The sequence below is a fragment of the Protopterus annectens genome, chromosome 2.part0 (genome assembly GCF_019279795.1).
Source record: "Protopterus annectens isolate FY-2018-M chromosome 2.part0, PAN1.0, whole genome shotgun sequence".
NCBI classification, from domain to species: domain Eukaryota; kingdom Metazoa; phylum Chordata; order Ceratodontiformes; family Protopteridae; genus Protopterus; species Protopterus annectens.
In genome coordinates, this window is record NC_056728.1 from 1,306,195,258 (window position 1) to 1,306,339,436 (window position 144,179).

The window sequence follows — 144,179 nt, forward strand, 5'->3', positions numbered from 1 at the left end:
AGTTCCTTTCCCTTACCGTTTTGTTTATGGGTCTATTTATGACTTTGCTAACAAGTACTGCACCGTTCTGGCATGTCATGCACAGAAATAGACACACGGACTCAGACTGACACACACGCACACAGGATAAGTGTAGGCTCTTAAATTATCATCCATAGCTGTCAACTTGCTTGCGCAGGACAATTAATAGGGTATGAAAGCCCAAATCAGTGAAAAATTTTAAATATTGTTGTAATCTATTTAGAAAGTTAATATAAAACAGGTTTTGCATTTATATGTAATTTTTCTATCATGCATTGCCCTTCCATCACTTCCACGTTGTCCGTGTGTTTAACTAGCACCCGATCACTAAGGCTAAAGTTGATAGCTTTGTAATTTATGGCAGCCCTGGTGCAGCCTCATGAAAAAAAAGCGGACTTACTTTGTTTCAGTTTCTTTTGCCGACACCCACTGTATAGAAGCTGACAACTTTAACTATCCCAGGTAGTTCTTCCGAGAGAGAGAGAGACAGAGAAAAGAGAGGAAATGAAGAGTGCGCGCAACTCGTGAGTGTGAGAGGTGGTAGAGTTAAGTAGTTTCTATAGAACTAAGTAGACGAAAAACACTATGGTGGAATACCGGTAGTAAATCTACCATTGCTGTGTTACAATAAATGAAATAAAATGAAAAAATGAAACCAGCAACGGGCGAAGCAGACGGCCCAAAATCCAACAGTTCAAAGCGTCAACGATTCAAAGGCCACAAATAATTCAGAGCACCCATGGTCGACTACAAATAAAGGATTTATATATATATCTTTGAAGATTTTCATGTCCTTGAGTTTTGCTTCCTTTGTGTGTCTGTGTCCTGGACTGTGCTCTGAATTACTTGTGCCTTGGACTGTGCTCTGAATTACTTGTGGCCTTTGAATCGTTGATATTTTTTCATTTTGTTTCGTGTTGAGCTAAGGATCAAGTCCCTGTACCTCCAGGCTAGTGCTAGTGAAATCAGTTATTGCACTCCTGTAACTATCCAAGTCATAGCGTTTGCAATGACACATTTATGCTTTGCTCATACAAATGTAATGACGGGTTGTACAAGCAATATTTAAAAATGATCCAGCTTTCTTGCTCTAAAAGGAATCCAGTCAGTGATTATTATGCCCCCCCCCAGGCTATTTGAAATTCAGAAATATTTTTATTCATACCTGAGTGACTGTTATGGTTGCTGGAGAAACATTTTAAATGCAGGTTTGTTTTTGAAGCTATGGCTTTTATAAAGTGATGATAGATATGATGTTGCCATATAGTCACCTTTTGAAGACCATTTTTTATGATTACAGAACACTAAAGTGAAATTGCTGACTAGTTGCAGCATACAAAAATGGTAACATCATTTGGTTATGAAATAAACTATGCTATGTGTAATAATTATGCATGACTATATAAGGAAGTACATCATTTGTTAGTATATGCGTAACTTCAACAGACTATGTCACTATTAAATGAGCAGCAAATATTGATGAACAAAATAAATCATATCTTAATTATTATACAGCCATCCAAGGACAGGTAAAGAGGTATTACAAGGAGTACTGTGAAACTGTTTTGTGCAGTATGGATATAATTCCTTTCATGTATTAAGTGTTTAATGTGCAATGTTGATATTTGCTGTTAAGATTAAGTCCAACATGTGTGATAAGCTTTTAATGGGATAACACAGTATACATTTAGTGGTTTGTTGAGACTGTGTGCTATCATCATATTAAGACTGCTTAGAATGCTATAGTTCCTGTAATCTTGGTCATAGTTGTACTAAAATTGGATTATTGCATTTTCTTCTATAATAGGCTCTACCTATCTATCATGACATGCTTTATATGTAACTAATTTATAGTGTGATATTCTAGTTTACTTTCTCTATTTCTAGGGGTTCATGCTGTTTCAATTTTTTATTGCTTTCTTCCCAGCCATCATTATTAGTCCTATAAGATTTTCATATCTCTGAGTCCTGTTGGTCATATTCCAGTAGGAAGAGTTGTTATTCCATCTTATCATCTAGACAGTATACCATCAACTAACTCTTGGAGTTGTTGTGTGCTTTTTCTCTATGAATTTTGAAGAAAGGAAGGGTACATGTCCTACGTCCATTTTTTATAATTTTTACTGATGACTGCACATACCCTTCAACCATCCAAGAGAAATTATATTTTGGTTGATTTTCCTGTTGGTGCTTCTACATAGGAGGAAATTTTACTGAATGGTTGTTTAGGGAAAATCTTTCATTCTGGTGCCTGTGCATATATTATATTGAAGGGCTCACTTGGGTGAATTCTTCATTTTGGTGGCTGTACATACTAGGAAATGTTACATGCGTTTCGTTTGGGTAAGCGTTTAGGTTTGGTGATTGTGCATTCCTCAACATTCTACTGAAGGGGTTGCTTGGGTGAAGTGTTCATGCTGGTGGTAGTACATACCAGGAAATGTTACTGAAGGCTTGTTTGGTAAAACATTTTATTTAGATGCATGTATACCTGGACATACTAATGAGGATGTTGCTTGGCGAAATAATTAATTGTGTATCAGGGAAGTACATGGTCTGACTGCTGATGTGACCACTGAGCAAAATAGTTGATTGTGCCATTTTGGTGCTTGTGCATACACAATGCAAACAACTGGAGGGGTTAGTGGGGAAACATAGAAATTAAGTCTGAAAATTAAATATGGTTACATTACTTAGAATACAGCACAGAAATGTAATTATAGTATAATATGCCAGCATATAAGACATCACACACACCACTGACTAATTAAATAATGTAAAATAAGCAGACAAGAAATCACTTCTGCTTGTATTATTCTATTTGTGATCAGTAGTTGCATGAGTGAGATAAAAGTTATCACTTGTTGACAACTGCCAGCATGGAGCTACCATATTTTTGTGCATTTTTCCTGGCTTTCGTGTGGAATTTAGGTGGGAGGAAGGGCTCAGTAATATGTAAGTGTTATACTATTTTACTGAATTACTCAGGTGTTCTCCTTACTGATAATGAGTCTGTGTTACACAACAGCTGCACAAGGTAATATAATGAATGCCTAGTCAACAGGTTATGTGCAGCAATTATCACCTTTGTCTGAGCAAGCATAACTTTTCAGTACTGAAAGGAAGATCATTATCACATTAGCAATAAGTGCAGTTACAATACAGCAGAGTGAGTTATCACTTTTAGTAGAAGTCGTTATCACTTTGATGAATGCACAAGCCAGATTGTGTTTTTTCTCTATTTGTAGTCATTGCAAGCCACCCCCTCCATTCTTCATCAACTAGCTATCCTCCAAAACCTCTGATGTTTTATATATATATATATATATATATATATCTGTGCATATGTGTGTATATCGATATATATGTATGTACATAATGTATTTGCACATATACACATACACATGAATATCAGTATAGTCAGGAAGGTTCCTCTTCAGAGATTTATGCCAACTTCTCTTGTGTTGGTGGGTGCATCACGGGGGGCATACCCAGCCATCCATGGATCTTGTGATCGACCTGGATCGCAGTTGGGAACTTGGAGACTCTTTAGTTCAGCCCCATTGTGCTGCTGTCCTAGGTAGAAATGGTCTCAGGGCTGCCACTGTGATGCAGTGTTTCCCCCCGGAAAAGGACACATGCAAAAAGACAAAGCCTGGGGCAGAATTAGTCTTTTCACATGTTGTCTTGGTTGAGCTCTCCACTTAGTTTCCCTCCCTTCAGGTGTAGTAAATGTATGTAGGTCAGGGTAAGACCCTTTACATTAGCTCCCCCCTTTGAGTCCTTATGACCATTGCCGAAAGGACACATGTACATGGAAAAGGTAGAGGTAAGGCAGAGTGCTGGCACTGCATGCAGTCAGGAGTCATTGCTGCTACCAGCAGTCTGAGTGGGTAGCCAGCACAGGTATGGGACACTTCAGACGCCCACGGCCTGAAGTCCCGTGCCTGTCCTAGGCATATTAGTGGAGTTGCAGTCCTTACTCTGTTTTTTATCTTTACATGTGCCCTTTCTGTGCCCCCTTGTCAGTCGTTGTGTGTAATTTTGTGTTTTCACGGGTGGTAGGTATGTACCTCCGCAGCGTCATCACCACTTATATACCTTATGAAAAGAATAATGCCCCTGTGGATAGGAGTGAAGATTTGGATGGTCTAACCAGGTAATGCATTATGATATACATATTTTCTTTGCTGTACAGGTTTGTCCACATTCTGACACTGACATGGCTTCCCGAGCAGGAGAACGACAAGTGAGAGTGTGGGTATGTGGCCATTCCTACATTCACTGGGCTGCCAGCCATGCCTCCATAACTGAAAACCAGTACAACATGAGTTTCTCCACATCCAGTCTGAAGGTATACTGGACTGCAAGAAGAGGTATGCATTGGAGCAGAGTACTGCAGTTGTTGGAAGAGAAGTGTTCCATCTACCCTGAGCCCAACATCCTTGTTGCTGCACATTGGAAGGAATTATGTCATCAGTCAACCACTGGGAAGGCTGCGGTTTCAAATCAGAGCAATTTTTGAACACCTGCAGTCGTGGTGGCCACGTTGTCATTTTGTGTGGTCGGTGGATCTACAATCTGTCCTGACAGCATCACCACAAAAGATGTTCACCTGTTCAGAAGGGATGGCGTTCACCTAACTGAGGAAGGCATTGCCTTGTTATTGACTGACATCCACAATGGTGTGAGGAGAGCTATGCAGAATTGGAAATATGCAGCTTGTGAGAAGAATGGAAAACACCCATGACCAAGCAGGGACCAGTATGGTAAGTACAACTCTATTATGAAATGTGTTGTGTAAAATATATTTTTATGAGTTTGGCAAATAACTGTGGTAAGAAGCTGGTGAAGATGCTGAGAAAGAACTGTTTCAGGAGAGTGCTAGCATGTACAATCGAATATGTATTGTATGTGTATATGTATAATATTGATAGTTCCAACATATAAAAGAATTGGGCCTGTATGTTGTACACATGTGCAGATATCTATGTTTGTTTCGGACTTAGGTTATGGAAATTATGATTTTTTTTCATATTTTGGTAAATAACTTTGCAAGGGAGCATCTGAATGTGCTAAGTAATACCTCATTTTGAAGACAGTACTGATAGTTCTAACATGGTAAAAGAATGGTGCCTTTATGTTGTACTCCTGTGCAGATATCAAAGTTTGTTTCAGACTTAGGTTATGGAAATGATTTTTTTTTCATATTTTTGGTAAATAACTTTGCAAGGGAGCATCTGAATGTGTTAAGTAATACCTCATTTTGAAAACAGTATTGATAGTTCTAACATGGGAAAAGAATGGTGCCTGTATGTTGTACTCATATGCAGATATCAAAGTTTGTTTCGGACATGGGTTATGAAAATTATGATTTTTTTTTCATATTTTGGTAAATTAACTTTACAAGGGAGCATCTGAATGTGCTAAGTAATACCTCATTTTGAAGACAGTATTGATGGTTCTAACATGGGAAAAGAATAGTGCCTATATGTTGGACACATGTGCAGCTATCAAAGTTTGTTTGAGACTTAGGTTATGGAAATTATGATTTTTTTTCATACTTTGGTAGATAACTTTGCAAGGGAGCATCTGAATGTGCCAAGTAATACCTCATTTTGAAGACAGTATTGCTGGTTCCAACATGGTAAAATAATTGTGCCTGTATGTTGGACACATGTGCAGATATCAAAGTTTGTTTGAGACTTATGGTTATGGAAATTATGATTTTTTTCATATTTTGGTAAATAACTTTGCAAGGGAGCACCTGAATGTGCTAAGTAATACCTCATTTTGAAAAGATTATTTATAGTTCTAACATGGTAAAAGAATGGTACCTGTATGTTGTACTCAAAGGCAGATATCAAAGTTTGTTTCTGACTTAGGTTATGGAAATTATTATTTTTTTCATATTTTGGTAAATAACTTTGCAAGGGAGCATCTGAATGTGCCAAGTAATATCTCATTTTGAAGACAGTATTGCTGGTTCTAACATGGTAAAATAATTGTGCCTGTATGTTTGACACGTGCAGATATCAAAGTTTGTTTTGGACTTAGGTTATGAAAATTATGATTTTTTTTCATATTTTGGTAAATAACTTGGCAAGGGAGCATCTGAATGTGCTAAGTAATACCTCATTTTGAAAAGATTATTTATAGTTCTAACATGGTAAAAGAATGGTACCTGTATGTTGTACTCATAGGCAGATATCAAAGTTTGTTTCCGACTTAGGTTATGGAACTTATGATTTTTTTCATATTTTGGGAAATAACTTTGCAAGGGAGCACCACATTGTGTGAAATAATGCATCATTTTGAAGACAATGTTACTCCTTACATCATGGTAAAAGAACTGTGTCTAGGCACTGTACACATGTACAGATATCACAGTTTGTTTACTCTTGTACAAATATGAAAATTATACATTTACAATACTTCTCATTATTATGCCCATATCTTTGCGAGGGAGCATGGTAATCACACAAATGATGCGTCATTTTGAAGCTGACATTCAGATGCACAACTTCTACACTGATATGTAGGCTCTGTCTGTTACAGGTGATGAGATATTATGCTTTGTTTATTTATCAGTTATGAGAAATAATATACTAATCATATTTCTGTGAATATCTCATGAAAGGAGTGTCACACAGTTATGGTTAAAGTATCATTTTAAAGCTGACATTCATACTAACAAATTAAATTCAAATTGTATGGGTCTGCATGGTACATAGACCAATATATTGTGCTTTGCTTTTCCAAAAAATTAAAAAAATTGCACAATATCAGCATTCCTTGCCAAACATTTCATTATGACTTTGATATGCACTATCAACATTTACACTGTTGGAAAGGTCAGTGTCTGCTGAACAACTCTCGCGTTTATATTTTTAGTGTAGCTCTTATAGTTAAAGAGTTATGAGCATTTGTTTTCTGTATAGTATTACAAATGGATTTTCTGAAAATGAGCTCAGGCTGCTCTGTTGTTCCTATGGTGGAATTCAGCAGGCAGCTTTTCCTGAGCTGCTCTGGAGTGAATGAGTTAAAACATTGGATCTATGAATATAATTTAGTCATCAATAAACATGATGCAAATAATTCATTGGATAAACATGCTTTGATATGTGAAAATTTTAGGAAGTATACATTCTTTGTCATTGACTCTGTAGCAATGCAGGCTTTAGAAGGCAATTACAAGGGTCACCTGGAATGCTGCGAATCTAGATGGCTAATAGCATTTATGGCAGATTGACTGCCAGGATTAAACAATTTGATTAACATAAAATGTTTTATTTTGGGAGCAAATCATTAGCTTGGAACAAATGTGCCTGATCTTGCTTGACTTTAGAAGCTAAGCAGGATCTACCCTGGATAGCATTTGGATGGGGACTCATTACTTTTTGACAATGGATTTTAACACTCTTTTTTGTTTGAGACTGTCCTGCAATGTTGTTTTAAATATTTCCTGTTATTTTGAACGCTGATATCATTGAATACATATTGAGGATTTTCTTGTTTTTTTATTGTTTATTATTAAATATATTTAAAATTTTCATTGTGGCTGATCTTTGTGAGACATATTTAGGTATTGAGAGTGCTTGCATATGTATTTGATGACACTGTGGGCCACTCCTAATAGCCTTGCTCTTGGTCAAACTACCATTAGTATTAATATTAATATTGCACAGTAAGATTGGACACCCTTTGTTAAGGGGCTTAAAGCAGCTGATAAGGAGTGGCTGGTGGCAGTGACAACTACCTTATAGTCTGGGCAAAAGGGGGCATAGCTAGTAAACCTGTGGCAGCCTTTACTCAGGTGTGTGCATGTCTGTAAATCAAACCTCAAAGAGTGTGTGTCAGCTACTTGGGCAGGGACACAAAGCACTGGTTGGACAGAGAGGGTGCTGGAGGTCATGGCTTGACCACTCAGCTAAGATCTTAACTCTATAGCTGTGCCAGTGGGGAGTCTTACTGGGGATCTGGAGAAAGATGGAGAAACCAGCCCCAGACTGACTGTGGTCTCTGTGTGCTCTTAAGGGAAATTGCACTTGATGCAGAAAGCTGCATCTGGAAATACTGTGTGTGTGTGTGTGTGTGTGTGTGTGTGTGTGTGTGTGTGTGTGTGTGTGTGTGTGTGTGTGTGTGTGTGTGTGTGTCTATATACCTTGTTATCCTCCCAATGTATGTCCCCCACTAGTGCCAGTGGTGAGGATTGAGGTTCCTTGATTACTGGTCCAGTGGTAGGTCGTCAAACTTACAATACTTACAACTGCTTCACAACAATACACTTAGTGAATGAAAAAAACAGGAAGGTGTTTGTACAATACAGTATATGAAACAAAACCAAAGATCACTGAACAAAGAACAATATAAAACCTAAACCTAAAGATTTTTAGAGCTTTATTTCAAATACCTTCAAATGCAATAAAACACATGCTGACTACAGTCTAACTTATATTTTCAACATTAGTTTTTATTTGTTTAATCTGACATTTAATAAAAATAATATCAAGTTTTTCAAATTAATTAATCTCATTAGATAACTCAATCAGCAACCCTTGTTAAAGCTGCTAGGTTGTTACTTATTAGGTTTTGATGTATTGTCTTTTTGGCAGCAACCCTTGTTTAAAAAGGAAGCATGGATTTCACAGGTGCACCTTTGGAGAGAAAATTCCTCCACACGATAGGCACAATTAAGTCTGTAATTGCCTTGGGGAAAACCACACTCCTTCCAAGTGTTCTGATTTTCCCCCTCCATTCCCTGTCATATAAATATACATTGTAGCTTTATTTGTAGACACCATCTTTGTCAGCGTAGGTACCTGAATCAAAAGATTTTGCTGAATCTAGTACTTTTTTCTTAATACTGACGCTAGGATAACATTTTGCCTCAAAGTTGCCTAAGGATTCTGCTATTGAACCTGTTAAAAAGAAGCCCATGATTCTGAAGCATCAATGTGCCTCCTGTTTGGTATTTGATATATCTTCAAAAAGCATGGAACCTACGGTAACAAAGGGCCCTTTTAAGATTTGGGGGCAGTATATATCTCCAGCCACAGTAAAGTTTAAATATGTAGTTTTTACAACTGTGGCTAATTTGGGGCCTGAAAAATATGTTGCCATTATTTTAGGTTCTGAGACACACAGAGATATTCATGGTTTGTGATTTTAAATGTGGCAAGCTTGCAGAAACGTTCTTCAGAGGAAGTTTTTGGTCTTTTCACCCCTTCCACATTTTTGGTAGGGGACAGAGAAACAGCCACAATTTATTCTTACAAACCCAAGATACTGTAACTTTCTTTGCTGGTTCCCAGATTTTAACTGGACCTCAAAGGTTGCCATGGTAGCAACATTGATTTTGGAGTTAATGGTTTCAGTTTTGATGTTGCTGACCTTAATACTGCAGTTAAGAGAGTCTTGAGAATTGTAATGGTGACCCTCTCAAACTTGACAGTGACCTTAGGGTCAGTGCGCAGGTTTGAACCATCTACACAAATGTTAGCCTCTATCATTTTGGTGCTGATGTCAAGATCTTTATTTTTTTATTTGTAATCTGCTGCTGTTATGTATATTAGCCATTACTGTGTAGCTCCAAAATATGCCTTCAAATCTGGTAATCCTAAACCACCTTGTTCAAATGGTAAGAGACAACCTATCCCACTTCACTCTTATCCTCTTTCCTTCTCAAATAAATTCATTCAGTTCTTTATTAATTATGATCCACAACTTATTCTCTGGTTGTTAACAATATACCTAACCTGTATATAATACCAAAGGGACTAGAAACATTTTCATTGATTGTACCTTAATATCCCTATCCATAGTCAAGAGCTTCCAGCTTGTCATTTTTTAATATTATCTTTTGTGTTGTTATATCCTTAGCTGCCATAATAGAATCCTTTACAATCCATACATTTAAGTAGTTCATTGTAGCATGTCGCCATAAATATGGGTATCGTTGAGACAGTTCACATATGGGAACATACTTCACTGCTATAGCCTTTATTTTATTTTCATTTATTTTATATCCTGAAAAAAAACTGAAACTGTGCACAGGACTAAATATATTTTTTCCTAGATTCATTGATTGCAGAATAATATCATCTTCAAATAAGACTAATATTTCTTGATTGCCATACCAGTTGGATCCTTGAATTTGTGTCTCCCTTATTTTCTTGGCCAATTGCTGTAAGTAAAGCACATAACAAAGGGGAAAGAGGACAGCCTTGCCTGGTTTCTATGTTCAAATTATAGCTTGTAAGTGAGGACCCCCCCCCCACCTTAATTCTTGCCACTGGCCTTTCATATATCTTCCTGATTAACCCCATTAGTCTATCAGGGAACACAAATACTACCATTACCCTACTCATAAAATCCCAGCCGACTCTGTTGAATGTCTTCTCTGTAAGACCCACCAACAGTAGTAGTGTCTTCTTACACTCTGTTACCCTCTGGATCATCATTGTTCTATTAATGTTATCAAATGTTATTCTCCTCTTGACAAAATAGTGATAGTATATCAATCAGATTTGGTAACACCTTTGCTATTTTCTTAAATATACAGACATAAACACTTTATAATCATGATTTAAAATTGAAATTCACCCTGTTTGGGAATTAAAGCCACCACAACTTTCTTCTAAGATGCTGTTACTGTCCCTACTTTTAAAATACTGTTAAACAAAGCATTCCATATTATCACTTTCTTCCCTCCTAGCTTCCAGACATTCACTGGAATATCATGTGTCCCTGGAGATGTCCCTGTTGATTGATTATACATGACCATTTTAACTCATCCCCCTCGTAGGTTAGCTATTAGTTATTGAGTCTCATCCTCCTCTAGCCTTGGCATACTTATGTATTCCATAAATATTTCCATTTGTGCCTTTTCCTGGTTTCCCTTTTCCTCTGCTTTATACAGATTTTCATAGAATTTTCAAAATATCTCTAAAAAACTGTACAGGACTGCTGGTTACTCATCTTGTCACAGGATCCCTAAGTCTGGCAATGCCCTTTTCTGTTGTTGTTGTTGTTGTTGTATCTATCGGCTTTTCCCGGTTAGGGGTCATCACAGCGGAACTCCGGTCTGCTAATGATTGGCAGTAGATTTTTACGTACTGAGTTACCAGCCCTGACGCACAACCTTCAACGAAGGTACGCCCATTCACGCATGTCTCCACACAGAAGACGCATTAGCTGAGAATCGAACAGGACAACGTCTTACTGTGAGGCGACAACGCTACCGCAGCACCACCACAGCAGTTGGCAATGCCCTTTTCTATTTTCTGTTATCTGAGTAATTGTGCTAATAGCTTTTGTGCTCTGGGGTTTTATCAGAAATACTCACTTAACATCAGCCTTTCTAAACTCATACATATTATTCAAATACTTACTTATTTTTCCTTTAACTCTCAGCAATTGCTCCTCTTCATGTCCTGTAAGATTTCCATTCACCTGCAATACTTTAACATTTGATAACCCTCTAAATAATTCCTATCACTGCTTTCCCATATCTCTTTATCTCTTATGTCTACTAGATTTTTAAATTCCATTTTCATTTTATTCCACTCTCTAGCTATCTCTACTAAAGAAATTTCTATTTTTCTAATAATTCTTGAATAATTTCCACTACCCATTTCTTAAAATTCCCGTATTTTTACAATTAAATAGAAAATCACCATTGTCTCATTTTCACTTGATTATCATGCATCTTTATTTTAGTCTTTATTGGTACATGATCTGAAATAGTTAATAGATGTTTTTCAAATCTTTTAATTAGGTATCCATCCTCCTACCAAATATGATTTCTATCCAGTTTAATCCTGTTACTGTGCCTTTGGGAATAATATATAAACTCTGTCTAGGTTCTGGCTAGTAAGTTCACATCTCCCATTCCAAATATTCTCATGTGTTGTCATGTATTTCTTTATAAATCTACCTTTTTCATTATGTTTTCTTTTCTTGGTCCCCAGATACATCCTCACTATTGCAGATCAGGTTCCACCCACTTTGTGCCACAAATCTGCTGTTATCTTCTACTCTTTTGTCAGTATTGGGACCACCTTGCAGTCAATATTGTTATCCGCATTTCCTTTGTCTTGATACTCTGTTGAATATCCATTCTGAAATCCTTTTTTTTCCCCAATTCTGAAGCTCATTTTTATTCAAGTGAATCTCCTGTACCATTGCACTTTGTACCCTACACTTCCTAAAACAAATTCAATACTCTTTTCTTCTTGTCCATACAGTCATTCACATTCCTTGATATTAGTGACAAGGCAATCATGATAAAAAAATAATAACATCAAACTCATAACTAATAACTAATAATTATTATACAACAACCCCCCCATTAATATTCTAAAACGTGCACGCTGATTGGTCAGCTTGCACGTTGTAAATCAGAGTTATACTAATGGAAAAAGGTCCGGTCGCCCGGACTTTTTCCATCAGTATAACTTTTTTTAAAGCAACGGAGAACGCAAGTTCTCTGTTGCTTTTTACACACTGTCTCGCTATGTTAAACGAGTTTAAAATAGCGAGACAGCTTTAAAAAAAGCAAAGGAGATTCTCTGTCACTTTTTTTAAAGCTGTCTCGCTATGTTAAACTCCTTTAACATAGTGAGACACTTTGTAAAAAGCAATGGAGATCTTGCTTTTTCCATTGCTTTTGCCCACAGCTCTGATGTACTGCGTAAGCATATGCATGCGCAGTACATCATAACTGCCACAGAATACCAGACAGCTGTGGAAGGGCAGCAAGGAGGCATTATACAATGCCATTATTTAAGAAAAGTAATTATTTTTTTTCTTAAATAATGTCATTGTATAATAGCAATAACCCACTTCTGGGTGTGGGTAATGCTGGATTTACCCACGGTTGTCTTTGTTTGGCCACTCGGGCTTCGCCCTCGTGACCAAACCACACCAACCATGGGTAAATCCAGCATTACCCACACCCAGGCGTGGGTTATTGCTATAATAACTAATAGCCAGTAATATGAAACTCAGAGGTGGCCAGCAAAATTAAAAATGAATAACACAATAAACTAAACATAAATATAACCAAATGTATTAACAGTTTATTGAACACTTTCATCCTAAAGTGAAATACTGGACTTCATCAGAATGCATAATTAAACACAACAAAACCGTCATCACTGATTACGTGAAAGAATTGTGGGCCAAAGAAAATGTATGGGTCCATACTGAAATGTTGAATATCACTAATTCGACATTTTAACATATCTAACGTATGACATTGGAAATTAAGTAATAATAATACATTGGAAAAAAAATAATTTTTGCAGGTGGGCAAGCCCCCCCCCCAATTAAATATGCTACCTCTGAGATCACACAACAGTGGGTAATAAGGAAAACTCTTTACTCCACTGTTAGCAATCTTGCACTAACAGCCAGCAACTCACACGGAATACAAATTCCCTCCTTCTACACACAAATGCATACATTCACACACACACACACACACACACACACACACACACACACACACACACACACACGCGCACACACACACACACACACACACACACACTCATACATGTGCACATATTCACACATATTCAGACACACACATAGATGCTTCATTTTTATTTGATTCTTCATATATCAAGTAAATAAGTTGAATGTAATACAGAATCAAAGGAAAATCTAATGTCTGACTTTCAAAAAATGAAAACCACCCTATACATACATACAAAGATTAATAGTCATACTACTACAATATTGTAAATATTACTTGTTGACAAAACATGCAATATATATACACAAGTGTACAACAATATGCAAAAAACACAATAAAGTAATCACAGTATATTTAAAATACTTTCAAAAGGTAAACTATCATTGAAAACAGTAGGGGAAGTGGCAATTAATTTTAGCTTCCAGTAAAACTCTCTGTCAGATAATGTACATTCCCATGATTCCCCTCCTGGTTGTTTAAAAGCATTGCTCATCCTATTGTGACACTGCCAGCCCAGCTATCTGGAATTTTGTAAATAATCGTGTGTCATTTGTGAATATTAATATGATTCATATGCTTGTCTTACAAATGTAAGAGAACTGTATGTTATGTACTGAGCTTCAAGAATGTAACCACAGTGTACCCTACTGGGAAATAACAGAAATGTATATAAACTATATATTTGTGCAAATGTATGTTTTAATAGTAGAAGCCGGAACATACAGCATTAACTTGCAAAACTTCAAGAAAATAAGTGGAAAGTGTTTTACAATTGTGTTATCTCAGTTTCAGTGCAACAAACAGATAAAATGTCTAGAGCTAGAGGTTTTCCTATTGTCTTGAAACAGAAATAATTACTAGGTTTCAAATGTAAAAGTGTTTAATTGTTTTACGACCTACAGTCTGAGCAAACATCTGAGAGATATGTATTTTTCACAGAGAAATGTTAAATTTTGTTACGTTTTGTTAGCCTAGGAACTGAAGGTGGGTGACGATGAGTGATGTCATCCAGGCGAACCCAGCAGTAATATGTGATATTAATTTAAGAACTCTGTCAGAGAGGAAGACAGTGCACTTTGTGTTTTGTCTTGGGGTCTATATTATAAAAAATCAGATCAAATGATCGAACGCGGTTATATGGACCCCTAAACTTCGAATTGCCAAAACAACGAATGGCCGGAACAGCAATTTTTTTCCATGGTCCCCAACTTAAATATACCAACTCCGAGATTGCACTACAGTGGAGGAAATGGCACAACCCGGACAATGGCCTGGCAATTTTTTTCCCTAGTAAAAAAATTGCTGTTCCAGCCGTTCGCTGTTTTGCCAGTTTGATGTTTAGGGGTCGATGTGACAGCGTTTGATCATCTGATCGTTCACTGTTCTAAAGTAGACCCTTGTCTTGGACCCAGCAAGAACATCTGCTCCTCTGCCTTTGCCTTGCTCTGTAAGTAAGTTATTTAGGGCATTTTGTATCTTCTTGTCTTGGACCTGGAAACATCCTCTCATCTGCATTTGCCTTGGTAATAGTAATTAACTAGGGTACAGTAATCTCTCTTAGATATAGATAGGAATATAATAAAGATTAGTTTAGATGTTTTCTGTATTTATTTGAGACTGTCCTGCAATGTTCTTTTAAAATATTTCCTGTGATTCTGAACTCTGCAGTTACTGTGTTGTTTGAGTATTGTCTTGTTATTTTATTATTTATTATTAAATATATTTAAACCTGTCTTAGTGGCTGATATTTCTGAGACATATTCAAGCTCTTAGATTACTTGCATATATATTTGCTGACACTGCATAGGCCACCCCAATAGCCTTGCTCTTGGTTACACTTACCATTTGGATTAATAGTAACATTACACAGTAAGACTGGGCACCCTTTGGTAAGGGCCTTTAAAGTAGCTGATAAGTAGTGGTTGGTGGCAGTGATAACTACCTTTTAGTTTGGGCAGAAGGGGGCATAGCTAGTAAACCTGTGCCAGCCTTCCCCAGGAATGTTTGTGTATTTGTATATCAATCAAATCTCAAAGTGTGTGTGTGTGTGTGTGTGTGTGTGTGTGTGTGTGTGTGTGTGTGTGTGTGTGTGTTTGTGTGTGTGTTAGCTACATGGTCAGGGACACAAAGCACTGGTTGGACAGAGAGGGTGCTGGAGGTTTTGGCTTGACCACTTGGCTGAGATCTTAACCTTATAGCTGTGCCAGTGGGGAGTTTTATTGCGGATCTGGAGAAAGAGGCAGAAACCAGCCCCAGAATGACTGCAATCACTGTGTGCTCTTAAGGGAAATTGTATTTTACTGCGTGTACTTGTCATCCTCCCAATGTGTATGTCCCTCACTGGTGCTAGTGGTGAGGATTGAGGCTTTTTGATTACTGGGCCAGTGCAGAGGCATCGGACCTATATTATTAACACTGTTGTAATGCTCATACATTCTCCTTATGAGCATTGTAACACATGCAAATGCCAATGTACATAACACCCATAGATTGTCAATTAAAATATATAAATTCAAACTATTTACTTACAGTGTAAACTGACATTGCGAACAGTTACCATATTTAAATGCCCCTGAATTTCCATGTTGAATAGAGACATCAGACTATCATTTTGACAATTTTTCTTAATATTTCTACTTTTCTTAAATAGAAGTCTAGATTCCAACTTAGTGAGCATGCTATCAGACCTTAGAATAAGTGACCAATGTTGGTTATTAAATTTTAACTGTATGGATGTATAAAAGACTTATAATGATTGCCTATTCTATAACATTAATTAGCAACATTCCTATTTGTCCAATCACTTGACAAAATGGGCTGATATTTAGTGTCCCAGCTTGTCAAGATCTCTCTGAAAACATCATCAGTCATTTTTACTGGGTAACCTATTTGCAGATCAAGAACCATTAACAAATAGATTGTCAGCATTTTTAGTGGAGCATGTTTTAAGTCAGTTTTAGGTTTGCTGTAGTAGTTTGAAATTAATTTTCAGTCAGTCATTTTTTGATAATTTTTTGAGTGTATTAACAAAGATTGTTTTAAAAGGGGCACATTTTTATTGTGATATTTCTTTCAGTTGCAGTATGTCATTTTATTTTAAGTTTGACACTATATAAATGCTGAACACCTTTTTTAGCAGAAGAGTGACTGCAAAATGTAGGATTGCTGCAGTTAGTAGAGCTTCTAGGACCAACGTGAAATACAATTTAATCAATATTGCTACTACAGCTACTGCTCTTTGACAAGGTGGAAATCCAGCAGTTTCCAAATATAAAGCTTTTTTGGGGCATATCCATCAAGCTCATGACAAAGCAGAAACAAAAGTACACTAAACACAGGATGTCTGAAAAAATGCTTAATAAATGAAGCACTTTTGTCCAATACAAAAAACAACACCTCAGAATATCTATCACAGAATAAAACAAGCTAATTATACAAAATTAACAATTAAATTGTATAAAATTTTGATGAAAATAGATGCGAGTCTAAGGTTTTTAGGAAACCTTTTTTCAACAGCTATTTACATTTTAGGACAAATCATCCTTTACATAAAAAAAAATAGTTAAATCACAGTTCATAAGAGCATCAAGATTAACAACTGATGATTCGATTTTAGAACAAGAATTTAATTTTGTTTAAAAATTGTGCATTGGAAGGGGTTATCCCCAGGATTTAGTAGATTAAATATCAAAGCAAGTTTTCGATGATAGGAGTTCTAAATTTTCAGCCATTGTGGCAATACTGAAGGAAGTATACAGACATTGATCGAAATACTAAATGCCAACAAACCAAAAAAAAAAAAAAACACAGGAGAGTGAATCTAAAAATTGCTCTTCTCCTTTAAACTTCTTTTTTGCAGGGGGGTAAGCCCTTCAAACTAATATATACCAACTCCAAGATCACCATACAGCGGAAAAAAGGGAATATTGTGAGACATGCCCATCTCTGACTTATATTATATGTCTGTTTTTCAGCCATTTAGTCTCTGTGTTTCAGGATGCTCTCTGGCAGGTCCCAACATTTCAAATGGCTACCCATTCATAGGTTTATAGGTCTGTACTAGGCTAATGGCTCTGGAGCCTTTACAAGCCTAGCCCAAAGGATTACCCTGGCATCGTGCCACCCGACCTTAGTTCCTAGTGCCTCTGTTGAGTAGAGCCACTGGAGTGATCCCCGGGGTGAATTTTCATTGTGTAATGTTCACTAATTCTATGGTCTTGACATGTTTTCTAGCAGCATACAAGGTCATGGAAATTATTAAAAAGCATTGGTTTACTTTTGAGAATGACCCAACTATGATAACAGTTCTGGGTCATGCACCATTGTTTGTATTCAAGCAGGATCATAATACAAAAAGAGTATTAAAAAAACATTTATATGACAATACAAATAAAAAGAATGGCACATTTATATGTGGGACATGTAAACAGTACAAATATATATTTGCTAGTCAATTCATTAAGGATGACAATTATAAGGGTGTACTAGTACCGAACTGTTATTTTACCTGTAGTTTTGCAGGAGTGGTTTATATATGGCTCAGTGTGTCTTGTGTCCTGCTTTAGATGTAAGCAAGATGATATGTAAGAGAATTTATGAGCATATTTTTGATATCCTTAAGCAATATAGAATAACAGTTTTTATTTTGCACTTTACCAAATGTGGTGATCTTAAGAAATTTGTATGTAAAGTTTTAGAACAAATTAATTTTGATGTTATATGTGGGCTTTTTAAGAACAAGCTTGAGTATTGTGAGTTAATTTGGCAACTTAGACTTACTGCTTCGCAACACCCAAGTTTAAATTATGTTATTTCATTGAATAGCTTTTTGAAGATTAATTCAGCTAAGTTACAACATTTTTAAAGTGCACTTCATATTTATATGTATATTCACTATTTATGTATTTTTTATGAAGTTATGAATATAAACTAGACATGTTTTGCGGATATGTTTTCTGATCACATGGATTTTACGTAATTATAATTTTCATATAATTAGCATGTTTTACTTTGTGATAGTTATTCTGAAGAAATCCTGCTGTTTTTATATTGAACAAAAATGCTTAATTTATTAAATATTTTTTCATACATCCTGCATTGTTCAGTTTTGGTTTTGGTTTCATTTTTAAATATACTCTGCCCACTGACTTCATTTTGTTCATGATAAAAGAGACCAAAATAAAAAAAAAAGAAAATCAGGTAGCCCCAATACTGCTGCTAAAGTCACTTTTTTTTAATACTTTTGTAAAGGAGGCTCCTATAAAGTCTGAGAAAGTGAGTCTGTGGTATAATAATGAAGAAATTTACGGACTTCCAAGAAGGCTACACATCGAGTAACAGCTTAATTCTTGTTCTCAAAGTGTGAAAACAGAAACTTAGCAGAGAAGGCCAGTAGACTTGTGTTTATGGGCAAATTTGAGTAGCTGGCTAGTAAGTGTACTGCCTGCATGCCAGCAAAAAATACAGAGGACCTCAAAAAAAAAAAAATCAGCTACAAAAAGTGAGGAAGACACACTGACTGGGGAAAGTTCTGCAGCTGTTCATCAAAACGCAATGCACCCTCCAGACATGAACTTCAGTAACCTACAAGAAGATATAAGACAACTGCACACAGACCTGGTGAAATAAATGAAACACTAATATGGATTATATCAACACAAACAACAAAAGGCTGGAAAAAATAGAAGAACCTTTAAAGAAATATTCAGATGAGGTGAAGAAAAGGCTGGCGAATATGAGACTGCTCAGGAAGAGGTGTTTAAAAAAATAATAGAATTAGAGAACAGAGCAAAGAGGTTGGGAGGGTGGCCTAATGGTTAAGGTGCTTGCCTTACTAGCACAAGGTGCAGGATTTGAGTCTCATAAGGAATAATTGGCTAGGCTTAAAATGGCTCGCAAAGGCAGTTAGCTTAGTACTAATCTATGAACCTGTAGTTAGGCTTTACCAGAAAGGCTCATCCAGACTTTGCTGTGAAGGCAAGGTTAGTTTGCTTTTGTATTACTTTATTGCCTTTCTATATTTTGAATACTGTGTTTGTTTTCTTTACCTTGTGTTTTACTTGCATTCTGCTTTAACAGCATATTAAAACTTCAAAAGAGACCACAGCTCTCTCTCTTCTGAGTCACGCAGAATTTTTTTCCTGCCCTCCCACCCAGTTACAGTTGTCTTGTTAAATACTACTGTCTTTCTAGTTGCCTGCCTCTTATGTTAATCTGACCATATATCTCATTTCCTCTCTACTTTCAATGACCTGTGTGAGTAATCACAAAATCATCATTTTTGAAATCCCTCCCCTTCAACTATTTAAATTTATTGGCCATCCTACTCTATTCCATAGTACCAGAATACAAAAGTGACCACCCCTTTCAATCCATCTTGCTGTTTTAAAAATAGTAACTCTCCACTAAACCTTAACTTTTTAAACAGGTAAAACTTAAGTTACCTACTTTCACATCTAACTTCTCTAGTGCACATTGCAGTGTGCATTTTTTTTCATCTTACCTTTAAGCATCCCTGTGACTAGCACTTTCTCTAATACCTGCTGGAAAGCACTAGGAAGCCTTAAACTGATACAAGCACTCAACTCTCCTTGTTAATAAGGAAAAATTAATAGTAGGCAATAAACAGCCTATAATTGCAAAGTACCTTGCTAAGGTAAGGGAAAACAGCTCCTGTACTTTACAAGAAAAAAAAAAAACTCAGGCATGTCCAAGGGTCAGCTTCCGGTGATTTCTCCTGTCCACCTGGTGAATCTGGGCATACTGGGGCAATGCAGCAATTGCCTCATGTACACAGACAACCCTCTCCTCCTACCACCCAACACTACAACCTGTGAGAGATATACTTACATAGCCAAAATGGAAGCAAAGCTCTCTCCACCCAAGATTGTGCTAGACAGTCAAGAGGAGAAGGTTAACACCCACACCGCACCTCAAGAAACACATAGCCCTTCTAAACCCACACCACCAACACCCACATATAGCAACACTAAATCGACATATGCAGAGACCCTTAACTGTAACCTGCCCAAGCAGCAAGGACCTCTGAAGCTGAAACACAAACAAACACCAATCACAACCAAAGTGTCACATAGTTCACAACACCAGTGTGCCACCCAGCAACGGCCCCTAGGACAAGACAATGTACCTAACACTTTAGTCATAGGTGACTCTATAGTCCGGCACACTGATGTCCCTCTAACCAGGTTAAACAAGGAGAAAATTACAGTCAGCTGCCTTTCGGGTGCCAGGATCCACCACATAATGCATGCACTCAAGTCACTCCACAACAAGTACAAATATGACTCTGTCATTGTCGATGTTGGAGTGAATGACTTGAGACGTACCTCTCTGGACTACATGAAAAGAGACATGGAAGAGCTCTCGGATCATGTGGCCCAGGCAGGTATATCCCTAGCCCTGAGTAGCATCCTGGCTTCGCCCAGAATTATACCACAATATAAGGACAAAATGATTGACTTCAACAATTGGCCAAGCTTCTGGTGTCATTCAAAGGGGATCCAGTATCTGTCTGCCTGGGATGACATGATTGACAGACCATGATGCTTTGCCAGAGATGGTCTGCACCTGTCGCCCCTGGGATTCAGGTTACTGGCTAAGGCTGTTGCCATCCCTATAGTGCCTTTTTTAGGCAATGTTCAAAGGACAAAATCACCACCGTAACAGGTACAAGCATGCAAAATCTGAAGGTAATGCTACTCAATGCTAGAAGTCTAAACCTCAAAATGCACTCTCTTGAGGCACTCCTAAAAGTGGAGAACATCGATATCTGTGCAGTAACTGAGATCTGGTTCAAAGCTTCAGAGAGCACCCCTGCAATACCAGGCTACAACTCTTACCACAGTTATCGGCCACCAAACCAGGATCGAAACACTAAAGGTGGAGGAGTGTCAATATTCACCAAGGATATTCACACCACTAGGCTAGTTGCCCAACACAATGTGTCTGAAATTCTCCAGGTGCAACTAACACTAGGTAAGACTGCAATCCAAATTGTAGCTTGTACAGATTCCCCCACCATACCCCAAGATTCTCACTACACCTTTCTAAACATACTGGAAAATATTAAGATAGAACCAAACACCCTAATACTGGGTGATTTTAACTACCCTGCCATTAACTGGGAAAACTACTCATGTACCAACACCTTTGCCCAATGGTTCTTGGAATTCATAAATTCTAACGCCCTGGATCAACTAATCCATAGTCCCACCAGGGGCTCCAATATCCTAGACCTGGTCATTACCAACATGGGAAAGTGATGCTCCACACCTATGGTCACCCCCTCGTTAGTCAGGTCTGACCATAAGCTAATCACCCTTAATATCCAGATCCCACCCCCACCCCCCAGTAAGGAAACCTCCATAAAAAACCTCTCCAAAGCCAACTTCATGCTACTCAAGTCAGAAGTGACAAACTTCATGACACCTATGCAGACGGGAACTGAAAGTTCAACTGCTGAATCCTACACTAAGGCACTGTACGAGCACATCCACTCATGCATGAATCGTGCCATCCCAAATAGAACCAAGATGCTCTCATCCAAAAAAAGGAAGCCAATATGGTGGTCCACTGCCATAAACAAACTTTACAACAAAAGGAAAAAAATTGTTGCAGAAAAGAGGAAAATCCCAGGATGCAAAGAACTCTCTTACCAGCCTCAGTAAGAAACTGAGATCCCTCATAAAATCCTCCAAAGCTAGTTACGAAAATAAAATTGCCAAAGATTCCAAAGACAACCACAAGGCATTCTATAACTATGTCAAGAATCTAAATGGCAATGCTCAGATCTACTCTGGGCTAAAACAGAATGGCATTAAATATACTGATCCCAAGGATGTTGCCAATATCCTGGCAGATCAATTCAGTGCCAACTTCACCCCCCTCTCACCCCCTAAATGGCCCATCTCAATACCGGAAGATTGCCAAATTCTGGTAATAATGGCCGCACAGGTAAAAAAATGCACTCTCCAAAGCTAAGAATACAGCATCCATGGGACCAGATGACATCCTGGGCTGTGTACTACATGAACTACAATATGAACTGGCACCTCACCTAAGTGTCATGTTTAATCATAGCCTCACCTCAGGTTTCGTGCCCACTGTGTGGCGCAGAGCTACAGTTATCCCACTCCACAAGGGGGGATCCACCTTGGATCCCGGAAACTACTGTCCCATCAGTCTGACAACCCTTATCTGCAAGGCCATGGAGAGTATTATCATGGAACTTATAAACAAAGACATTGGCAACCTTCAAACACTGGACCCCACCCAGTTTGGGTTTGTGAAGGGCCGATCTTGTCTCCTGAACCTGATTGACTTCTTTGAATCAGTCTCCAGAGCCATGGACAAGGGTAAGGTGGTCCACACAGCCTATCTAGACCTTGCCAAGGCCTTTGACACCATCCCCCACTCTGGAATCATAGATAAACTATGATTACTAAGCTGGGCATTAATCCCTATGTCACCCAATGGGTTGCTAACTGGCTTACTGATAGAATCCACACTGTAAAAGTAGCCGACTCCAAATCCAGCTCCAGACAAGTGACAAGTGGAGTACCTCAGGGTTCAGTCCTGGAACCGCTCTTGTTTGGCTTCTACTTCTCTGAAGTACAGGCCAACACTAAGGGACTCTGGCTAACAAAGTTCGCAGATGACTGCAAACTGGGAACCATTATTGAATCCTCAAATTATGTGGATACTCTACAAAAGGGCCTTACAGAAAAAGATGCTTGGTGCTAGAGCCATGGGCTCAAGCTCAATGCCAAGAAATGTATAGTTATCCCCTTTGGGAAAAAAACATGTATCCAAAACACCAAAAGTGTGATAAGAGACTTAGGGACACAGGTGGACAGTGGTCACACCTTTCATAACCACATTACCACAACAGTCAGGAAATCCTTCTATGTGGCACACCTCATCACTAAGGGCTTTTCATCCAGAAAAAAGGAGGTCATTGTCCCACTGTACTCATCCCTCATTAGACCCATTATAGAATACAATGCCCCATTTGGTATGTACCTCTCAAGACATCTGCAACAACTGGAAAGGCCACAGAAATACCTCACTAAAAGAATCACAGGCCTAAAGCAGATGCCCTATGCTGACCACCTTAAAAAACTCCAGCTATACTCTGTCGCATATCGTCTACTCAGAGACGATCTCTGCTTAACATATAAGGCCACGTCAAACCCAGAGCTGTTGGACAAGCTACACTTAAAGAAATCCCAATCCCTCAGAGCCACACACTCCAGGGATCTAAACCTTGTCATCACAATAAACAAAACATGCTGGAGGGATAGGTTCCTGACCCAGAGACTCCCCAGACTCTGGAATAGATTGCCCATACATGTCAAACAGAGTGCCTCTTTGGCCCTCTTCAGAAGGAACCTTGATGATTAAATGGGAGAAAGGAAATTCACCCCAGGGATCACGTCAGTCGCCCTGCTAGACAGGGGTCCAGGGAAGTAAATAGTGTGGGAAGAAATAGCCAGGGAATTGTTATGGCTGGGCTTGTATAGGGCCTAGGGCTGATAGCCTAGTACCAACATATGAACCTATGAACGTAAGGAAAACCTGACATTTTCAGCTATACCAGAGAAGCTGGAAGGAACAGACTGCATTAATTTTATGAAAGCACAAATAAGTGACTGGGCTGGTATTTCACAGTAGGAGTTGTTAGTTAAAAGAGCATGTTGTGTGTATGCCCCAAACCTGGGTATGAGAAAGCAACCTAGACCTTTAATAGTAAAGATGCAATCCTACAAGCAGAAGGAGCTGATTTTGACAAAACTGTGGCAGAAGGACAAAGTACTAAAAGTGGGAGACAGCAGAGTGTTTGTGGGGAATGATTACTCATTGTACACCTGGCAGAAGAGAAGCAAATGTATTCCACTATTCAGGGAATGTTGAGATGCAGATGTGTGATTTAAACTGCTGAATGCAACTGTCTTCAAAGTATTAGTTCCTGGAGGGACAAAATAATTTTTTGATGAAGTACATGCTAAGCTTGAAATACAAAAGTTTGTCAACAAAAAGTGAGATATGAAACAGAAATTTTACTTCTGGTAATAAAGACCACAGAGAGACTATACCTATAAAACTTTTCCAATGTTTCATCAGAAAATGTTGGATTAAAGAAAAGGAGCATGAGAGTTGACTAGAGGAATCAAGAGTGCATTAAAAATGAAGCAGAGACAGGACTTAGGAGATGGAGATGAACAGTAATAAAGCCAGTGACAATGTTGGATTATAATGCAGTAATTGTATTTGTGAAATATGACAGAACAAGAAAATCTGGAAATATTGGACTTTTTCAGAATTTGTTGGACTTGTGGGGGATTCTAAAGCATATATGCCCTGCTTCATGTCATTAATGTTCAAAAATGCTTTGGGGATGGGAAGAGGAGGGAGGAAGTTAAGTGTAAGTAATGATTTATTTTCTTACTAGCACTATTTTGTGGTGTATGGTTTTCTTTCCATGTTATAAAGTAAAGTTTTCTTAGTTATTTTAAGTGTAATTGGGACTGTAAACAGGTGCTGCTGTTTTTTTTCTTTTCTTTCTCCCTTCTTTCTTCTCATTCAGTTTTAAGAAATGTAGGCAATGCAATGGAAAAAAAAGCCTGGTTAAAAGAGCACGACAAAAGAAAAATTAATGTGCTTTTTCTCATTTTTGTATGGGGAAATGACTGGATTAAGGACCTTAGATTGATTTTGTAACAAGTTTTAAGAGTAAGCAAATAAATGAAAAAGAATATTGAATATTATGAGGCTCTTTTTAGCAAGTACATGTATGCTCAGTATCAATTCTACAGCTGGTCTTCATGTTTCCATGGAAAGAATCTGATAAAGAGAAACTGACTGCCTGGTTCTTATGTCTCCATGGAGACAATCTGATAATGAGGAACTGGCTACAGGTTGGTGCTGAATGGCTAAAAAAACTGAGAAGAGAAATTGGCTAGGACATAATATTCTCTGAAAGCATTCAGGGGTTTTCCCAACTGGGAGAGCTGTAAAGAAAAGCCAAAACCAATTAGCACTTAGTAGAAGAACAGGCTGCACCATGCATCTTAGCATGTTTAACCTTTCTTTTAGGCTAACTCAAGTCTGTGAGTGTGACTGTCAATTTGGGACTTGTGTTCCTATTAGGAGGGTAAAACTTCAGTATTTGAAGATATACATAGTTTTGTGTGTTGGTGGTTAGTAAGTTAATAGGTTTTCGGAATGTATTGGAGTGTGTTTGTTTTTTTGTTTGAGGGCTTTCTGTAAAACAAAAAGTTTTGTGAGATGTGACATGGGCTGAAATGGATATGGCAAGAAACAACTGTATAAAAGTTCAACCTGTCAAACAGTGTATGCATGTAGCACAAACGCCTGAACTAGAGATTTAACAAAAAAGGTGTTATACATAAAAGGTGGGAATAATAATTTTTTAATGCAATAACACTTTCTGTAATGTCTTTAAATGTCAATGGTCTCGCATGTAAATACAAAAAAGAAATAGTAGTGAGCTACATTAAAAAATGTAGAGTGCACACTTAGAAAGAACTGAACATGTGAATTTGATAAAGAAAGATTTTTTGGCATGGTTATTCAACAAAATACCTGGGACAAAGGAAAAGAGGAGTACTTACATTAATTGCAAGAGGAGCTCCAATAGGGATAGAAGAGGATAAAAAAGGTAATAATGGCAGATTTGAAGTGCTAAGGGGCTACTGACAAGGGAGAAGGATTACAATGGCATGTATTTATATTCCGCCTAAAACTGCTATACTGGAGCTTAAAAAAATTCTGGGTGTAATAATCAGTTTTCAGCAAGGAATATTACTTACAGGTCTAGACTGAAATGTTATTTGCAAGATGTGTTTAGTGGGTCCAGAAGGGAAAGTATAACAAAGGAGGGTAGATTTTTGAAGAAATTTATGAAAATATTTGGCATGGAAGATGTGAATTCAGTAAGAGAAGTTTGGAGTGACTTCACATATTATTCTTCAAGATATAAAAACTAGGCTAGGCTAGACAGAATTTACATTTCACAGGAACAAGTGTATTTAATTGAAGATCTTGATATGCACCTAATAACTATTTCAGATCATGCACCAATAATAACTAAAATACAAACACAGGGTAATGAAATAAAAATGAGACACTAGTGCTTTCAAACCTATCTGTTGAAAATATAGGAATTTAAGGAATGGGTAGTGGAGGTTATTCAGGAGTTATTAGAGAGGATAGAAATAATAGAGCTAGGTGTATTTAAAAAAAAATAGAGTGGAAGTAAAAGAAAATGTGCTATGGTTAAGAAATAACAGGTTAGGATAGGAGGAGACTAAATTATAATTGTGATGTATAACTGATCTACAGGAAAGTCACAAGGAATAGATGGTATTCCTGTGGAAGTTTGAAAGCTAGGAGGGAAAAAAATATAAAGATCTGGAAGGTTTTGTTTAACAGTATTTTAAGAGGAGGAGGAGAAGTACCAACATCCTGGAAGAAAGCAGTGGTAGCTGTAATACCTAAAGAGGGTAAAGATCCATCAGACCCAGCTTCATACAGGCCCATTTCAATACTAAACCATGATTATAAAGTGTTCTTGTCTATAATGGCTAAAAAAATGACAAAATTAGTGGCAAAATTAATAGATATGGATCAGTGTGGTTTTGTGGAGGGGAGGCAAACATTTGACAACATTAATAGAATACTGATAATCCACAGTGAAGCAGAATGTAAGAAAATACCATTGTTGTTGGTGAGTGTTGATGCAGAGAAAGCAGTTGGGACTTCATGAGCAGGGCAATGGAAGCATTTGCATTCCCTGAAAAAAATTATAAGATTGATTAGGAGGATATATGAGGGGTCGGAGGTAAAAATTAAAGTGGGTGGGGTCCTCTCTGATAATTTCTGCTTGAGCAGAGGAACCATGCAGGGGTGTCCTCTTTCCCTTTGTTATTTGCATTATATTTAGAACCACTGGCAAAGAAAATAAGGGACTCAGAAATTCAAATATATAATTGGTATGGTAGTCAAGAAAAGCTGGCTGTGTTTGCAGATGATATTATTTTATATCTGAGAAAACCAGATAGAGACATTACAGTGTTGTGGAACATTTTGACACAGGATCAAAACTTTTCGGGATGCAAACTAATTGAAGCTAAAACAACGCTAGCAGCAGTAAATTATGTACCCACACATGAATTGGTTCAGCAATAGCTTGATTTTTGGGGACATGATAAAATAAAGTATTTGGGAGTATGGATTGCAAATGATTCTGGTGTGGAACCTAAGGATATGTGAGAAGAGACTAAACAAAAGATAATGCAAAACTGAGAAAATGGAGGCTTTGTTATATGGATATGGATAGTACGATACAAGCAGTCAAAATGTTTTAGTCCCTTTTGTCTTATACACAGGTCAGGAATATTTTATCAACCAGAGGAGAAGTTGTGGATAGCAATTAATAAAGAGCTGAAGGACTGTATCTGGGAAGGGAAGAGGGCAACAGTCAAGTGTGACAAGCTGATTCTTCCAATAGAACAGGGAGGACTGGGATACTTAATTTGAAGGGGTATTTCAGAGCTACACAGTTAAGACTCCTATACATATCACAAGCAGAAAACTGTAATTCAAAGTAGAAAGGGATGATGTTAAAACAGGGGGGTAGCTCAAGAAAGAAGGCGAGACTGGGATTTTGGATGCAGGCCTTTAAGGAGAATAACAATAATCATACAGAATATTATATCCGTAAAGTAGCAAAATGTATTCTAAGAACTAAGCCAACACCAGAATGGAGGGATGACTGCAATTAGGGAAATAGACAATAGGCAGGAGGGGGCTGGAATTTACTGGAGAAAATTGGCAAAGGAACCAAGGTACTGGGAGCAAATAACTAGAGTGGGAAAGGTAATAGAAAGGGAAGAGGCCAAGAATTCATTTGGACTGCAGGTTAGAGATTGCCTTCCCTATCAAGTATTGATATAAGAGTACAGGCAAAGAGAAAGAAATGGGGGAGGTCCTAAATGAAAGACCACCACTGGTAGCGTTTTTAGTAGAATCTAGAATGGAAGTTGCCATAAAAAAAATGAATAATTAGTAGAGCATATAAAATATTGCATGATAACTATAAGAATCAATCAGAGGAGGTTAGAAAGGATTGAGAAGAGAGACTGGATAAGCAATTCACAAAGAAACAATGGAAGGATATATGTATGTCTCCCAAATATGCAGCAAAATCTAGAAGATTTAGGATTTTTGCTTGGAAATGTTTACATAGATATTTTTATACCCCAAGTAGACTCCAGAGAATTTTTTCCTCAGGTAGACAGCAAATGTTGGAGGTGTGAAGGGGAAGAAAGAGGTACTTCAGAACATATTTTCAGGGAGTGCAGTGGGTCGGTGGACTTTAAGGATTCCCTGCAGGATGCAGTGCCAGAGATGCTGGTTGGGCAGGTTGGTGTGACGAGAGAAATTATTTTTCTGAGCTATGATACAGCATCGGAATTGCCTATACATGGTAAGGTTTTACTGTGTCTAATTATGGTGGTGGCCAAAAAAAGCAATTATTAGAAAATGGAAATCAAAATCTAAACTAACTATATTAGAAGTAGTGAATATAGTAACAGAGATAAAACAACTGGAATTGAGATCTTTAGAAAAGGATGGGAGCAAATTACATAGGAAAAAATGGGAATTGTTGGAACAATACATACAGGGGAGGAATCAGGTTTAAAAGAAGGCGAGACTTAAATGAGCTATGTAATGTTTGACTGAACGTGATTAGATTTTAAATGATGTATAATGTTTGCAACTGGGAGTGTGTCAGTATGGTTTGTGATGTAAAGTGCTTGCAACTAGGATTGTGTCAGTGTGGTTCATTTTCATTTATATAAATGTAAGTGCTGGTTTAGTAAAGATGTTTCTTGTTTAAAAAAGAAAAGGGTCAGAAAATGAATAATTTATATAATGCTGTTTAGGTTATATGATATATAACAAAATATGTGAAAAATAATATTTGTTAAAGTTAATTTAATACAATTTGATTACTTTTGTAGAGATGTAAATTTGTCTACGTCACAAGTGGTGATTCAATAAAGGCATTTGGTAGCAAAAAATAAATAAATAAATAAAAATAACAAAAGACACTTACCAGATTTGCATATCTTGTGATCCACTGGTTGCATTATCCAGACATGACCTGGACAGGGGCAGTGCTGCACTTGTGCATACAGGGACATATGCTCACACTGTGAAACTGCTTCCCTCTGTAAATACTACAGTCCCTGGAATGGTAAACATTAAAAAGTCTCATTCTCTCAAATATGCAGCTAAGTTATGCTCATCATTCTCCTGGTTGGCTGCAAATCTCCACTGTCCACTGTTCAACTTTGAGTGTTTGGATGTATTTGAGTCTGTGTGTGTGCATGTGTACGTGTGTGCGTGTGTGCATGTGTGTGTGTGTGTGTGTGTGTGTGTGTGTGTGTGTGTGTGTGTGTGTGTGTGTGTGTGTGTGTGTGTGAGTGTGTGCGTGTGTATATGCTTGTGAGAACTGGCAATGTCAATTTTTTTTCACTTGTTTGTTAAACTTGTTGGCCATCATCTGGAATTTACAACTTTTGTCACTGTAGTGTGATCTCGGAGTTGGTTAATTTAGTTGGGGAATGTGGGTGGCACAGCACCTCACACTGGTGAGTGTGGGGGGCATAGTCTCCCAGATGGGTGGGTTTTAAATAATGTGTTTTTTGTGATGCTCTCTAGGTTGGTTGACTGTTTTTTTTCCCTGGGAAGAAATTCAGTTAAATGAACATTTGACAGAATTAGCATTCGATGGATTAAGTTCGATGAATAGGTGTTCGACGAATAGGTGTTTGACGGGTAATTGCTTTGAAGAAATGATATAGAAGTACCTTATTAAGAGCTTAGAGCCTTAGTCCTCTGTACTAACAACTCTCAGACCTTCATTCACTTCTTCATTTTCTGATAAATTACTGATGGTTAAACGTCAGTGAAGTTCACAGACTGGCAATAAAGCCAGTCATTAGAGATTTATAGTTTTTGTTGTTTAGAAAATGCATATTAATACAAAACTTGTTGTTCTGTTAACCTTTTAAGTAAATTAGAGTAACTTGCCTTTGTCAGTCTCTGATTTTGCAGAGCATTTTTGATTTTGCTTCATATTTATGCCCTGTCCTTGCTAACTTCTTTTTTTCTGGTAATTCACAGAAGATTACAGTCAGTTAGTAATGCCAGTCACCACAGTTTCCTAGCTTTTATTGTTCAAAAAATGCACGTTTACATGTGTTGTTCTTTTAACTTTTTAAGTGAATTAGTGCAGTTTGCCTTTATCTGTCTCTGATTTTGCAGTACATTTCTAATTTTGCCTCATAGTTATGTCCTGCCCTTGCTAACTTACTTTTTTTTGGTAAATCGCAGAGGATTACAGTTAGTTGGTAATGCAAGTCACCACAGTTTCCTAGTTTTTATTGTTTAGAAAATGTATGTCCATGTAACACCTATTGTTCTGTTAACATTTTAAGTGATTTGGAATTGTCTGGCACTTAAGGCTTTGAAATATTAAAGAACTGCTTCCTGTAGTCAAAAGTACAGGGCACACAAACTTTTCCCTTCATTTACCTACTGTGTGACTTTGAGCAAGTCACTTAATCAGACAGTGCTCCTTGGTGGTCACCTCTGAAAATGGACACTTTCTCCAGTGGGTTTATCTGGTTAACAAATACATTAATATTTAAAATGAGTCCCCTTATTATTTTTGGTTTTGTCCACAATTCTTGAGCAAAGAAACTGAGAGGTATTTTGGTCTGTTCCTTGCAAAATTTGTAGCTTTCTATCAATTTTTTGCAGATTGCAGTCACTAAATAATGACAGGCATTGAAGTTTCAGACTTGTATCCTTGAGAAAATGCTTGCTGTTCTAGCAACTTTGTAAAATATATATGAGAAATATTTAAAATGTATTTCTGATTGTGTGTCTTTGTTTTTAATTCTTGAGCTAAGATGTAGAGATGTAGAGGAGAGTTGCACTATATGGTTCTGATAGCAGTGAGCTGAGATGCATTTCCATTATTTTTGAATTTGTTCATTCCCTTGCTCACAAGAAATATCTGAGGTCAACAGTCATAAAATGTCTGTAATTACCGTGTGTGTGTGTGTGTGTGTGTGTGTGTGTGTGTGTGTGTGTGTGTGCGTGCGTGCGTGTGTGTGTGTGTGTGTGTGTGTGTGTGTGTGTGTGTTTGTGTGTGTTTGTTTGCATGTGTGCAGAGGGTATACATCTCTACTGTCCCTAATTTTCCTATCATATTTGTGTTGTTTTTCTTGTGAAATTTGCAGTTTTCTGGTAAGGTGTTGTGGACTGTAGTCACTTAAAAAAAGTATGAATGTCAGACTTCATACCCTCCATCAAATGAGTGCTAATACAAAACCTGCTATGCTATTAACATGTTAAGTATACAAGACCAAGATTTAAAATATGTTCCTGGTTTTGAATGTTTGTTTGAGGTTTCTGATCTAAGAGGAGACATGATAGGTTCCACTGTATGGTTCTCAAGGCAGCGAGCTAAAACACACTTCTAGGTCCTTATTTATGTATTTGAGCATTTATTGGATTGCAAGCAAACATTTGATGTGTAAGCAATCATACAAAGAGCTGTAAATGATGGTCATATCTGTGTAGGTGTGTGTGAGGCTGTGTGTGTTGTAGTAAACAGGAGCATCATCTTTTAAGCCATGTTCTGTTGGTATGATCTTTTGTTTCCTTGTTTTGTTGAATGCCGACAGTGTGTTTATTATCCATCTGTGAATAAGTTGGACAGCTTGAAATCCACCAGTTTAGGGTTAATATTTTAAGTGAATATATTTTTAATTTAGTTTGTTTTTGCAGGTATGCAGGTGTGACATGCACTGTGTTTGGACTACAGGAGTTTGTCTGGCACGTAGTACAGATAAATAAGGCTAAGAGCTGTTGATGAGGTATTTTCTGTAATACAGGGTTTGATTCCTTAAGCCTTTTTGATCTTCAGTATGACTCTGAAAGCCTTTTTGCTGTTCTGTATGACTCTGACCAAGTCACTTCACCAGACAATACTCCTGGTCTACAAATGAAAAGGGACTCTTGTATCCTATAGGCTGTCCCAGGCTGTTAGCAAACATATTACACATTTGGCTTTTAAATTACTGTACCTTTCATATAGCTGCTAATACAACTTTGCTATATGCTGTTTGACTATGATCCCAGCAGGTCTTCTGTAGTTTAATGAGTTGCCAGATGCGTTTTAAATATATGGGAGCTTTAAGGGAAGGGAAGTTTACTGTTGCTCATCCTAGTCTGTTTTTTCAATGTGAGAGTATTTTGTTTACAAAGGTCTATCAGTGTTTAGCTGAAACAGTTGAACTAAGTTTTATATTAAATCCAAATCTCTAATCAGTGCAAAACAGGTACAACTTGCTGATGTTCATCATATGGATCACTGCTGCACTAGCCTAAGCTATATGGGTTATATCCTGCAATGAATATGACAGCTGGCCAGCTTCCAAAGCTTCAGGGCACACTTTACATGCCCATAACAAAAGTCAGCATGAGCTGAGTTAACTAAAAAGACAGTTTTGTGTGCCAAACCCTTTAGAGCTTTTTTGCCATTGAAGAGAATGCTCCTCTGTGGGCTTTGGAGGCTGGATAGTCAACTTGTGCTGTTTCTTTTCTGGGCAGATAAGTTCCCTTTGGAGGAAAACCTTCGTCATGAAATACTTACTCTTTTAATGTACTTTCTTGATTAGGAAAATTATTTTAAGCTAGGAATTTGTGTTTTGATGGACTATCATGAGGCTTTATTGTACTTTTAAATAGGAGTGCACTTTTTCCTGTCAGTTTAAAAGTTGTTGAGAACAATTGAAAAACATTTTTCAGTGGAGAAAATTTGTTTCTTTTACTTTCTGAAGCTGGCTAAGTGTCATAAAGTGCATTATACTATGCTTTTTTGTGAAAAAAGTGACTTTTAATGGATTTAAAATTTTACCAGCTTATGCTGCTAGCTTTCCCTGGGATTTATGCCCAGTTTTTTAAATTTTATTTATAATACCAGAATGGTGAATTGTGTCAAATGCCTTGGCCAGGTTGAGGTAGGTGGTATGTACTGTTTTATCCTCATCCATAGCCTTAGTGACTTTCTGAAAGAAATTCGCCAGATTTAGGGGGGATGACCTGAACTTGACAAAGCTGAATTGGGTTGGGTCCAGTGTTTGGAGGTTTCCAATGTCATTATTTACCAGGTCCATGATTATTTTTCCATGGCCTTTCATATGAGACTAGTCAAATTTATGGGTCTGTAATTTCATAGGTCAGAAGATGGCCTCCCTTTATGCAGAGGAATGACTGTTGCTGTCCTCCATTCTGTCAGGACAAAGCCAGTCCAGAGTCTGTAGCTAAATAGAGATCTAATGGACCAGATAAGTCCTGATTTAAACTGTTTAATAGTCAACCTGATATATCATCAAACCCCATTGAAGCTATGTTTTTTATCTTTAGAGAGCACAGTGACATCATATTTTTGGTGATAATTGGTGGTGGAGTGGTGAAGGATGTTTCTAGGGGAAGAAGGGGGTGATGGGGAGGTGAAATTTGAGCTGAACTTTTTGGACAGCAGATATGCTATATTTTCCAGCTGAGTAAAGGTGATGCCATCTACAACAAATTCTGCCCTTAAGACTGCAGACATAACTGAAAAATGCCTTATGGTTATCCATAACTTTGGAGGCTGTTTTCACCTTGAAGTTTGCTTTCAGAGACTTCACTAGTTCCCTGATACACTAGTTTTGACTTGTTTAGACTGAGGGACTTTTTGATCTGTTGTACACATTCCTTCTTACTTTTCAACAGGTGTTTCTTTCTTTTGTTGTACAACTTATTAATACCAGGGTTCCACCAGGGTGGCTTGTTTTTTGAGGTTTGACTTGGGTTTATTTCAGTCTGGTACTACTTTTTCTATGCAGTTGTTTATATGGTCATACATGGCTTTTGTACACACCTCTGCATAGGTTTCTATATTTTCAGGATTTGGGGGAGCTTGAAAACTATCTATGCCATCCCTTAATAGGTGGCATTTACCTTAGAGAAGTTCTTAAAGTTTTTGTGGTTAGGTGCGGGACTAGTTTTACCTTTATTTCAAGATTGACTACTTTGTGATCTGATCTTGCCAGTGAGGACATCACACGGCGGGGGGGGGGGGGGAGTTGTAGCAATATCCCATATTTGTGCTTACCAGATCTAGGATAGTTGTTCCCCTAGTGGTAGTGCAAACTATCTCAAGTCAAGAAATCTTTGGGCCTACATGTTAGTGGTCATGTTTGCCTCCCAATTAATAGAGGGGTAGTTAAAATCACCCATAAGTATGGTATTGGGTTGGAAAATTAGTGATTCTAGTAACTTCAGGTATGGTGTATGAGTTTCCTGGTTCATGGTGGGGGACCTGTAGCTAGCAAGAATATGGTAATGGAGTTTTCCTATGGTTAGCTGGACATGAAGTAGCTCAAGCATGTCATATTGTTTGACCAACCTTGAGGTGTGTTTATCCTTTATGTAGCTAGATACACCTCTGCCTTTTGCTCTTTCGTGTTCAGTGGGTGGTCAGAATGTATGAAAGACGTTATAGTCATGCATTGCCGGAGTGCTTTCCATGGCTTTGAGGCATGGTTCAATACCTAGAGACATCAGCATTCTTCAGGACTAGGAGAGCTTCCAGGAAGTGCAGTTTCTTGTCGAGGCTGCTAGCATTGAGCAGTAGCACCTTTAGCTTGTCATGAGTAGCTTTTGTTATGTGTTTGCTTGGCAAGGCCTCAAAAAAGGCACTATAAGGCTGGATAATATTTTGGAAAATATCCAAAACTTAGAGGTGACAGGTGAAGACCATCCCTGGCAAAGCAGTGTGGCCTGTCAACCATGTCCTACCAAGCTGACAAGTATTGGACCCTTTGGAATGACAGCAGTAGCTAAGCCAATTGTTAAAGTTGATCATTTTCTGCTGGTATTGTGGCATCATCCTTCGAGATAGTTGAATGCTGTTCAGTGCTAAGCTTATACCAGCCTGTGACACATATTCTGAGAACTGAATCATGTCTCTCTTCATATCGCTCAAGGAGGTACATCTCAGTTTATTTACACCCACTTGGACAATGACTGAGTCATACTGACACTTAGGGGTAAGTGACTTGAGTGCTTTTGCAATCTGAAGAATCCTGGCCCCCTGACAGGCAACTAGCTGTAACCTTCCCTTATCCAGCCTGGTAAGAGAGAGAGAGACATCAGTGTATCTCACAATGGAGTCTCCTGTGACCAGAATATTGGGTTGTGGAATGTTTCACCTTATGGGCTTGGTAATTGAGACACAATGAGATGTGGCTTTATCTATGTGATGGAAATTGTCTTGTTTGTGTGCATGCAGAGTTTCTAAGGACTGCACGTGAGAAGCCTTTGAGGGTTAGATTAGTTAGATGTGGAGAACCTCCACATATGTGGAGCTATGTGTATGGTCCTTTGCAGGGCAGTGAGTGATGTGTGTGAGTCGCTGACAACCTGTTTCTTGCTTTTTGTGTTTGTATTTGAAAGTCTAGCCTCCAGTGTCAATGTGTAACTACATCTGCCACATATTTTATTTCTCTTTTTGAGAATTAAGTGGTTGTCAGTGTACATAAGGCAATTGTTACATTGCCTCGGGATGCCCTTATCCACCAAGCTGGATGCAGAGATAACAGGAAAGTTCCAATCTGTGGTTGCAGGTCCTAATATGTACTTGAAAGGATAGGAGTGGAGGGTGTTTGTAATCAGATGAGGGAAGGCTGCTTACTTGATATAATCAGCTGCTAACCTAACCAGAGATGCTGCCCAGCACCAAACCAGCTGCTCTCTGAGCAACAATAGTCCTAAGTGCTATCACAGGGTAAATAGCACAGTAAACTTTCATAGTATAATGAAAATAAGCAATGTTTCCAGATGTTTGCATCTGTACAGGATACTGGCACAGCGAGCAGCTCTGTGCAGATGTGCTGAATTTATACCAGCACTAGAAATACAGAAAACTGACTACTGAGCCATCTGACCAGTAAAATGACTATGCTTAGAGCTCGTTTGTGTGCTTTCCAACTGAGATAGACTAGTTAAACACTTACTGCCACTAAATGAATAATCACAGTCCTCTTAATGTAAAATCCCAGTAAAAGAGTGTCCAGAGTCAAAAGGTACCACAAATGAACTTAAAGATACAGATAAAGCAGTGTACTTTAAACAGCTTATAAAAATATGATTATTCAATAAAAAATAATTTGCTTTGTAGAAATGAGCCAAGAGCCACTCAGTTACTCAGAATTTAAAAAGGCACTAAAAACAAAGTAAGCTGATTAATAAGCCCTGCAGTCAATAAAATAACTACATGCAGGAATCCTATACTGATCAGGCTACAGCTGAATGCCACTAGATGAAAAATCCACTGTCTTCTTGATGTAAAAACACAGAAAAGAGTTTGCTGGAGTATAAAATACAACACTTTATCCAATTAGATAATAAATGCAGAGCAAGTAAATCAGTAGAACAGACGAGGCAAAATGCACCTTTTCAAAACAAACACAAGGAAAGCAAATAAATAATTCAAGATAAAAACAACAGTGTAGAAAGGGAGGAGCTTATAAAGTTTAATTTACAGTAAGGGTGGGCAGCTTAAAATCCCCAAGTTTAAAAAGCAGATCAAGGAATGGGAAAGTGGGTGGGAAAATAACTAGCAGGGAGTCACCAACAGTGCTTCTAATTTTTGAAGGCCTTGAGTCTTATCAGAAAAGACAAAGACACAGAAATTCTGTGTGTATTTAAGTATCACTCAAGAAACAAATTGACCAATGGAAAAAACACATGCAATGTGCAGCCTAGGTAATTTTAAGTGTCTATCTGCTACATAGAACAAAAACATCCAGCCAAGCAGATTTCTTAAGACAGAAAACAAAATGGTGCAGGTAAAACAGAAAGCAGGTCTATTAGTTTTAAGCAACTCACAGCCAAAAAAAAAAAAAAAAAATATATATATATATATATATATATATATATATATATATATATATATATACATAGACTAACGTTCTTCACCCAGCAGGGAGTCACCAACTGTGCTTTTCAGAAAAGTTGATGTCAAAATGAGATTTTAAATTCTCCTTTGGCTAAAGATTTAGTTTATGGTCCCTCTGCTGCAGTTATTAAAAGATGTGATGAAAGGAGTAAGCTGATAAATGGAATCTCTAAGATTTTTCAGCTCTTCATTTCCAAATTTTCTAAAGGATTATCTAACCCCTCATCCATTTTCAGCATAAAACAAAATAAATAGTCTCAAAAAATGCAGGTAGCAGACATTTAAGAAGAAATTATGGGGAGTTCCAAAAATAATTCACTAAGCTCAACGAGTCAGAAAGACAGTTAATGGGAGCTTGTCCCCCCCCCATGCAGTCCCGTTTCCCTTCCAGAAAGTATGACTCGCCACATTTCTCTTTGTCAACAAGTAGTTTCAGGCAAATGGTTTCTGAAGATCATTCATCAAGATTACAGATGGAAGTAGGAGGAAATTCCTCTTTCCCATGGGATGAATACTCACCTACCTGACCAGACTCTTGTATTTCTCCCTGTCTTTGAACATATGTTGCCTCAGGGAGTAATAGAAACACTTCCTCCTTCCCAGGTTGGGAAAGGTTTTTATTCAAGGATGTTTTCAGTGCCAAAGAAGGAAGACGTTTAGAGAGTCATTTTCGATCTTTCTTTTCTAAACCTGTTGTGATACAGCCCACATTTAAAATGTTGTCACTTCACAGCCTGTTACCTTTTCTTCCTCATTTAAATTTCCAGGTAACAGTAAATTTAAAAGATGCTTCTCATCATATTCTTACTAATCCATACTTAAGTGTTTCGTAATGTTTTGTGGGTTTGGATCAGATTATAAGTCCTCTTCCTTACTCTTTGGACAAGTCACTGTCACAAGAGTGTTCACAAATGGTCTAGCTACATTTATAGCTCATTACAGGCTAAATGGTATCTATAGTTTCCATACCGCAATAACTTGCTTATATTTGCAAAGTCTTCTTCAAAGTGTCAAGAATCCTTCTCAAGAGAACATTCAAAATTCTTTTTTGACTCCTTCATGCAGGATTGTATTCCTGGGGTGTCAGTTAGACACCTCAGTTCAAATATTTTTTCTTCCACAATTAAAAAAAAATAATCTGTATCTAGATCTATTTCTGATGTATTCCACTGTGAGGGAATACTGAGGATTTTGGGTCATATGGCATCTATAGTTCTCATGATACCCCTGGCAAAACTCCACAAAAGAAAGATGCAGTGGTATCTGAAGTATCTTTGGTCCCAGCACCAAAATTCATTGTCTTATCAAATCCCAGTGCTGAAGTTTGTTAGAAGAAAAATCATTTCATGGAGTTAGCAAATTTCTCTAAATCTGTGTCTCCCCTTCTCCCTCCCTGTTCCAAAGCAGTCAGCACAGATGCCTCAGATTTTGCTTGGGGAACAGTTTCAGGAGGGATAAAAGTGCAAGGTGTGTGGGACATCATGGACAGATACAAGCACATAAATATAACAGAGATGCTTGCCCTGATCTAAATACTCAATTCTCTGATTCATCTTTGATCCCCTACACCCTTTTAGTTTGTCATAGACAATACCACTGTCATGTGGTACATTAACAAACAAGTGGGACCCAGGTCTTACTCTCTTTGCCAACTAGCTATGCTAGCCTCGAATATAGCTTCACAGCACAGTCTCTCTCTACAGGCATCCTACATTCTGTCAGAGCAAAATTGTGTGGCAGATAAGCTGATCAAGACCAGGGCTGGCCCGTATAAATGGAAACTATATCGGGGGGGGGGTCTTATAAGATTAATCCATCTGTGGGAAGTTCCTCAGGTAAACCTAATTGTCTCCTCTTTGAACAATCAGCTGGCAAGATTTTGCTCTTAGACTCCATGTAAGAAAACCTGGAAAACAGGTGCCTTTTACTTTCCTTGGACAGGAATATTCCTGTATGGTTTTCAACCCTTTCCAGTCATATTCAGGATACTACTGAAGATTCAGAAGAAATCCCCCAAGATTATTGTGGTGATTCCCTTCTGGCCCCAGGCAACAGTGGCTTTCCCTGTTTTTTAGAAATGGCCAGGGACAGTTATCACAAGCTTACTCACAGAATGGATCTACTCACACAAGATCAGGATTATCTGATACACCCCAACCCCAGTCAACTTCAATTGCCTGCTGGGATGATAGGGTCTTAATTGAGTTTAGGCACCCATTTACTGCAGATGTGCAACAGATGTTAATGGAGGAAAAAAGCCTACTACTAAAACATCATACATTAGCGAACAGAAAAGGCTTTCTAGTTGGTATCACCAACATAAACATCACCCATTCAGGGCTATCCAGTGGCTTTTCTTACTCTTATTGTCAAGGTTCATTTATCAGCCATTTCAGCATGCCTGCCCATGGATCCTCTTCTTTCAATGTATTCTCATTTCAGAATGCGATTTTGAAATTAGTTTTGCACAAGAGACTTCCAATTAAACCAGTGGCCCATCCTTGGGATCTTAATTTTGTGTTAGATGAGATAACACTTCCTTCATTTCAACCAGCTAATCTGTCTGAATATAGGTTCTTAAAATGTAAAACCATTTTACTAATTGCTCTGACCTCTGCAAGAAGAGTATTAGTTTCAAGCTTGTGTTCTTTGAGAACTAATCCTTCTTTTTAGTCTATAGTGGTATTCAACTTTACTTTAAGCCAAGCTATTCATCTCCCTGTTTTCTTTCCCGTACCTAAAAATGAAGAAGAAAGGGTATTTCATACCTTGGATGACCACAGACAACTTAGGTACTATCTTGACAGAACTAAATCTTTCAGATTTTTCGATCAGTTCTTAATTTCTTGTGAAGGTAAGAAGAGGGACAAACTGTGGCAAGACAGACTATTTCCAAATGTTTGTCTCAAGCTATTACTTTTGCTATACTGACCATAACAGAACTATTCCAGACAGGGTCATGTCCCAGTCTACTGGGGCCTTGGCTTTATTGGTGGTTTTTTGGAAAGGATTGGATTCTAGAAGTATTCTAGAAGCTGCAACTTCATCCTCAGTACATACCTTTGCAAGGCTACGTGATTCCTTCTCTAGGTCTAGATCATGCTTTGCTAGGACCGTTCTCCAGGGGCTCCTGTACCCTTCTCCTTCCACCTCCCAAAATTTGTAAGCTATGGTAATTTACCCATATAGCTTGGGCTGCTGCAGCAGTGATCAATATGATGAACATAGTACAGCTGTGTAAGTAAACTTACTATAACACACAAAACCAACCAGTCCTGGTGTCCAAAGAGCTCCTGAAGACAATGCAGCAAAGATATCAAAGAAAAAAGAACAGGAGCTCAACACCAAACACTACTTTAATGATTAAAATAATAAAACACAGCAAAGCGTTCGAGTTACAAAACTCTTTCTCAATGCAATTACACATCTCATTATCTTCACAGCCTTTAAATATTTGCACCAGCCAGTTACACATATTCTTAAAATCACATGGTTTATTACGTAGCTAAATGCAGTTAAAATAAAACAGCATAATAAAAGGAATGCACACATATATAAAAACAAGCCCAGGACCAAATAAAAATAAACTTATAATAGAATCCAAATATAAATATAGAAGATATTGTATACATATTATTATACTAACTATTATGATGAAAATAAAAATAAATACTACTTATATATATATATTGATGTCTGTTTTTCAATATGGGCTTAATACTATTGGTACTATTCAATCTTGGCATTTTATCAGTTATAAATAATCAATCCAATCCTATTCAGTCATCCCTGTTTTATTTACTAGATCACCTCCTCTTGCATTGTGATAGACAACTTGTAAAACCCTAAACTTAAACCAATGATGAAGGCCCACAGATAAAATCTGTTTGCTCAGGGTATTCATCTCAACTTTTCTTTGAATTTCTGAAACATGCGACCCTATCCTTTCTTTTAATTTCTTATTAGTTTTACCTATGTAAAAGCATTCACTGGAGGTGCAGTTAGCAAGATAAATCACTTTCTTAGCATTACATGTAGCAAAAACATGAAAGACAAATTCATTCACTGTGATGGGATGCTTAAAGGAAGGGCAGTATTATTATTTATGCAATATATACAGCTGTGACGTGTTATACACTGTCTCTCAGCTTTTATATTACTCAAATCTGTACAGCATAAATATTGTTTAAGATTTCTTTCTCTCTTGTGAATAAACTTAGGCCCTTTACCTTCAACTTTTTTAAACATCCTCGTTCAGTTGTAAGATGGTCCAATTTTAGGTATAATAATTTTAATCATGTTACTATATCTATTATATTTCATAATGCACCCTAAGTTACACTCAAAATTATTACTGGCAGATTGTTGTCTAATGAATTGTCTAGAAAAGTATGGTGCACCTAAGTTAGTCCATTCATTTATCATCATATCCTTCATATCTTCCAACAACTTAATATTATAGCCCCTGGAGCAAAAGTCATTAGCTATATAATCAATATATTGTATAAAATTTCAGTTCTAGTGTTAAGCCTACTAACTCTAAGAAATTGACTTTTGACTATTCCTTTATACGTATGCCTAGGGTGCATACTTTTAGAGTGAATGTATCTTAAAGATTGCACATCTTTCCTATAAATCATAGTATTAAACTTTTTTCATTATAATCTACTGTAGTATCTAAAAAAATATTTTTTTCTCTGGACTATTTAACATCAAATACCAAAAACTCAGCTGTATGATGTAAATGCTCTACAGATGCATATAACCCATCAATATCTCCCATCCACAGCAAAAAAGTTATCATCCATGAAGGGCTTAAAAAGGGCAAATCTTGATTCTTAAATGGTGTTAATTTGATTTGTTATCATTAAAAACATTAGTCTCTTCCCACCTTGATAAAGTAATATTAGCATAAGTATTTACAACCCAAGTGCCCATAGCCTCTCCAAGTTGCTGATGATAAACTTCATCATTAAACAGAAAAATATTATTCTCCAGCACTATGTCCAACATTGAACATAACATTTCTATCTTAGCAGCTGTAAACCTGCTATGTTCACATAAATACTCTCTAACATAATGTACTACTCCCCAGTCATTAGGTAGCACAGTAAATAAGAACTTAACATCCATTGTAACAAGTAAAATATCTATACCTTCATTTTTCATGGCCCAACGTCTGAGTATAGAAAGAAAATCATTAGTGTCCTGAATAAAACCTTTACTGAAACTTAATAATGGGCATAACTGTTTCTCAAGGTAGTTAGACAAGGGTGTGGTAATCCAGGAGCGCCCTGAGACTATAGGCCTCATGGGCGCTATTAATAAATCTTTATGAATTTTTGGCAATCCATAAATAAATGGAATAACTGGGAAAAGCCAAAAGAAGAAGAAGGATGCAAGACATAAAGATAATTATGTACTTCAGGTGTAATCAAATTTTCCATGAAAATGTAAATCATGTAATCATGCATGTAAATCATATAAAAAGTTCTTAACTCGATGCATTATTTGAGCAACAAATTTCAGATAAAAAGTCATGCATCCTGTTATTATAAAACTCCATGTTCATTACAACAATCTTATTCTCCTTATCAGCCTGTTAATAACCACATTCTGATTCATGCATAATTTACCCAAATGCTTCTCTTTCTTCGGGTTTTAAGTGTTAATATTTATCACAATGCTGTTTAAAAAAAAAATATTCATAAATCTCTTGTTCACACATTTCCTGGAATACTTTTACTAGTAGAGTGTTGTTTGGTACAAAAGTGTTTGGTCGCCTTAAACAATCATCCCTTATACTATTGCTTCCGTACAATAGCTTTAAACCTATATTTCTAATGAATAGCCTGAGTTCAGTTAATAAGGTGCTAATATTAACTCCTTTAGTAGGGGCAAAAGTAAGCCCCTTATCTAAAAGCATTAGCTCAGCATCTCTAAATGAGCATTTAGACAAATTAACCACTATAGGACTAACAAAAAGTATGTCTTTGTACATTTGCTCTTTACTTTAGGTCTTACCTTCCTGAAGGTTTGTTGTCCCATCTGATGCTGCATGGTTGGTTCTATCCTGTCCCGATCCCCCTTCCTGCTCTTGCTCCTTCCTCTGAGTGGTTCTTTGATTTGAATGGGCAGCTGTAATGAAAAGCGGTTTGAGGCTAAAAAACTATCAGCCCCTTTACTCTTTTCCTTCACTATTCCAGAATTACCAGTTACAGTTGCATTCTTGTCAATGGTACTCACAGAATGATTCTAAACAGCACCTTCTTTTCATTTGTTCTTTCAGGATTTCCATTCTCGGCTGTATTCTGTCACATTTTTATTCCAAATTCTTAACCTCAGCCACAAAATTGCTTGTTGCAGTCTCTGTTTGAATCAGAGTAAAGCTATCCAAATCTGTGACTGCTTCACTACATATAGTAGCACCAACTTCAGTTTGACTATTAGAGGAAGGGGGGGTCGGGTCTGCCATTAGTAATTTTAAACTGGATTTCCTCAGTCTGCAATAGTATCTCATTTTGTAATGGGGCAAGCAGCTTCTGAGGTAAATTGCCTGTTTTCTTTTGGCCAAAAAAAATTACATGATTTAATTTAATGTCATTCCGAACAAGTTTCTGTTTTTGTACTGATAATAGCATATCTTCCATTCTTGTCAGTTTCTACAGCATATTGTTATAACCCCTAGCTATTAAATGGAAGGAAGTAGAATTAACAATCTTATCTTCCATCATCTCAATTTTTGCTAGCAATTCAGTTTCATAAGGAAGAAAAAATTATTCATTGGTCTCATATACTCAGCACACAAATTTAAGTTGAGCTGTTGCCATTGCTTCAACAGTTCAGGATATTTATTCCCGTATGTAGGCATTTTAATACTTCTAAGACCTCTAGGTACTATACCTTGGTCTAAATATGCAGAAAAACCTAGTCTTTGCCATTGAAGCCTTTTATACATCTCAGTTTTGGATTCTAAGGAGCGAATACTTTTCTGGAACTCATTGAATTCATCATTATTTGCACAATAATTACTTGCAGCATCAGTCTGTTGACTACATAACATCAAGAGGGGGTTCACATTCACTGCTAAAAATGCTGTAATTTTACATAAGATGACTTAGTAGCTGTTTGCAAAGATGTACCAAATGTACCAAACTTACCGTAACAGTAAATATTTGAATGATCACTGATGCATGTAGCCACTCCCTCCCTCCATCCCCTTGTTTTTTGGTGTTTTTATGCTCCTAGCACTGTCCTTTCTCTTTTGGCATGTAAGCCTCGAAGGGCTTGGTGCCCAAACCTCTCATTTTAGTAAGCTCAGCTTGAGCACATGGAAGGTGCCCTGAAGCTTGCGAAGATGGACAGCTGTTATATCCTATGCATGATATAAACTATATAACGTAGGCTAATGCACCAATGATCATTTGAACATCTAGTGTTATGGTACGTTACTTATCCTACTGTACTTTTCAGAATTTATGTTGAATTTTAACACCATTAATGATTTATGACTTAAAACATAGGCAAACATACATTTATACAAAAGATAACAATGTAAACATGTTCACAGTTACAAGCATTATACATCACATATATTATTTTATACAACTGTCATCAATCCAACACTAGATTAATTGATCAGTTCCTGCCTTCCCTTAAACCTCACTCCTCTTCTAAAACATTATTCTGCATATATTGTTTCCACAATTTCCATTTTTATCGATGTAATTTGCTCCTACCTTTTTCCAAAGATCAAAGTTCCAGTTCTTTTATCTCCATTACAATATTCACCACTTCAAATATTGTTGATTTAGACTTTGATTCCTATTTTCTAGCAATTGCTTTTTTAACAGCCAGCAGAATTAAACATAACAAGGCCTTACAATGTCTAGACAACGGAGATCATGTATCCCAGCTCCAAAAACATTTCCTAAGCGGCACCTATTTGATCACCCAATATTTCTGAAAGAGTACTGTGTAGGGAATTTGTAAAGGCTACCAACTCATTACACTCCCAAAACATATGTTGCCATTTACCTCTTTCTTTCCCATGACACCATCAACATTTGCCATCTACCAGAGAAAAAATTCTTTGGAGTCTGCTTGAGGTATAGAAATACCTATGCAGGCACTTTCATGCAAAAACCTTAAATCTTCTAGATTTGTTTGCATATTTGGGAGCCATACATGTGTTCTCCCATTATTTCCGTCTGAACTGCTTATCCAACCTCACTTTCAAATCTTTTCTAACTTCCTACGATTTATTCCTATAGTTAGAGTGCAATACTTTATATGCCATACTAGCTATCCCTTTTTAACTGCAGCTTCTGTTCTAGATTCAACTAAAAATCCTACAAGAGCAGGTCACTTAGGGTTCCACTATCCCTGTTTCTTTGCCTATATTATAATATCAATCCCTGATGGGGAAGTCATTCTCTAGCTTGCAGTCCAAAAATCTTCTTGGCCTCTTCCCATTGTATTACTTTTCCCTCTCTAATTATTTTCTACCAGTGCTTTGGTTCCTTTGTCATTTTTGTACAGTAAATTCCACCCCCCTTGCCTATTCTTTGTACCCCTAATTGCAGTCATACTTATTGGAAGAATTTTCTTTCCCCATTCTTGTTTCTGCTTAGTTCTTAAAACATTTTCTTTTACTTTATGAATATAATATTTTGTATGGCTGTTATTATTCCCCTCAAGGATCTGCAGCCAAAATCCTACTCTCTCCTAATTTCTTGAATTTCCCCTCTGCTTCATCATCATCCCTTTCCAATTTGAATAACAACTTTTTGCTTGTGTTATGTATATGAGCCGTAGCTATGTATCTCTACAGTATTCCTTCAAGCCAGGTATTTGTAAACCACCTTGTTTTATTGGAAGGATCAACTTATCCCACTAGACTCTTGCCCTATTCCCCTCCCAGATAAAATTCTTCAACTCTTTATGAATTGCCGTCTACAACTTCTCCTCTGGTTGTTAAAAATATGTCTGACCTATATATAAAACTAAAGGGACTAAAAATAGTTTCACTGCTTGTATCTTGCTGTCCATAGCCATAAACAAAAGCTTCTAGTTTCTCAGTTTTTGTATTATCTTTTGTTAGTCTCTTCCCACATATCCTTATCTGCCATAATGAAATCCTTTTTAATCCATACTCCTAAATACTTCATTTTATCACATTCTTATAAATATTGGTATTGATGAATGAGTGCATAGTTTACACCTATAGCCTTTGTTTTGTCTTCATTAATTTTATATCCCAAAATGACTTGAAATTGTTTCACAATATTCCACAACACTAAGATATCGTTTTCTGGTTTTATCAGGTACAAAATAATACCATCTGCAAATAAAGCCAACGTTACTTGATTATCATAGTTATTATATTCTTGAATTTCTGAATCCCTTATTTTCTTTGACAATGGTTCTAAACAGAAGCCAAATAATAAAAGAGAAAGAGGACACCCTTGCCTGGTTCCTCCATTCAGACACAACTTCTTAGAGAGGAACCCTCCCACTTTAACATTTGCCTGCGATCCCTCATATATCCTCCTAATCAACATCATTATTGCACCAGGGAATGCAAATACTTCCATTACCCTGCTCATAAAAGCCCAGCTTACTCTGCTGCATGTTTTCTCTGCATTAAGACCCACCACCAACAGGGGTATTTTCTTCATTATGCTTCCCTCTGGATTGTCATTGTTCTATTGTTGTTGTCAAATGTTTGCCTCCCCTCCAGAAAACCACATTGATTCATATCTGTCAGGTTTGCCAACACTTTTGCCATTCTGTTAGCTATTATACACATAAACACTTTATAATCATGATTTAAAATTGAAATGGGCCTATATGAAGCTGGGTCTGATGGTTCTTTACTGTCTTTAGATATTAGAGCCATCACAGCTTTCTTCCAGGATGTTGGTGCTTCCCCTCATTTTAAAATACTCTTAAACAAAATGTTCTGGATCTTTATCACTGTCTTTCCTCATAGCTTCCAAACTTCTACAGCAATACCATCTATTTCTGGAGACTTTTATGCAGATTTATTATATATCACTGTTTTATTTCATCTCCTTCTATCTTAACTGTTAATGTGTTGAGCCTCATTTACCTCTAACCTCGACATACCTAAGCCTTCCATAAATATCCCATTTGTGCTTTTTCTTGATTTTCACATTCCTGTGATTTATACAAATTTTCATAAAATTCCCAAAGATATCTTTAATACCTATACAGGATCTCTGGTTATGTTTTTTGTTATAGACTGCAATCATTCTGCTAAAAGATTTTGTGCTCTAGAGTTGTTATCAAAAAAAGAACAGTTGCTTAACAGCAATCTTTCTAAACTAATGCATATTATTCAGATACTTCCTTATTTTTTCTTCACTCCTCTGCATTTGTGCCTTTTCTTGTCCTGTGAGATCTCCCTTATTCTGCAATACTTTAACCTTTGTTAGCCTCTCTAAATAATTCTTGTTACTTCTTAACCATATGCCTTTTTCTTTTCTTTTGTTACTTCTTCATCATATCTTTTTTCTTTTACTTCTACCATATTTTTAAACCCCACTTTCATTTTATCCCACTCACTAGCTATAACTTCTGAAGAAATTTCTATTTTCCTTACCAACTCTCAAATAATTTCCAATATCCATTCCTTAAATTCCTCTTTTTTTAATTGGTATGTGGGAAGGTGCCAGTGCCTCATATGTACTTCATTACCCTGCATTTTTATTTTAGTTATTATTGGCGCATGATTTAAAATAGTTATTGGATGTGTGTTGAAGCTTTCAATTAAATGCACATGTTCCTGTGAAATGTAATTTTTATCTAGTGTAGCTCATTTATTGTACTTTGGGGAATAATATATAAATTCTGTCCATGTTCCAACTATTGAATTCCACGTCTTCCATACCAAATATTTTCATAGATTTCCTCAGAAACCCATCCTCTTTTGTTATATTTTTCCTTTTAAGTCCCCCAGATATATCCTTACTGTTGCAAATCAATTCCAGTCCTCACCTATAAGTAATAGTCCCTGCTGAAAGCTGATTGTTTCTCCCAAAATTTACTTAAGCTCCATAACAGCAGTTTTAGGTGGAATGTAAGTATATGCCAGCATAATTCTCCTCCCTTTCCAGTAGCTCCTTACTACGACAAATCTACCATTACTGTCTTTTTTCTCTTCAGTCACTATTGCAGCTTCTCTAGGAATTAGTGTAAGTGCTACCCTTTTCATCTGTCCTGATATTCTGCTGAATATCCATCTTGAAATCCTTTCTTCATCAAATTCACATGCTCACATCTTTCCAGATGTGTCTCCTGTAGCATTGCTATTTGCATTCTGCATTTCTTGATATAATTGAATACTTTTACCTTTTTGCCTATACCTGTGAGGCCATTCACATTCCAAACTAATATGTTTAGTGTAACCATAAGAAGTTATTCTCAACAATTATATATGACAGCTTTTCCTATATCTATTTCCAGCATTTGAGTTACATGCACCCACTAATGTTTGGCAGGTTGATCCTTTATACAGTTGTTTCTTATCACCTCCATTTAAACCTATGTTACATTTTACAAGACTTTTTGTTTTAATGATAGCCCTCAAAAAAAAAAAAAAAAAAAAAAACAACACATCCCAGAATACCCCATAAACTATTAACTTAATATAAACATACAAAACTATGTAATTCTTCAAATAATGAATTTTAACCCTACTGATAGAAACAATTGTCCCAAACTGACAGCTACACCCATTTCTTAAATTTATATTTTTCATAGGTAAAAATTAGAATAGTTATCTGCAGACTATTACAAGCCTAGACAATATCATGAGGCCAAATTCAAATACTGTTCCTTGTACCTGTGAGATAAAGACCTTAACAATTATACCAAACTCTCTTTCTCCCTCTTCACTGAGACACCACTGGTTTTATGCCTTTCTTCCACTTCTGTTGTATTGTTAGCATAATATCTCTTCCAAACCACAATCCTTGGGCATGACACATTTAGTTCTTCTCAGTATTGTACATATGGCCAGGATATATAAAATATATAAATACATTATTAGAGTATCTTTCTTTTTTTGTTTGTTTATTTTGTCTTGTTTTTTGGTCTTTAGATACCTTGGATGTTCTACCAGCTAGCTAATGTATCCTACTGTGCCCCAGCAAGAAAGGAAATCTGGAGATGTCACTGGCCCAGGAAGTTTAAATTTGGGAAGCAATATTTGGCCTAGGGAATTTTAGAATAGCTTTAAATTGTGAGACAGATAAGGAGTACCATTCTGCAGAAATTAACAAATGGCTTATTTCTTTCCTGTGTGCTTCTAAAGGAGGAACTAATAAGAGATAATTTATATACTGTAAGAGTTGACAACCTCAGAGGAAATGTCCTTAAGATTTTGTTTTAAAATCTGTGACAATATCCTCGGGGTAATGTATTCCTGGCACACTGCTGGCTTTTATAAGTAAATGCAGGTACCTGCTAAGAGAATCAATAAGGACTGAAAAGAAAGCAGAGCACATATCAATAGCAGCAGAGTGATAGTCTTTTGGGAAGAGCAAGATTTAGGAAACTGGAGAACTAGGTTTAGTAATTTTGTTAAAAGCTTTTAGATCCTGCACACCTTCTTAAACATATTTTCCAATGTTTTAAAAGGTTGTGTGAGTATTCTAAATACAACATGTGGAAATTTATTATGATTTGCTCTAATAAAGAATCAAGGAGTGGATGAATTCTCTCTTCAGCTTCTAAAGATGAAAGTTGCTGTCATACTTGGGGCAAAAGTTTACTATGATATACATTTATCTAGACTGCACATATTTGACAAACATCGTTTGAATATGATGCCCACAGAGAAGTTGAAACAAGATGAAATAATTTTCATTGTAAGGGGTTGTTAGCTATGGCTCCAGCTTGTTTTTTTGTTTTTTGGTTTTTTTTTAGCTAACAAGTCTAATAAAAGAAAATTGTTTTTCACCAGTACTTGGAAAACACTGGAAAGAGAGCAATAGACAGCACAACCTACTTTACACAACAGATGTCAGCCTTGCAATTTCGTAAGGACCAACTCTTTCTCCTAGTATGATTGTATTTGTACTACTTTCTTTGCTGTTTTCTTGTGGCAAGATTTGGAGCAAGCACACTATGTTCCCTCTCAATTAACAAATCCTGCTGTGAAACACCAGTCCAGTTGCTTTTGTATATTCATAAAATGACTACAGTCTGTTCCTTTTCAGATTCCCTGGTACAGCAAAAGATCTCAGGTTTCCTCTGCATGTTCTGTCTTATTGCTATTTTTTGAAACCATTTTACTTGACAAGGCTTGTGCTGACATTTTATTTCTGTTTATGATTTTTGCAGTTCTATAAATTCATCTGAATAGCTAGATGGAGCTTCTGTTTTTCCAGACTTTATATTCTTTCATTGTTCCTCTTATTTAAAAACCTGAGTACTTTTGATTTATTTTTTCTGTAAAATACTGGAAGCCATCTCTTGCACCAAAGCTGAAACATGAACTGCTGCAAGATTTTGTTTTTCAGTCAGAACTTTTTCTTCTCAGCTTTTGGTTGATTTCCTGTGCCTTTCTTCATATCTTCTTTGCTGGCATCCAGGCAGTAATTACTAACCAATAACTAAGTTTTACCCAAATGAGTCATTGTAGCTGGCTTGTTTCTACAGTTGCAGTTTTCACAGTGGGAAAGCTCCAGTCAGTCTGCTGATTACTGTCTAGCCATCTTGGAAGTGCAGTTACTACATAATGTTTGAGGTGAAGCCCATCTGATTCTTCATGTAAGCTATGTACTTTAAAAATAAATACTAAGGTATACAGCAAAAAAATAATTGGGAGTTTTCTGGATTGTAAAAATCATGTGACACTTGGCCAGTGAGCATCTGCTTCTTTTCCTGCAGGAGGGAATTCTATCAGTTGGACAAGGAAACAGCATTAGGGCAAGTGCAGTGGAAAAATAAGAATCAACCAGCTACACTGATGTAGAGAAATACAGTTTTGAATTGTAGGGACAAGTCTGATATGCTGAAATTGGACCTATAGAAGCAGATAAAGGTTTGGAAACTGGATTCAAGATTATTTGCCTTTATTTTTCTAATGCTTTAACAGTTTTTCCTGCTATTATAATATCTTGAAATTTTCCATTTCTTAAAACAAAACTAACAGGCCTTGTGTTTATTAAAATTATTATACACTCATTGCACAGCATGCAAGTAATATAAAGTCATGTTTGATCCACTGGTAATAGCATTAGTTTCCAGGCTATTTTAGTACATCAGGTTAAGAGGAAGTGATGGTGATGGCCACATACACGGAGTGCAGTTGTTACATGTTACCAGAAACAACACCTGTTTGAGAACTTATCTATCAAGATGGGAGACTGGGGCAGTGAGCTTCCCATTGACATAGCTGATTACTGTAAAAATAAGTTAACTGTTATCATTTACCCCTCCTTGCCCTGTATTGGTTACATAACCGAATGGCATTCCTGGTCACAGTTTCTTCCTACTTCTACTTCTACATTTACTAGGAAGAATATTCCATTTGCAGTGCCATCAGCCTATTTTAGTTTTTTTTCTTTCTGTACAATATGCACTTACAGGGAAATGCAGATGTCAAGACATAACTCTTTGATTTTGTCCTTTTCAGTCTCCTTTCTCAAGTAGAAAATCTTACTAGTTTCTTATATCGTCCAGTCGTGGTTTTACAGTTTAAGACACAGTTAATTGTGTGCAGAAGGAGGCACAGGAGTAAACCTCTGAAGATGTAGGGATTTCTTTGCAATGACATCATGCAAATACATCCAGTTTATTTTGCAGGAATTGTAGAGGTAAACTGAGGATCTGAACCCACAGATCTCCCACCCAGTGACTGTGATTAGATTGGTCAAGGAGTTAGTGATCAGACATATCTATCCTCAAACCAACTGGATATGGAAAGGCAATTAACAAAAGGCAGAGGTAATGTAAAGGAAGTTACTTGAATAGGGTTAGATGTAAGGCAATCATTAAGAAAAGTACAGCATGAACTTCATAGAAAATAAAAAAATCATGTACTGGTAGATAGGGTAAGGGAAATGGCCAAATAAATTGGGCACTTAGTATTAGTGTCTCAGCTCTATTCCTGGACATTTCTAAAGCCTCTGACACCATTTCTCACTCTATACTCTTCTGTCATCTCACCACCATAGGACTATCAACCTCTCCCTCAACTGATTCAACATCTACCTTTCAAACAGGGTACATGCTGTCAAATGGCAAAACTCCATATCACCATACATTCATAATCCTACCAGTGTCCCACAAGGCTCTATACTAGGTCACCTTCTATTTAACATTTTCATAAACAACCTCCACCAAACAATTCGGCAGGGGTCTCCAGTTCAGTATGCAGACGACTCCACAATAATCTGCACTCTAATAACCCATCTCTATTACAGCAAATCACCAAAACTGCATTTTCTTCAGTAGAAACTTGGCTGCATGAAAATCACCTTTCCCTAAACCCCAATAAAACCAAACTAATGATCTTCACTTCCAAGAAAAATACACCCATTAACAAACCCAGTTTTACAAGTTTCTCCCATAATTCTACTAAAATTGAATTAGCAACCCACACAAAACTTCTAGGGGTAATACTTGACAAAAACCTCAGGTTTGATCTCCATGATCACAGTAACATCAGTAAGACCCACAAAAAGTAGGTCTCCTCTACAGACATAACCCGTTCCTTTCCCTCCCCACAAAACAAATACTTGCTTCATCCTACCTTCTTCCTTCCTTAGTTTATAGCGCACCACTTTTAACCAGCCTCAAGGCCTCCTGGACAACCAAACTAGAATCATGCTATAACATGACAGCCAAATTTGCAACCAATAGTCGCCACTCTACACATCACTGTATTGCCCTAAATAAACTTCAGTGGTTGGAATTCCCCCACTACTTAACCTATCTTCAACTAACTTTCACTCACAAATTAATTAATAAATCTCAAGACTGCCCCGCCCTTCAGTCCTTATTCACCTATTATAACTCCTCAAGGCCCCCAAGATCTGAAAAATCAAAACCTTCAGCAAACTCTCAAACCAAAACTACCAGCTGGTCAGCATTTATACTCTTGGGTCATGGCTAAAATATGGAATAGTCTACTTACAAGTATTCACACGCTTCAATGTCCTGCTACCTTTAAAACCGCCCTGCATGCTCCCCTCCTCTCCAAATGGACTTGTAGTTGTTCAATACCTTCTCCAGGTATTACCTAAAACACGGAGTCTTTTCTTTCCATCTCATTTTTATCCTCGCCCACCTCTCCACTCAATGTGTTTTTACCTAAACACTAGAATGTCTCTTTCCTTCTATTATTTCTCACTCACCCCACCATTCAAACTTGTAGACTTTCCCTATCAAACTTTCTATTTTTAGCTGTACCCCCTCCCCTCCCTCTCTCTTTATCTCATGCATATATTATGCTACATGTCTTTATTTTCCTTTACCCTATCCATCTACCCCACCCCAATACTGCTAGCTCAACCTGCAATATTCACCTTTCCTCATCTCTTTTAGCCTTCTTCTCCCTGTACATTATCTCTTCTCAACCTCTCCTACTAATGTATACTAATACTTAATAGAAGTGTCTCTTAATACATCTGGCCTACATGCATCTCCACTTACTTTGTCATAGCTTGCACAATCTTATACTCTTAAAGTGTGCCTTAACTTATTTCATAGAAGACTGCTTATATCTTTTATCTGTGCCTAGTATTGTATTTTATACACTAAGTGTGCCTTAAATTATTGTAACTGGACTGGTTTAATCTATTGTCTCTGCCTAGAATTGTATTTCCAGACCTATTTGTCTTTTACTATGAATTTTGCTGAATTTTGTACATTGCAATTTTGTTTTACTAACTGTTCTTAGATTCTGTACATAATACTCTTTCTCTCTCTCTCTCTCTCTCTCTATATATATATGTATATATCCTAACTACCTTCTGGAGCTTTTCTCCCTGGGCTTCCACTGAAAATGGGCTCCTTTTGGCCCAGTAGACTTTCCTGGTAAACAAATGTCAATAAATAAATAAATCAGTAGGGAACACATATTGTTTATGTTTTGACAATTATTCAGGTGTGTGTGTGTGTGTGTGTGTGTGTGTGTGTGTGTGTGTGTGTGTGTTCCTGTTTGTTTGAGAGTTCTTATGTACACTAAAAGTCCCCAGGGTATGGAGTCATAATATTTCATATTTTGCTGCATAGATATTTAGAGAATTAAAAGTCTAAAAAACTGAGAGATGTGCCTATGTAATTGCTGTTAATAGCTTTCCGTTTAGAAACTAACGTGTGAAATTCCCGTTTTCTTAAATTAATTGACAGTAATTATTGTCACAGATGTAGTTTTTCTCAATAAAATTATTAGGTGTAAACTTGTGTAGTCTCAGGCAGTTGAGATTTAAAAATGTACTATTTCTCTTTTATTCTTTCATGAAATGTGTGTGAAGGCTTGGGCTAGTGAGATAATAAGGCTCTGATACTCTTCCTTTACTTCTGAAATGTCTGGGGAGTTCATGTATCTGAGTGAAATCTTTCCTAACAAATATCTGCCAAGTTACTTCTTTTGTTCTGGAATGTTCAGATGCAGTTGGGGGGAAATGCATTTAAAATTAGCCTCTGAATTTAACTATGATATTGCTGTTTCACTGTTGACTTTCCTTTGGGAATCGGTGAGTAATGTTTCTGTATACTAAGAGAATTTACTGATTAGTAATTTGGCTGCAAAATGTAAATGTCGAGAAAATATGTTCGCGTGAAAGTGATTTGTGTTGTTACCCCAGGAAGTGGAAGAATAACAAGCATTATCAGTGTTTGCACAGCCTGAGTGAATGACTCTTTCCTGATTCCTTCTCCCGAACAAGGAGTAACTACTTGTCTCAGGAGTAATTTTGGGTAGACATAGGTGAAAGTAATTCATTAAGAAGTCTCCAACACAATTACATTTATCAGCTTCCCATGGAGTAGATGGGCAGGCTTAGTGGACCATCTCATCTGCAGTTCTAATCAATACTTTTTACTCCCTTTTCGTGTGAAAGGGTAAACATGGGAAGGGCTATGGATAAGCCTTAAATTCCTCACCTGCATTTTTTCATGTATAAAACATTATAAAGATATTACTAATAATTACATAGCTAGATGGCAGACTATTTTGAAAACCATAAAAAACAGTTCCATTGGAATGGAACATATGATATTGCTAAATTAAATTATTTGTGTAACATGTTAGACTCTATGGGTAATAAAGTACTTCAAGCTCTATGAAGAATGTTTTACATTGGTATTGAGAGGCTGTAAAAAAAATCTCTATAGTTTAAAACATACAAATGAGGTGCTGCAACTGCATACAAGTTTTAACTTTCTTTACTGTATGTTTAAATAATTGTATAACTGCTTATTTTATTGGAGAATTTATCCCCGGGTCTCCCCTGAAAAGTGGATTGCTTGTCAGCCCAGTCAGAATAAATGCTAAATAAATAAAATAAATTAAAAGTTTGTACAAAAATGATAAAATGGTACAGAAAGATAAAACATATCCTCTTGTAAACAAAAAAATACAGCTATCATGTTTACCAAGTGTTGAAGAAAAAACATACAGTACATATATAATGAGTTTTATTTTGTAAAACTCATATGGTAGCTTCATACTTTCTTCTATGAAAGGGACATATGCTATTTCATATATGAAATAAATAAATGCTTTGGGGATGCATATTATTTGTTAAAATTAAATTGCTGAGTATTTTCATAAAAAAGGATAAAGCATTAACACAAGTTAACACATTTCAAACTTGTAGGTCTAATTCGTGCAGCCTGTTGATGTGCATTTTTATTGAGATATAACAGTACTGCTATGAGGTCAAGCATTCTTGCATACTTTTTGCATTTCCTTGTATTGCATTGTTTAGGCATATACAACAGTATTTCACAGCAATATTATATACCTTTAGTAATCTGTGTTGCCTGTGGTTGAACTCATAACTTTGAAAATTGTGGACAATATGTCTCTTTCAGATGGTTGAAATAACAGCATTTGTCTTGTTTATCCCATAGAGAATTCTCATAGATCCTAATCTCTAAAACACCAAGATCTTCAAAACAGGACACATCTCCTTATCCCCAACTGCTTCCACAGCAGATAAAACTTCTTCTGAAATTTTCCCTCTTTCCTTAGGTCTTCCAGATTTTCTTCATTGATGCACATGGTGTCAGTTCCAGTACCAGGGATACTACCACTAAGCTGTATGATGTTGATGCCAACAACTGGAGATATGCCACTGACCCAGAGACTTGGAATGTCTGAAAATTATGTGTACAAGGAGGGGGAAATGATCTACAGGCCCAGTATCCTTCCTGCAAAGAACATGTCGGGGCAGCTCGTTGCATCGGACTGCCGGACTGCAGCCCCCTCAGTTGTTTTTGGTATTGTTTACATGTTTTTAATTTAATATAAAAAAAAAAAATCTTTTTTTACTTTAAATTTCGAGTCCGCGACTCGAAAGTATGCGCATGCGCATTGCGCACCTTAACCGCGGTTGTAAACCGCTTTTTTTTTTTTTTTTTTTTTATTTACATTGCAGCCCGGAGGAGCAATTAAGGCATCATTGTGATGCCCAGAAGTCTATGTGGCAGTGGTTCCAAACCGCATAGACTTGGAAGGGACTCGGACTGCGAAGTCCGCAGGCACGTCAGTCATGACGTGCCTGCTGGGCTAAAGCCTAAATGCTGCTGATTGGTTGTCGCTCTCTTCCCGGGCTTTATGTGCTGGGAAGAGAGCGAGAATCAGTCATTTCAGTTTGGCTTAGGAATCGAGCTTCAGCTTTCTTAATTGTGATCATCATTGTATTTTTTTTTTTTCATTTCTGTTTCGGAATCGTTTTTTTTTGGTGGATTTATTATCGTTTGGACAGCGGAAGAAGAGCAGAAGAAAGAAGAAGAAAGAAGAAGGAAGAAGAAGAAAGAAGAAGAAAGTACAGAGTGAAGGACGGGTGCAGAACTATGTAAGTATGTTACCATTCTTGGTGGTTATAAAGTATGCCAGTAACTGGTGAAAGAAAGAATCCTGTTTGCACAGATGGTTTAATACTGAGGAAATGACCCCTTCGTTCATTTTAAACCTTGAAGTCAGCATTCTATAAGAGGGTTACTTTTTTCATTTGTGTACATACATGTTGTAGATGGCAGTTACTTCTTAATCCCCTTAAAGGGGCTTAAGTTTTCATTTTTCATTTCATTCATCATGTTCTTACTTCAAGTCCATGCTAAATTATGGCCTAGTGCACACTTCTGGTGAGTGATAACGTGACTCTTCTCAGGAAGTAAAGGGGCTGTTCCCATGGGTGTAGAAGGTGAGTCACTGTTTTGTGACTTACCTTCCATTTCACCTAAGAATCTTATTGTATAACAGCTGTAGAGAGTTGTCACATTTAATGTAGTAAGGTGTGTGTCTTTTTGTTTCTCATATGGGATTTACTAGTTACAACCAGCTGCAATCTTTCAGGTGATTTGAAAAATATGGCTCTTTCCTTATTTACTGATAATGGTGGACTGTAGAAGTTTGAGTAGACTTTGATGAAGGAAATGTTCTGAATTGGGCAGTTTTGTCATTATTGGTGCATGCATTTTGTTTCATTGTTTACTGGAAAAATATTCAAAACAATAGGAAGGTGTATCAAAGAGCATATGTGTGTTTCATATGCAAGGGGCCTATGATTTGAAAACAGCCCAGAATTAATCTATCTGCCACTGGTAAAATGTATTTTCTTTGAATGTGGGTTTCAATGAATGTGAGTTTCAAGGGCAGAGAAGTTTTAATGCTAAGTTTGTTTAGCAGATGGCTTGGTGTTTGTGTTGTAAAATGCAAAATAAAACTTTCAAATGACTTCCAAATCATCATGGAAGTAAATCAGTATGTGCATTAGTGTTGATGGTAATTGGAGTGAAATAGCCAAGTAATGGGATCATTGGAATGGCTGCAGGAGGAGGCTCCATTTGACCATGATTTTGTGAGGGGGGAAGGGTGGCAAACTTAGACAGCCCCAGCTGAACTATACCTCCCAACTTTCCAGATTTTCAAAGAATTAATAGATCTTTGCTTCTCATTTTTGGTTTGTTCCTCATAAAATTTGTGGCAAATCCTTTAGGAATTAATTCACTAAATGACACACTGAGTTTCAGACTTCATAACCAATGCATGCTAAAGTAAGACTTGTTCTATCAACTGTCTCAGTTTATACAAGAGCAATTTTTAGTACTGTTTATATGTTCCCCCAATATATTTGGCCTTGTCCAGATTTGCTGCATTAACAGGTTGAGAGGTACATACATGCAAATTGCTTTATAGAATTAGGCATAGCCAAACCTCTTAACTGTCCCTGTTTTTGGCTCAAAATGCTGCTCTTCCCCTAATAATCCCTCTGCAAAATAACAATTTTGGAAGAAAACATGGAGGATTTACAATTAAGAAATAACTGTAATCATAGTTATAGATTACTTTTTATTTTAGAAATGCATGTAGATTCTTTTATTTTGTCAGCTGCTCAAGTTAGCAGTACGTATATTTAAAGTGTCCCTTCTTTGACAGGTTCCCAGCTGTATTGTGTGGCTATTTTATATTTTTACATCACATTTTTGGTCCATTTTCATAAAATTGTGTTTTTTTGGAAAATTAGTGACAAATCATTAAAGACTGAAGTTAGAAAATGACAGACATTTGAGTTTCAGATTTCATACCATTCAGAAAACCTATTCTATTATCTTTCTAAGTTTATAAGTGCAATATTTTTAAAATTTGCCCTTGTGTTTGGGCCTTTGTCCCACTTCTTTGTATGGCTTTGTCCAGATTTCTTGCTCTGAGGTTGAGAGGTATGACAAATGTGTTAGGGTCCTCACAGTCAGCCAGAGACATTTCAAATTGTGACATACTTGTTGCACCCCACTCCCCCATATAGTGACTCTGGATGTGTCGAAGCAAGGCAAGGAGTAGTTATGCAGTGTAAATGTGCAGGGTATCCCCCCATCCAAGGTAGACACAAGTACAGGAGTAGCTTTTCATCTGTCCTTGATTTTTGCAGAATGGTCTGGTTTCTGTCCTTGATTTTTGCAGAATGGTCTGGTTTCTGTCCTTGATTTTTGCAGAATGGTCTGGTTTCTGTCATATTTTTTGTAATGTTGATTTATGCTTATTACTCAGTGCCTGTTGCTCTGTGTTTAAGTAGCAATACTTTAATGACCATCAGTTGAGTTTGGCTGAGATTGTAAGATGCAAGCAAGCTTTAATAAGCATACTGTTAAAGAATTGCCAACATTGAAAGCCTTTCTGTTGTTGCCATGTAGAGAATACTTAACTAGATACTGTATAAGCCTTGGGTATTGAAATGCATATGACAGTATTTGTAATAAAGGACAGGATTACATTATTTTAAGAAGCTCATTACATTTGGAGACTTCCAGTCATCTCTGCAGGCTTTACCCGTAAACTAAACAGAATGCCAATCGTGTGGTCCATAACCTGTAAAGTAATCCTTTTAAGCAATGTATCTTGAGCTTATTTCTTGTTTGCTTTTCACTTTTTACTTTGATCATGTTTTCCCCATGAAACAAGTAGATAGTTGTCAGGCAGCAGGTCTTTTTTTGGATAAGGAAGATTTTTACAAGTGGGGGCATCAAAGATTTCTACTTTCAGCATGTTACTTGGTACTTTAATAAAGCTGAATATAAATTATAATTAGAACTGCAGTGCAAGAAGTGGTTTGAGTTGAGTGCTGCTTGTTTTTCTTATACTTGATTTTGGCTGGCATTCCATTAATGTATTTAAAAAAGTAATTTTATTTTTTCATGCCTCACAACCTTTTTGTTTTAATCTAGATATTAAGTAAGCTGTCATGCAGCCAATGCATTGAAATATTTTTATTCTTCTACACTTCATTTTGTCTTGATTGGACTCTCATAATGATGGTTTGGCACCCACGGCAGTGTATTTAGTTAGTTTCTTGTGGTTTTGAGCATAGCTCCCCCCCTTTCTAGTTGGCCACACCCCTTCCCATTGGCCCCACCCATTCAGCTGTCTCCTGCAGCCCCCCTTTGATTTGAAGTCACCAGCCACCAGCCAGGAGGCCTTTTAGACTCCTCCACAGCCTTTCCTCACTCCCTTTTGGTGAAATTGTAGAAACTGTACAACTGGGAAAACCCATATTCTGTGTCTGCTTCATCCAAGTAACTGCAAAAGATGTTCATGTCTCCTAAACACTGGTTAATTGGCATCTGGCTGCTCCCACTTTGAACAGCATAATTTGTACTTGAAAGACCTTGATAGCTATGTTTAGCTTTCTTGAAAGCAGACAAGACTTTTGTCAATTGCAAATTTTGTTGAGGCTTCACAGTAGTCAGCACTTTAGTCAGATGCATTTCTGAACGTCCATGTTCTTTTTGGTAAACCACCTTATTTTTTTTTTTAACTAAGATAATTTCTCTTATAAGCAATCTTGCTTTTATGCATCAAGGTATAAGTGAGTCAAATTTATGTCAATGTATATATTTGTCTTTTGTAGGTAGTTACTAATTCAGACCAGGAGACTAGCCCAGATTTCTAATTGCCCCAAAAAGCACTGTCTGTTTGAGTGACTTACTCAAGGTCACACAGTAGATAAATGAAAGCTGAGGGAATAAATAGATTATCACCTTAATTTCTCTAACTCATCACAAATTTTCCATCTTATCCTAATCCTGAATTTTACTTGCTACACTTTATGGGTGCTTTCCATCCACTGAAATATGTGGATAGAACCAAATCCATATGCAAAGATACCCATCTTTTTGCTTCTTTGTCTTCCATATCTCAGGACCACAAAGTATCTAAACTTACTTTTGCTAGGAGGTTATTTGATAGCATTACATTTTGTTATCCTAAATATGATGAGGCATTGCCTTAAATCAGCAATGCCCACTAAAGTACAGCCATAGGTACCTCAGTGGACTTTTTCAAATGCAGCTTTTGATGACATTTATACAACAGCAGCACAATCCTCTCTTTACTAAAACATTACAATTTAGACCTCATTTCTAGATCTGGAGCTTCCTTCATCTGGGGATACTGTTATCAAGGATGATTTTTCCTAGTGGTATAATCAGTAGGGAGAACTTGGGATGTTGTCCTACAAGTTACTGAGAATGTTGTTACTCTTACCAAATGTGAAAGTTATTAACATGATAAAGATACATCTGTGCAAGTTGGCCCAGCCTTATTACTGACCCTGCCCAACTTCACCCACCTTGGCTGTGTCTTATGTTATTTTATTTATTTATTTATTTTAGTGCAGCTAACCTCAGATCTGGAAATAGAGAGAGGTGTGTTGTATTATAGTGCAGGGTGGGCATAAACTATGGTTCACTAATCCGTTCTAATGCTATGGTCTTAGTCCTACAAGTTAAGATTTATTCTTACAGACATGTAGTAATGATAAGCACCTAACTTTCATACTTGTTCTCTTCCAAACTGATAAGTTTATTGATTTAGTTAACATTTGTTAACCGGGAAAATCTGACCTGGAACAAAGCCAATTTTCAGTGGAGGCCCCAGGGAGAAACGCTCCAGATGCATGTCTTTGTAATGTGGGAGGAAACTGGAGCACCCAGGGGGAACCCACATGAATGCAGGGAGGACATGCAGACTCTGCACAGAAGGCACCCCAGCCAAGAATCAAACCAGAGAACCTCTTGCTATGAGGCGACAACACTACCACTGCACCACTGTGCCATCCAAGTTAGAAAAGTAAGTTGAAAAAAAGACTTAAGGGGGTGATTTGCATGAGGAATGTATGGAAGAAGACCATGCCATGGTAGAATGGGATTACTGTAGTTAAACAATTAAATGACTGGATTAAAATCAGGAAAAGGAACATTGTATAGATGGCACTCTAATTAGACATTGGGGTAACCACTGCAGGGGAAAGGGTAGTGTGACTAGGTAGGTAAAATGATCTGGGAGTGAAGGACTGGAAGGAGGGGCTAACTCATTTAGGTATCCTCTGTTGAGGAGAATGGTAAAGTATAGGTCCATGTTCTGAGTTGTTAGAGGGGGCAGCTGTGTACAGAAGAATAAACAAAGTACTACTTGGAAGACTAAAGTAGTCCTGTTAGTGCTGTATGGTATTCCACTAAGCATTTTTTAGGTACCAGTAAAGAAAGATAACTAGATGAGAAAGCAACATGTTGGTAAAGAAGGGTCCCTTTACAATGCTGGGAGAATGAGACTGATTCGGTGGAAGCTATGGTGAAATGGTATGTATACAGCTGGGATAAAGCTATGGGCATAGAATTTATTGGGACCAAAGCAAGACTGGATAAGCAGCTGAGATGTTTAAGAGGTGGGTAGTAGCTAGATAGGTGTGATATATGTAAGGAGCTGATATCTGAATAAGTACAAGTGAACTGCATTGTGAAGGAGAGAAAAGAAACTGGGTCAGTAAGATGGAGAGGTAACCTTTCATTATTTCAGACACCTGAGGTGCATGAGATGGAGACATACTGTGATAAAGGGAGGGACTCAGAAGGTAGAGAAAGTGTGGAGGGGTGTGAAAGTAGTGCTATGCAGGAAAAGCAAGCATTGGGATGCATGGAATTCAGAGAGAAGCTCCTGCTGGCAGAAGAAGGAAATTGGACAGGAAGACAGAGGCAGCTGAGAGGCAAGTTTTATTCAGACTGCTGAGAGTGTGAAAAAGAGAAAACTAATGTTGTTAGATTTGGTACTTAGCTAGGAGAGGTTAAGTGATGACAGGAAAGGGGAGTTTCTGGGCAAGTAAGTTGAAGATGGAGAATATAAAATATGGGATTGATACTTTTAAGATTAAGTTTTTGGTATGCTTTTTGGGAGGGCAAAATCAGCTACAACATTTGGGATTATTTCTGCAAAAATGAGGCTAGTGTGTGAGCAAGAGGGATAGTAGTTGGAGAGAGCAATGGGAAAGTAAGATACCTGATGAATGGGCATGGGAAAGTAGGTGGGGGTTAGAGATACATACTAGTAAGGGCGAAGGATTTTGAGAAGATTACCAAAGCCTGCCTGAGATGAAAGTTCTGAGGCCAGATTGAATTCCTGGGCAGGTCTGCATACTTTTGTCAAATGAGGTTATACAGAACTGACTGAGGATTTTAACTGGATAGGTAAGACAGGGAGGCTGGTACATAGAATGGAAGATGCTATCATAGTGTTATTGCCAAAGGCAGTCAGGAAGTACTGACAAGTTGTGACTTCCATCCTGTAGCTCAATGCAACAAGATTTGAAGTTGCTGATGAAAGTAGTAGCTTACAGATTGGTGCCATAATTAAGGGTCTTGTGTTGTGAGGATCAGATTATATTTAGAAGAGCAAGGATGTATTAAGATAAGGTCTGCTTTGATTAAAACTATATTGCGCTAAACTACATTGCTCATTTGAAATTCCTTGAAAGCAGCAGCTCAGTTATGCAAAGAACCTGGAGACATGCACTTGAAGTTGAAGAAGTAGCCATCAAAAATCTTTGTAAGTTCTTTTTTGCAGGAGGAAAGACCCTGCATGCCAGAGTCACTTATTTATATATTCTGACTCTGAGTTCCCTGCAACTTGAATAAAGAGAGGCAATTAAGAAAAACTGTTGGTGTTTCATCCCAATGCTGTAGTCTCAGTGAGCAGGAAAACTTCAGAGGTTTAAAGACCATACAAAATACACAATGCCCCATTGTAGACAATTGAAATCAGGAGTGAAAGATCCGAAAAATGAAAATCGACCAACTGAGTTGAGCAGTGAGATATTCAGTAGCTGAAGGAAACAAATTTAGACAACATTTGGGGCCTCAAACATCTAATAGCCTAAAAGCCCTATCCCTCTACTCAGTTTCATACAGACTCCTCAGAGGTGACCTCTGTCTGGCATACAAGACGATCACAGACCCACCTCAATGGGACTGCTGCATATCTGCAAGTCAGGCTCCACTCAAGTAACTCGCACACGTGGCCTCAACCTGGTCTGTGACAGCAACAGGACTTATTGGCAGGACAGATTTGTGTCCCAGAGACACCCCCATCTATGGAAATAGACTCTCTCTCCACGTCAAGCAGAGTACCTCTTTACCCCTTTTTAAGCACAACCTCGATAACTGGACGGGAAACTGAAAACATACTCCTGGGATTCCACCTGTGACCCTGCTGGGACAGTGGCATCTGGTGCTGACTTGCCTAAACATGGGCAAAACTCTTGGCTATGCTTGTAAGGACCTCAGGGCCAATAGATTAGTAACTTCCTGTGATCCTATGATTTTAACCTTTTGGGGGTTAAACGCTGGTCTAAGAGGCACTGTAAGATGGCTGCAGCATAAGATGTTGATATGGCAAAAGCTTTTGATTTTCTGACATCAGCTGCTATGTTAGACTTTTCTAGTGTAAGATGTTGGGAAGAGGGTTCTTAGATAGGTGGTGGAAATACTGAGCCAGTGAAAAAGTCTTTGACAATCCAAGCCTTGTTGGGGGTGGTAGCTTTATTAATAGAGGAAAAACATGGATCCCTTATCAGTCTATTGATTTGTGATGCTCTGAGATCAGCTTACTAGGTGGGTGAGTAAAAAGGGAAAGTTGGAAGGGTGGTGAAAAGCAGAAATTATAGTTTACTCTTTTTAATTTCTCCAAATCTTTTGGGTTTCTAATACCATGACAGGAATTGACCCCATTTCTAAGTCCAAGTATGATTAAAGTTCATGAAACTAGTATTATTTCAGTCTTTGATGTCATCCAGAAGTGCTCTTTGCAGCACCCACAATGTGCCCAGTAATGAATCCTTCTGCAACTCGTATGGAGTTATATGTATCAGTAACATATCTAAATACGATTGTAGATTCTTTTTTATAAAAAAAAAACCAAGTAGTCTCCTTGGTATCCCTGAAGTATCAAACAATCCACTAAACAAGTATAGTGGGTCCATAAACAAAACATTGTAAGAAACGTCTCTGTGTGGAAGATTTTCAGTCCAAATATCTCTAGTTAATCACTGTATATCAATCAGATCAGACAATAGTAGTAGAAGTAGTGAACGTAAACTCATCTTAAGTCAAAAAAATAATAAAAAATATATAATTTGAAATATTGTACAGAATTACTAAGTATTCGAAAGTAATCCAAGCAAGGCAGGCAGTCTGTTTCCAGTCGAAAATCCTTTAAGTACACAGACAAGCGATCCAAGTAAAATAAAAATAGAGTAATAGTTTCCTCACAAGCTTTCTAAATATATATATACTTTTTATCAAGCAAGGGAGTGGTTATATTGTTTTTTCTGTTAGCCAGGTTGGTGTCTGTTCGGGGTGCACATATAAATAATTCTTACTCATGGCTAAATCTTCGTGCAACGATGTTAATACTTTTAACAGAAATTAGGTACTGCATCTGGGCCTGGGGTTTCCCAATTAGAGGCTTTTCTTAACTTTGTTTCAATCTCTCTGGCTGTTACATCATCCCATATCTTTGAACTTCTTAGTGTTTATTTTACTTATTCTATTCATTTAGCATCTTTTGTTATGTTCTGCAGGATCTTCATAAATACTTCTCCAAAATGTATCCATTTCTTTTTTGGTGGTCTTTCAATTCCTTTTACCTTGTTTCCCAATTCTCTGTAAAACTTTTTTGGGTCATCAATAAATTGCTTATTTTGTACATTTCCTTTATATTTGTCTGTGTATCTTCTAAGTTTTTCTGCCTGTGCTGATATTTTTAGTTTATTATTTGCAATAGTGCATGATAAATCCTGATCCGTTATAATACTGCACATTGCTTTTATCACATTTATCTTTTTGAGTATTTTTGTTTATCTGTTCCCTTCTAACAGTGACACTTTTTGTCTTAATTGCTTTATAGTTTTCTCTATTCGATACTTCCATGATGGTATTTGATTTCTCCCCTTCCTTTCCCTTACTACCTTGCGTTCTTGTGGTAGAACTTTATGTTATTAATTTAGCTGCACAGGATTATATCCTGTTTACTTCTGTTATAGCACGTGGATCTCTGTACACAGTCCTAATTACTGTGTTCATTTGTTTTATCAAACTTCTAACTTTTTGGGTTTTATTGACTTTCTGCAGTCTATTTCTTTCATTGATCTTACTATGTCTATCTATACTTATTAAATCAAGCAACTCTTCTCTTAGCTCATTTTCTTCTAAACTGAGGGCACATTTTTTGTTCTCCATTTTCTGCGAGCATTCTATAGAAAGTTCAAAGAGCGGCCACGGTGGTGCAGCGGTTAGTGTTGTCGCCTCACAGCAAGAGGTTCTCCGGTTCAATTCTCAGCTGGGGTGCCTTCTGTGTGGAGTCTGCATGTCTTCCCTGTGGTCGTGTGGGTTTCCTCTGGGTGCTCTGGTTTCCTCCCACATCCCAAAGACATGCAGTAGGTGGAGTGGACACTCTAAATTGGCCCTAGGTGTGAGTGTGCGTGCCTTCTGTGGAAGGTTGGGCGCCGGGCTGGCAACTCGACACAGTAAAACTCCACTGCCAATCATGAGCGGACAGATGATCCGCTGTGGTGACCCCAAACCAGGAAAAGCCAGAAGAAGAAGATTCTATAGAAAGTTCGATAGCATTTTCCTGTGGCACATTCTCTTCAGTTTCATCCTGTGTCATCAGTTGCTCTGTCATATGGGAACTCACTGGCCTATCACTCCTCAACATTGACTGCGTCAGAGTTGCTACAGTTTCTTGTTCCTTTCTTTGCTTTCCAGCTTCAAGTGAACATTTATACTGGTTTCCTGTGGAAGGCTCCAAAGTATCTTCATATGGCAACTGACCATTTCTCCTTAATTTGGATGTCTATTGCTCTATCCTGCCAAGGTGCTGAGTTAGATTTTCTACAATGAATCCTTCACTTCACAGGTACTCCATAACTTCAGTTTCTATTTCTTTAACTTCTCTATTACTAATCTTCTTTTCTATGTTTCCTCTTTGTCTTATTTATTTGTATTGTAAAGTTTTCCATGCCTGGATTACTTTCCCTGTACTTCTCTTCAAATATCTTTGGTCCTGCTCTTTTTGTATTGATTAATTTTGCTTTCTCATTTGTATAAATATTGCACCATATCAAATCTCTCTTTCTTCCCATGTCCATATTTCTTTTTTATACTTTTCAAAAATCTCTAGGTTTTGCTGTTTATATTTTTGCACTTCCTCAGATGCTTATTTTTCCAAACAGATCAAAGTTTTTTGGCCTATATAATGGTTTTCACAAATCTGTTGTATTAATGAATACAAATTGTTATTTGAAGCTTTTGACAGTTTTTCCTTGTGAAAGTACTTTTCTTTCCTCTAATTTCTCTCTTAATATTTTTGTATATCTTGTGTCTGGAAATTCTGGGCGTTTTACATAATAGTAGCAGTACATAATTTCTTTCTTATCCTTTATAATCCACTCTATCGACTTTATGGTTGTTCTTTGGCCTTTCCGTTTTTGTGATTTTTGTGGACTGCTACTTTCTTCTACAACGGGGGGGGGGGGGCATCTTCCCCCTAGGCCTGGCCTGCCCCCATTGTAGGAATGTTTCCTTATCCTGAGGATTCTACACTGTAATTTTTCCCCAATCTTGGCACCAGTGCGCCTACCAGGATTAGGCACTTTTTTTATCCTGGATCTTGTGTACCCAGCTATCTTTTTTAAATGTTTACCTACTTCTGTCCATGATATATTCTATATAAAATACAGTCTATATATCAGTATCATCTTGGTGAAATTTTGTGAAGAACAGGGCCCATCTTGCGAAGGTACTCACCAAGACTTGAGGATGAATTAAATTTCAGCAATACTACTCTCCCTTGCTTGCTGACTTATCTCTCTATTTGGAGATTCCATTAGTTTACACATGTGGATAGCCCAATTATACTGATGATCAGGCATGCAGAGTAAGATGGAGAATAGAGTGCTTTATATAGCCAAATGAATCCCAGAAAAATTGTGATCTTGCTTGGGGACATTCATGCTGGGATATTGTTGAGCAGTGTGGACAAAATTAGATCAAGAAAGCTTTGAAATACTTGGTGTGGTTAAAGGAATTGTTCCTACTTATGGTTATGTATGCATTTCATGAAACTGAAAGAGGGATGGATAAATGGATAAATTATAGAAGATAGTGATGTCAACACAAGTGGAGCAAAAAAAAAAAAAAAAAAAGATGGCCTGCCCAATAATTTGCAGAGAACTGTGGATGCTAGACATGAGGACATGAGAACATAACTCTATGGTAGTTACTTTTAAATAGGCCCTTCTTTTATATGTGATATGAACGAGGATGCATTGATTTGGGCCCATCTGAATGAGATAGGTAACAAGATAAAATGGAAGTCTGTCCTTTTTTTTCAGAGAAGCAGATGGATTAATACAAAGGTGGTTTGGACATTAAAGGGATCTCATGCTTAGCACTTGAAATCGGGGGAAGTATACTATGGTGGCTGTTAGTTGGTATGTGATTCCATTAGAAGAGGTGATTTTAAAGAACAGTCTTGTCTTTATACTAGCAGGGAATGTTTTAAAGAGTGAGGAATAGAAGATAAAGGGTTATCAAAAGGTACAGCATCTGCTGGTGGGCAGAACGATGCTGAGGTCTTTTCTCAGATCCAGGGAGCATACAGGTTAAATAGGTATAATTTATAGAGTTGCTTGCATATGCAAAATACAACAGAGGTGTGAACAGAAAGGATTAAGGAGGTGGATTCCTACAGATGAGACTAAGAGTACAGAGTAGGATTAAAGTAATTTATGAGTGGATGTTGGCTCAGAGGAAGAGATTAAAGAAGTCACAGAGAGATGGTGAAAATATTTGAGTGGACTATGGATGAGGAGTGAAAAAGTTGCACTAAAGGAAATGAAGGGAAAAGCTTGAAGTTTGGGATGGGTTTGAAGACCTTGTCATTCAGCTTAATGGATCTGTTTTTTCTGAGGGATAAGCTACAGATGGGGAGCTTTGTTGCAACTGAAAACTCAGAGATAATGTCTAGTACAGCTATGGGTGAACATTTTAAGAAACAGAGTAGGTCCAACAAGAGGAAGAGAGGTTGAAGAAAGTGCTGATGCAAGCAGACAGTGTAAGGCTTCATATGGAAGGAAGACCTTGGTGTTAATTGAAGTTTTTTTCTGAGAAATAGGAAAGCCAGCAGAATGTAATTGGGTAAGTTAAATGGAAGTTGTTGGCAGCAAGGTGATAGGGGAAGTAAGGGGTGTGAGGCAGGACACTGTTGAGATAAATCATATGAGAGGACAAATGAAAATTCAGTAAGTGGTTAAAGACAGCAGGAAAAGTAAGAAAGGCCGCAGTCGGGCAGGAACGACAGAGTGAGACTTGGTAATGGTACAGTTTTCTCTGGAACTGTGTGACAGGCATAACAGAAATTGTAATCCCAAGAAGGGAAGTGTAATTTAAACAGACAATTTCTAAAGCATTGCCTTATGCTATTACTTTCTGTTATTCTCCCCATATCAAGACACCAGGCAAAGTTAGGGCGCACTCTGTCAGGGCTCTGGCTATGTCTGTGGCTTTTTGGAAAGGAGTGGACTCTAGAAATATACTTGAGGTTGCAGCTTGGTCATCTATACATGCCTTTGGTGGATATCTTCTCTAGGTCCAGAGCAAGCTTTGCTAGGACTATTCTCCACAGGCTGCTGGATTCTGATCCTTCTTTCTCCTTCCTTTCTTTCTAAGCTCTGATATTTGTACCAAATAGCTTAGGCTACTACAAACGTGATCTAATGATGAACATAGTACAGTTATGTAAATTAATTTACCATAACAGTAGATGTTCAACTAGGTCACTGTTGCAGTAGATGCAGAAGCCCCCTAATGGGCATTATGCTGTCTGTCTTTTTTAACCTCTCATCTTCACAAGAATAACTAGTTTCACAGAAACATTTATTTCTTAAAAAATAAGAGGTATGACACTATAATTAAAATATTGGCCAACGTCACACAGGGGAGGCACTTGCTACTGCACATCCTGGTGAGTCCTAAAGTAACAATTGCCGAGGAGGTAACCAATAAAATAGACCTAACTATGCATGCATTTGTGCAAAGTTTGATAAGGCAGGATATCTCAGGAAGCAACGTAAGCATTAGAATAAGTGAAAGAAATTTAGTCAGGAGGAGGGGGAGATGGAAAACCGTCTTACACAAATATAATAACTGTCAAGCTTGAAATGGTGCACCCAGACACAGAGAAGGAAAATGCAGATAAAGGTAAAACTTGTATTTGTAAAGTGAGTCTCTTAATAAAATACATCATAATTTAAATATGATCCCTTTCAAATATTCTGGAGCTTAAATCAGTTTATACATAAGCCCTTGTTAATACCTGTAAGTAGATGCAATAGAACAAGTAAGTGATAAATAAAGACGGACTTAAAAAATAGTTGATGTCTGTAATTCCAAAAGAAATGAAAAAAGGGATAATGGTATATATTATGGAATATATAAATGGTATATATTATGGAGCATATAAATGGTATCTATTATGGAGTATATAAATGGTATCTATTATGGAGCATATAAATGGTATCTATTATGGAGTATATAAATGGTATCTATTATGGAGTATATAAATGGTATCTATTATGGAGTATATAAATGGTACCTATTATGGAATATATAAATGGTATATATTATGGAGTATATAAATGGTATCTATTATGGAGTATATAAATGGTACCTATTATGGAATATATAAATGGTAGATATTATGGAGTATATAAATGGTATCTATTATGGAGTATATAAATGGTATCTATTATGGAATATATAAATGGTATCTATTATGGAATATATAAATGGTATATATTATGGAGTATATAAATGGTATCTATTATGGAGTATATAAATGGTATCTATTATGGAATATATAAATGGTATCTATTATGGAGTATATAAATGGTATCTATTATGGAGTATATAAATGGTATATATTATGGAGTATATAAATGGTATCTATTATGGAATATATAAATGGTATCTATTATGGAATATATAAATGGTATCTATTATGGAGTATATAAATGGTATCTATTATGGAGTATATAAATGGTATCTATTATGGAATATATAAATGGTATCTATTATGGAGTATATAAATGGTATATATTATGGAGTATATAAATGGTATCTATTATGGAATATATAAATGGTATCTATTATGGAATATATAAATGGTATCTATTATGGAATATATAAATGGTATCTATTATGGAGTATATAAATGGTATCTATTATGGAGTATATAAATGGTATCTATTATGGAATATATAAATGGTATCTATTATGGAGTATATAAATGGTATCTATTATGGAATATATAAATGGTATATATTATGGAATATATAAATGGTATCTATTATGGAATATATAAATGGTATATATTATGGAGTATATAAATGGTATCTATTATGGAGTATATAAATGGTATCTATTATGGAATATATAAATGGTATCTACTATGGAATATATAAATGGTATCTATTATGGAATATATAAATGGTATATATTATGGAGTATATAAATGGTATCTATTATGGAATATATAAATGGTATCTATTATGGAATATATAAATGGTATCTATTATGGAGTATATAAATGGTATCTATTATGGAATATATAAATGGTATCTACTATGGAATATATAAATGGTATCTATTATGGAATATATAAATGGTATCTATTATGGAATATATAAATGGTATCTACTATGGAATATATAAATGGTATCTATTATGGAGTATATAAATGGTATCTATTATGGAGTATATAAATGGTATCTATTATGGAATATATAAATGGTATCTATTATGGAATATATAAATGGTATCTATTATGGAATATATAAATGGTATCTATTATGGAATATATAAATGGTATCTATTATGGAGTATATAAATGGTATCTATTATGGAGTATATAAATGGTATATATTATGGAGTATATAAATGGTATCTATTATGGAATATATAAATGGTATCTATTATGGAATATATAAATGGTATCTATTATGGAGTATATAAATGGTATCTATTATGGAGTATATAAATGGTATATATTATGGAGTATATAAATGGTATATATTATGGAGTATATAAATGGTATATATTATGGAGTATATAAATGGTATATATTATGGAATATATAAATGGTATATATTATGGAGTATATAAATGGTATATATTATGGAATATATAAATGGTATCTATTATGGAATATATAAATGGTATCTATTATGGAATATATAAATGGTATATATTATGGAGTATATAAATGGTATATATTATGGAGTATATAAATGGTATATATTATGGAATATATAAATGGTACCTATTATGGAATATATAAATGGTATCTATTATGGAATATATAAATGGTATCTATTATGGAATATATAAATGGTATCTATTATGGAGTATATAAATGGTATCTATTATGGAGTATATAAATGGTATCTATTATGGAGTATATAAATGGTATATATTATGGAGTATATAAATGGTATATATTATGGAGTATATAAATGGTATATATTATGGAGTATATAAATGCTATATATTATGGAATATATAAATGGTATATATTATGGAGTATATAAATGGTATCTATTATGGAATATATAAATGGTATCTATTATGGAATATATAAATGGTATATATTATGGAGTATATAAATGGTATATATTATGGAGTATATAAATGGTATATATTATGGAATATATAAATGGTACCTATTATGGAATATATAAATGGTATCTATTATGGAATATATAAATGGTATCTATTATGGAATATATAAATGGTATCTATTATGGAATATAAATGGTATATATTATGGAGTATATAAATGGTATATATTATGGAATATATAAATGGTATATATTATGGAATATATAAATGGTACCTATTATGGAATATATAAATGGTATCTATTATGGAATATATAAATGGTATCTATTATGGAATATATAAATGGTATCTATTATGGAGTATATAAATGGTATCTATTATGGAATATATAAATGGTATCTATTATGGAGTATATAAATGGTATATATTATGGAGTATATAAATGGTATATATTATGGAGTATATAAATGGTATATATTATGGAGTATATAAATGGTATATATTATGGAGTATATAAATGGTATATATTATGGAGTATATAAATGGTATATATTATGGAGTATATAAATGGTATCTATTATGGAATATATAAATGGTATCTATTATGGAATATATAAATGGTATATATTATGGAGTATATAAATGGTATATATTATGGAATATATAAATGGTATCTATTATGGAATATATAAATGGTACCTATTATGGAATATATAAATGGTATCTATTATGGAATATATAAATGGTATCTATTATGGAGTATATAAATGGTATCTATTATGGAGTATATAAATGGTATATATTATGGAGTATATAAATGGTATATATTATGGAGTATATAAATGGTATATATTATGGAGTATATAAATGGTATATATTATGGAATATATAAATGGTATATATTATGGAGTATATAAATGGTATATATTATGGAATATATAAATGGTACCTATTATGGAATATATAAATGGTATCTATTATGGAATATATAAATGGTATCTATTTATCCTGAAAGAAAACTTTGCCACTCCATGTTAAATTCATTTGCATGATTAGTGGCCATCCACAGGATGTGTGTGATTCAGAAATTCGTGTACCACTAGAGGAGGAAACAGAACAGCAGATTTTGAATGGTATATGTTAATGGATGTATAATGACATGCCAAAGAACAACATTATTAAAATGAGTGGCTTGTGGTATGACAATGAGGCAAAACAAGATGGCAGAGTAATTCATAAATGTATAAAAAACAAACAGAACTGCCCTTGCTGTATAATTGAACTTGGATGAATGTTCACATTCATGCCAAGGAACTTACTAATAATGTTACAGGTTGGTGCAGCTTTAGTAAATGTGCATGTATAAGATGCTGTTATTGCCACTGCTGTGCATAATGATGCACATCACTTCCACAGGTGCTGAGTCATCCAGTCTCACTTAATGTTTCATGGACTTCTCGATACTGATACTGTGGACTTGTACTTTGCGGATAGGGACAGAATATAAGAAATGAGAATATGAAAAGGTCTCATCTGCAGCTCCATGCGAGTTGTGGAGTACCTGTCCAAGTGGATACTAAGGTACATGTAGCTTTACATGTATTGGCTACAGGTACCTGTCTGTGCTCTCCTGGTGACACAGTGAGGGTATCCTAAGGCATCAGTTTCTTGATGAAGTGCTTCAGCATGTGGGGAGGGGGGATAGGTGGTTTCCACATAATGCCTAGTTGAGAGAGAACATCATTGTGAATTTTGTGATATAACGTATTTTCCTAAGGTTTTGGCATGTACCTCCATTGAAATAAATGCCATGTCTGTTAACTGGAAATGAGGGTATCACTCTGTCAACCATCAGGTGATTTGTAATGCAGATAATGTCATCTACAATGTGTCTGCAGGCTGTCCAGGTAGTTATCATGAATCTAAAATATAGCACACCTGTGACCTGTATCAATGGTTTGTGAGGAATGACCTCCCCCAGGGGGCATCTAATTGCTTATGCTGGATATGCCCTGGAATCCAGGCTAATGACTCAGATCAGAAATTCACAAAATGAACAGACCAGGAGTACAATCATGCCCACATGCAAATATGGAACATTACTAAATATTTGTCTGGTCTGCTAAAGGCATGCTTTCACTCTCTGGATTTGTCTAGTGGTATCCTGAAGTATGACTCTGGCACATGTGCAACAGTATTTTCAGCGTGTGTGGGCGTGTGTGTGTGTGTGTGTGTGTGTGTGTGTGTGTGTGTGTGTGTGTGTGTGCGTGTGTGTGTGTGTGTGTGTGTGTGTGTGTGTGTGTAATGTTACACAATATCATACTTAGGAGGCACAGCATTGTCCAGCACACCAACCAGCAAAGGCTGGGTAAGGCGAGGAGTCAGGGGACAAGCCAGCAGCAGGGGGTAATTATGCCAGGTGGAGCTGGATGCAGTTTGAAGTGGCACTGGAAAAGAGGTAGCAACTTGCAAATAACTTCAGAACATATTAAAGTAGATGCACTGCAGTAAAAGTGATGCATGCAAAACCAGTACCAGGCTGTGCTTACCCATGCATTGGTTGGTCACACTATGCATCAGACACAGGCAACCCAAGTAATAATATAAAAAGGCAGGTGCACAGTAATCATTATTTGCACAGGTGAAGAAGGGAGCACATGACTGGATGCCTTTCACAGGAAAATGTGTGAGTGTTGAGGACTATTAGAATAAAATGTGCTGTTGTGTGCATGGGCTTTCAATGTGTGTGTGTGTGTGTGTGTGTGTGTTGGGAGCTTAATATAAAAGGCTACAAAGTTTGTAAAGGGCCACTGTCAGTGGAAGTAACTGTATGTATGTGTTGGGAGCTTAATATAAAAGGCTACAAAGTTTGTAAAGGGCCACTGTCAGTGGAAGTAACTGTATGTATGTGTGTGTATGTGTGTGTGTATGTGTGTGTGTATGTGTGTGTGTGTATGTATGTGTGTGTATGTGTGTGTATGTGTGTGTATGTGTGTGTATGTAACTGACATAACCATAAACGACATCAGCTATGAAATGTGCCACTGTCGCTATTGCCGCAACCATTGGTATGTCCTCTTCTAAACACAGGTACCTCTAGGACAGATATAGCTGCAGAAGTGCTACAAAACAGAAGCATGATTTAGGTGGTCTATGCCAATGATAACTATCATCTTTGGAGGTAGCAGTGGAACGACTTCATGGACATTGCTTCATGTCTGGCAGTAGAGTTTGTGAGGACATGACATCTTCCAGTATGTGACTGAGTCAATGAAAACTATCATAAATATGGTACATGCACCATGCACTCTTGTAGGTCATCTCAAACATTCCACATCACCCTTACTAACTCTGCCATAACTGTGGTGATACTAGCTTGTGCATCCATGATGATCCTGCAAATACATTGTTTTTTGGCCATGTCACATAAACCTTGGGGAGGTTGGTAACCATGTCTCCTGGAAGCACCATTACCCCCCCCCATGTGTACCACTTCACAAGTGGGGACTAGGGTCAGATCCTGACATGTGTACATTAGGCATACTACACTTCACTGGCTGTTAGTGTCCCCAGTAACCTGTCCTCCAGATATGCTGTATATGTCTTCTGGGAGCTGACAGGAATGGATGTTATGTCCATGGACTATGTAGGGGCTGCAGTAGTCATATTCTCTGTGTCAAATGCATTCACTTTGTACTTCTTGACTGCAAGCTCATCCCCAACATCCTTCTCAGAGGTTGCAGATCCTCCATCATCAGACAGTGGCAGTTCCAAAGTGATGGTGCAGGGTAAAGAATCACACACTCACCTTTGAATACAACAAAGTACAATACCCTGTGTAAGTATGACCCAGCAACAAACGCATGCCTGAAACTGAGGTGTAGGAATAGTAACATTAAAAAAATACAAATAATTGTATACCTTGTGCAAATGACTATGCAGGAAGAATACCTCATGTTCCTGTATACCATAAATCAGCTTTAATATGCTGGACTGTGACTAAGGTTTCAGGTGGACTTAGCAGTACTCTTACACAGAAAAAGGTCAACATACCTGGACCATCTCTGGTAGATACTGTTGCTGGCCACTCAAGTTATGCCCCAACATTCAGCAGCACACTGTTTGACCATGTTAAGGTGACACTGCCTCTAATAGAGACCACAAATGCCTCCATCTCCATGACAGGTGCTTTGACCAATGGTCCAGCCCATTAACCTGCCTCCCTATGCCAGGTGGGCAGCTCATTGTTCAGTGGTATGTGTAATGTCAGTGGCCCCGCAGTTGCAAAATTGTATAACTGTGGTCTTGGCCACCAAATACATTAATATCCACCACCAGATCTTTCCAGGCATAAAATATTTTCTGGGAGTTTAATGAGTTGGCAGACTTTAAAGATTTCCTGCAGGAGTGCTTTGTCAGAGATACTTTTGTGAGCAAATTGGTGTAACTAAGGAAATTATTTTTTTGCGCTGTGATACAGAAAAAGGAACTGCCTAGACATAGTAAAGCCTTGCTGAGTCTAATTGTGGGTAGTTGCCAAAAAAAGAAATTACTAGAAAATGGAAATCTAAGTCTAAACCAACTTTACTAGAAGTAGTGAATATAGTAACAGAGATAAAACAACTGGAATTGGGATCTTTAGAAAAAGTATTTGTAAATTGCATAGGAAAAAAATGGGAATTGTGGGAACAATACATGGAGAGGAGAAACAAGGTTTAAAAGAAGGCAGGATCTAAATGAGCTGTGTAATGTTTGACTGAATTAATGGATAGATTAAAGTGATGTATAATGTTTGTAACTACAGTTATGTCAATGTGGTTTGTAATGTAAAATGTTTGCAACTGAAATTGTATCAATATGATTTGTTTTCATTTGTATAAATGTAAGATTGCCTATGTCATATGTTATAATTTAATAAAGATATTTCTTGTTTAAAAAAAAAGATCTTTCCGGGCATAGTCCTAGAAGGCACAGTCAGCAACATCCAAGCCAAATAGCCATTGGCCATGGAGACAGAGAGCCTGGAGTACCACCTTATTCTCCCTGAGAACTTTGGTTCCCATGTAGTCTTTTCAGGAAAACCTGCATTGTGTTTTACTTTGCCTGTTTTTTTGGAATTACTGTGTAGGTATGGAAAAAATAAGGTATTAACATATTGTCCATGATGAACCCGGACAACTCCTTACATCACCGGTCACTCCCTTGGTCAAATAGCATCCTGTTGGTGTGAAAGTTATATCTCTGTCTACATTGTTTAAGTAATGTCAGGAATATAAATTCACTGAGCAAAATGTCCCCCATAGTACAACACATATAACACTGCAACTGACCAAAGTGACTTGACTGTTTTCTCTCAGGGTTAATTAGTGTTTTTTGCAAATGAGATATATGTATAACCTATGTAACAGGTAAATGTTTTCACTGAAAGTATGTGCTGATAGGTGTGTCTCTCATTATGCTTAACAAGCCTTCAGCCCAACAGTTTCCTAACCCTTACAGTATCCTGCTCAAACTTTTCAACAGCCCTTAAAAGTATTGGCCAAGTTATTTCATTATGTAGGTAAATACAACAGCAGGTAAAAGCAGCCAAACTTGACAACATGCCTTTGTAAAAAGTAACACTTACCTTGTACAAGTTTAGATTTAGATTGCCTTAACAACTGGCCTCAGGTTAACCTGTTGCAGGTTCATAAGTTGCTGCTCTCTGAATTCCTTCATAGTGCATTGGTTGTTAGCGCCTTTCCTTGTGCTTATATTGTGCTGAATTGAAGGACTGGGTGCAATATGTATGGCTAATTAGGGCTCAACTCATTATTGCTTCTGAATCAGTCAAATAGAGCACCAAGATAACTAGTTAAACACTGTGTTCAATTCTAGTCAGTACCAGGCACATGCCTCGGTCTCTGTGGGCAGCACTGTGCATGAGATGTCCACTCCGTGTCTCTGGGGAGAGTTGTAATTCCACATATAACCTCATGGAAATGGATGCATGCTTGCTTAACAGCATCTAAAGGGATAAAGGACTGTCATGTTTCACACCTTAAACTGCCATTATGAATCATTGTGATACAGTGATATTTTAACTTAGCCCACCATCTGCTGTACATCTGTCCGTCTTTGCACAGAAAATGACATGTAAGAGTAAGTGTGTGTGGGAAGTATCTGCTGTTTTTATTTTCAAAGTGAGACATTATGGCTTTAGAAGCTTTTAGAGCACAAAGGTGCTGTGTGGAGTAGTTGAAATGCCTTCTCCTCTTCCTTCTTAGTTCAAATGTAGTGGGACGACTGTTGGATGATTTTGCCACCTGTGTACATGCATGCATTCACATCATTGAAGAAGGGACTCAAGACATTAAGGCTTTGTTCTTTACATTGTCATGATGTCTGTCAGTTCATACCCTCCATCTGTTATGATGTAATATGTAAATTGAGGTGTCTGCTTCATTATGGCACCTACGAGGTTAGAAGGGAGAAATATGTATGAGGTACATTTTTCATTGTAGAAGTTTGACTCACAGACCCTCTTTGTCAATATACTTGGTCTGATGATATTGTTTGTTTGATTAGTGTGTGGGGGGGGAAGTATTTGCTACCATGATCATAAGTACAGCCTCTTCACTCATATTGTAGATGTAGCTCAACATGTTAAGGGTATTCATTGCAGATTATTTGTGTAGGTCTGATTCAAACACTTGGTAGTATACTGTCCTTGGTTATTTAGAAAGTGTGTTTTTACTTACTCCCCTGAAAGTACCTGTGGAGGAAATGTATGTCTGAGCAACATCTACATACACACACACACACACACACACACACACACACACACACACACACACACACACACACACATGCACACACACGCGTGCACTAAACACTGTGTATTGAACAATAACCTTCAGTTGGATAGCCAGAGTAGCCTAACACGTTAAGGCTTTGTCTTTCAGAATTCAGATGATAGTGTTGAGTCTGAGTCTCACTCTAAGTGGTGAATGATAACAATTTTGCTAAATTTGGAAGCGTGTTTGTTATTTCAACTATAGTTGCATTGTAATAATAAAACACATTTCCTTGTATCTGTTATTATTTATTACTTTAAAGAACTAAAAGTTATTTTTAATGTGGTAGGGGTGACTACTACCAAAGTGCAAATAGGTATTAGATATTGTGGGTTTCCTATAAATCATAGTTTCATATCTCTTCAGACTGCTATCTTTGTAAATGGTCACAGCTAAATAGTTTATACTGTTCTGACCAGTTTGGTAGGAAAACTTTAAGAAATCTGTTATTTCGTTCAGTTATGTGATAAACTCCACTATTTTGTCGGGGGCCATTCCAAAAAATAAAAATATCATCCAGGAACCTAGAATAAAATTTCCAGTGTAAACTGAAACTTGAGTTTAAAATATATTCAAGTTTCCAGCTGTACATCACCAGGTTAGCATATACTAGGGCACATGATGAACACATAGAAACTCCCTTAAGTTGTTTAAAATATTCTCCTTCGAAAAATAATAAAATTATTGTGTAAAATAATTTCCATTAAATCCATAAGGAGGTTTATATATTCTAGACCTGTAAGGCTTAAAAGAGCTGAGTGAAAGTATTTGAGTCCCTGTGTATGTGGTATGCAGCTGAATAAATCCATTGCATCTATTGTTACAAAGGTAACACTGTCACAGTAAAATTCTTGTTTAATCTTGTGTAAAAAATCCCAATCTTCTTTCGGCTTTTCCCGGTTAGGGGTCGCCACAGCGGAACTCCGATCCGCTAATGATTGGCAGTTGATTTTTACGTGCTGGCTTGCTGGGCCTAACGCACAACCTTCAACGAAGGAACGCTCATGTAAAAAATCCCAATAATCTCTTAAAATATGGATTATAGGTGAAAATATTTATTTCAATGTCCTGTTCGCAAAGATGGCCAAGGGGTACATTTTGAACCTCTGTACTGCTACTCCTAATCTTAAAGGGGGATTTAGAATGTCTTTATGGATTTTGGGATCCCAATAATAGATAGTATAATGGGTTTTTTAATACTAACAAAATGATACTCCTGGGGCGAAATTGTTCCTTGTGTCAATCATCTAAAAACAGGTCAGTCTTCCTGTATGCTATAAAAAATTTGTTCTTTTTTTTTAAACACCTTTTTTGAATTATCACTTGTGGCGTAGGCAAATTTACATTTATGTTAATGTAATTAAACTGTATTAATAAGTTCACATTTACAAACATTATACTTCATATATATTTTATATATATTATTAGCCTGACGAGCCTGATCTGCAAGGCCATGGAACGTATCATCATGGAACTCATAAACAAAGATATTGGTAACCTCCAAACTCTGGATCCCACCCAGTTCGAGTTTGTGAAAGGCAGATCATGTCTCCTGAACCTGATCAACTTTTGTGAGGCAGTCACCAAAGCCGTGGATGAGGGTAAGGTGGTTCACACAGCCTATCTTGACCTCACCAAGGCTTTCAACACCATCCCCCATTCTGGAATTATAGCTAAACGCACTAAACTAGGTATAAATCCTTATGTCACAAGATGGGTTGCCAACTGGCTCGCTGACAGAACCCACACTGTAAAAGTTGCAGACTCCAAATTTGACCTCAAAGCAGTGACAAGTGGCGTACCACAGGGTTCCGTCCTGGGACCTCTCCTGTTTGGTATCTACTTCTCTGAAGTACAGGCTAACACAGAAGGCCTCTGGCTAATGAAGTTCGCAGATGACTGCAAACTAGGAGCCATAGTCAAGTCCCCAAATGATGTGGACATCCTACAGAAGGGCCTCACTGTGACAGATGCCTGGTGTCAGAGCTATGACCTCAAGATCAATGCCAAAAAGTGCAGTGTCATCCCCTTTGGTAAAAACTCTGTACCCATGAACTACCTTTGGTAAAAACTCTGTACCCATGAACTACCACATAGACAACAATCTACTTAACACCAAATGCGTGATAAGAGACCTTGGGACCCAGGTGGACAGTAATTTCTCCTTTGATAGTCACATTGCCACAGTAGTCAGGAAGTCCTTCTACGTGGCACACCTCATCATAAAAGGGTTCTCATCCAGGAAAAAAGAGGTCATTGTTCCCCTCTACTCGTCACTCATTAGACCCATTATAGAGTACAACGCCCCTTTTGGAATGTACCTCACAAGACATCTGCAGCAGCTGGAAAGGCCACAGAAGTACCTCACAAAGAGGATTAATGGTCTCAAACAAATGCCCTACACTGACCGCCTCAAAAAACTCCAGCATATCGCCTACCCCGAGGTGATCTCTGCCTAACATATAAAGCTATGTCAAACCCAGAGCTGTTGGACATGCTACACTTAAAGAAATCCCAATCCCTGCGAGTTACACTTTCTAGGGACCTAAACCTTGTCACCACAATAAACAGGACATGCTGGAGGGATAGATTCCTGTCCCAGAGACTTCCTTTACCCTGGAACAAGCTACCCATCTGTGTCAAGCAAAGTTCTTCATTAGCACTCTTCAAGAAGAATCTTGATGAGTGGATGGGTAATAGGTAATACACCCCGGGGATCACTTCTGTGTCTCTGCTGGACAGTGACACAGGAAAATAACTTTCTTGGGTGGCGTAAGCTATGGAACCTTGCTGGCTAGGCTTACGTAGGCCCTTGGGCCGATAGCCTAGTACCTACCTATGAACCTATGAACCTATATATTTCTATATATCATATAACCTAATCTACATTATGTAATTATTCAATTCTTGCCCTTTTTTTTAAAACAAGAAACATCTTTATTAAACCATCACTTACAACATACACAGTCACACATTTATACAAATGAAAACAAACCACACCGACACAATCCTACTTGTAAGCATTTTATAACACAAACCATATTGACGCACTCCCAGTTACAAACACTACACATCACTTATAATCTAGCCAATCATTTTCAGTCAAACATTACATAGCTCATTTAAATCCTGCCTTTTTTTTAAAAACTCATTTCTCCCTTGTATGTATTGTTCCCACAATTCTCATTTTTTCCTGTGTAGTTTACTCCTACCCTTTTCTAAAGATCTCACTTCTGTTGTTTTATCTCTGTCACTATATTCACTACTTCTAGTATAGTTGGTTTAGATTTTGATTTTCATTTTCTAGTAACTGTGTTTTGGCAGCCACCATAATTAAACACAGTAAGGCCTTACCATGTCTAGGCAATTCTGATTCTGTTTCATAGCACAGAAAAATCATCTCGCTCGTCACATCAATCTGCCCACCCACCATCTCAACAGTACATCCTACAGGGAATCCTTAAAGTCCGCTAGCTCACTGCACTGCTAGAAAATATGGTCCCAATTACCTCTTTCTTCCCTGTCACACCTCCATCATTTGTTTTCTGCCTGAGGAAAAATTCTCTAGAGTCAACTTGGGGTATAAGAATATTGATGTGAACATTTCCAAGCAAAAATCCTAAATCTTCCATATTTTGTTGCATATTTGGGAGACATAGCAAATTCACAAAGAAACAATGGGAGGATGTATAAAATGTCATTCTTTGATACTGTTCTGTATTTGTCATGGTCTAAAAGCATATTAGAAACTCTAACAGGGTAGTCAGTTGAGTCCATGAAAACCATATTCCCTCCTTTATCTGGTTTCATAACCCTTAGGTCCCTGTTAAATTTGAGAGCGTTCAAAGTTTTGTTTTCTTCCCTGGGCAGATTTTGTGTTTGAGTGTTTTTCCAACTCATATAGATCCCTTTCTTAAATGTTGCCACTAGAGCATTTTAGGGAGGGTTAAAAATACTTATTTTTCTTCCATAGTAAATCATGTTCCCTTAACACTACTTCTGATTCATTAGTGTTAACTAAAAAATTTTATTTTCACACAAAGAGTTCCAACTCTAGTAAAGTGTCTCTTGTGTCCATACATTTGTGGGGTACAAATCTGATGCCATTGCTGAACAAAGAAAATTACATTCCTATATTTCTATAGAGCTGTAATTAAAAATGTTAAAATCTTTAAAGGTGTATAAAATATTGTTTGAGGCAACTGTTCTCTTGTATGGGTTAATATCAGTTACTTTTTGGTTCCTTTTGTTTTTTTGGTAGTTGCCCCTGGTTCTTGTTCTCGCTACTTGTTTCCATCTGCCAGACCTCTGAAAAGGGTGGGCTTCATGGGGGGCTATAGATGGATGTAAAAACATGTCTACCGGTGTAGTTAATTCTAAATTGTTGTTAGTTTAGGAAAGTGGGGGAAATTCATCCAAACCCATGTCTGTAGTCTGTGTTCTGTTGGTATATACTCTGTGTGAAGGGTTGAGTGGGGAATACTCATGAAGCATGGCTGGGTCTTAAAAATGAGGATCAATCAACATACATTTGCAGTTTAGAATAGCTAGTCAACCAACATGTTTTGTGGAGGTGGAAGGAAACCAGAGTTCTTGAAAAAAACAGGACAGATTAGAGGAGAGCATTTAAACTCCACTCTTACAGTAGCTTAAGATCAAAACTGAACTCTGGATCCTGGAGCTGTAAAATAGAACCCACCACAAAAAAAAGAAGTGACAGGCTGTCTGTCTACTAATGAGATCTCCCTCTCCAGAAAGACTTTAATCTCATTTAAAGAACCTTAGGAGGATGATTTGGTTTCAGATTATAAATTTAGGCGTATGCTGTTTTAAAAATATTTCTAGCAATATTATCTATGTGATAATTTGGATTCACTTTATAATCCCGAAATACTGAAATATCGAATTTCAGTATCTTGAGACTATAAAGCCGAAAACTCACAAACCCAAAACCTCAAAACCACAAAATTTAAAACCACAAACATCACAAAAACAATACACTACAACAAACCAAACCAACACACACGAGCACAACACAACTAACACACACACACACGCACACACACACACACATGCACACGAGCACACACACACACACACACACACACACACACACACACACACACACACACACACACACACACACACCCTTGCTATAAGCAGGGGGGCAAGCCCCCCTGCATAGCCCACACCCCCCACTTATATATACTAACTCCGAGGTCACACTAAAAACCGGAAGACAGCAAACCCACTACCACACATTCTAAACCCCCCTTACAGAAACACACATCACATGCATACAAACACAACCACTCTCAACACTTACACACTCACACGCTTACCTACCTACCCTAACCCACACCTAAAACTCCCCAACACACTCACACGCAGACAAACCCTCCCTAAAACCCTTAAAAACCCTTACACTTACCAAACACACCATCACCACTGCAGGTTCGAGATTTCCGTATTTGATATTCTGAAGATTCCCGCAACTGCAGATTCGACACTTTGGTCTTGAGATACTGAAATTCGACATATCAGTATTTCGAGATTCCAGAGTGAACCCGATTATTTCTATCATTGAATGGATAGTTGATTTTGCCTATATAGCAGTTACTGTTTACTTCATAGTTTGTTATAAACCTCATGTTGTTTCCTAAATAGGTCTGCAGTCAGTAAATGAGAGCAAATATTCCAAATAAAAAGAAGTACTGTTCTTTTAAAGTGAGAGACCTTGGGTAATAGTTTGTTTCTGATCATTTATTTGAATGCTCATATATAAACAATATAGTTTGACTATGTTGGGTTTCTTCATATTGTTGTTTTATGATTTATTAGGGCCACAGTTATGGCACTCATGAGTGAGCTATATCATGGTAATGATTTTTCATCTGTGTAATGACTCAACATTTAACTGTTTTAATTCAGTGAAGTTTATTACTTATGCATATCAAGTTTTATGCCTGAGTTATTTATTTCAAAGATTTGTAATCAGATGAGATCTGATAATAGCTATCCTTCTGTAGTGTGTGGAATGCCATGATTATATTCTGAAATTGAGAAAAAGATAAACTTCTTAAACATGTCCCTGGTACGAGACCTAATCTTAACAGTGCTTAGGGATATTTAACCAAAGCTTCTTACTCACCCCTATGGGATGCTAAAATTAAGTCCTATACTAGGCACTAACAGTGGACAATGTGAACTGGCAGAGAAGAGTGACAGAAGCTAAAATAACTTTTAAGAGCTGGTAGAACTTGACTAGAACAAAAAAGTATGGAACAGTAACGTGTCCAACAGCTTTTAAAGCTATTATACAGAGGAGCACTTAATTTCTGCCTGTGGTCTGTTTGATAATACTAAATGTTTTTCCAGTTTCAAAGGCTTTAAAATATGGTAAAATACTTTGTGCTTCTATTCTATTTTTTCTGTAAGTGGTAGTGTATGGAGATATCCAATGTCAAGAGTCCATTTATTCACAAAAAGAGCAAAGCTTTTGGGTCCACACCCTTCTTCAATACTAAAACACATTAATAACACATCATTAAGAATTTAAATAGGAGCAGATACTATCACATGACTACAACCAGACAACCATGCGATAAATACAAAATCACAGTAAACAATTAAGAATAAAAATATATATAACTAGATTAATTAAAAAAATATAAAATTCAAAGTTTACACTGCTGTAACTTGACTAAAATGGGTTTCAAAGTTACAGCAGTATTAAGGCCAGGTGGAACATCAGCCATCAAGCATAATATCCACTCATATTCTCTATTTCTAACACATTATTCAAGTCGCCCCCTCTGATCGAGTTGTAGACTACATCTATCACTCAACTTAAATTTATGCGTACTGTCCATACTCAAAATGTGTTTACTCAATGCGTTCTTTTCATTATTCCTGCGTATGTCCGACTTGTGTTCTATAATACGCTCCTTTAATTTTCTCTTGGTTTTACCCACATAAAATGAGGGACAAGTCACGCAGGTTGCCAGATAAACTACATTACCAGTAATACAGTTTGCTGTCAACTTAAATGTATACTTTACATTAGTAGTTGTATGCTGGAAAATCTCACTGCCTTTACCTAATATATCAGCACAACATGTACAGTCCATACAACAAAATGTACCTACTCTTGTTTCTACTGGGGGTATCAACCTAGAGGCAAAATCCTTGTAACACAGTTTACCTTTCAAACATCTTAAATTTCTATATGAAAAGTAAGGTCTTTCATCTAATATACTCTTAACATAAGGTGAGGCCATTAAAATTAGACCGTTCTTTTCTATGATTTGTTTCACTAAATGGGTTCTAACAATGTGTGTTGTAATATACCTAACCTTTTCAGTACTTGATTTATGATCTTCCATAGGGCTATTATAACACTCTGCTGCTTTAAAAATAGGTTTAAGGGACATATTTCTCTCCTTAATAACCTAATTACTTAACTCTTGGACTTACTGCGGTGGTGGTGCTGCGGTAGCGTTGTCGCCTCACAATTAGACGTTGCCCATTTGATTCTCAGTTAGAGCGTCTTCTGTGTGTCGACATGCATGAATGGGTGTTCCTTCGTTGAAGGTTGTGCGTTAGGCCTGGCAAGCCAGCACGTAAAACTCTACTGCCAATCATTAGCAGACCGGAGTTCCGCTGTGGCGACCCCTAACCGGGAAAAGCCGAAAGACAGTTTACTTAACTCTAGGACTTGTTTATAATCATACCTACTAGATAAAAATTCAGTCTTCATCTCTTCTGTCTTAAGAAAACAGAATCATCCGTATTCAACCTACTAGCCCTTCAAAACTGTGCTGTCATAATTCCTCTGAAAACATGTGGAGCATGGATATTGCACCTATTAATATATCTCCCAGCATGTACTTGTTTTTTATGAATGCTAGTCTCTATAACGCCATGTTTCAATTCTAAATTTAAGTCCAGAAACGCAATAGTAGTATCAGAGTATTTCATCTTAAATTTTAAAAAACTAGTGGTGTTATTCAAATAATCCACATATTCATGCGATTTACTAACAGTGCCTTTCCAAATAATAAAGCAGTCATCTACAAAACGTTAATATAGACAAACATTCTGATTTAATACATTCATATTGCTACAAATATATTTTTGTTCCCACTGATGGAGAACCAGATTAGCGTATGTATTGGCCACTGATGTCCCCATTGCTACCCCAGACAGCTGAAGATAAAGGTCATTGTTAAACAGAAAAACATTCCTAGTCAAGACTATATCCAACAGGGAACAAATATTTTCCACTTCCTTCGCAGACATAACATCCTTACTCACTAAGAATTCCCTTAAAGCTTGTACCCCATCTTCATTAGGGATAACTGTGAAAAGTGATGTTATGTCTAGTATTACAAAAAGGTAATCATCTTGAGGTAGCGCTCTCCTGTCCTGTGTTGTATCTCAAGATATTAACACAATCAGGCAGAAAACAGCTCTATTTCCTCTGTAGATATATGGAAATAGGCTCAGTTACCCAGCCCTTACCAGATACTATAGGCCGTATTATAGAACACAAGTCGAACATATGCAGGAATAATGAAAAGAACGCATTGAGTAAACACATTTGGAGTACGGACAGTACGCATAAATTTAAGTTCAGAGTGATAGATGTAGTCTACAAATCGACCAGAGGGGGAGACTTGAATAATGTGTTAGAAATAAAAGAATATGAGTGGATATTACACTTGATGGCTGATGTTCCACCTGGCCTTAATACTGCTGTAACTTTGAAACCCATTTTAGTCAAGTTACAGCAGTGTAAACTTTGGATTTTATATTTTTTTAATTAATCTAGTTATATATATTTTTAGTCTTAATTTTTTACTGTGATTTTGTATCTATCGCATGGTTGTCTGGCTGTAGTCATGTGATAGTATCTGCTCCTATATAAATTCTTAATGATGTGTTATTAATGTGTTTTACTATTGAAGAAGGGTGTGGACCCGAAAGCTTTACTCTTTTTGTGAATAAATGGACTCTTGACGTTGGATATCTTTATTTGTTTGACTACGTGATCTTCCAGTTATTACAGCAAGAACTTTGGTTTGTTTAGTGGTAGTGTATGGAACAGACAAAGCTCCATTAACTGCAAAGAATTATGATTGGGCCACTGATCTAGCCCTTTATTATATGTCCTCGGCATGAATGCCAAGATTCACCTCTTAACTTCGCTCCTGATGTGAATTTCATGGCATCCATGTCTTGAACATATAATAAGCTAGTTACGGCTGGAGACCTGATCATAATCCTCTTTGTAATACATGGTATGCTTTGATAGTGCTCTGAAATTGAGAAAAAAACATAACCTTGTTACAAGGTTAACATTTAAGAACCTAACTGAAACAAGCTTGTTATAATGAGATTCTATGTATGTACCTCTGTGTTATAACCTAATAATGGCACTCACCCCAGAACTGCGCTATAAGGCAACTCTCAGCTTTCAAAGGTCTAGCACACCCTGTGCTGTTGCACAAGCTGCAACCGTATAAACAGCACCTTTAATCAAATGTCAGCTTTAAAAACTGTTAGAAACTTTGCACTACCACACTTCTGTTTTTAAACTTGTAGTACATCGGGGCAGCTAAAGCTACCCATATAGTTCAAAGAATTATGAGTAGGTCTCTGAAATTCATCTTATAATTATAATTTTGCTCATAAATATGTATGCATTTGAGAAATGGATTCAAGAAATTCAACTCTATATAAAACAGCTTGGCTGTGATTGGATAACTGATCATAATCCTCTGTGTTATAAAATAGCCTCAGACTTGTACAGTGTTACTGCTTAAAGAATATAGATATGTTCTAGAAAATTAAAAATATTTGTATATACATACACACACACACACACATATATATATATGTGTGTGTGTGTGTGTGTGTGTGTGTGTGTGTATATATACATACATGCACACATACATATGTGTGTGTTTATGTATTTATATATGTGACTTCAGGCTGTTAGCTGATGAGACATTTCCCTGTGGGTACATTTGGTTTGGAATCAGGATACATGGCTGAAGCATACCTCTTAACTCTTCAGAATTTTGCAGAATATCAAGATTTTTGCCTCATATTTGGGTGCATGCCTCATAAAATTTGCGGGCTCCTGGCAAATCACTGTGGATTACAATCACTAAGTAATGACAGATATTTGAATTTTAGACTTGATATCCTTCAGAAAATGCATGCTAATGCAAAACCCGTTGGAATAACTTTCTAAGTTTGTAAGACCAATATTTATTTTTGACTTTGTTCAGAATTCTTGAGCAAAAAGTTGAGAGGTAGCTGCTGACTTGAAATACAGCTGTAGGGACATATGGCTGTTGCAGATTCACTGCAGCCACAAAGAAGCACTTAGCTCCATGCCCACAACTTTAATAACCAAGTACATGGATCAGTGGAAATAAAGTGTGTTGTTCTTGGTGTATATTACATGCTTATTTATTTATTTATTTATTTACTTATCCTTTGTTGACTGGATTAGTCCCACTAGGCTAGTAGGGGAGACCCAATGTGGTAGATACACTACTAGGGGGAATTTGGCCATGGTATCTGGGAATTTGCTCTACTCATAGCATATACAGCTAGCGAGTAAGTGTGCACATCCCGTTTCTAGTACAGTGGAGGCTAGGAGGATGATGTGAGGACAGAATCATGTTGGAGAAGGAAGAAAAAGTTCGGAGTGTCATAGATATGTAGGTTTTGTTCCAAAAGGAACTGCTTGTTGAACCAGAAACAGAATTTTCTGTAAAGAAGATTATTTGCTTATAAATCTTCAGCTGGGAGGGTTGTGGGATGATTTACTAAAGGGCATGATAGCACTAAGTGAATTGGAGAATGGTAGGGAAGTTTTATCGGGTGAAATAATAGACAAAATCCAAAAGGAAGAACTAGAAAGTATTTTGCAAAAAAATGGCAATGTAAAAGAGAATAAAGAAAGAAGGCTGTATGCAGAGTTAGTGGTAGAAGGAGTGAAAAAGAAAGGAGAAAGCAGTAAAAGTATTACAAGGAAATATGTTGTTAGAATACAAGGGAAACAAGATAAAGAATTAAATTGGTATGTTGTCTGGAACAATGTTGTGGTTATATTGGGGATTGAAAAGCAATAGGTAAGAGCGCTTATTTTAATTAACAAAGAAAATGTTTTGCAACATAATTTTTGAGATTGGACAGAGTATGGAAACATTTCTTTCTGAATAAGAGAAAAAGAAAACCGATACTCCTTGGAATTCATGTGTTATTAAAGCATTTAACAGAGAATCAAAAAGAAAGTTAAATGTCCAGTTTCGAACTGACAATGTTGAAAGGTTATTTGGATGGAATATGCAATAACGTTATGTACATTGTGAAAGTGTATATCAATAGACAGCAGGGTAAGAAAGTACTGTGATATTGAACATGATAAATGAAAAAATGTACATATTCCAAGCAAAGTAAATGTCAGGGGGAATAGGGGTGTTTTAAAATGCTGGGGACAACCCAAGACATGTGGAAAAGAATGGCATTTTATAGATAAATTTGTTTTTTGTGGGGAAACAGGACACGATACAAATGAATGTGAATCCAAAATGCTATAAGTGAAATCAAATTTATTATCTATGGATGGATTATGAAAAAGAAAAATATTTAAATGTGTAGGTAAATGAATAACAGAAAAGTATTTATGAAAGAAGTATAATAGAAGCATCAGAAGATGAAGGGATACTAAAGAGTAATGATAAATAACTTAAGGAAAAATAAAGAAAAACAAGAAAAAGCCACACGCAGGAATATGGTCAGAAATAAAAAAAATCAATTTGCAAAAGATTAAAGGACAGGAAAAGGAAATTTAGAGGAGTGAATGTGAAAGAAAACAAAAGGAAAATGGATGTTTTTTTTTCTTTAAATGTGTTGAAGAAGAGTTAGGGTAAACCAATAAACCCAATGAGAGAGGTGGTCCGAGTGCTTGAACAAATTGAACCCAATGAGAGAGGTGGTCTGAGTGATTTGTTCTTAGAGTACAAGGAACTTATATGGCAACTTAGACTTAACGCCACTAGTCTACCAGGGTTAAACGAGGTTATATCCCTTACAAGTTATTTAAAATTGAAGGCAGAGTTCCATCTTTAACATTATGTATGTTGTGGTGCATTTTATTTCTGATACATAAATTGATGTTTGTTCATGGAGTATGAGTTGTTTTTACTGGGTTAATTAATTTTTCATGTTTATAAACAGACACACACACACACACACACACACACACACACACACACACACACACACACACACACACACACGCACACACTTTTTATTTTCATGCATTTTTTATCTTCATTTTTACTGTTTACATGGAAAGTATTATTGACATACATATTGCTGCTGCTTTAAAAAGTATGACGTCTTTAGTTAACTAATTGCATAATTGTTTGACATGCAAATGAGTTGGCTTGGCTTTATAAGAAGTTTATTTGTATGAGGTGTTACACTGATGAAGTCAAGTACAATTGTTGACGAAAGCGCTCAATAGACGTTTCAGCTTTGGTTGCTGCTTCCATGAGTTTTTATTATTTGCTTAGTAAAACAGTAAAGTGAATATTTAAAAATAATTCCCTTAAGCTTAAAAAGAAGAATAAATAATAATATTAGGACACTTTCAATAAATGTAAGTAGTATTAAGGATAGGAATGTTGGAATGGTGTGTTGAATATCACATGGACATTATTTTATTAGAGGATGTAAGAATTCTGACAATGATAAAAGATTACAAATGGAAAAAATTGTGGGGTGGAAATACAATATGGAATTTAGGAAGTGAACGATATTCCGGGTTGAATGTAATGTAGAAAAAAGGTGAAAATATTAGCTGTAAAATTGTTAAGGATCTGAAAATTAACAGTTATGGTTGTGAGATGCAGAGAACATGTTTATACGGTTATACCATTATATGCATATGTAACCAGTAAAGAAAGAGAAAATATGTTTCATTAAATGATAGTCTATGTACTGATTAATATAAAAATCATAATTGCAGGATACTTTAATTGTGATTTAAGGGGTAAAGGTAGAAAGAAAGAAAAATGTGTTAAAATGCAGGATGTGATAAAATATGGTAAATTATCTGTCTGGAATAAACATCAATGGACTTATAGAAGGGGTTACTTGGAATGGAAATTGATTACTTCATTTTATCAGAAGACCTAAGGATAGGAGACAGTCATATGGTTGTAACAGTTTTTTTTAGACAATTTGGCAATATAGAGGTGATGGAAGAAAGTATATACAGTAGGAAAAGGAATAAAAGAGTAAATGAGAAATTATGGAAGGATCATATAACCATGAGATATTTTTATAAAAAAATGGTATGAATGGTAGGTTGAGTTAAAAAATGTGTTTTCAATGACAGGATAAAGTAAGAAAGTAAGGAATGATAAGACGTGAGAAAATGTATAGAAATGTATTAGAGAATTCAGAGAAGAATGTAAGAGAACATTATGATGTTGAAAAATAATTATATAAAAGAAATCAGGAGAACATTGAGGCATTACTGATTAAACAGAGATGTTTTCTAAAAGGAAGAAATGAGGAAGTATCTGCATAGTTGGGTAAAATATGAAAATAGAATGTTAGAATACTGAAGGAAATGAAAGATGTAAAAGGTGAAGTAAAGAGAACACAAGAACAAATTATAAGCATTATAGCAGAGCATGTAGAAAATATGTACAAATAAAAAAAGGGAAAAAAAAGTGGATGGAATGTAAAAACACTTTTTGGAACAAGTTAAGGAATCATTTTAAAAATTAATATTAAGGAGTTGGAAGATGTACTTGGGAAAATAAATGTTGACTCAGTATTAAGCCCAGATGGTACAGGATATGGAATGTATAAGACGTTATTGGTTGGCAGAAAGAATGTTTTATAAAAATAATGAATGAATGGGTAGAGGAATGTTTTGTTTATGCAGAGTTATGTAGTGGGACAGAAAAATTCATTTGGAAAAAAATGAAAAGAATGAAATAAAAAATGGAGACCTATCATATTAAACAATGCAGATTATATTTTTTATGAAATAATGCAGATGAGAATGAAAGGAAAATGAGAGATATAATGGAAGAAAGTATATGTGGTATAAAAGGGAAAGGACCTCAAGAATTGTTATAATTGTAAGAGAAATTGTGGATGGCATAACAAATAAATAAAAGAGAAGACATGAAACTTATAATAGGTGATATTAGCAAACCATTTGATACAATAGAATATGATGCTTTGTGGGATATTGTGAAGTATGGGATATGTAACAAAATTATGAGAGTGTCTATGTCAGCATATTAAAATTATAGAATGAGAGTGTTATGAATGGATGGTTGAGTAAAGAAATATGTGTGAAATGTAGTTTAAGACAAGGATGCCCTATGAGTGAAATATTATTTCCTTTAGTGATGAATGTTATAAGTAGTTAAGGTGGTTTATAAAATGGAATAGGCTAGATATGTGATGCAAAAGGAGATAATTATTCCAGTAGTTTTAACATATGCAGATTATATAGTCATAGTTGCTAAAAATAAAATATGCATGAAAAAAGTGATTTGTTTGAATTGATGTTTAAAGGAAATGAGAATGATCATGGAGAAGGGTAAAGTAAATGGATAATTGATGTAGTGAAAACTGAGGGGGTGTATTTTTCTATGAATGAGATTTTTTTTTAGGAATAAACTTTGGGAAGAATGATGTAGTAATGATGCAATAAGAGAGTGTGATACAAGAAATGAAAGAAATATGTTGTCTGTGGAAGACATATGGATTAGCCTTAAAAACGTTTTATCTTGTTAATTTAACATTAATGGGAAAATAGCATATATTGCTAATGTTTATATAATTCCAAAAAATAAGAAAAAGACATTGTTCAACTAGTGTTTTCTTTTATATGGGGTTCAAGATTAAACCCAGTGAAAAGAGGAATATTTTATATGAGTGAAGATGAAAGTGTATTGGGGTTATTTAATCCAGTACAGTTGTATGTTCTGCTTCTTTAAATCTGTATATAGTGTTAAAGCAGATAAAGAAAGAGAACATTTTAGTAGTGAGAATATTTAAGTATAAAAATTCTAGTTTATGATGAGAGAAAAAAGAGAAAAAAGTGCATGTAAATGAAGAAATTAAAAGTATCAAGAAAAATATCAATATGGAAATTAAAATTGATTATATAGAGAAAGATAGGATGGCGCAGTGGTGTAGTGGTTAGCACTGTCACCTCAAAGCAAGAGGTACTCTGGTTCGATTCTTGGGTGGGGTGCCTTCTGTGTGTAGCCTGCACGTCCTCTTTGCATTCGTGTGGGTTTCCTCTGGGTGCTCCAATTTCCTCCCACATTCCAAAGACATTCAGTAGGTGGATTGGACACTCTAAATTGCCCTTAGGTGTAAGTGTGTGTGAGTGTGTGGTGCACCCTCTGAGGAGGGTTGGGCCTCAGGCTAGCAACCTGACCCAGTAAAATCCATCCCTGCTACGGAAACAACGAATGCTGAAGGATACTTGCTGCCCAATGTACTTTATGCATGGGAGCAAATCCAGGATATAGAGAAAGATAGAAGGATGTGGTATAATACTCTGATGAAACAGTATTGTTTTGTAAATCTATGAGAGAGCTGATCAAGAGAAGTGTTTAATACTATTAAAGTAAGAAAAAAGTGGTGTACAAAGATAGTAGAATGTCAAGATTTTTATGGAGATTAGTAATAAACAAGTTACCAGTAAAAGGAAATATGTCATATAAACAGAGGATTTGAAAGAGTATGCTTGTTTTCCTGGGAGGAAGAAACAATGGACCATGTTTTTTTTTAAATGCAAAAGAGTGGTGAAACTTTGAAAAAGTTGTGTGAAGAAACATTTTTTTGAAAATATTGATATAGATTATGTAGATATGAATATGACTATGCATGGATATTTTACAGATAAGAAAAAAACTATGAGAAAAGAGTAGATAAAATTTTATTTTATGAAATATGTGTTAGTTGGAATAAAATTTGAATGAAATTATGTTTAATAGAGAATAGATATTGGCACATATATTGCGTAAAATTGGATTATGGTTGTGAAAAAAGGGGTGGGAGTCTATTTTGGAAGAATAATGGTGAGAAAGTCATAGAAATGTATAAATATATATACTTGTAAATATATACATATTGTACATATGTATATATGTTAGTAGAAGTAGTTTATGTTATGTTGTAAAGGACCCCTACTCTTTTTGATAGGTATTATTGAATCCTTTACATCCACGTGAGCTACAACCAACTCAAGGGATTCTATGTTTGGCCTTTGAATGGGCTAGCCATCAAACGACTGAACTGTGAACAATGAGCATTGAAAGTTCAGTCAGCAAACTTTCATTTCATCGACAGGATAAGTAACTAGTTTTCCAACACTTCCCTGTCTTATACACCGAATTGTTTCAAACCTGCCCAGGTGGGCAGCTTCACCCCCACACCCCCCTTACTATATATACTAACTGCAAGACCACACTACAGTGGAGAAAAAGGGTTTGAAACACTTATCTGTATAAGATGGGGAAGTGTTGGACAACTAGTTACTTACCCTGTCAAGGAAATTAAAGTTTGCTGACTGAACTTTCGATGCATATTGTTCACTGTTCAGCCATTCGATAGTTAGTCCATTTGATGGCTGAACATAGACCACAACTCAAGCAGATGGGACCTAGGTTTAATGTCACATCCAATAAATAAACAATAGTAATACTTCACAGGACTTCTCTATATAATAAACAATAAATGGGAAAAAAAAACAGGTCTGGTGCACATGTACTAATTCTTTAACTTTAAAACACAATTAAAATGCAAGTTACACTTTCATTAAAAAATAGCTTCTTCAGGCAAACAACAGTAAAAAAATCAATTACTCCTTTATATAATTAATGAAAGCATCAGGTGGCCATTATTTTAATTAGTAAAAATTGCACGTGACTATCAACTTACCATAATTTTAAAGAGATATTCATTTATTTAATCTTATTCCTGAGATCTTTCAGAATGGGTTTGATTGTAAATGACTCCTTCAAACCTGGACACATAACCTACAATTGCTTTCCCTCTACAGAATGCTTCACATTGCTGACATGAAGCCATATATATTACATTTCTAGTCACAAGTGCCATAAGCTTTCAAATGAAATTGTGTCTTATTTACAGGATGTTTGATTACGTTCTCTGCATTTATATAGTTACAGTCCTAGCATTATAACACTTATGTATTCCCCATTTTATACTTCGTATCTGATTAGAAACCTGTTCCTGTTTTTTATAACACAAGATGTTCTTAGATTATTCCTTCTGTTATATATAAAACTTAAACAATCTTGAGATACGTGTTTAAACTGGGGCAGTTGTTGTACCGAACGCCAATATGTTTTATTAATTTTTAACCATTGGCTTATTTCTGTTATATATTAGCATACATCTGGTCCCCAGTTTAAATGCCCTATTCCTCTTTCCTTGTTCATTATTTACTACTTATTAATTTTGTCCATCTGTACTTCTCGTTCTATGGTGTATATTCACTTTTCATTGTAACCCCTGGCCACAAAATCATTGGCCATATTGTCCATTTGTTCATTCATTTAGTGATCATTTGTATTCAATTTTGCCAGCTGTACCATTTGATTCTTTACTATATTTTGAATGTGGGGGATACATGCTGGTTCTATGCAAATAGGTGTTTTTCTAACCTCTTTCTTATATAACGTAGTTTCAATTTTTCCTTTGCAGTTCTTAAGTCTAATGTCCAGAAAGTCTATCTGCATAAAATGTACTGAACTTTTAAATCTTAAAAAGTCAGTTGTGTTATATTTAAGAAATTCATCAAGTATCGATAGAAGCCCTGCCAAAGTTTAAACTAATCATCTATAAACCATCTGTAAAAAATAACATTATTAAAATATGGATTATGGTCAGATAATATGTATTAATTTTCCCATTTATTCATTATTATGCTTGCTAGGTGTTAGTGACGGGTGTATCCATCGCTACACCTCATACTTGTTTATAGTAATTTTTATGAAATAGAAAACATTATTTTGTAACACTATCTCTAGCAATACACATATTGCATAAGTGTCTGCAATTATATATAATGAATGCTGTACTGTATATTCCCAGAAGTATTCAATACCTATGTTATTTGGTATTAAAGTAAACAGGGAATTAATTTTTAAGGTGACCAAATAACACTCTATAATATCTTTGACTGATGATCAATTATATAATTGTTGTAAAATGTCAGCTGTATCTCTTATAATCATTGTTGATATACTCAATGCATTTGTTAATTTATTTTCCAAAAGCTTTGATAGGACTCTGTGACCCAAGCCCTTGCTGACACTATTGGTCTCAATGGCAGTTCAGCCAATGACTTATGTATTTTCGGAACCCCGTATATCATGGGTATCTTTGGTGATGGAACATATAAATAGTCTAGGTCATCTATTCTTCAGGCAAACAACAGTAAAGATCAATTACTTCTTTATATAATTAATAAAAGCATCATGTAACCATTATTTTAATTGAAAGCATCATGTGACCATCATTTTAATTAGTAAAATATTGCATGTGACCATCGTTTAATGAGTTAAAACAATCATGTGACCATCACGTTATCATTATTTTAAAGAGATATTCAAGTAAATTTGTTAACCATGATAGTTTGACTGGGTCACAGAACACATTTTCAGTGGAGGCCCAGGAAGAAAAGTTCCACATTTAGATATTTACATCATTATACAGGTAGATTACAATTATTACAACATGAAGTACGTAAGACTTTACATTTACAAGATATTAAAGATTAACAGTGTCCATAAGCTAGAGTTTTGCAATAAAAATGTTTCATCATTTGTAATAATTACAAGTGTTTTAACAATAGATTTCAACAGAAGTAAGTAAATAATGTACTTAGAACATATTAACATGAGAATAATCGTACTTTAGAACATGTGAACAGCTTTACTTAGAGAGGGGGAGAAATATCAGTTTAGTTTTGTGAGGGGGTTTAGTTAGACAAGATGATGAGTACAGACTAAGTTTAGGGTGAGAGAAGAAGAGTTTTTGGAGGGGATTCTTAAACTGAAATGTGGTAATGGGGAGAGAGAGAAATGAGGATGGACAGAGCAGAGGTATAGGGGGATTAACCTGGAGTTAAACATGAGCAGAGCCATGACTTATTAAGGTACGCTTTTAGGGAGGTTTGGGGTTGATCTGGTGGTTGAATATTCTTCTACCCTGCAACTTCATTTTCCTTCTTGATTCCTACATCCCCACTTCCTGCCAGCTGTAACATACAGATCCCTTTACTTAATCATTAGTACTGCTCAGCTTAGCCTTTATTTTTCTCCTGCTACTGGGCCATCTCTCATCCCACCATGACTCTTTAATAGCTCTCAACATATCTCCACCTCTGGCCCAACCACCTATACATACTTCCTCCCTACACTCTCCAAACATCACACCAAACCTATTTAATGATGCCCCTCACCTTTACTCCAAATATAGATTGATTAACTCCATTTCATCTCAAACAAAAACAAAATTAAGTGGAAAAATATTCTCCAAAAACAATTATCAATAATTCCCCAACATTCTAAAATCCTTCTTGGAGGAGACATTCACCCAAATCCTGGCCCCCATCTATTACAATAAACATCACGACAATTCTCTTCCACACACTCTACTCTAACCCTACAATGGTCAGCCCCCAACCCAGTAATCTAACTTTTGCTGCCTTAAATGTTAGAAACATAAGAATTAAAACTGCTGAACTACATGCCTAGACTATCCAACATACTCGGGTCTATATCACATTGTCGAATGGTGACAATGTTGAATGGTGAAAATATCGAAATTGCCTTTCATTGAAACTGTTCTTGGGTGCTGCCCCCCCCACACCCCCCACTAATTATATATACCAACTCCGAGATCACACTACAGTGAGGAAAGGGCAACATTTCTGATCCTCACTATACCACAATCCCACAAAACACTTTTCGATGAACGGCACTTTTGACATTTTCGCCGTTCGACATTGCCAACATTCGACAATGTAATAGGAACCCACATGCTCTTGCTGTAAATGAAATTTGGCTTAACCTCAGCATAAACGATTTAGAAATTATACCTCCCAGCTATAATATCATCCATAATGACCATGTAAAGAGGAAAGGTGGTGCAATGTCTGATGGTCTCAGTGATTATCTCCAATATATACAACCAGACATCTCACACATCCACTTAAACAGCATGTTTATAAAACAACATGCAACCTATCCAAGTTTAACCCGGAACTGTTTATTACTAACCTATCATCTATTAACTGGACCCCCCTAAAATTCTCTCCTTAGATGATACTATAAATGAATTCAATACAACTTTCCAGAATATCCTGAATAGCCTTGCATCTCTTAAAAGGAAAATGCCAAAACAAATTGTGCAATTTGGCTATCCAAAAAGGGTACAGTGTTAATGTAGAACAGAGAAAAGGCATGGGAAGAATGGCAGAAATATAATATCTTGAAAACTCCAGAATGTTTTTCAATCATACTAGAAAGCAAATTAATGAAGACAAACACAATGCTATAATACATTTCAGAATAATAGTAAACACAACTCTAAAAAATTCGGGACAGACATTACAGAAATCTTACATCCCATCCATAAATTCAACCTTAACCCCTCCAATAACTATTCATGTGATACTGCAGTATAGTTCAATTTCTATTTCATAAACAGTATAGCATCTCTAGCCAAGGATTCCCCAACATCTAATCCTAACCCTGTCCAGCAGCCATGTATCACCACATCCACTTTCACATTCAAACTTGTGCCTACATCGGATATAAAACTACTCTTAATGTTCTACTTTAGCTGATGATCTTCCAAGTGAGTACCTTAAAATAGCTAGTATTGCCTACCCTATCTCAATCCTTATAAGTAGGTCAATCCAGGAATCCTATGTTCCCTCACTCTGGAAAAAAAAATCACACATTATCCTTCTGCACAAAGGAGGAAATTCAACAGATATTACAAACGTTAGACCTATAGCAATCTTATCCCCCCTCTCCAAAATGCTTGAAAAATGTATTCAAAAACAACTGCTAAACAATCTCCTGCAGGAAGAACTCCTATCCCCCACACAACATTCGTGTATTACTAACACTGCACTTCTAACCTATATAGATACTGTCAATAAAGCTTGAGATAATGGCAAACTAGTCTCCTCTCAAGTTCTAGACTTGTCTACATCCTTTAACACTGTTTGTCACAGCAAACTTCTAATTCAAATGTCCTCATTAGGTCTCTCTCAGCCCACCCTTCTATGGTTCCAAAACTACCAATCTAATAGGTAACAGTCAGTAAAATGGCACCACAACCTCTCTCCATATCTCCCAGCCATCACTAGTGCACCACAATGCAATATCCTTGGGCCCCTCTTTATTTTCACCAACATCTTCTATACATTTATACAATAGGTCACCCTAATACAATACACAGATTATTCCACTCTCATTTGTATATCTGACAACACAGTACACCTCCAAATAATTGCTCAGGATGCTTTAACAGCAATTGAAACATGGCTTTGTAACTCAAAACTCATGCTCAGCCCTAAAAAAAAAAAAAACTACTACTTTTTTCCTCAAATCCTTTTCCCATGCGAAAACAAAATTTAAAGTCCTCTCTCTTAATAATACAATCATTGAAGTCACTTCACATAGCAAATTATTAGTGATAATAGTGGGTGATAATCTTAAATTTGCTGTGCATATACAACATTGCATAAGAAAAACTGCTTTATAGAACCGAAAATGTTCTCATTGGTGCAACTAAAGCCACGCCTGCCACTAATCTCCTCCCAACTCTTCTTTATGGTGCTCCCATCCTTATTAACCTTCAGGCAGGGGCAGCTCCTGCTATAGGAATGCAGGACTGCAAAATCTGTAAATTCCCAGAAGTGCGCATGCTCTCTAGATAGGGGGAAAGGCATCTCGGCCCCAAGATGCCCAGCAGTCTGTGCAGCGGTGACGTCACAAAATGGAAGCACTCCAGGACGAATTGCGGATTTGGATTGGACACACAAGGGGCTGTTTGGAAATCTCGGCTCGACGGAGTGGAAGCAGTTGCAGGCAAAGGAGAACTGTTTGGATCGGAATTAAGCTCGGGGGGTGTGTGTGTGTGTGTGTGTGTGTGTGTGTGTGTAAAATGCCCTGGTAGGGAATACCTCAGGCTTGAACCCTGTACCTTGTATGCAGGTGTTAAGGGCCTGAATTCCCTACCCACCACCATTTGTAAAAAAATTGCAGATTTTTGCCTCATATTTGATCTGTTCTGTTCCTCATAATATCTGTGGTTTCTAAATGTTTCAATGCTTGATATTTGATGGTGCAGTGGTAGCATTGTTGCCTCACAGCTGTAGGTTCTCAAGTTTTATTCTTGGCTGGGGTGCCTTCTGCGTGGGGTCTGCATCTTCTCCCTGTATTTGTGTGGGTTTGCTTTTGTGTCCTCCCATGTTACAAAGACATGTCCGCATTATTTCTTCCTGGGCCTCTGCTGAAAATTGTTTTTTTGTTCCAAGTCAGACTGTCCTGATTAACAAATGCTAAATAAAATTGACAGGCATTTGAATTTTCAGACTTCAGGTTTTTAAATGTTTAATTCCTTACATATTTGATGGTGCAGTGGTAGTACTGTTGCCTCACAGCTATAGGTTTTTCTGGTTTGATTCTTGGCTGGGGTGCCTTCTGTGTGGAGTCTGCATCTCCTCCCTGTGTTTGTGTGGATTTGCTCTGGTGTCTTGCCATTTTACAAAGACATGTGTCTGCAGTATTTCTCCCTGGGCCTCTGCTGAAAACTGTTTTTGTTCCGTCAGAAGTAAAATTGACAGGCATTTGAATTTCAGACTTCATATTCTTCAGAAAATACAAAGTAACACAACCTTTTATTTTAGCAATTTTCTAAGTTTATAAGATGAATATTTGAAATTTGTCCCTATTTTTGGGACTATTCCCCCATTATCAGCTTCGTCCAGGCTTTTTGTGCTAAGGTTTACAGCTATGGCAAGAACTGAATTCACTGAATATGTTTAAGGGCTGTATTCCCTCATTACTGGGTTTGTCCAGGTGTTTTGTGCTAAGAGGTTGACAGCTATGGTGAGAACTGAATTCATTAAATGATAGCCATTTAAGCTGATTTGGCGTAGTGGTATGTTGCTCTGACTGTTTTGCACAGGGACCTTGGCAGTAAAATGTATGGTGGTAAGACAGCATTTTATTCTAGCAACTTTCCAAGATTATACAAGCAATGTTTAATATGTCCCTGGTTTTTGGGCTTTTGACGACCCCCCCCCCAATAAATTTTGGCTTTTTCCAGATTTCTTGTGCTGCGAAGTTGAGATGCAGTTGAGTATTGAGTAGATTTTACAAGGAGCTGAGAGCTGCAGGGGAAGAGAAGCTTAGTGCTGCTTATGGTAAGTCTGCTTGCATTGTTAATAGCACAACAGGTTGTGTACTTGCTTTTGATGCAGAAGGCTGTGGGTTCTACTCCCACAATGGGTAGATGCTGCCGTACTGAGAAAGTTAAGATACTAACTATGAGCCTGTTATCAGTTTGTCATCCATTTCCTATTGCAATATTACTAGCTTATGATTTTTTTAATGTAATATAGGCAATTTATTCCTCAGGGGCAACAGACACTTTATTTTTCGATGAAACCATGAAATATAAAGGTGTTTGCTAGCAGCAACCTCTTCATTAGTTACAGATTTCTTTAATGTGGAATTATTTAGATGACTTTTACTTCAGAGATTGTGCATGTTTACTGATAATGGTGGACTGTAGAATTGTGCGTATTTACTGATAATGGTGGACTGTAGAATTGTGCATATTTACTGATAATGGTGGACTGTAGAAGTTTGAGTAGACTTTTATGATGGAAATATTCTGAACTGGGCAGTTTTGTCATTATGGGTGCATGCATTTTGTTTCATTGTTTACTAGAAAAATCTTCTGAATTGGGCAGTTTTGTCATTATTGGTGCAAGCGTTTTGTTTCATTGTTTACTGGAAAAATGTTCAAAACAATAGGAAGGTGTATCAAAGAGCACATGTATGTTTCATATGCAAGGAGCCTATGATTTGAAAACAGCCCAGAATTAATCTTTATCTGCCACTGGCAAAATGTATTTTCTTTGAATGTGGGTTTCAATGCTGTTTCAATGAATGTGAGTTTCAAGGGCAGAGAAGTTTTAATGCTAAGTCTGTTTTCATTGTGAGACTGCATTGCTTTGTTTAGCAGATGTCTTAGTGTTTGTGCTGTAAAATGCAAAATAAAACATTCAAATGAAGTCCAAATCATCATAGAAGTAAAGCAGTATGCACATTAGTGTTTATGGTAAATGGAGTGAAATAGCCAAGTAATGGATCATTGGAATGGCTGCAGGGGGAGGCTCCATTCGACCATGATTTTGTGAGGGGTAAGGGTGGCAAACTTAAAGACAGCCCCAACTGAACTATACCTCCCAACTGTCCAGATTTTCAAAGAATGAATAGATTTTTGCTTCTTATTTTCGGATTGTTCCTCATAAAATTTGTGGTTTTCTGGCAAATCATTTAGGAATTAAGTCACTAAATAATGACACACTGAGTTTCAGACTTCATAACCTTCAGAAAAATGTATGCTAAAGTAAGACCTGTTGTATATATATTTGGCCTTGTCCAGATTTATTGCATTAACAGGTTGAGAGGTACATGCAAATAAATTGCTTTATAGAATTAGGCATAACCAAGCGTCTCAACTGTCCCCGATTTTGGCTCAAAATGTTGCTCTTCCCCTAATAATCCCTCTGCAAAATAGCAATTTTGGAAGAAAACATGGAGGGTTTATAATTAAGAAATAACTGTAATAATCAGTTAGATTACTTTTATTTCAGAAATGCATGTAGATTCTTTTATTTTGTCAGCTGCTCAAGTTAGCAGTACTAATATTAAAGTGTCCCTTCTTTGACAGGTTCCCAGCTGTATTGTGTGGCTATTTTATATTTTGCATCACATTTTTGGTCCATTTTTCATAAAATTGTGTTTTTTTTGGCACATTAAAGACTGAAGTTAGAAAATAATGACAGACATTGGAGTTTCAGATTTCATACCCTTCAGAAAATTCATACTAATGCAAGACCTATTCTATTATCTTTCTAAGTTTATAAGAGCAATATTTAAAAATTGTCCTTATTTTTGGGCCTTTGTCCCACTTCTATGTATGGCTTTGTCCAGATTACTTGCTCTGAGGTTGAGAGGTATGACAAATGTGTAAGGGCCATCACAGTCAGCCAGAGACATTTCAAATTGTGACATACTTGTTGCATCCCACTCCCCTATGTAGTGACTCTGGATGTGTCGAAGCAAGGCAAGGAGTAGTTATGCAGTGTAAATGTGCAGAGTACCCCCCCCCCCCATCCAAGGTAGACACAAGTACTACAGTGGCTTTTCATCTGTCCTTGATTTTGCAGAATGGTCTGGTTTCTGTCATATTTTTGTACTGTTGATTTATGCTTATTACTCAAAGTGCCTGTTGCTCTGTGTTTAAGTAGCAATGCTTTAATGACTATCAGGTAAGCTTGTCTGAGATTCTAAGATGCAAGTAAGCGTTAATAAGCATACTGTTAAAGAATTGCCAAAATTGAAAGCCTTTCTGTTGTTGCCATGTAGAGAATACTTAACTAGATAATGTATAAGCCTTGGGTATTGAAATGCATATGACAGTATTTGTAATAAAGGCCAGGATTCCATTATTTTAAAAAGCTCATTACACTTGTGGGAGACGTCCAGTCATCTCTGCAGGCTTTACCCGTAAACTAAACAGAATGCCAATTGTGTGGTCCATAACCTGTACAGTAATCCTTTAAGCAATGTATATTGAGCTTGTTTCTTGTTTGCTTTTCATTTTTTACTTTGATCATGTTTTCCCCATGAAACAAATAGATAGTTGTCAGGCAGCAGGTCTTTTTTTGGATAAGAAACATTTTTACAAGTGGGGGCATCACAGAGATTTCTACTTTCAGCGTGTTACTTGGTACTTTAATAAAGCTGAATATAAATTATAATTAGAACTGCAGTGCAAGAAGTGGTTTGAGTTGAGTACTGCTTGTTTTTCTTATATTTGATTTTGACTAGCATTCCAGTAATGTATTTAAAAAGTAATTTATTTTTTTCATGCCTCACAACCTTTTTGTTTCCATCTAGATATTAAGTAAGCTGTCATGCAGCCAATGCATTGAAATATTTTATTCTTCTACACTTCATTTTGTCATGATTGGACTCTCATAATGACGGTTTGGCAGCGTATTTAGTTAGTTTTTGTGGTTTTGAGCATAGCTCCTCCCCTTTCTAGTTGGCTGCACCCCTTCCCATTGACCCCACCCATTCAGCTGTCTCCTACAGCCCCCCTTTGATTTGAAGTCACCAGCCACCACTGCCTTCAGGCATCACAAAAATTAAAACCTGAACAATGCTATAACAAAGTTGCTAAATTTGCAGCAAATACGCCTTTCATAACCCACCACTGTATAGCATTAAAAAAACTAAATTGGTTAGAACTACCCTATCAAGTGACATATACAAGGCTTTTTACTACCTATAAAATTTTCCAGAATCCATCTGATTGTCCAGCACTAGAGAACATTGTGCACAACTATGTTCTTAGTTGGTTGGTTGGTCATTATGATCCACTGACCAAAAACTCCTGTCTGTCTACAAACCTATCGCATCTTCTGGGCATTGTCTGCAATTGTACCATGTTGCTAAGGCCTCAAACCCCTTATCTCTAGCCATCAGGTCAGTATCCTCCCTCCCATCATTCAAAATCATTCTGAAAGACTTCCTAGCCAAAAGCTGGATCTGTTTTTGCTCAACACCAGGATAAACTAAACAGTATTCATACCTTGCATCTTCTTATTATACTGTCTTTACTCACTTCCTTACGTCTATCAATTTCTCTCCTGTTGCTTTCTCTCTAAAAATACCATGTCTGCTTTTCCTCTCACTTTGTATTGCAATTCCTGTTTGCATTATACTAACTTACCTTTAATTCCTTTATAAACTGGATAAAATTTCTTTGACTATTAAATCATTGTCATATAACTTGCATCTGTTCTTAACCAGTGTTGCATTATGCCTAATCTGATATAATTATTTAAATTGTATTTGTTTTTTAAAGACTGGAAAGTTATTCTTAAAATGTCATCTGATGTTGTCCATGTCATTCCATTAACCTGTGAGAATACAGTTTCAAGGCTAGGAACCGATGGCCGCCTTCTTACAACTTGAGACTCCTGTCTTGAGCTCCTCTTCCATACCCATATTGCACTGCTCACCCACAGTACCTCAGATCTCGTTTGCTGCGCTTCGCCTAGTATGAACCTATGAACTCGATATGAAGTCTCTGCCCTGGGGCAATTATAAGCCTAGCCCGATTCTGTATGGCTTACGCCACCCCTTGATTTGAGTATAATGTGCCCTTTTTAAGGTTTAGTTTACTGTGCCTCTGTCTAATAGTGACACGGGAGTAATCCCTGGGGCAAACCTATGATCCCCCATCCACTTATCAAGATTCTTCTTGAAGAGATTCAGTGAGGTGCTCTGCCTCACATGAACTGGAATTCTATTCCAGAGCGAAGGGAGCCTCTGGGTTATGAACCTGTCCCTCCAGCAAGTTTTATTTATTTCTGTGCTGAGGTTCAAGTCCCTCGAGCGTGTGGCTCTAAGGGATTTAGATTTACTGAGGTGGAGCATGTCCATTAATTCTGGATTTGACATAGCTTTGTATGTCAGGCATAGATCGCCTCGAAGTAGGTGGTATGCAACTGAGTAGAGCTGGAGTTTTTTTAACCGATCAGCATATGGCATCTGTTTGACACCCTTGATCCTCTTGGTGAGATACTTTTGGGGTCTTTCTAATTGCTGCAGGTGTCGGGTAAGGTACACCCCAAAAGGGGCATTGTATTCTATGATGGGCCTGATGAGGGATGAATAAAGGGGCACGATTACCTCTCATGATCTAGATGTGAAACCCTTCGTGATGAGGTGGGCTATGTAGAAGGTCTTTCTAACCACTTTGGCAATGTGTTTTTCAAAGGAGAGATTGCTATCAACTTGGGTCCCCAGGTCCCTAATAACTTTCTCTGTACTTAATGGGTTTCCGCCTATGTGGTAATTTGTGGGCACATTGTTTTTGCCAAAGGGTATGACTATACATTTTTTGGCATTTAGCTTTAAACCATGGCGCTGGCACCAGTTATCTGTCTCTGAGAGACCTTTTTGAAGGATGTTTGTGTCAGCTGGAGAGTTGATTATGGCGCCCAGTTTGCAGTCGTCTGCGAACTTGGTGAGCCATAGTCCTCCCACGTTTGCCTGTACCTCGGAAAAGTATATACCGAACAAGAGTGGTCCCAGGACAGAACCCTGTGGGACGCCACTTGTGACCGGTTTCAAGTCTGACATGGCTCCAGCAACTCTCACTCTGTGGGTTCTGTCTTTGAGCCAGTTTGCGACCCATCTTGTGACATAGGGGTTTATATTTAAGCTGGATAGTTTATCTATGATGCCCAAGTGGGATATTGTGTCAAATGCCTTTGCAAGGTCCAGATAGGCTGTGTGGACTACCTTCCCTTCATCTATGGCTTTGGTGACTGTTTCAAAGAAGTCAACCAGGTTCAAAAGGCAGGATCTGCCCTTGACAAAGCCGAACTGGGTAGGATCTAGTGTCTGTAGGTCCCCGATGTCTTTGTTTATGAGCTCCATAATGATCCTCTCCATAGCCTTGCAGACTAAGCTAGTCAGGCTTATGGGGCAATAGTTTCCAAGGTCCGTAGAGGCTCCACCTTTGTGGAGTGGGACCACTGTTGCTGTATGCCATTCTGTGGGCACATATCCTGTAGTGAGGCTGAGATTGTATAGCTGTTTTATTTGAGGGATTAGTTCCTCTTGGCGTTCATGTAGGATGCAACCTGGGACGCCATCTGGTCCCATGGAAGCAGTGTTTTTTGCTTTGGAGAGGGCAGCCTTCACCTGAGCATCTGAGATGTTTGGGAGGCAGCCCTCTGCCGGGATAGATACTTGCTCTTTTGGGGGGGAGGGGGTGGAGAAGTTTGCACTGAACCTGTCTGCCAGGACATTGGCAATGTCTGTGGGTTCAGTGTATTTTTTGTCATTTAGAATCAACTCAGAACAAGTCTGGGAGTTGCATCCCAGGTTTTTAACATAACTGAAAAAAGCCTTATGATTGTCTTTGGTGTCCTGTGCAATTTTTCTCTCGAAGCTGGCATTGGAGTTCCTCATCTTGAGCTTCTCTGAGTGTTTGTAAGTGTATTTTGCTTTTTGTTTCTTTTCCTTCCTGTCTCTTTTCTATTCTAGTTTTCTGTCTAGTTTTTCGGGTTCTGTCTGTCAGGTATTTCTTTTAAAAAAAAGCCTTCCCTCTTCTTTCTGCCCTTTCCTTTCTTTCCTCTTTCCTAATGGCAGATCAAAAGCCACTAGGATTTAAGAAGTGCACTTGCTGTGAGCAGAAGATCCCCTTATCAGATGCCTATGGGGAGTGTGTGTACTGTTTGAGGCCTCAACATTTGGATGCCGCCTGTGTGATTTGTAGGACTTTTCATCCTTGGGGTCTGGTGGACAGGAGGAGTAAACTGATTTTAAAAGGGTTGCTTCCTTCTTCCACCACCTCAGGGGGATACCTTCTACATCAGGGGCTCAACCCCCTTCTAAAAAACCCAGGGTGTCCTGGGAGTGCAGGAGACTGTCTCCTATGTGATCTTCCTAAGAACCACCCAGGAAGAAGGCAAAGCCTTCAGAACTGACTCGCTCAGCTCCTCCCCATTCATCCTCTGGTGCTGCAGGGCCGAGTGATGCTCCCACATTGTCGGCACCTACAGTCCCGGTCTTCCTTACATGTTCCTGCTAGGAAGTCTCCGTCCCATTCCCCATAGAGATCCTCCAGACCCCCTTCTACTACTTCTTCTGGGTCTTTCTGAAGTTTGTCCTCCAAAGATGTTAGCAAGCTCATGAGGCAATTTCTTGAGACACAGATCCAGATAAGGCTTGTGTCCACTCCATCCGCATCTGGATCAGTGAGGGTTTCCCCATTCCAACAAGTAGCTCCTTCTCTGATTTGACCCCTGGTTTCGGAGTTATTTCCATTGGTCCCAGTGCTGGGGTGTCAGAGCTGATAGATATCTCCTTTTCACCTCTAACTTTCTCCCTGACTGCTTTGGTTCTGAGCGTGTGTAGGAGTCGTAGCGTTGAGCACAGTTCTGAGGGGTTGTCCCCGACTCTAAAGATTTTGGAGCCATCACTTCCCCTCAGTGTCTCAGCCTTCGACAGCTTGCCTCACATTCCACCTTCTGAGTGGGAGGCCCGTACTCTCAGGGTGCCTGCTCTGGTGGTTTTGGCTCCAGTGAGACAGCTCCAGGCAGTTTGGAGTCCTTCCGCATTTGAGGTCAGGAAGAGGGTCCTCTCCATTCCTAAGAGATCTTTGGCACTTATCTCAATGGAACTTCCTCCTCCTCATACTGGACCTTTGCCTGAGTCTTCTGAGCTGCCACATGGACAACCGGTCCCAGAAAGCCTTCACACCATTCCCATTACTGGATTCTCAGGCTTCTTCTGAGGCCTCCCCGGAATGCCCTCCCAAGGAGGTCCCCCGGAAGAGACCATGTAAAAGGAGGCACATGGATCCCCCTACGGAATCCCTTACTACAGACACTGATTTTGAGGAAGTTGAAGATTCCCCCAAATCATCACCCGACGAGGTCTCTTTCAGAAACATCCATGAAATCCTTCACCAGAATGGTGTTTGGTCCACCCAAAACCTTTCCCTGGAAGAATTACTACTGTGGCAGGCTTTCAAATCTGGCCCATCTACTACCTGGATGTCTCCCCTAGCTGTCCCACTCATCCACCTGGTGTTGTTGAGGGCATGAAAGGAGCCAGATACATTGGAACCAATTCCAAAATGTGCCAACAAAATTTTGTGTGCTTCGGTTGACAAGGCTTTCTGAACTAAAGGAATTCCTGTGGATGCCATGGTTGTGAGGGCAGCCACCAAGAAGGAGCTGGCTCAGGAAAGCTCCTCTATCCACCCCTCCAAGAGAGAATCTCAGGCATTGGACAGATTTTGGCAAAAGAGTCTATGCCTCATCTACTTGTTGCACTTTACCCAGCTGCAAAGGGATTTAGTTAAGGAACATTCTAGCTTGGTCCCAAGGTTTGTGCCTACCGAGGAACATGAGTCCTTTTCCTCTCGGCTAGCCACCCTACACTCCTTAGCCAATGCATCCATGATGCTTATTTCTTACGATGCAGAGGGTACGTCAAGGGCAGATGGTTCTAACATCACCATACTATGCCATGGCTGGATGAGGCTGTGCGATTTTGCGGAGCCTTTCAAACAGTCCTTTATTAATGCCCCCTTTGATGGCTGCATCTTGTTTGGGCCCATGCTATGTGACACTTTATCCCAGAGTAAGAAAGATGGTAAGACCCTGTCTGCCATTGGAATCCATTTTTCTACTCCACAACGGGCTTTCTCCATGAGCTAGCATGGAGGTAAGAAGACATGGTTTCGGAAGTCGCAGGGTCCTTTCCAGAACACTCAAGGAGACTTTCCCCCTGAAGCAGAGGGGGATATGGTCAGAATAGGAGATGCTGGCTACACAGCTGAGGGGTAACTGCAAAATTAAGGGTCACGGGAAAATGCTCCAGACAAGCCTTTCCAGCTATTCTGAACTGTTGCCCAACTGCTCTCCTCTGGAAGCAGTCAGGGGTTGTTTCTCGTTGCACCCAGAAGCCTGGGAGGCCATCTCAAATGACAAATGGGTGCTAAGGATTATATATCGAGGATATTTCATTCCCTTTTCCAACATTTCCAAACAAAAATTTCACCTCCCTGATGTTCCACCCAGTCAGAGGGAAGACGCGGCTCAGGAAATAAAAAGGTTACTGCAATAAAGGGTCATCCAAAAGGACCCCCCAATCAAGTTGGATTGCGTGTTTACTCCAGATTCTTTTTAGTACCCAAAAAAACAGGGGACTTGCGACCTATCCTGGATCTTATCTCTCTGAACAAGTCAGTGAAACACACAAAGTTCAGAATGGTCACGATTCAGTTCATCTTACCTCAGCTAAAGATGGGTGATTGGATGTGCTCTATAGACCTCAAGGATGCAAACTACCATATCAAAATGGACAGGTGTTCCCGGCCTTTTCTGCATTTCAGCCTGGGAGCCAGTCACTACCAGTTCCAGGCACTTCCATTTGGTCTCACCACAGCCCCCAGGGTGTTCACCAAATGTCTAGCAGTAGTTGCAGCTCATCTCCAACTGCAAGGTTATCAGATATTTCCACATCTCAGTAATGTCTCAGCAATGTTGCTCTGAATTTTTTTATTTTAGGCATTGCTACATTCCTTGTAAATAACTTAATGCTAACCAGATTTCTCAAAATATTGTTACTGCATTCTCAAAATGCTGTACTTCTGCTTGTATACATTCGTATTGTATATTTCTGTGTTTTTGTACTGTTAAGTATCTTACAACTTGAATTGTTAGGTTTTTCTTATTTTTTTAATTACTTTCCTGGAGCTTTTCTCCTCGGGTCTCTGCTGAAAAAGGGTTCTCTGGGCCCAGTCGGACTAACCTGGTTAACAAATTTAAAAATAAAATAAAATAAAGTAAAATAAATAAATAAATATCTGGATGACTGGCTCCTGACCACCCCAACCAGGCATCTACTTCTTCAGGCCAGGGATTACTTCCTTAACTTAGCTCCAACTCTGGGGATAACCATCAACTTACAGAAGTCACACATGGATCCAGTACAAGCCATAGATTTCATAGGGGTCCATTTAGACACAAGGGCATCCTATGCTTACCTTACGATGGACAGGTATCACATTTAAAATCTCATGTCAGCCAGGTCTTGACCGCTCCAAAACCCCCAGGCTGTCTAGTTCTCAGGGCAGTAGGCTCCATGCCAGCGATCATAACTCTCCTTCCCATGGCACATTTTCACATGTGAATACTTCAATGGACATTGGTGGTACAGTGGCCACTTCTCAGGAATCCCTTGAATCTTCCCATCAGCCTGTCTCATGTGTGCAATGAGTCACTACTTTGGTGGCTTCACTCCTCGGAAGTCACTCAAGGATGCCCATTTGTTCTTCCCTCCCCAATCACCCCGTTGACCACAGATGCATCCCAGTTTGGGGGGGGCATTGTTTAGGCTGGACAGTCCAAGGCACGTAGATGCCCCTGGAGACCAAATTGCTTATCAATGCACTCGAGATAAGAGCAGTTCTTCTAGCATTGCAAGAACTAGACAGCTTTCTACCTCAGGGGACTATTGCAATCCAAACAGACAATATCTTAGTGGTTTGGTACATCAACAAACAAGGAGGGACCATGTCTTACCCCCTATGTCGAGAAGTGATGAGAGTGTGGTAGTGGGCAATTTCTACCAACTGCTTTCTGATAGCTATGCACATTCTGGTGGATTCCCACATATTAGCCGACAGGCTCGGCTGAGTGTTACTGATGCCTCATGAATTGTCCCTGAATAAGTCAATGGCAGACACAATCTTCCAGAAATGGGGTCATCCTTGCTGTGATCTCTTTTGTGTCTCTCCTCAGCGACAGTTCCCCAGGGACATTCTTGTTCATGCGTGGCCCACCGGTCTACTCTATGCTTTTCCCCCTCTTCCATTGATTCCCAGGTTCCTACAGAAAAATCTCAGGTTGCAAAGTAAAGTAATCCTCGTTGCCCCTTTTTGGCCTCAACAAACCTGGTTCACCTTTCTTTGGTCTTACCTGGTTTGTCCCTCAAATACGTTGGATCCTAGTCCAGATCTGCTCTCTCATCCTTTGGGGCATCCAAATATGGATATTCAGGGTCTGACATTAACCACATAGTTTCTCCACTTCTGATAATGGCTAGTTCTCCCAGGATCTCTTCCTTCATTTAAAAAATATTGATTTCATCCTATAGAGCTTCCACACGGAAAATTTACAAGAGCAAATGGAAGATATTTTCTTTTTCGGCTGAACAAAAATAGATAGATCCCTGTACGGCCCCGGTTACAGTTGTATTAGACTTTTTGGCTTCCCTTTTCAAGGATGGTGGTAGCTACTCTGCTGTCAAAGTCCATCTAGCTGCTATATCCAGTTTTCACTTTGGGTTCGATTCCTTTTCTTTTGCTTCTTCAAAACTGCGTAAAGCTTTTCTCAAGGGCACTTTTCTGCTCCAGCCACCAGTCAAAGATCCTACTCCCCTGTGAGATCTAACTATGATTCTGCAGGCTTTAGTCCATCCCCCTTTCAAACCCTCAGCCACTGTGGATTTGAAATTTCTTTCCTGGAAGACTCTGTTTCTAGTAGCCATTACTTTGGCCAGGAGAGTGTCTGAACTTCAAGCCCTTTCTGCAAAATGTCCATATTTGATTTTTCACAAAGACAGAGTAATCCTCTGCAGATATTTTATATGCCCTACTAATTATTCCTTTTTAACAGCATCTTCTGCTCTAGATTTGAATAAAAACTATACCAGCGAAGGTTTTTCACTTAGGACTCCCCTATCCCTTCTCTTTGCCTATACTCTGATATCAGTCGCTGGTAAAGGAAGGCAGTTTCTAACCTGCAGTCCAAACTTCTTCTTGGCCTCATCAGAATGTATTACATTTTCCTCTCAAGTTATTTGCTCCCAGTGCCTTTGTTCATTTGCCAGTTTTCTTCAGTAAATTCCAATCCCCTCTTGCCTATTTTCTGTACCCCTACTTGCAGTCATCCTTATTGGCAAAATCTTCTTTCTCCATTCTTGTATTGGCCTAAATCTTAGAATTCGTTCTGCAGCTTTATGAATATAATATTCTGTATGGTGGTGGTCCTTCTCCTGAAGGATTTGGATCCACATGACAAACATTTTTGAAAGTGTTCCTACACACCAGTTACTTGCCTTGCACTTTAACGTATTAACTTCACTCAGCATGTTACACTATATACTATATATGCACGTATGTGTATGTGTGTTTTATATGTGTTTATGTGTGTGTGTTTCTGTATGCACACACCCTGTTTATGAATAGAAAAGATTACTTGCTTGTCTGTAGAGGTGGGGAGTGTACTGGTGTGGTATGGCAACATCTGCAAGAGCTGGCCCCCAAAATGTTCCTTGTTGGGGGTCTCCCATATGTAATCACCAGTACTACTTGCCATGATTGACATTTTGCAGGAGTACAAATTGATGTATGTGGGAAGCAGTAGGCTGCAAAAGGAAAATACAGTAGGAGTTGAATATTTAGCCATAACAAAAATTGAAAAGGCTCTGAGGCTCTGAAGCTGCTCTTATAAGATCTAAAGGTAAGCAAGCAATGTGACAGAACAGCAAAGAAGACAGGCAGAGTACTGCAAACATCAAAAGAGGTATCTCCAGCAGAAAGCAAGAGTATTATCTCACTATTCAAGCAGTTAGTAAAATCTCCCCTGGAGTAGTGTGTGCAGTTCTACAAGCCTAGTTTTCACCCCATCTTAGAAAAGTTAGAGGTGGCAGGCAGAAGTGCAACAAAAGTCATGCCAGAGCTTTATTAGTAACCATGTAAAGACTGATGACTAGATCTTGCTTTGAAAACACTGAAACACTGATGTGGTGTACTAGAAGGTAGGGGGATTAGTGGTACTCTGCAAGGGTGAGGGATTAGTGGTATGCTACAAGGGTGGAGGATTAGAGGTACACTCCAAGAGTGGGGGATTAGTGGTACGCTACAAGCGTGGGAGATTAGTGGTATACTACAAGGGTGGAGGATTAGTGGTACTCTACAAGGGTGGACTATTAGTGGTACTCTACAAGGGTGGGGGATTAGTGGTATACTACAAGGGTGGGGGATTAGTGGTACTCTACAAGGGTGTGGGATTAGTGGTACTCTACAAGGGTGAGGGGTTAGTGGTATGTTACAAGGGTATGGGATTACTGCCATAGCACATTTGACACTGTATTATTAAATGCTACAGTAATGTTATGGAGCACTGCAGTTATATGTACTGGGTTAGTAAAGAATGTGTTTGCTCGTTGTCCTTAGCTTTGACTATGATCACTGTTACTTAATACTGTATAAATAATTTAATCTAGAGTCAAACTGAGACAAAGTCTTGTTTTTCAGTTTAATAGTCATTCTGATTCTACTTGAAGGTGCAGGTAGCAAAGGTCAGATTACAAGTACATAGTGGGAAAAAAACTTCCACAAATGTGCCAGTGAATTATGTAAGTTAGAACTATGTATATGTAAACACAAACTGGAAACTGATATAACTACAAGTAAATACTTGTACAATGATGTTCTTTAGAAACCAATTATCACTCTTGATAAAACAGTTCATACATGTTTAGACTTGAGTATTATATATTACAATAAATCATTCTGAGAGTGACAAAGTCAGTAAACAGAAACTGTAAATAATTCACTAGCAGAATACAATTAATCATATGTAACAGACTGCAATAGTATAGTCAAGTAATGTTTTTAGTTACTGTGGAAGAGTAAAATGTGAAAGTATGCTTCTAGGGAATAAGGTTTTAATTAGTAACTTTGTTTGCCACAGTTTATTTCTGTGTGACTGTTAAGTGCCATACTGTGCTATTTTGTAGACTGATTATGGTTAATAACATATAAACAAAAATAATTGAAACTTCTATGCCAAAATATTTTGTGGTGTGCACAGATTGTAAAATAGTTGCGTAACAATTTTCAAATCAATAGCCTACAGTTTTCACTGTTTGAATGTTATTATCAGAAGAAGGACCGCTTGTGCTATTCAAGCATGTTTATATTTGAGCTGGATTTTAATTGAGATTTTTGATAATATGGATTTTTATTGATATTTTCAATAATGCCACTGTATTTATATTTGTGTTTTGTGCAATTAGAATTTTTAATTCCTAAATTTTATATATGCTACCTTAAAAGTATATCCCTTCCACATATGTTTAGCCTCAAAAAAGGTATACACAGAGCTGCATGTAAACTGGTTCAGAAAAATTTTTTAAACACATTATGTGTCACAGTCAGTTTTTGTAAAGAAACAAACACTTCAGGTTTTAGTTCACTTAAACTGTTAGATTTTCTGCTCATTTTACATGTGCTAAACATGCTTAGACAGTTTCAGCACGGTGCACAGAATATGTGCATACAACCACTGTCATGCCAAACCATGATAACCATGTACCTTTTTAGATTACTTTTCTCTGTCAGAACACATTGCCTTTAAAATAAACTGCAAAACATGGGATGGTATTTATAGTAAATAAAAGAATGAGTAATGGTTATCTGTGCTGTCCGTGCATTTCTGCTGTAAAGGTATGATTCATAGCAGCCTCTTATGCTCAGGCGTGTAGGCAGGTTTTTTCAATTTGTACTCTAAGGTCTGGTACTGCTTCCCCGATTCCCTCCATGCAGCCATGCTATCCCACCCCATGCATCCATGCTGCCAGCCAAAATGTAGTCTTTTGAGATATCCATGGTCACTCTTAAATGGCATTTAGTAGCAGTAACTCACTGCATCTAGCCTCTGTACCACATCACGGTAGCCAGTCTCACAGAGGTCCATTCACAGCACACACACACACACACACACACACACACACACACACACACACACACACACACACACACACACACACACACACACACACTCCACACCCCCCACACACACCACACACACCCCACACCCCAACCACACAGACTGCCAACTGCTGTGGTTTGATACCTTAAAAATAGCAACCTAAACCATACACCCACCTCACACCACACACAGCCTACACCACACACAGCCTACACCACACACAGCCCACACCACACATAACCCACACCACACAGGATGCTAACTATTCTGTTTTTTATATATATTAAAAATAGCAGCATAAACAATTCACAATAAGCAGCCCACAAGCTGAAGTCCAAAGGAAAGCCATCCAGGCAGGGCTGTTGACTGCTCTGGTTTAGGTGCATTTAATACCTAATAGCAACCTAAACCATTCACAGGCAGAAGCCCACAGCCCAGTCAACAGGTGGAGACAGCCTGAGCCATTCACAGCAACAAGCCACATCAAGATAGCCATTCACACAGAGGTCCATTCACACCATACACCAATCCCACAAAGGTCCAAGCACACCACCACACACTAGCCAGAAAAGAGGAAGTCAGCAGCCATCCCCACAGTGGTCCAGTCACACCTCACATGACCACAGTGGACAGTAACTACTGCTGAGAGCTGATGACTGCTGTTTTTTATACCTTAAAGCAGCCTAAACCATTTGCAGTAATCAGCCCACAATCCAATCCAAATGGCAGCCATTTGTGTTGGGCTGTTGGCTGCTCTGGTTTAGGTGCATTTAATATCAGCCTAAACCATTCACATGAAGGGGCCCACAACCCAGTCAACAGGGGGAGACGGCCTGAGCCATTCACTGCAACAAGCCCCTCTACCACATCAAGGAAGCCAGTCACAAGGCGGTCCATTCACACCATCCACACCAACGCCACAAAGGTATTTTCGTACCACCACAGTGAATCTCATCATGTCTATATCACTTTATCAAAGTGACACTTCAACGAACAGCATTTCATTGGAAATGATCATCTAATTCTGCATGTGAAGGGGGTTGAGCTACCCCTCCCCCCGCTAATTATATACACTAACTTCAAGATCGCACTACAGTGAGGAAGGGGCAAATTTTCCTATCCTTGCTGTACAGCAGTCTCAGTAAGAAAGGTTTGATGAATAGCATGTTCAATGCAATATCACCGAAAATGCAGTTCGATTAACTGATTTTTTGATGTAGTGATAGGGACCCAATCACAGCATATAATATAACAGAAATTTAGCATATGCATGGTTATTAAAACTGCAGTGCTCTAAGAACCACATGATACAGAGTGCACAGTGTAAAACAATGAAACTCTGCAGCTAATACCAGCAGACTGTTCACTTTCTAAGTTTATAAGACATACTTAATCTGTTGCTATTTTCGGGCCTTTGCCCCCCCTCCCCCCAATCATGTTTGGTTTTCTGCAGACTTAATTTACCTCAGAAAATGCATGCTAACACAGATCCAGTTATTTAGGCAACTGTTTCAGTTTATAGCAGCAGTATATAAAACCAGCCCTTATTCTTGGATCTGCTCACACAAACAAAAAAGGATGCTAACACAGATATGGTTATTCTACCAGCCACACAGAAAATGCATGCTAACCCAGATCCAGTTATTCCAACAACTTTCTAAGTTAAGAGAAATATTTAAAATAAAAAAAAAAAAATCCAAGCTAATGCAGAGACAGTTACTCCAACAACTTTCTAAGTTTATAGCAGCACAATTTAAAATCTGTCCCTATTATTGAGTCTTTGATCTCATATAGAAAATGCATGTTAACACAGATCCAGTTTATAACAGAGGTATTTAAAATCAGCCTCTGTGATTGGGTCTGCTCACACATAAATGTATGCTAACACAGATCCAGTTATTCCAGCAACTTTCTAAGTTTAAGAGCAATATTTAAAATCTGTCCATATTACTGGGTTGTACACACACACACACCACACACAGACACAGACACACACACACACACACACACACACACACACACACACACACACACACACACACACACACACACACACACACACAAATCACCCAGCTTCACTCTTGCCCCTACAGACGTGCACACATACACTTCCCCATACATACATAAAATAGCACACACACCTTCACCCAGCTTCATTATTGCCCCTACAGGCATGCACACATGCAAACACACACTGCAAAATCTGTCGTAGTACTTTTTAGCATTTTTTATCTCTCTCTGTCTCTCTCTCTCATACACACACACACACACACACACACACACACACACACACACACACACACACACACACACACACAAAATATGTCCCTACTTTTTAGCCCATTCTCTCTCTCTCTCTCCTCTCTTTCTTACACGCACACATGTACACAAGCACATGTGAGTACACACACACACACACACACACACACACACACACACACACACACACACGCACGCACACACACACACAAAACACTTACCTACTCTTAACTTGGTCCCAAGCTGAAACGTGAACCCACCAATCATTCCCTGTCACTTCCCTCACAAAAAAGGAACTCTTCTTGTCTTGCTGTTCTTCATTCACTCATACTCAGCTCATCCAACTTCATCCTGGTTCAGTTACCAGGTGACACAACGCAGAAACGTGCACAATGGCAGAAATGCACGAATCAGATTTCAGAACCGGAATGGACTTATAGAGTATCACGATCCTTAGTACTATTCTGGGCCAGACTACTTATGTTGCGAATGGGCCACAAATGATCTATACCGTCGCTAGTTGGGAATAGCACCTGTTCACCTCAGTCTTCAATGCAGATATGCAGCTAGCAACAAGGTAAGTAAGGAAGGGAAGAACAACTAGTATTTAATGGGAATTAAGCAGCCCACAAAATACAGCTGCATCCAATAATAATGATGAAGTCCAGTCAGATCAGCGGTCCGGCCACTGCATGCAGGATATTTACTACATGTTGTGTTCTGCAGAACATGATCATGCACCAGTCTGGTGGTGAAGTGACCCATGCTATCTTTGCAGCTCCATTTCCAGTCCTATTATGACTTATAATGGCGATCGGCTAGCAACAGTAATAAGGGACCCTATGTGACAGGCTCTGTGCGCAGGTAGAGATGCAGTGTCTAGTCCATAACTATGGAACATGACATGTAAGTTATTATTTCCTTTCTTGTAAAACAGAGTGTAACTGATGTATGCAGTGTTGTCTGTGGGCTATGCTGTGTGGTGTACTGTCACTGTTCTTCAGACATTTTATTAAGTCGAAACCACTCAAGTCACATAAAAGAAATATAGCACCAAACAAGAGAATCCACCACAAATTAACGCTATTCAATAATACTGCGTTTTCATCTCAACCAGCTGGACTTCATCAGATAATTCTATTACATCAAGTTGTTCCCCTTTTATATGTATCTCAATGAATTGATTAATCAATTAATACATTAAAAGTTTTTTAAAGATTTTTAAAAAGAAATTCCATTTTAATTTCATATATTTATAAATAAATCACCTTTTTTTCCTAAATTTAGTACAATACATGAATGCAATAAAATAAAAATTGTATGTAATTTGATGTATGCGTTTTAAATATTTTAAAACAGTTAAAGTATCAGAACAGATTATTTTATTTAAACCACTATATCACTTGTCTTATAATGCCATCTAGTGGCCATTTCTTGTATTACAACTAAATAAAAAACATTCCAATGTTAAAAAATCTCTTATTCTAATGGTAAAATAAAATGGTATTTTTTAACACCATAAACCTATGTAATACCATATACATCCTACCTTGGACATCAACTACATACACTTATATTAACAGTTTTAGAAAAATATTGTAAATATTGTTTAGAAAATTCAATATAAATGTTTAAAACTAAAAAAAAGACATATATTAAAACACTTGCGTTTAAAATAGACTGATATTACCATTGTTATAATTTAGCTGCATTCATTTAACCCTGGTGGGTTACAAGCTTCAAGAGTCATTTGCCACCACAATTATCTATACTCTATTATTTCTTCCCAGGGTCCACCTCATATATCTTTTTCTGTATGTTCTAATACAGAGAAACTAAAACTAGTTTGTGTGCATTCCTTACTATGCTTATACAAAGCATTAGTTTCTTTACAATTCTTCATATCGTTAAGGTGCTCATAAATTCTCCTTTTTAGTTTCCTTTCGGTTTTCCCTACGTAGAAAGACTGGCATTTTATACATACTGCCAAATAAACTAAACCTGAGGACTCACAATTGTAAAAATGTCTATCATTAACAATGGTTTTACTCCTACTGCTTATATTTATAACATTACTTTTAGATACATAGTTGCACTGGGCACATCTTCCACATTTATAGGTGCCCTTCCTCCTTCTATCCTGTGGATTTAAATAATTTTTTTTTTTCTAATAGGTTTCTTATACTTAATGAATTTTTGTAAACAATCTTCACTGGGCCATTACTACCAAAATCTATATCCATTAAATCCATAAATCTATCCCATTCTTTGTTAAAAATACTTCTTATTTTACTGTTAGTGTTAAATTCCAATGTAAGGGCTAGGTGAAAATTTTCCTGTTTTTTAATGTTTTTCATACTGGGAACTACTTTCTCTTTTTCTTTACCTATAACTATAGGGAGAAATTTAGTTCCTCTGGCTTTTAACACATCTTCTCTAATTTCCTTAATAAAACTATCCGGGTATCCCCTTTCTTTGAACATATTCTCTAACAACTCACATTCAATAACAAAATCTTGATCACTGCTGGTCATTCTGCATCCTCTCACAAACTGACCTTTAATGATATTCTTTTTTACATGTATAGGGTGAGCACTGTCAAAGTGTAAAAAGGAATTACAATATGTGGATTTTCTATACACTCTAGTTTCTAAATGACTATCCTTCTTATAAATTTCGATATCTAGATATCGTACAGCATTAGTAGATACCTTATGGGTGAATTTCAAAAAATTGGAGGTGTTGTTAAGATATAACAAAAAGGCATTTAATTTTTCCTCCCCTCCAGTCCAAAATAATACAATGTCGTCCAGAAACCTACAATAAATCGCCCAGGAGGACTTGAATTCACTTTGTAAAATGTATTTTTCCTCCCATTTGGCTAGTACCAAGTTAGCATATGTGGGGGCACATGCTGCCCCCATAGCTACTCCCTGAATTTGTTTAAAAAATTCACTGTTAAAGAACAAGAAATTATTATGCAACACCATTTCCATCAGCCAAACACTCACTATTTTGTCATTATTGGACATATTTTTGTCCTCAAATATTATTTCCTCAAACATTTCTGTACCTTTTCCATGAGGTATAGATGGGAATAGATCTATAACATCTATGGTTACAAAAATTAAATCATGAATGTTTTTTATATCTGAAATAACTTTAAGCAGGTCCCAGGAATCTTTTAATATTTGTTCACGTTCTACCCATAACTTTTTGGTCTTAGTATCCACAAATTTGGCCAAAGAATGAGTTTTAGAACCATTGGCAGAAACTATTGGTCTTAATGGGGGATCCAACTCATTCTTGTGTATTTTAGGAATGCCAAATATTGAGGGTACTTTAGGTTTATCTACTCTCAAAAAATTAAAAGTTTCAAGGTCAATTAACCTTTCAAGTACAATCTCATTTAGATTAATATCTATTTTATTATATGCTATGTTTATCTCATTTTTGGACACAGGTTGGTATTTGTTATCATCCCACAAAATTTTATACATTCTACTGTCATACTCCATATTTTCCATTATTACGATACCTCCCCCTTTATCTGGTTTCATGAATCTTTGGTTCATATCTATCTTCAGAGTATATAAAATATTTTTTTCATCCATTTCTAGATTGTTATGATACCTCAAACCATTTAATTCCTCTTTTCTAATTTCTTTCTCTATCACTTTTTCAAAGTTTCTTAATTGCGGATGTAACTGTGGATTATAAGTGGACCTGCATTTCAGGTTTGAACTAGTAGCTTGTATATTATTAGGAAAAAGAAGTTTTAAGTTAATTAACTAAAAAGGAGAATTTATGAGCACCTTAACGATATGAAGAATTGTAAAGAAACTAATGCTTTGTATAAGCATAGTAAGGAATGCACACAAACTAGTTTTAGTTTCTCTGTATTAGAACATACAGAAAAAGATATACGAGGTGGACCCTGGGAAGAAATGCTAGAGTATAGAGAATTGTGGTGGCAAATGACTCTTGAAGCTTATAACCCACCAGGGTTAAATGAATACATCAGCATTTTACCCATTTTGAAGTTAAGGGCAGCTAAAGTATAACAATGGTAATATCAGTCTATTTTAAACACAAGTGTTTTAATATATGTCGTTTTTTTTAGTTTTAAACATTTATATTGAGTTTTCTAAACAATATTTACAATATTTTTCTAAAACTGTTAATATAAGTCTATGTAGTTGATGTCCAAGGTAGGATGTATATGGTATTACATAGGTTTATGGTGTTAAAAAATACCATTTTATTTTACCATTAGAATGAGAGATTTTTTTTTAACATTAGAACTGTTTTAAAATATTTAAAACGCATACATCAAATTACATACAATTATTTTATTGCATTCATGTATTGTACTAAATTTAGGAAAAAAGGTGATTTATTTATAAATATATGAAATTAAAATGGAATTTCTTTTTAAAAATCTTTTTTAAAAAACTTTTAATGTATTAATTGATCAATTCATTGAGATACATATAAAAGGGGAACAACTTGATGTAATAGAATTATCTGAAGTCCAGCTGGTTGAGATGAAAATGCAGCATTATTGAATAGCATTAATTTGTGGTGGATTCTCTTGTTTGGTGCTATATTTTTTTTATGTGACTTGAGTGGTTTCGACTTAATAAAATCCTGGTTCATTTTTTAAAATTGGTTCCTGATTCATCGTCCTTCCTTTGGTTATTGTTTTTTTCTGCACCTTTGACTTGGTTGTTCTTCAGACACGTCATCTTTAAGTAATTTTTTTATTTTAGAACAGGTACTCATATTATTGCTTGTAAATGTTATTTCTGAGTGCTCACTGACTCATGTTCACTGATGTCATAAGACATCATATAAGGAATAATGTTATTTTTAACTGTTTTGCACAATGCATTGTAGTAAGGTGGTGTACCTAAGTATGCACATACTGAATGTCCTGAAGTGATACCACTAATAAAAGTGTTACTTTGGTATTTAACATAAGTTCATATCTTGCAATTGGATGAACACATATATATTTTTTTATATTATACAGTGTTTCCTCAGCTTGAACTATGTTGTCTGTTAAGGTACTGCACATCAGGTTATTTCATTTTGTCAAACAGAATAATTTAAGACCAAAATGTCATCATTTGTGTAGTGGAGAGGGTGAAGTGTCAGTAGTGTTTGTTTACATGGCAGGTTACTCATTTTCTTAATTTTCTTATTAGTTTTCACTCATTACTTGTGTATTACTACTTTTAAGTTGTAGGTAATTGCCAGTTGTAACAATAATAATGCATAGAACATTAATTATGCTAATGACTGTAATCCTATGTTATGACATACAGCTTTCTTTACACAGTTCCATGGGGCTTTAAACAGTACCATTACAGGAATACAGTGCATACAATTGAAAAGTATCATAAGTACTTCTCCCTTAACTTTATTTAGTAACATATTCCCCTTCAAGCTAAACATTGACATGTGTGTGAAGGCAAAATTGTAAGTAACAGAAATGTACCACCTGAATCACAGTAGGTCCAATGACAAATGTGCCATTCACATCTCCTAAAGATAGGGAAGGTGATGGTGCAAGTTGTTTTGAAGAGGGGCTGTCATGAGAGCTGGGTGGTGAGTTGGTCTGATGTCATGACCCGCTTAATGCATGTAATCCCACAGATAATGATCTGACAGATGTCCTTCAAGAATGCAACTACAGTCCTTACATATGAGTTGTCCTGCCTCAGGCAGCCCTTCGGTCGGCCGGATTCCAAAGTCTGGGTCCGGCGTCGGCTGATGTCACCTCTTCCCCGACGTCAGAGCGACTGGGGTATAAAAGCATCAGTTGATGTCATCTTCTTCAGTCTTTCTTGCCGTGCGGTGCCCGAAGCAGAAGCAGTTCGCAGGTGCCGGTCGGTCAGCTCCTGTGTTTTCAGTTACCGAAGTCATCAAAAAGCTAAGTACCCCGTTGGGGATCCTTTTCTTGCCTCAGCCGATGTCAGATAAAACTGCAAAAGTTAATAACGGTTTGTCTTGTGGTAAACAAATACCTCATAAGGACTTCCATTCTTACTGCCTTCCCTGCCTTGGCCCAGACCACGACGTCTCAGCCTGTGCTGCCTGTGCTTGCTTCAATAAGCGCACACTCAGGTGCTGGGCAGAATTTGCTGAAGACTTTTTTGGGGAAAATTACTCCTATATCATGCCGTTGGAACTACCGACAACTCATATTTCCAAAAAACGGAAGGACCGGGACCGACATTCTCGGCCCGCGACTTCCACCGACACCACGCCAAAACCTACTGCGAGTGCATCGGTCTCCTCGGAGGCAGTAATTCAACCGCTCCAGACCAACACCGCTTTACCGCACACTTCGGTCCTGGAGGCTTCCCCGGTGCCGGTTGTTTTTCTTCCTGAAACAGAAACCCAAGTTTTGCCTGACACCATACCGGTGGACAAAGTTACTCCTGCACGTGGGGCAGCTAGGCCTCCGGTGTTTATGTCCATCAAGGCCTACACACGTGCTAAGGCTGCCAGCCAGGCTAAGTCTCTCCCTCCTAAATCTTTTTCTCAGGGTCCCACTTTTGATAAACAGATCATTACTTTAGCTGCAGATCTTATTTCTTTAATCAGAGGCTCTCAGGCTCATCCAGACAGGGGTTCTCAGCTGCCTGCAGACAAAAGGCCTAGGGTTGAGCAGACAGATACCTTTTCCTCAGATGAAGCCTCTGGCGACTCAGGCCATTCAGATTCCCAGGAAGAATCCTTCCAGGCCTACGAGGATTCTGATGCTGATTAATCTATTCCCTCTGCCTCTCCTCCTGAGGATATTTCTTTCGGGGAAATTCTACACTCCATGAGAGAGCATTTTCAGTGGCAGGGCCAGGATTTCTCCGACTCCAGGAAAAGGCTTCAGACCTTCCTTAAGTTACCCCAGCACAGGCCTTTAGCTATCCCACCTGTGTTAGATGTATTGGATGATGTGTACTCAGACTCGAGTGCTTCTCCTGATTCTCTCCCTCCTGCTCCTATCAAGCCAGACAGATATTACAGGGTTCCTGAAACTCATAAACATCTCTTTAAGGCCCACTCTGTTGATCTAGAAACTATTTCTCAGGGGCCCAAAGGAGTGGCCACTTCCACGGCCAAAAATCTTTTGCCCGCAGACAGGGAATCTAGGTCCCTGGAAAGGTGGGGCAAAAAAGTTTATACCTCAACCACCCTTGCCATGAGGTCACTTAACTGTCTTTTTCATATGTTTCAGTACCAGGATTTCTTGATGGATGATTTGCAGAAAAAGTTAGCCTCTCCTGAGCCTTTAGATAGAAAGGCCTTGCAGGATTTGGTTCATAATACTCAGCAGGTTAGCAATCATTTTCTTCAGTGTGGTTATGATGCATTGGAAGCTTCATGTAGGGCAGCTATGACAGGGGCTGTCATACGTAGACAAGCTTGGTTGAAAGAACAGGCATTGCCAGATCATGTTAAAGTAAAGCTTCTAGATGCACCTCTGGAAAAACACAAGCTATTTGGTGCTAATGCTCAGGATGTGTTGAAGTCAATTGAGGAAAAGGCTAAATCGGTACAAACAGTCAAAGATTTCCTCCAGGTTCAGCAACCAAGGTTCAGCAGGAATTGGCCTTCGAAGAATTGGTCCTTTCTAGACACTGACGAGTTCCAAAGGGGAAACAGGCGTGCTCGAGGTAGAGGGCAATACCGAGGCTCCTACAGGGGCCGCCAATGGCAACCGACTAATCAGAGAAGTGGCGCAGGGACTCCTACTGCTCCACAGGGACAATCACAATTACTTGACTTTGACACCGCCGACCAAGGCTCAAAGAGAAGCACCTTTAGGCGGAAAATTATCCTTATTTTCAAGAAATTGGCACGTTTTAACAAAGGACAAATGGATTCTGGACATAATAGACAAAGGTTACAGGTTCCACTTCCATACCTTGCCAACAAGACAAGGCATGCCAAACCTGCCACAAAATCAAAGGGCAGAGTCACTCATACAGGTTTCAAAGCTGCTACAAATCAAAGCAATAGAAAAGGTTCCTCCTCAGGAACAAGGCCAGGGATTCTACTCAAGACTCTTCCTTGTTCCAAGAAAAGAAAAGCAATGGAGACCTATACTGGACTTGTCCGCTCTAAACACTTTTCTCATTGTGGCAAAATTCAAAATGCTGACGTTACAGCAACTTCTTCCCATGCTGGGCAAGGGGTCTTGGCTGGTTACTCTGGACCTCAAGGAAGCATACCTGCATGTCCCAATCAGACACAGTTGCAGAAGATACCTCAGATTTCTTGCAGGGTCAGAGCATTATCAATTCTCAGCATTGCCTTTTGGCTTATCTACTGCGCCCAGAGTATTCATGAAATGCCTTGCATCAGTAATTGCACACTGCAGACTCCAGGGGATACAAATATACCATTACCGGGACAACTGCCTTATACAAGCGGACAGCAAGCAAGCCTTGATAAGAAACTTGAACTATGTCACTCACTTACTACAGGCTTTGGGATACACAGTCAACATTCAAAAATCAAGACTACTGCCATCCCAACAAATAATTTTTCTAGGAGCCAAACTGGACACAAACTCACAAATGGCTTTCCTCACAGAAGAAAAACAAGAACAATTACTAGATTACTTCAAGAGCCTAGCAAAGCACACCCAGATGACTGCAAGGAAAATCCTGCAGGCCCTTGGTTTCATGGCATCTTGCATTCTTCTGATTCCACTGGCAAGACTACACATGAGAAAAATACAATGGTACCAAAAAAGTTTATGGTCTCAACACAGCCACAACTTAGAAGCAATTATTCCACTCATTCCATGTCTTCAAAAGGAATTTTTGTGGTGGGCACAAGCAAGCCAGCTAAACAAAGGTATGTCTTTCAACAAACCTCAAACAAGCCAAACCATTACAACAGACGCCTCAGATCATGGATGGGGTGCGCACATGGAGGGCAGATGCATTCAAGGGCAATGGGCATCCCGGGAAGTGCATCTACACATCAATCAAAAAGAGATGTTGGCAGTGATTCATGCAATCGAGGCCTTCGGAAAATTTCTTCACCAAGGTCAACTGCTAATAAAGACAGACAACACCACTGTTATGTGGTACATAAACAAACAGGGAGGCACTCATTCTTACCCCCTCTGCAGGCTAACAATGACTCTTTGGGAAAAGGCCCTGAAACTGAATATACAGTTGCAATCCCAGTTTGTTCCAGGCAAGGACAATGTTCTGGCGGACAGCCTAAGCAGAAACATCTTGGACCCGCACGAATGGATGTTGCATCCAGACATTTTTTCACAAATAACTCCTGCATGGGGGAGGCTGGACATAGACCTCTTTGCCTCACACCTCAATCATCATCTGAAGAAGTTCTGCTCGAGGACACACCATCCTCAAGCCTGGAGAATGGATGCTCTCTCCTTCAGCTGGAACTCTCTAACAATCTATGCATTCCCACCTCTACCATTAATGACCAAGGTGTTACTGAAGATCAAAGCAGAACAACCAAAAGGCATTTTGATAGCTCCAGACTGGCCAAGACAGCACTGGTATCCATTACTAAGGAGCATAACTCGCACCAAGCCGTGGCCCCTGCCTCAATGGCCTCTGCTTCTGACTCAGCACAATTACAGGACGTTTCATCCCAACCTGCAAACATTACAGCTGACAGCTTGGAGGGTTCCATGACTTCTCCCCATATCTCTCTCTCCAAGAAAGTTCAAGAGATCTTACTGGAAGCACACAGACCTTCCACCAGAAAAACTTACTCAGCCAAATGGAAGAGATTCAACCTCTGGAATGCCAGCAAGGGTCAAGATGCATCAGTAATGAGCATCCCACAGATACTAGAATACTTGGCATAAATGCTACATAATGGCCTTTCATATTCTTCCATAAAAATACATGCTTCAGCAATTTCAGCAAAATACAACAGTGATCCACCTGTGTTTTTGCATCCTTTGCTAAGACAGTTTCTAAGAGGGATTAAGAATATCAAACCTCCCAGAAAACCACCAGTGCCTGCATGGGACCTCAACTTCGTGTTGGAAAAAATTAACTCTCCCTCCTTTTGAGCCAGCAGCATCTTCAGAATTGCAATTTCTCTCCTGGAAAACAGTTTTCCTGTTGGCAATTACCTCAGCAAGAAGAGTCTCGGAGATACAGGCCCTCATGGCAGTACCTCCATTTTTCATCAGGACAGAGTTTCTTTAAGAACCAATCCTTCATTCATGCCAAAAGTGATATCCAGGGTGTCTCTAAATCAAGCAATTCACCTGCCTACCTTCTTTCCCAATCCTCAAAATAAAGGAGAAAAGCTGCTGCATACTTTGGACATACACAGACAATTGCGCTACTACTTGGACAGAACAAAAGCCAACAAAGTCTGACCAACTATTTGTAGCTTACGCTGCTGGAGTACAAGGAAAGGCAATTTCCAAACAAACAATTTCAAAATGGATTGGGCACTGCATCAGTTTCTGTTACTCTTTCCATGGAAAAGGTGTGCCAGCCAATATCAGGCCACACTCCACCAGAGCTATAGCCACCTCCACAGCCTTTCTAAGAGGGGTGGCTACAAAGGACATTCTAGAAGCTGCTACATGGAGCTCCATGCATACATTTTCCAAACACTACAACCTGCCTTTATATTCCAGATCCCGAGCAGGCTTTGCTTCGGCAGTCCTGCAGGGCATTTTAGCTACACCATCTTTATCTTAGATCCTACCACCCCAGCTTGGCTATGGTATTCAACCCATATGTAAGGACTGCAGTTGCATTCTTGAAGGACATAGTACAGTTTTGTACCTACCATAAATGTAGATGTCTGATAGATATGCAACTGCAGTCAGGTTTTCCCTCCCTCCTACCCCTCTGTAAATTATCCTTTTTGGGTCCACTCCCCTTTTCCAAATTAGCTGGGGAAATCTGTTATGGTGTATCTGTTTATTACTGTTGTGCATGTCTGGAATTTTTTATCCAGTCTCTAATTTTAGCCTTCCTTGGAGGGCACCTGGCATCTGGGGCAAGAAACACTGAAGAAGATGGCGTCGACTGATGCTTTTATACCCCAGTCGCTCTGTCGGGGAAGAGGTGACATCAGTCGACGCCAGACCCAGACTTTGGAATCCGGCCAACCGAAGGGCTGCCTGAGGCAGGACAACCCATATGTAAGGACTGCAGTTGCATATCTATCGGACATCTACATTTATGGTAGGTACAAAACTGTACTTTCTGTGAGACAATGACTTAGACCTCAAATGTGAGGTTCTGCTAGATTTAAATGAATGCTGATATGGCTTGCTTGAATTCTGTTGTGTTGTTCCCCCTTATTATTCCTTTGTTGAGAGGCAATTGTAGTCTCATGTGATCTGCCTCCATGTGTCTAGATAGTACCCCATCCTCTTACTCTTCCAAGCCTGACTGCTACTTGGGTCTGATAAGTTTTTACTAGTGTATGAGTGGAGGTGGCCATGGATGCTTGATGTTGAACTGTACTATGCATCATTGCAATCATGGCATTATCCTACTATCTGCCATTTCAAAATAGTGCTGGAAATTCTCACATACACTCTGGAGGACCCTCACCATTTCCAGCTGACTCTGTGTCAGTGCTCTGAGCCCTAACAATGTAACAGCAAATTTGCTGCTGGGCAGCCAGTGCTTTGTATTTCTTGTGCTAGCTGTGACAAATTCCTGTGCCTGGTGCATGTCTATAAAGGTGTCACTGTGGACACTGTTACCTCTGCATTTCTGCCATCATCCCGAAATTGTTCATCTGGATTTGGAGATATTGATTTACAGGTGCATGGGTTTTCTTCCTGTAAAAGCGTGTGTGTGTGTGTGTGTGTGTGTGTGTGTGTGTGTGTGTGTGTGTGTGTGTGTGTGTGTGTGTGTGTGTGTAATATCAGCATAATATGCTTGACTTTGCGATGCGCTGTCACTTCCTGCAGAGTTACTAGCATGTTGTGGGGTATAAGATTCTACCATTAGACATGGGACTGTGTGCCACTTTCATCCAGCTGCCTCAAATATGACAATCATCATCATCTTCAACAGTCATTCTGCTGCTAATATCCACCAAATTTATTGATATAGCAGAAATTTTTGTTTCTGCTGCTGACCCTGTAAAATGATTCAAAAGCATTACCAATAAAGAAATAGCACGCAGTACTGCACACTGAGTAAGGGGTGTGGAGGACCCTTACCATGCACACTGCCTTTGTAAGTTTAATGTAATCATTCCATGTCAGCATTCAATTCTGTATATAAATATGTTACTGTTTTTAAACCAACTTTCCTGAGCAGATGTGTGCTGCTGCCACAGGCGTTGTTAATAGCCAGTGTCCACAGCACCTCTGATTATTCCAGTCCCATCATCTTTTCTGTCAGTTATCCCCATGAAAGGAGAGGAGGTATTCCTCATCTGGTGTTAAAGGAATATGTATTGGAGGCCTCCCAGTACTGGTAAGAGCAATTGCATTCTGCCTCACCTTGATTCTGACACATCCTACCATATCTTTTGCCCTCTTCTTGCACTTTTTTGATGTGGTGTTCTTTCCACTAACAGTGTTAATTTCCATAACAACTTGATTCCTGGCCTTTGCCCTCTAGGACATTTGCCATATATGTTCGTTTTTGGCATTAAACTGGATTACCTGTTCCCTAGTGGCTGGTTTTGAAGCTTCTTTGGTACCTTGGACTGTATTACGTTTGTCATATGTCCTAAGGGCTGCCATGAGGATGTGGTTCTCCTCATTGCTGAAAGTAATATTTCATCTGCCTTGAACCTTGCTTTTATTACTTATTAGTTTTATTTTATCATTATTGCACCTAAAACAATATGCCACTGTCATACTCAAAGACTTGTGCTATAATCATTAATTAAACAAAATCACAGTGAAAGCATGCCTGCCATCATCACAAAAAAAGGTAACACACAAAACCCATAGTTAGATACACCTGCAGAGTCTCAATCCAGCCAAATAAGGTTGTGTTAAGCTAATAGTTACAGCATCCTGAATACATTCACTATAGTAAGGCAACAACTTAACAGACCCAGCCTTCCCCCACCACTTTCTTGTAATCATAATACTGTTAATTTTCATTTAGCAGCGACAAATCCCCCAGTAAAGACACATATATATTGAGCCAACAAAACATCCTTGACACTTCAGTACTTCACAATTAAATCGCTGAATTTTTAACATGTACTCATACTCACTAAATCACTCCAAAATGTCTTTCTCTGATCACTATGCATTTCCACTGTTACTGTAATGAAATTCCATTTGCAGATGTCAGTTTTACAGTTTTCACTAAAGCCATTGTAATATATCCATCATATCAATAAAGCAAACATATTTTTAAGTAAACTCAATAATATTGTGTAATTTTGAACAGTTACATATTAATTTGCATTTTTTTTTACTTTTGCTTACTTAAAAAGTGTGCTGTTTCCTAAGCTACTTGCCACCTAAGTTGAGTAATTGCAAGTTAATATGGTAGTGTTAAACTTATTTGTGTAAGTTCAGGATCATTTACATATTTTATGCAAATTAGGCCTTTTTTGGTCGTCTCTATGGATCTCGGTAATATGTGCATGTGTAAGGCCACTTATCTGTGTCACCAGGCCTCGGGTACTTGTGAATGTGCCAGGGATAGTGGTAAAGTCCACAGCAGTCCCTAGCAAGCCACAGAATGCTGTGGGAACACATGGATAGCTTCAGTTATTTTCTAACCTAACCATGTTTAGAAAAGGCAAAATGGAGTCATATAGATGTGAATTTGTACAACCATGGAGCATAACCCCAGCCCATCTGACATCTGGAATGCTTTGTCACCTCAAAGCATTCAACATTTACTAAAAGTTGGTACTGACACACACAGGAATATTTATTTCTGCAAAAAGCCCCCCCCCCCCCCAACAAAAAAAAACATTAACACTAATGCTATACCACAGGAGAAATATAAAGAAGTTATTCAGTCATAACATTCAGGTGTAATACTCCAAAAAGGTAACAAAAGCCACGTACAGCAGCAGTAGCAGTTAGATAAAAACTGATGATTTCAGGAGTGATTTTTATCCAGCATATAAAACAAATGTGAATATATTCCTATAAAAGCATGTAGGTGACAGAACATTTTTGGTTAAACCAAACTTGCCAATAATAACAGTACTAGGTCTAATGCCCCTGATAATTAACTGGGTTTGGCAGAGGGAGTGTTTCTAAACTTGTGAGCCACATCCCTGCTCATACTTTCTTCATTCTGGTACTGACACTTCTAATGATGACAGCACCTATAAAAGCACTAGGCCATGCTCTGAGCTGGGCTGACAAAGAGACCAAAATTATGCTTGATTTTCTTAGTACCTGGATAAGATCCAGGCATGCGTTTGTAGGTCTGACTGAAAAAAGATTGACATCTGACAGGAGTTGGATGAGCATATGTCATCCCTGACAGGCATCACCCATTCTTGTCCCCCGTGGAGACACAGGTAAAATGATCTACAGAAGTGTAGGCCCAACCAGCTGGCTGAGTGGATAGATCAGGTGATGGTAAGAAAGCCAGAGTTCTATAGTAAGTTTTTTTTTTTTGGTCATATTAAACATAAGTTTAAAAAAATAAACTATAGGAAGATTACATAATTGAAGATATGCTGCAGAAAAAATGTGTAACTATAATGTTATTATAATAATGTAACAGAAAAAATAATCACATCTGTACACAAAGCTCCATCTGTATACAAATATGGAATATTCATGTGATATAATTTTGTGTACAAATACAAATGTATATTTATGAGTAAATAAACAGATGTAACTATGTACTATATGTCTGTAAAATATGGGTGTACATCTGCATGAATATACTTATAATTATTTTTTCCTGTATATTAATGTCCATATTTAAACACAAATAAAAAATTGCATTATCACATCATTTAATTTACAGTCGGTATTACCTTACATGCAGACCATTTTTGTAAAGAAAGGATTTTCATTATATTAAATATTTATTAGTATGAAAATTGCATAAGACAGTAATGTCTTTCAAAATATAAACAGGGAATGTATAAGTTGTGTGAACTCAGTCGGGCACCATCCCCAAGTCAGAGTTGATGTTGGGGATCATACCTCTTAACTATACAAATTTTTGCAGAATGTTCAGATTTTTACCTTATATTTTGGTCCATTTTTCACAAAATTGTGTTTTTTTTAGGAAATCATTGGCAAATTATTGAAGATTGATGCCAGAAAATAATGGCAGACATTTGAGTTTCAGAATTCCTACCCTTCAGAAAATTCATCCTGATGCAAAACCTGTTATTTTATCAACTTTCTAAGTTTGTAAGAGCAGTAGTTCAAAATTGTCCCTATTTTGGGGTCCCCTATTATTAATGGCTTTGTCCAGATTTCTTGCTCTAAGAGGTTGAGAGGTATGGTGGAGGTTGCAGTGTCAAGTGAATGACCAACAGCTAGTTTAGTGAGAGATGACCAGTTATATTAATTCTGTACAAATTTTAAACAATCCCCTTATATGCTTGCATTTATTAAGCAGAAAATTATCAAAGAACACATTGTTCTGAAGTATATGTACATATCTGTAACAATAAATATGTTTTGTTTAATAAAGGTTGAGTTGAAAGGAAGTAAAAACTTCCTTTCAGTTACTACATTTTTCTGAGAATGTACAGCTTCTGCCTTTGCCTGAAGAAAATTCACACTGTTACATGAAACTGTGTTAGTTGTACAAACCACACCTCCCAAATGTACTGAATTCCTCGTTTTTTACCGGTTTTGAGGTCCAAATAATGGGGGCCACGAGTTCCCAAGTAGCCCCATTAATTTCCGAATTTCCCAGCTATTTTTTGAATTTTTTTTATTCCGACTTTGTTTCGGCTGATGTCATGTGCAGAGGCATGCGCAATAATGTCAACATCATGAGCAGCCTGCCAGCCTGTCGGAATTTGGCTGTGGGTGACTGAGTGAGTGTGTTTGTTTGTATGACTCAGCCAGCATGTGTGTTGCTGGAGTCATGTCTGAAATGCTGCAACAGGTCTTTAAGCAAGAGAGATGGCCAGGACACTTAATCTAAAATAATTCTGTTTAGTTTAGTTAGGTAGGACTCTGCAACCCTGACCCCAAGTAGCAGAGCAGCAGAACAAGTCTCGGTGTCACGTTGGACTTGTACTCCAGAGCTATTCAGCGGTCATGAAATAAATTGCTTCTTCTTCCCCCGGCTTCTCCTGCACCTCCAGCAGGTAAACTAATTAATATACACTATACAGATAAGAAGAAAATTATTTGTTAAACTGGGGAGTGTGTGTGTGTATTTGTGCTGCGGCTGATTAACTGCAGTCTGCTCTAGCTTGTAAGTAAGTCCATTGTGCTACATTTGCTTGTTATTTATTTGGTCCGTTGCTGTTGTGCTGCCTTTATCTGCTATAAGTTAAGTTTCTGCCTGTAGCCAAGGGGATTTGCTTAGAGATGCAAACTTCTCCCAAATCTGAATTGTGTATTTAATTTTTTTGCAGCTCTTGCAGCTGTAGCAATGACCAAGAGTTACTCCAGGAGGCAGGACAGTAGTGCTGTGGGAAAGGCGACTCTGTCAAAACATGTGCTCCCTATATTCGTATGCAGCACTGCTCTCCCTTCCCCAGAAAACAGCACTGCCTTCTCGAATACAGTTGCTTTGAAATAAAATCTGCAGGTCATGTCTCCTTTCTGTCCCAGCTCTTCATGAAGCAGTTCAACAGCACACATTTTAATTGTAATAATACTGCCAAATTTATTCTGAAAAGGGAAAAGAAATGCATGCAGGTTTTAAGAAGAGTTGATGCTTTACATAGTTTACTAAATTAGCCACTTCGCATTAGTTTCACCCAGTTGCTGCGATGAAATAAAGGTGGTTTTATTTGATGAAGGGACAACTAAGAAGCAAGTGCTGGGTTGTTTACTTTATTTGTGGAATATTAGGTCACTTCTGTGTTCCTTTCCGAAGGCTTCCAAATGCCAGCAACAAAAACAAGTACATAGTAGGCATCACAGAAATCGGAAAAATAAAGTGTAGTTAAAATGCACACGCCTCTAAACTCTTACTAATAGAAAGTTTTTGCAGTTTAACATAACTGTATGCATAAATAATAACTGAGTGACCCAGTCCATAATTTATAGCTACTACTGTCACTGTATTTGAACACAAGGGTAAGTCTCAGTAACATTTTTTTTTTAACCTAGCAGTATATTCAATATGTGTTCTTTATTTCTTTTTTTTTTTCTTGAGATAATTAAGCAAAGGAAAGCAAATATGTATTCATTTGTAGTCCAGTAGTATGTTTTTTTGGTCTCCGCAGTAATTAAGAAGCAGTGCAGGTTGTTTAGGGACAGACTTCCAGACAGAGCATCTGACTGCTACAGTATATTAAGCACGAAAACAGTTCTTTGCTGTAAGGGTCTATGTTTGATTTGTGAAATGAAGACATATTTAAATTAAAAAAAAATGTGAGCAAACATATCTAGGAATAGTGCTGTACTGCTTAACTGTGATAGTCTGAATAAATTAGTATGAAAGACAATAAGATAATATTTTACTGTGCATGGCATATGGTTTGGCTCTGTGTAAATTCCCTTCAAACTGATTATCATTTAGCATAATTTCTATATCCATAATGCTGAATGGCACTTAAATGGTTCTAGAGCATTATTTATGTGGGCATATATTAAAAATCATAATAAAGTATGTCTGTCTTTTGGGCAGACTTGTTTCTTCATGCCCAACTGCCTGTAGAAGAGAGGATTGCCTAGGCTGAGAAATAGGTTCTGGGTGACTGTGATGTTTCTCAGGAGGTTGAGTGAAAGAGGTGTGGCACTATGATTTGAAAACAGCTCAAAGGTAGTCTTATCCACCACTGGCCAGATGCATTTTCTTTGAATGTGGGTTTCAATGAATGTGAGTTTCAAGGGCAGAGAAGTTTTAATGCTAAGCCTGTTTTCATTGTGAGACTGTATTGCTTTGTTTAGCAGATGTCTATTAGTGTTTGTGCTATAAAATGTAAAACAAAAGTTTTAAATGAAATCCAAATAATTGTAGAACTAAAGCATAAAACAGTATGCACATTACAGTGTTTATGGTAAATGGGGAGAAATAGCCAAGTAATGGGACATTGGAATGGCTGCAGGGGGGAGGGCTGACATACTTGGAGACATACTGTTGAAGGGATTAGTGGGGAGGGTCTGGGGGAAATGTTTCATTTTGATGTTTCTGTGCATACATTGAAGGGAATGGATTGCTGGGGGGAATGTTCCATTTTGGTGTTTGTAAGTTGTACATACTTGAAACTACTAAAGGGAATGGACTGCCGGGGTAAGAGAAATGCTTCATTTTGGTGCTTGTGTATACTTGAAACCACTGAGGGAATGTATCGCTTGGGGAAATGTTTCATTTTGGTGCTTGTACATACTTTGTCTTGGAGACATACTGCTGAACTGATTAGTGGGGGTTCTGGGGCCACAAAGTGGTTGTCTATTCTTCTATTTGCATTTGAAAGCTGGCATCCCACAATTCCACTGGAGTGGGCGGGGCTACATATTTATGTATGCAGATTTTATGTTAATCAGCATGCCGATTTGTACCTATTTTTCATGGGCTTTTGTCCAGATGTTTGATGTTTCCAGGTTGAGAGGTATGGTGCAAACCATTAACAGCTGAAAGAAGAACATACAAAGAAAGTGTATGGTAAGATTCCAAACAGCACCACTCCCACAAACAGACATGCTGTATGCACTTATAAAAGTTTAACAGTTTGAAGGAAGATGTAGTCCTACTATTTTAAGTTGCATTAAAGGAAATATTTTCACAGTATGAGACTTCAGGCGTGAAAAAAATGTTTATAGAAATAAACTGATATACTAAGTAAGTGCAACAGTAACTGAAATACCTTGCAGAGTTATTCCTGTGCAAGTTTGGAATCTAGAAGGGAAAACTGATAAAGATCTGGAAGGTTTTGTTTAACAGTATTTTAAGAGGAGGAGAAGTAACAATATCCTGGAAGAAAACAGTGGTAGCTGTAATACCCAAAGAGGGTAAAGATCCATCAGATCCAGCTTCATTACAGGTCCATTGTAATACTAAACCACTATTATAAAGTGTTTATGGCTGTAATAGCTAAAGGAATGGCAAAAGTAGTGCCAGAATTGATTGATATGGATCAGTGTGGTTTTGTGGAGGGGAGGCAAATATTTGACAACATTAACAGAACACTTATGATCAGAGGAAAGCAGACCATAAGAAAATACCATTGTTGTTGGTGGGTCTTGATGCAGAGAAGGCATTTGATAGTGTAAGCTGGGACTTTATAAGCAGGGCAATGGAAGCATTTGCATTTTCTGAAAAAATTATAAGGCTGATTAGGAGTATAGATGAGGGATCGGAGACGAAAACTAAAGTGGGTATGGTCCTCTCTGATAATTTCTGCTTGAGCAGAGGAACCAGACAAGGGTGTCCTCTTTCCCCTTTGTTATTTGCATTATATTTAGAACCACTGGCAAAGAAGAAAAGGGACTCAGAAATTCAAAGATATAATTGATATGGTAGTGAAGAAAAGCTGGCTCTGTTTGCAGATGATATAATTTTATACCTAATGTTGTGGAACATTTTGAGGCAGTTTCATATCTTTTCAGGATACAAAAGTAATGACGCTAAAACAAAGGCAATAGTGGTAAATTATGTATGCACATATGGATTGGTTCAACAATACCCATATTTATGAGGACATGATAAAATGAAGTATTTAGGAGTATGGATTAAAAATTATTCTGATATGGCAGCTAAGGATATGTGAGAAGAGACTAAACAAAAGATAATACAAAAACTGAGAAAATGGAAGATCTTGTTTATGGATATGAATATAGATACAAGCAGTGAAAATGTTTTAGTCCCTTTAGTCTTATACACAAGTCAGGCATATTTTTATCAACCAGAGGAGAAGTTGTGGATAGCAATTAATAAAGAGCTGAAGGACTTCATCTGGGAGTGGAGGAAGGCAAAAGTAAAGTGGGATAAACGGATTCTTCCAGTAGTACAGGGTGGATTAGGATTACCCGATTTGAAGGGGTATTTCAGAGCTACACAGGTCAGGCTTCTATAAGTAGCACAAACAAAAAGCTGTAATTCAAAGTGGAAAGGGATGATGATTAAACAGAGGGAGCTGAAGAAACAAGGAGAGACTGGGATTTTGGATGCAGAACTTTAAGGAGAATCACAATAATCATACAGAATATTATATCTATAAAGTAGTGGAAAGTATCCTAAGAATGTAGGTAACATGGGAATGGAAAAAGGAGATTGTGCCTATAGGGATGACTGCACTTAAGGATATAGACAATAGCAAGAGGGGGCTGGAATTTATTGGAGAAACTGGCAAAAGAACCAACGTATTGGGAACAAATAACTAGAGAGGGAAAGATGATAGAGTGGAAAGACGCCAAGAATTTATTTGGACTGCAGGTTAGAGATTGCCTTCCCTATCAAGGATTGAAATCAGAGTAGAGGCAAATAGAGAAATGGGGGGGGGGCTCTTAAATGAAAGACCAGTAGTGGTAGAGTTTTTAGTAGACTCTAGAACAGAATTTGCCATTAGAAAAGAAATAATTAGAGCATTTAGAATATTGCATGATAACTATAAGAATTAGTCAGAGAAGGTTAAAAAGGATCATAGGCTGTTGAAGACTGGGGGGACAGAGGGTGAGAGGGGCACTTAGTGATCTAAAAAGGGGAATTGTTTTTATAACTTTAGCACCACAACATAGGTGCACTTGGAGAACATTTTAAGCTTAGCCAATTCCCTTTTTGTGCTTGAATTAACATTTTATGATTGGTCTTACCTATCCCATGGCTGATAATTGTATTTTAGCCCTAGTGAGAATAACTGTGATCATACCATAGATAATTTGAGGGGACCCATGTCAGGGATGCAGCATTTAGGAACTGCCTGTATCCATTAGTGGCATGAAGGGTAATTCTGGAGTGCATTTTCTATTTCCCAACCTTAGATCCAAATTGCATTTGAATATGGATGGATGAGCTTTGTTTTATTTTTATGGATAGCCTGCCCTGGAACAGTGGTAGCCTCTGTGCAGTATATCCATCCCTCCACAACATTCAGTTTAGAATCGTGGACTGAGTATTTCTGATGCCATTTGACTTGTTGATGTTCAGTAGGTCCATCTGTATTAGGTCGGAGGATAGGATGCCTTGTATGCCAGACATGTCACCTCTAAGCACTCTGTAGGATACTGAGTATAGTAATAAATCTTTGAGGTGGTCCATGCAAGACCTATTTTTTAGGACTTGTATCTTTTTAGTAAGGTATCTCTGAAGGTATTCCAATTGTTGCATGGGGCTGGACAGATACATGCAAAAGTGGGCATTATACAAAATGATTACAAAGCTCTCATTAGGTCAAAGGGGGATAACAATATCTAGATCTAGTCAATCAATTTGTTTATAAGCTGTGTGATATGGAAAGGCTTTCTTATGACCCTGGGCACATGTTGGTCAAAAGTTAGGTCACTGTACACACAAGTTCCCAAATGCCAAACAATTGGGTCAGTCCTCAGAGGGCATTGTCATGATTTTGACACCAGTTTTTATTTGGGATAAGCCTTCCTGCATGCTGGTTGTCATTTAGGGATTCAGTAACTACTCCTAGCTTGCAGTCATCTCATACTTAGCTGGTCAAAGCCCTTTGGTATTTCCTTTTACTTTTGAGATGGATATGCCAAACAAAGTCACAGCACCGAACCCTGGGGGACTCCATTGGTGATTGGTCTCTTCCCCTATTTTGATTTCCTGCATCCTGTGAGCAAGTTGGCAATGCAGATGATGATGTAAGTGTTTGCTCCTCCTACAGTATTCATCTTTTGTACTACACCTGAGTAGGGGATTGTGTCAAAAGGCTTGGCCAGGTCAAAGTAATTTGGTGTGAACTGTTTTACCTTCATCCATTGCTTTGGTAACAAGAGTAAAGCTTAAAATTTACCCATGATTTTGAGCCTTTCACACTTTCCTCTGGGCTGTTTTCAAACACATTTTTAGGGCCATGCATACATGTATGCATTCTTTGATTCACCTTCCAGATTGTATTAAATACTATTCCTTGCATAAGACAGCACCAGTTGTTAGAATGTGTTTTAAATTTGTAGTTTTGAACAGTCTTCTAGTAAGCAATGAAACAATGTATAAAACAATTATGACAAAACTACCCATTTCAGAAAATTTCAACCATAAAACGCCACTCAGACTTCTATCATTACAACCCACCACCAATATCAGTAAATATGCAAAATGTCTGCAGAAGTCAGTCATCTAAATAATTCCACATTAAAGGGATCTCTCACACTTCTTCACTGCCTGGATAAAAGGGCCTCAGAGATATTATAAATGTATGGTGTTTGCATAAGATTCCTATCTCTGTATCCAAAGCACAACTAGCAATATTTATTTATGTATTATTTATTTTATTTTACATTTGTTGACCGGGCTAGTCTAACTGGATATATGTCCATTTTCAGTAGAGGCCTGGGGAGATAAGCTCCAAGACAGAACAATAAAAACAACACATAAATAAGTAACAGTAAACAAGAATCATATTTACAATGCATATTACAGGTTAACACAAAAAATTCAGTGAGGACAACAGCCTAGCAGTACAGAATTCAGGCATAATATAGCATACTGCTACACTATATAATATTCTAGAGGGAGATAGTAATTATGATCAATAAGGAAGGAATAACAGTTTATGAGTAGAAAGGGTGGGTAGAGCCAAGTTTGAAGAGACACATGACTAGCCAGGTTTAGTACAGGGGCATAACCAGTGTGTTCTGAGGAACAGTTTCAGTTTGTTTTTGAAGAGCGATAGTGAGGGAAGTGAGGAAAGTTTACTGGGGAGAAGATTCCAGGCTTTTCCAACAGTATTAGAGAAGAGAGTCGCCAGCCTTATTATTCAGTTTAGAGGTATGTACTAGAAGTTTGAGATGACCTTAAGGACTTCAGATTTTTATAGGGGGTGATGAGGGTGGATAGAATAGGAGTATTGGAAGGTTTATAAAGAGTGTTATGGGCTATGGATAGTTGGTGGAATTTAATCAGGTTTTGTAGTTCCAGCCATCCTAGCTGCTTTATATTAATGCAATGGTGGGTTCTAAATGTGTTGCCTGTAGCAAATCTGGCAATGTTATTGTAGGACATTTCCAATTTACTGAGGTTATTTTTAGATAGCTTAGTAAAAATGGGGGAGGCATAAAGAAGTGTAGAGATTAGTTGAGTGTGAGCTATAGTGGTTTTAGCTGTAGGTAAAAGGAAGGTTTTAATCCTATAGAGAGCCAAGTTTTTTTGTTGACAGTTTTTATAGTATTGTTGATATGGATATCAAAGTTCAGATTGTTGTCAATGGTGATACCCAGTAGTTTGGTGGTTTGTCTGGTGATATAATAGTTTTGTTGGTGGATATAACTGAGAAATCAAAAGGAGAGGACTTGTGAGTAGGAGAGAAGAGGAGAAGTTTAGTTTTTTTGGGGTTTAGGAGAAGGCACTGCTGTGTGAACCATTCTTCAACTGTGTTAAATACGTTCTGGGTAAGAGAGTAAAGTTCAGAAGAGGAAGTGGCTGAGCATATCAATGTGGAGTCATCAGCGTATTGTATGCTTGTGGCTTGGGGGATGGCAAGATGAAGGTCATTAATAAATATGGAAAAAAGTACAGGTCCTAGGATGGACCCTTGAGGGACACCAAGGTTAACGGGCAGGAGGGTGGATAGAGACTTGTGCCATAGTACAGCCTGTTGACTTTTATCTATGTATGACTGGAACCACTTTATGGGAGATGTATCTAGTAACAGAGATTTAAGTGTTTTGATGAGAATCTGGTGATTTAACATGTCGACTGCTTTAGACAGGTCAATAAATAGTGCCAAAGAAAGATTGTTAAGGTTGCA